Raw genomic sequence first — 101,669 nt, 5'->3', positions numbered from 1 at the left:
ATACAATTCCTCTCGCTCCAGAATCTTGGCCCCTCTAGTCTTGGTTGCTTCAAAGCTCTCTGAATGCCTCTAATGGTGGTGGTGGTGGTGGTGGTGGTGATTGGATCTGGCCTTTCCAGCTATTTTCAGACCAAGTGGAGACTTGAGCAATGAAAGTAGCCCACAGCTCAGAAGTCATCAGCTGGACTATAACATACAAATGCATTGTTTGACCAGTTCCCTATTTTTTGCAACTGATTGCTTTAGTGGATATTTGTTATGTTTGTATCCACCCAACCTCCTTTGAATATCCTTCCTATGTTTGGAAAATGCCCCACATTATGACTCTCATGTCTCCCTAAGAGAAACCAAAGCACTTTTCCAGAAACTTCCTTGCAGCCAGGTTTCATGTGATCGAGGCTCTGACGTGAAACACATCACATGAGATTTCTATGGGAGTGAGCCACACAGAGGTAGATCCCTCTGACAGTGAGGACGGCTGCTTCCAGGTGGCCTGCCCTGTGTAGGCTTGGTGTCCACGCTGTGGTCTGGGCCTCCTTCCTGGCTGACAGTCCAAGCCCAGTTCTCCTCTCCTCTCCTCTCCTCTCCTCTCCTCTCCTCAGGATTCTATAGGCTTTCTAACCGCCTGTCTTAGTCTGTTCAGGCTGCCATAGCAAAATGCCACAGACTGGGCAGCTTAAACAACAGAAATTGTTCTCACGGTTGTGAAGGCTGGAAATCTGAGGTCAGGGTCCCAGCATGGTCAGGTTCTGGTGAGAGCTCTCCTCCTGAGTCGTTCGCAGGACCTTCTCGCTGTCCTCACATGGCAGACAGGCTCACATGGCTTCCCCTTCTCCCAAGGCCCCAGCCCCACTGGGGCTTCACCCTTTTGACGTCATCTTTTCCTCCGAAAGACCCTAAATATACACTGAGGGTAGGACTTCAATGTATGGATTTGGGGTGGGGGGTACAATTCAGTCCATAGTACTGCCCTGTGAAGGCCCTTCTGCTCAAACCACCTGGAGTAGATTGTGTCATTTGCAATAAAGAACTCTAATATTCTTGACAATAATTCAAAAACAGGAGATGTAACCAAAAAAAAGGGGGGGGCTTTTTGGCCTTTCTGGGGAAATGGGATGAACTGGCCATACTGGGGAGCAAGTGGCTGAATGTGAGAGGCCGCTGTCCTTTTCAGATGGGACACAGGTTCCAGTTCACTAGCCTCCCCTCCCAGCCCCCTTCATTCATTATTTCCATTTCCTGCCTGGCCCCTGCAGGCAGTTGCATATGCTGCTCCTGGTATAGCTTAAGGTCGTTTGAACCTCAGAGCAATATGAACCTCACCAATTCCAAGCTTGGAGAGCTGGAGCTAATGGAGGAGAATTGTGTTGTTGTTGTTTTTCATCCCGGATACTGCATACTACCCCTGAATGACACGTCTCATGGCTTCATTGTTACCGGGCTATAGGCTGAACTTGGTAATATCTCATTAGATCCTATCGTTTTTTGTTTCAACTGTAAGAACAGTCTGGTATTCAGGTAGCAGAAGTCTAGTCTAGTCCAATCAAAACTTTCCTCTCATCCAGTTTAATACCTTCTTTACTGCCCTGGTCTGGCCCACAGATGCCTCAGGGATCTGCAGTGGGGGCTGGGCAGGTGCGTCCTTTCCCGCCTCCTCTCTAACTCACCTCCCTGAAGCACAGGAGCCGAGCAATGACTGGGAAAGAGCCCCTCAGCTGAGAACAGGTGAGCACAGGTGTAGTTCTCTCTTGAGTGTCAGGTGCCCTCCCCCCATCCCGGGGTCTTTAACTGGCAGATCTTTGGGGGCCTCCATGGGGACCCAATGCACATTCTAAGTAACCTCTTGTGCACCCCTTTTCCATTCATACCCCAGGAAGTACCACGCATTCTCTTTCTGAGGTCCCCTTGCCAGGCGGGCTGCCCTCCTGGGTGCGTCTTTTCAGGCTGACTCAAGCCTAAGAACGCACCTTTGCCCTGCTGCCCTCGCTCCTCACCCACCTTCGTGGGCAGCCCCAGGCACCCTTCAACCAGCAGTGAGATGCCAGAAACACGCCCCCTTAGTGTTCCCAGTCTCGAGAGTGACTCTTCTTTGAACCATCCTCTCTTGGCTTGGGGTTTGGAAGGGAAGAAGCAGCCTGCTCCCCACTCCACCACCGACCCCCTTACAAAGGCCTGTCAGAGAAACCTCCCCTGGATAAAATCTTGACCTTGTCTTATGTAGGCTGGAGGTTGGTGGTTATTGATGGTCAAAGGACCAGTCTGGCCACCTCTTAACAGAAGGAGGAAGTATTGTTACCCACTGCCCTCACCTTTGAAGCTTTACCTGAAGTTCTGGGTCAACAGGAAAAGTCTCATTCCACATTCTGTTACATTAGCGATGAGCTGGCTCAGTGTCTTCTAAGTGGCATTGTGAATAGGAACACACATTGGGAAACGGTAGGTTAGGTGGTAGAGGGGTGGCCAATACACTTGGACTCAAACTAAACTGACATTGATGTCCTGAAGGGCTCAACATACTACTCTCCCAGGATACTTCTCTTCTCTGTTCTTCCTCTTTTCTACTAAGTCTTCGAGGGGGAGGAAAATCCCTGAATACTAGTACTCAGGATACTACCAAATCTTCCATAGCTGCAAGAGGATTATTATTGTTCTGTTCTAACTCATGGATCCCCAAAACATAAATGGCTTTTAAAAAATACCTTTGGTCGCCCTGGCTGGTGTTACTCAGTGGTTAGAGTGTCAGTCTGCACACCAATGCGTCTCAGGTTTGATTCCTGGTCAAGGGCAGGTACCTGGGTTGCAGGTTCAATCCCCAGCCCTGGTTGGGAGGGAATCAGTCAATGTGTCTCTCTTACATAAATGTTTCTCTCTCTCTCCCCCCCCCCCCATCCCCGCCCCCACTCCCCTCCACTCTTTCTAAAAATCAATGGAAAAAATATCCGAGGGTGAGGATTAACAACAATAACAAAATCAGTTGATGCGTGCAGATAGAATGTTCCTGTCTTTAACCCTGTGCATTTTTTCCAAGATCAGAACATTGACTTTTTTTTTTTTTTTAGTTCTCCTTTTGGCCTTTTGCCTCTTGGGCTCTTAATTTTCCAGTGCGAGCAAAACAACCAGATCACGCTCATGATGGCGAGATAATCTGAGCTCACAGTAATGGACAGTTTAGTCCTGTGATTTATGCACTCAACGCTGCACTCTGAATTCTCAGAGACAGCACCCTCAGGATGGGAGAGGATGCGTACGTCCTGTGACGCTCTCCGAGTACTCAGAGACACACAGCCAAGGAGCTGAAAATTGCAGTAACGTGATGCCATCAGCCAAGCTTGCTTACTTCTTTCTCACGCTATCTTTTTTTAAAATATATTTTTATTGATTTCAGAGAGAAAGGGAAAGGGAGAGAGAGATAGAAACATCGATGATGAGAGAGAATCATTAATTGGCTGCCTCCTGCATGCCCCACACTGAGGATTGAGCCCACAACCCGGGCATGTGCCCTGACCGGGAATCGAACCGTGACCTCCTGGTTCAGAGGTCGAAGCTCAACCACTAAACCACCCCAGCCGGGCCTCACGCCATCTCGTCTATGAAGTTCTGCATTTGCTCCAATGGTGTCTTTGACTGAACTGGGAAAAGGCATCTGCTCTTCAGAGGCAGCCAGGGTCCCCACTTGGGGGGCAGAGTGTAATCGGGATCTCAGACTTGCCCCCCTAACCCGGGCACCTTTTGGAGGAAACCTAGCATCGTAGGCAGCAGCCCCTTTGAATTATCGACTCTTTTGTTTTGTTTTTATTTTTTTGCTAATCCTCATCCGAGGATATTTTTTCCATTGGTTATTAGAGAGAGTGGAAAGGAGGGAGGGAGGGAGGGAGAGAATCAAGAGGCAGCCCACGGGGCCAAATGTGACCTGCAGTTGGGTTTCATTGGGCTGCATGGAATTTTAAAAGAATTGGAATTGGTGGGTAACAATTCTAAAGTGGGGTATTTCACATAAAAAATTCTGATGGCCAATTTCTTTGGAGAAATCCAAACCCCTGGCCCCACTTGAGCTGCAGTTGCCCCAGCAACATCCAGAGGAGCACAAAGAAGTGGCAGCTGCCTGGGGACTGAGGCTCCTCTTGCCCCGCCTTCACCTGGGATCCCCCCTCACCTGCTGCACCTGCCCGGTCCCCATCCACACCAGCACCCACAGAACAACTAGCAGATGTGGGGAAGGAAGCCCAGCAAACTACATGCTGACTTCATTGCCATTCCTGTCGTGAGCCATCTGTAAGCTACCATTTCTCCCAACATCCCATGTGACCTTCAAAAGGTAATGACATTTCCCCTTAAAGTAGTGGTTTGTAGCCTCAGCTGCACAAGGGGGTCACCGGGGAAGTTTTGTATGTGATGCCCGGGGCCTAAGCCAGCAGAGGTTCTGATTTAGCTGGCGTGGGGTGTGACCTGGCCAACGGGATTTTGAAAAACTCCTCAGGTGGTTCTAACGTGCACCCGAAGCTGAGAACGACTGCTCTACGGCTGCCTTTGAGAGAACCGCCCCTTTTTGGCCTCAGATGTCACAGGTCAAACTACGTACAAGTTGAGAATCTCCATAGTTTTTACTAAAATGTCTGTTGTTTTCTATATCTGCCCTGATACACACACACTACCTCTGGCTGCCCAGCAATTCAACTTGACGGATACAAGAAACATATGGATAAATCATCTCTTGTTTTTGGGGGGAGTCCATTGCTTCATTATCAAAAACAGCTTCTAAGGCACCTCATAGCAGCGAACAGTGACCCCCGGGTTTGTTTCACTGGCGTGACGGGCTCTAGTCTACAGTGTATCAGAGTTCAAGGAGACGATCTGATAAAGGACACGTGCTGTTTACCCGGGCTGGAGTCTTAACGGTTTGACACGTGAGCGCATGTGCATTGTTCAGAGTGATCACCCCTTTCCAAAGTGCAACTGTGACGCAATTGCTGACATCCCGGCCACGCATTTTCCATGTGCTCCTGCTCGTGAGCTCTCTTCAGCAGCGCAGAAAGGCATCTGCTGGCAGGAAAACAAAGTCTGTTCCGTAGTCTGGACATATTCAAGGCAAGCTACCTACCCTGGTACAGACCTTTCCCGCAGGCGGCTGCGCCCGGGTCAGAGAGGAAGCCCACACCTGCCTCCCAGCTCACACGTGGGCCATCTGTCCGGGCAGGAGACCAGAACGCCCCTCCGCAGCTGTCTGCGGCTCGCCCTGCGGCGCTGTGTTGGTTCAGCTTCCAGGACCCATCTGCGACTTGGGTGGGGAAAAAAAAAACAAAGAGAAAAAGAAACACATGTAGTGAGTGAGTGGGATTGCCCACCTCAATCCTGGCTGAGCCTCAAAATGTGGTTGCCTTCCGAAAGGCACAGACCCTGAGTTTATTGAGCTTCTTTTCGTATTTGAGTCTGAAAAAATGGACCTGAAGGCCCTTTACAAGTCTCTTCTGCAATGTTTGGACTTTCCTTTCCTTTGATGCAATGGGGGGGGCGGGGGGGGGGGCGGAAAGGCTGAGTGGGACAGGCCACAGGGTTTCCCCTGTCTTGTGCTTTTGTGCACAGAATCAGATAAGTCACTTTGGTTTTCTTGGTAAATTTAAAACACCTGTTTTCGCCATTGGAAGTACAAACGTTGGCTTTTTTAAAGACAGGCCTACTCATTGATTCATTCGATTCCAATATCACTTCCTTTCCAATTACAAATAGTCTGGTTTCCTAGTAGAACGACAACAACATGGAGCCCTGGCGGGCATGATAACCCTTCATCACCACCGAGCTGAAGGAGAGGCAGGTGACCGGGCTTCCTGCCCTGTAAAAGGAGGGCAATAGTGGTACCTGCCTCCTGGGGTTGCCCTGAGGAGTAAATGAGAGCACATGCGCAGAGTGCTTACGGTGCTGCCTGGAAATCAGATGGAACTGCTGCTGCCTCTGGAAACAGGGCCCACTGTGGTGACACAAGGGCAAGGGCACCCCGTGCATGATGGACTGACATCATGCAGCCTCCGTACCCGTCTGTTTTTTCAGTCCACACTAGGTGAAAACGGGGAGACCCAGTCCAGAATTTCCGTTAGTGCCACATGCTGTCCAGTTGCATCAGAACCACCTGGGTTGCTTATCAAAATTGCCAAGTCCCAGCCCTGGCCGGGGTGGCTCAGTTGGTTGAGCGGTGTTCCATGCACCCAAAGGTAGTCAGTTCGATTCCCTGCCAGGGCACAGGCCCGGGTTTTGGGCTTGATCCCCAGTAGGGAGCATGCAGGAGGCAGCTGATCGATATTTCTATATCCATCGCCCTTCCTCTCTCTAAAATCAATAAAAACATAATTTTTAAAAGACTACATCATTTAAAAAAATTGATAAATCCCAGGTCCCACCACAGACCTACTGGGGCCCTCTGGGGTTAAGGCCCTAGTCATCTGCATTTTAACAAGCATCTCACATGATTGTGATGTGCCCTCACGTTAGCAAAGTAGGAAGAGTTAAGAGCTAGTGACGCCTGTGTAGCCCAGATGCTGCTCTCACGAATCCAGTAAAGCCGTGTCTCCAAAATGTCCTTCGAGTGGTCCCTTTAGTCACAGTTTGTCCCATTACAGTATTTCACAGCCTGTAACAGCGGATGCTTATAATTTTCTGTGAAATGACTGACGATTTTTACAAAAGTAAATTTATCTTAAAAGGGAAATTTATTTCATTAGTGCCAATGAAAAATAGATTAGCTTGCCATAATTAGATGATAACTGTAAAAGTAAATATAATATTTTAAAATAATGTGATTAAATTCTACCTACACACTGTCACCTGCTGAAGCCCTGAATCTGCAGCAGCGTCTTTGTTCAGACGGAAGGATGGGCCAGTGCTAGGAGGTACAGACTTCCTAGCGCACGTGGAGATGCTCCTGGGTGCAGTGATTGGAAGGGGGCGCACGGGGAGCCGCCTCACGGGGTGATTCAGTGCCAGCGAACATTGTGTCTAAGCAGCCCCTGAAGTCATTTCCTGCTGAATCATGGCGTACACGTTGTGCAGAACTGCAATAAAGTCTCTGAAGGTTGATGGACTCTGGATTAGCGAAAAGCAAGAACAAGAACAGCAGCAAAAGCCGCGGGATACGTGAGGCGCTGGTAGGGATGGTCCACGCTGCTTCCAGGACCTGCCTCCAAAGTCACCTTCGGAGGGCGAGGGTGTCAGGCAGATCTGGATTGGACTCCAGCTACCCACTGTCTTCCTGTGCTTTGTGACTTGGGCAAGTCTCCGGAAGCCTTCCTTTCTACAGTATAAAATGAGATGATACCTGTTCGAGCCGAGCGGCAGTGACGTCAGATGATGTATAAAAAGCCTTAACCGAGGATGGCGCATGGTTGATGGCAGCTTTTAAAAATTACCAAGACTTCATATTTTTAACCACTTTTGATAGAACGCTCTGTAAAACACTCTTCTACTTCCTAAATACAGTGTAACTACTTGATGACTCAGGGTTATCATTTTTTAATGTCTCTACCGTCATTTTATTGTCATTGGACGCATTTCAAACAGCTTCCCATATTCACCCTCCTGTTTGGTCATCTCATATACGCAGCGGGCTGATAACCAGGCTAAACATCCAACAATAGAGAACTGATTACATCATAGCAGAAGTACATGGACAGCCAATAAAAAATGCAAAGGGATGCTTCCACAGTAATCAGAAAAATACAAGTATACTCAATGAGATCTTTTTTGCCCATCAGCACACCAAATTTAAAAAGGGCCATATTACCTAAGGTTGGTGAGGCCATGGTCAGCAAGCACTTCCATATACTCAAGGCGAGAGTGTACAATCCTCCAGGAGGGCATATGCCCTTTGACCCAGCAATTCCGTTTCTAAAACAACTACGCAACAGAATCTCTTCCTCATGAGCACAAGATTGTGCAAAACCACAAGTGTTGGTAAGAATGTGGAAAAGTTGGTGGGAAGGTAAACCGGTACAGCCGCTGTGGGAACCACTATGGTGGTGCCTCAGGAAATTAAACACAGCATTGCCATGTGACCCAGCAATTCTACTTTAGGGTATCCACCCAAAAGAATTGAGAGCAAGGACTTAACCTGAATGGTACACTTATAAGTGGTTAAAATGGTAAATTTTATATTAAGTATATTTTACCACATTTAAAACAAAAAAGAATACAGTGCTAAGCCAAAAAGTGCCAAATTTGAACAGAATGTTGCTGCACTTGGGACTTTTTTCTTCTTATTTCACAGTGAAGACTCTTTGCAATAGTACAGAGGATATTGCAAACGTAATCTCAAAATAGGCAGCATGCTACTGAGTTTGTCTTTTTTCATTCTGTTTCATCTTCATTCCCATAAAAAGTACTAACAAAAATTTGCCAATGTTTATCAAACAGTTAATAATTAAACAATTAGCCCTAGCTGGTTTGGCTCAATGGATAGAGCGCCAGCCTGCGGACTGAGGGGTTCCGGGTTCAATTCCAGTCAAGGGCATATGCCTGGGTTTCGGGCTCGATCCCTAGTGTGGGGCACACGCAGGGGGTACCCAATCAATGATTCTCTCTCATCATTGATGTTTCTCTCTCTCTCTCTCTCTCTCTCTCTCAGTTCCTTAGTTGTTATTTTTATTTCACTTAATTTTCAAATCATTCCTCTGACATACGTATTATTGATATCTCCATTCTATTGGCAAGAAAAACCAAGATTTAGAAAAGTTAGGTGATTTGTCTTAGGTCACACGCACATGGCAGAATTGAGGCTAAAAAGCTCCAAAAAGTCAAACTCCAAAGTCTGTGAGTTTGGCCACTGTGCTGAGAATATGTTGTCAAGTCTTTAATTTCATGAAAAGATTCTAACTATTCCTAAAAGTGCAAAAAAGCAAATTTCAATTAATTTTTTAAATTTCAAAACATAATTTAGTTATTACTATAGTCAAATATATTATAGTACTAGAGGCCCAATGCATGAAATCTGTGCAAGAGACTCGGCCTTCGCAGCCCCAGCTTCGTCCGGCAGGTTGTCCGGATGGTTCCAGACGATATTCTGCTATTCAGTCTAATTAGCATATTAGCTCTTTATTATATAGGATTACTCTCTTCAAACCATTAAATGAGGTATTCAAAACAATAGAGTTGAAAAGCACCTAATTTTAAAGACCCCCGTTTCCTACCCTTCCCTATCATGCCTTTCTTGTTCTATTCCATAGAGGCAACCACCCTCAAACCTTATACCTTTTTTCTGGTACCCACCACCATCCCTCTAAATAAGAAACATAGACTGCAATTTCTTGGTTTATTAATTTTAGGATGGCTATCGGCTCATTTCTCTCACACTAACACACTTCTTACTGATCTCCTCCTATCTCTCCAACATCCTTACACAGCAATTTGGAGTGGGAAATGTTTATATTATGACCATATAAATACTGCTTACCACCAAACCAAGTAGATGCCCTCCTTTCTTGTACAGCCCTTTTATTTCCCTAGAGTTAATAATATACTTTTTTTTCCTGGATTTCTAAGTATTATTTCTAAGTACTTTTCCAACTGCTCTGACATCTCTGCTACAGGCCTATCAATATTTTTTCTATAGTCAAAGAATCAATTTCATGTTCTTTCTGGAGACTTGCTGCCAGAGTCTCCATTTTCTTGCTCCAATCTGGATAAGTTGCTCTGTAGGACCTGGTGCATAGCTGTCATTTTGAACCATCTCTTTGCTGTTTGTCTTCAGCATTCCCTTTGCCTCTCAGCCATTTTGAATCTCTTCTTCGCTAGTTTTATCTTACTCTTTCTTACTTTATTCTTTCATTTCATTGGACACATTTATAAAATTTTACTAGAAGAAGATAAATGGGAGATGATTTTTTAAAGTATCTACATGCCCGAAAATATCTTTGTTCCAACCTTACTCTTCAGTGATAGTTTGGCCGGGTATGGATTGCTAGATTGGGAAGCTATCAACTGCTTTCCCCTCAGGTGTGGCACATCTGTCTCTAACACATACCTATTTTGTTCCTTAATATTGTCTAAGTGGGTTTGCTGGAAGAAGTCATGTTTAACTGTAAATCCCTCCAACAAACTTTGTCTTCCAATATTTATTGAAATCTCTCATCCACTGTTGTCTATCCTCCCATTCTCTTTGTCCTTGTGGGTTAATATTTTTTTCACTCTTTATTGTCTGTTAGCCAGATTTTTGGAGGAAGAGGAAATAAATATGTCTCCCAATGGGCTATTTTTATTTGAAGATTCCACATTGGCTAAAAACAATGCAAACTTATTATCATACAATTCTGGAGGTGGAAAGTTCAAAATCATCTTGCTGGGCTGCAGTCAAGGTGTTCATTCTAGGGGACAATCTATGTCTTCCCATTTTCCATCTTCTTAAGGTTGCCCACAATTCTTGGCTCATAATCCCAGCCAGTAATCACTTAATTATAACCTCTGCTTCCATTGTCACCTTTCTCCCTCTTTCATTTATAAGGACTCTTGTGATTACATTTGGCCTATCTTCATAATATAGGATAATCTCTGCATCTCAAGATCTTTAATAATGAAATCTTACCATTTGCAACAGCTTGGATGGATCTAGAGGTTTCTATGCTAAGTGAAATAAGTCAGTCTGAGAAAAACAAGTACCACATGATTTCACTCATATGTGGAATCTAAAAATAAATAAATAAATGAACAAACAAAATTGGAACAGACACAGAGAGTGGACTGGTAGCTGCCAGAGGGGAGGGGAGTGGGGGGTTGGATGAAAATGGTGAAGGGATTGATAAGTACAGATTGGTAGTTACAAAATAGTCAAGGGGACGTAAAGTCCAGCACAGGGCATACAGTCAATAGTATTGAGATAACTATATGGTGCCAGGTGGATACTGGGAATACCAGGGAACCACTTTGTAAAGTATATGATTGTCTTACCACTACGCTGTACACCTGAAACTAATACAAAATAATATTGAATGTAAACTGTAATTGAAAATAAAATTTAAATATATATATATCTTTAACTTATCACATCTGCAAAGTCCCATGTGCCATGGAAGATAACATATTTACAAGTTCTGGGAATTAGGACACATTTGGCAGGCCATGATTCTGCCTACCGAAGTGACCAAATAGATAGTCTAGAGTAATTAGTAAGAGTAGCACCAGCCAGATACACTGAATTTGATCTCTACATTTGTCTACAATAATATCTCATGTACATCGGGAGTTTGCTTTCTCCCAAGCACTGGGCTAAGTACTCGACATGAATATATGTACTTATTTCTCGCAATATTCTCTGAGGTAGGTACTATTATTATAACCCTTAATTTTCAGATAAGGAATTTGGAACCCAAAAGGTGAAGCTATTTGCCTTTGGTTGACAGCCAGTAAATGGAAGAGTCCTAATTCAAACCCTGGTCTTCCTGACTCCAGAGCTGGTGCCCTTGTCCACGTCTCTCTAAGCCTCCTTTGTTTGTTGCTAAGGCTCGGCCTTCAGGCTGCTAAACACAACTACCTCCCCTCACCCTATGATGTGCCAGCTCAGGGTGGCACACGACAAAGGCTGAATGAATATTTGTTGAATTTAACTCCCCAAAAAAGTAATTTCTTGCCAGTTCCCACACAACCCATAGGGCATTCCCAAATTCCCATATTCTCATTCTCAAACCTAACAAGCTTTAATTGGGCATTTACGTGCCAGGCACTGGAGAAATTCAAAGATGAATAAAACCTGTGGTTTACTTCGAGGGAGCTTAATTTCCAGTGAGGGGGTCATATGATGACCTTGGAGGAATTTTAAGCTTTTCTCCTTTCCATCCCCTTAGATAACCAGCCATGGATTTGAAAAGAGAAGTAGCACATTTTTGTCTTCCCCAACTATCCACAATAGGAACCTGAAGAACAAGAGTCTGGAAGCTCTTTCAGATTTCTTTTCATATTAATATATTTCTCTCCAACACGCATTTTTGATAAAAACTCTCAGCAAGGTGGGAATAGAAGGATCATACCTCAACATAATAAAAGCCATATATGACAAGCCCACAGCCAACATCATACTCAATGGACAAAAACTGACACCATTTCCCCTAAGAACAGGAACAAGACAGGGATGCCCACTCTCACCACTCCTGTTCAACATAGTACTGGAAGTATTAGCCATTGCAATTAGGCAAAAAGAAGAAATAAAAGGCATCCAAATTGGAAAAGAGGAAGTAAAACTGTCCTTATTTGCAGACGACATGATATTATACATACAAAACCCTAAAGACTCCATCAAAAAACTACTAGACTTAATACATGAATTTGGCAATGTAGCAGGATACAAAATTAACCCCAAGAAATCTGAGGCATTTCTATACACCAATAGTGAACTTTCAGAAAGAGAGACTAAAAAAACAATCCCATTTACCATCGCACCAAAAAAATTAAGCTACCTAGGAATAAACTTAACTAAAGACCTCTACTCAGAAAACTACAGGACGTTGAAAAAAGAGATAGAGGAAGACATAAACAGATGGAAGAACATACCGTGTTTATGGATTGGTAGAATCAACATCATTAAAATGTCCATACTAACCAAAGTAATCTATAAATTCAACGCACTTCCCATTAAAATACCAATGGCATATTTCACAGATCTAGAACGATCTCTCCAAAAATTCATCTGGAATAAAAAAAGACCCCGAATAGCTGCAGCGATCCTGAGAAAGAACAAAGTAGGTGGGATCTCAATACCAGATATCAAGCTGTATTACAAAGCCACTGTTCTCAAAACTGCCTGGTACTGGCACAAGAACAGACATATAGGTCAATGGAATAGAATAGAGAGCCCAGAAATTGGCCCAAACCAATCTGCTCAATTAATATTTGACAAAGGAGGCAAGAACATACAATGGAGTCAAGATAGTCTCTTCAATAAATGGTGTTGGGAAAATTGGACAGATACATGCAAGAAAATGAAACTAGACCACCAACTTACACCATACACAAAAATAAACTCAAAATGGATAAAGGACTTAAATGTACGACGGGAAACCATAAAAATTCTAGAAGAATCCAAAGGCAACAAAATCTAAGACATATGCCAAAGCAATTTCTTCACTGATACAGCTCCTAGGGCACTTGAAACTAAAGAGAAAATGAACAAATGGGACTACATCAAAATACAAAGCTTCTGCACAGCAAAAGAAACCATCAACAGAACAACAAGAAAGCCCACTGTGTGGGAAAACATATTTGCCAATGTCGTATCTGATAAGGGCCTAATCTCCAAAATTTATAGGGAACTCATACAACTCAACAAAAGGAAGATAAACAATCCAATCAAAAAATGGGCAAAGGATCTAAATAGACACCTTTCAAAAGAGGACATTCAGAAAGCCAAGAGACATATGAAAACATGCTCAAAGTCACTAATCATCCGAGAGATGCAAATCAAAACAACAGTGAGGTACCATCTCACACCTGTCAGACTGGCTATCATCAACAAATCAACAAATGACAAGTGCTGGCGAGGATGTGGAGAAAAAGGAACACTCGTGCACTGCTGGTGGGAATGCAGACTGGTGCAGCCACTATGGAAGGCAGTATGGCATTTCCTCAAAAAACTAAAAATGGAACTCCCATTTGACCCTGTGATCCCACTTCTAGGAATATATTCCAAGAAACCAGAAACACCAATCAGAAAGGATATATGCACCCATATGTTCATAGCAGCACAATTCACCATAGCTAAGATCTGGAAACAGCCTAAGTGCCCATCAGTAGATGAATGAATTAGAAAACTGTGGTACAGCTACACGATGGAATACTATGCTGCTGTAAAAAAGAAGGAACTCTTACCATTTGCAACGGCATGGATGGAACTGGAGAGCATTATGCTAAGTGAAATAAGCCAGTCAATGAAGGAACAATACCACATGATCTCACTCATTCATGGATAATAAAGACCATTATAAACTTATGAACAAAAATAGATACAGAGGCAGAGCTGCCTCAAACAGATTGTCAAACTGCAGCGGGAAGGCCGGGGAGAGTAGTGGGGCAGAAGGGGGAGGGTAAGAGATCAACTGAAGGACTTGTATGCATGCATATAAGCATAACCAATGGACATAAGACACTGGAGGTAGGGGAGGCCAAGGGATTGTCAAAGGCGGGGGGGAAAAAGGAGACATATGTAATACCCTTTGTAATACTTTAAGCAATAATACAATTTAAAATATATATATATATTTTTTTTCCTATCTGTGCGCACGCACACATGCACACGCACACGCATGCAGGGACAATTTTTGGTTTTGTTTCTATCTTTTAAAAATGGGAGCATGTTCTACATATTTTTCTCGTGGTTTTTCCATGTAGGGATGCTCAGTGGGTATATTTCCACTCTCACTTCCTCTTTGCTGTTTTATTCCCTTATCGATGCTCATCAGAACTGTTTCAAGCGTTTTCCCCCAAAACTGGCAGGAGAGGAACTTCCTTTTGCAGCTCAAGTCCTGTTTACAACAACCTTGAGGAATGACAGGTCTGCCGTTGAGTAAACCATCTGGCACCTGGTCCCCAGAAGGACAATTCAAAAGCCTACGTTGGAAGATCTCTCCACTCCTAAGTTTCCCAATGCCTGCAGGATAAATCCCAATCGAAGATGCTTGGCAGAGCCTAGGAGGTTTGTCACCATCTGCCCCTGGAGCTATTCAGCCTGGTGTTGTGACGTACACACTCACATCGCGTGCTCCACTGGCCTTTGTGGTCTTGCAGGCTCTCAAATGCACCAGCCTCAATGCGCTCTCTCCTCTGCCTGGACAGGTTCTCTGCTCCCTCATCACCAGGACACAGTTCTACTCATTTCTTGAGTCTCTGCTGAAGCATCATTTCCTTTAGGGTCCACCTAAGCCCCTCCCACCCTGGTCTTCCTTTGCTTTCTGTCACTTGGTTCCAGGCATCACACTTGTAATTAACAGGCTGTTTTGCCTACAGGTCTCTCTGACCCGCCCCAGGGTCTGTCTCCTTCACCTGCTGTGCCCCCAGGGCATGACACTGTCAGGGGCACCTTGTGGGAGCCCTAATGTTTGCTGAACGATGAGTGACTCATGGGGAAATTTCACTGCTTCTGGTTAATACACAAAATATGTAGGAGCAGTCTCATGTTGAATATTTCGTTCCACTGACAATGAGAAGAAAGAGAAAAACCTTTTACTAAAATAAAGGCGTCCTAGTTTCTCTTTCAAAAGTACCCCATCCATTTTAAGAGTCATTCTTTTCTGGTTTGTATTAATTTATTCATGGCTTTCATTATAATCCAATTTTAAATGAGTCTCTCGTAATCCAATGATCTGAGCTTGTTTGTTTCTGTAGCCTCCTGCTCACAGCGGACGGTGTGTTTCCTTGTGTGTTTTGCTGTTTGGAAGGAGTAGATCTTTATTTGGGGGAAACCACTAGGCCGAAGGTTTGTCCCTCTAGAGTCTGTGGTCAGCTCATTTCTGGGCGTGGGGTTTCCCCACAGTATACATCTGAACCCCACACCTATGTGAGCGTGGTCTTATGGTGACAAATTCAGCAGGGCTTTTCTTGCTCAGAATAAGAAAGATCAGCGTCCTCGTTACCTCCCAGATTTTTCCTCTCCCAACCCCGCCCCCCTAAAGGTGGCGCTCTTTGGGGGTCCTTGCTTGTGTGGAGGCTGCAGTTCCCAGCTTGTTGTCCCCTGTCCTTTGGGAGTATTACAACTCAATCCCCTCCCCCGCCGCATGCTCCCACCCTAGCCACTCCACTGCCTCACCCTCGTTTCCGACTCCTGCGGACTGTCCCTATGTTCTGGCACTGACAGGGGTGTTCGCTATATTTTGTCTAGCATTTCTAGAGGACTATGAAATGCGGGAAAGTTTTTAGATGATCTGGTCCAAAATATTGCCAAAAATAGAAACGCAGTCGGCTCATGTTTAGATCTTTCCCTCAGGTTTTTAAAAAGGTCACTTTGTTCTCCTCTTATTGTCTGTATATTTACCACTTTTCTCCTATTCTCTTACCTTAAACAGTTACATTATAGAACAAAATGCCCGATGCTAATACTTTCCTCATGTATAAACCACTCTTTCCTCCCCCTCGTATTTGTCTCTTCTTACTGTTTTTTTCCCCTCTCCTCTCCTAACTATTCTTTTATGTAATTTTCCAGTGAACAGGCACCAAATATAGCTAGTATTTGATCTATATGAAACCTGCTAATTTAACTGCTCTTCTCTTAAAAAAAAAAAAAAAATCTATACCAATCTTGCAGATGGGAAAAAAAAACTTGAGGTCGGCAAAACTTCTAGCCATGTTTCCACACATCTCATTGTCAAAATGCTGGCAAACTTGAAAACACTGGATGGCTGTTTTTAAAAATTCAGTGGGAGGAAGGTGGAGGGGGGTATCGGGGGCATAAATAGTGATGGAAGGAGACTTGTCTTTGAGTGGTGAACAAATGATACAGTGTACAGATGATGTGATGTGGAATTGTGCACCTGAAGCCTGTATGATTCTGTTAACCAGTGTCACACCAATAAATTTAATAAAAAGGCAAAGAAAAACCTCAGTACTAGTATTACAAATCATATTTAAGTTATTTCAGACCTCGATCAATTTATTGGGGACTTAGATCTAGGTCCATATGCATATGAATATTTCTATTGCCGTACAAGGACGTCGGTGTACTTTATGCGGATAATATTTGCAGCCCCGGCATGCTATGCAGCGGGTCCAGTCCATACGACTGTCCATTCCTTTTCGGGGCTTCCTGGGAATTTTCATTTACATAATAGCGAGGGAAAATGAGCTAAGTGTTGAACTGACGACTTTTGTCACTGCTCTAATCAAGGTTACACATTAACTAACTTATAAATAAATCACTCTCCATAACAGAAACCTCAGCAACTACAATGGCTTAGAAGCACAGCCACAAAGCTTTTCCAAAAGAACTTGTTAAAAAATCTCCTTGGTTGTGTCAGCTTTGGTGAATGCATATTCCACCTGGCTTTTCTTCTCAACCTCCACCAAGTTTTAAGAGTTTGTAAATCCCAATTTTAAGGATTGATAAAATCCTTTCTGTATCCGTTACCTATTGCTGCATCACAGGCCACACACTCAGCGTAACGGCTTCAGATGACCATCATCTCATTTGCCCACGAGTCTGTGGGGCAGGAACACCGCGGGGCTGCAAGGGGCGGCCGTGGGCCTCCTGCCCACGCTGGGCTTCAGGGCTGTGTGAGAAGGCAGCTGTGCTTCTGGCTGTCAGGGGGCCTCCTTTCTGGCCATCGGGCGGTTTGGAGTCACTTCTCTCAGCCTCTTTCTCCAGCAGGACAGCCTGGACTTTTTGGCTTGGCAGATGGTGTGCCCCCAGGTTAGAGTTAAAACTTGTAGTCTCGAACTTAGAAGTCCCAGAACTGAATATCCACCACATCTATGGGTCAAAGCCCAGCCCAGATTCAAGGAGAGAGGACAGAGACTTCATCCCTTGAGGGCACGGAGTTGCTGGCGCCCTTAGGGATGGGAGGAACTGTTGGTGGCCACCTTTGCAGACAATCTACGTGATCACTTTACCCAGGTAAACAGCACTCATTCTGTTTTTGCTACAAATCAACAGATAAGTGTATTAACTATAGTTTAGTACTAGTGAAAGGGCCGGCGGAGCACGTGGCCCCGCAGGCATCCGGCAGGGAGGATGACGGGCAGCCATGGCCGAGGCAGCGCCTGACCAGATAGGCGCAGGCCCGCGGACGCCCAAAAGGACCCGGGCCGCCCTCCTCGGCCTCCGAGTCACTTTCGGGCCGAGCAGCGGGCGACCCAAGGGCCAGGCGGGGTGGTGGGCGGCCCGCCTCCCGGTGACGCCCACGGCGGCAGGCCTTGCATGGGAGCCGAGTGGCTGGCTTCCCATCCATTAAGGGACCTCCATTTTGTATGGAACCATGTGCTCAGCGAAGGCTCCTTCCCCCTCGGAAAGAGCCTCTGCTAGCCACACCCACCATTTCTCTGGACTAACCAATGGTAATCAAGGGAAGTGCACGCCATCGCTATGACCACATCCTGTGTAATGGATCACCAGCTCGCACCTGGCCAATCGGCGGGGGGCACAGCCCCCTCTCCCGCCCCTACTCCAACCCTCTATGAAACCCCTGGTTCGAGCAGACTGCTCTCTCTTTGCCACCTGCTGCTGCGTCAGTAAGGAAGGTAGAGGAGCTAAGCCCGGGCTTAAAATAAAAGACTCTTTGCTTTTGCATCGGATTGGATGGCTCCCTGGTGGCTTCTTGGGAATCTTGAAATCTGGGCATAACACTAGTACTAGGTAGTTTATAGTACTGGCACTAAGTATGTGCAGGTACTTGCCCAGTGTAAGTCTATTTAGGGCATTGTTTGAATGTTAGCATCTACAATTTCAAGAGAGAAGGTGCAATCTCACTTGATTAATATTAAAGCTTAAATTAAATTCACCTGGTCCTTAGCTCGTGCAATATTACCGTTAGTTCATTACCCCTCCGGGTCTTCTTCCTGGTGGTCACTTAGGAATGAGGGAAGACACGAATAAATCACCTTGTTTTCTTGTTCTGATAACACCATATTTCCATCTTGGAATAACGTTCTAATCTCACTAATTATTTTTAAAGAAATAACATGATTTTTGATTTTGCAAATTTTATCACACCAAGTTCTCCACCATCGGGTACACCAAGATCTTACCCTTCCTGGTGTTAAGCAGATGGATAATTCTGACATGTGTATGTATGGAATTAAGTCCCATGACTATCCAAACACACAAACCACTTCCATAGCATTTGGAATTATGCAATGGAAAATGTTTCCAGTGATGCCCTTTTATGTGTTAATTTTGCAAACTGTATTCTCAATTATAATTTCAAATCACCTGAGCAACAGAATAACATTAGAAGTTGTATAAAAACCAAGGACTTATTTAAATTTAGCATTAAGAAAACATTTTAATTAATTGGCACAAACTGAAGATAACCCATATTTAACAAGCCAGTTCCGGTTGACACTTGCCAGAATATGACATATTGAATATTTGTTTTTGTCTAATGCCCCTTAGACTAAGAAAAAAATTTTAAAGCAGAGGGTGTAAAATAATCTACTCCCATGAGACTGAGGAAACTTTAATTAGACCCCTTTAAGGAAGAAATGTGCTTTCGTTAAAAAATTTTTATGTGTGTACTTTAAATGACCTTTAAATTTCAAGACTTTTTCAAGACACAATTGTCCAATCTTCATAGTAATGAACATGCCAGATATTTTAATTTCCTGCATATCTGCCAAGTCTCATCAGTTTGGAACAAGATTTAATTTTAAGGGGCCTCCCTTTTTTAAAAAAAATACATTTTCTCGTATTTTGAAAGAGGTTTTTAAAATATATTTTGCCCATTTATATCTTGGAAACACGTGGACGACCTTCAAGTTTAAAAATTCTCCTCCATATTGACTTGGGACAGCCCTGGCTCATCCATTTTCAGTACTGCTCTCTTGTTTACTTTTCAGCATTGCATTTATTTAAAATATACATTTTAAAAATCACATGGCCATTGAAGCTGGGCCAAACGCTTTGAAAGAGTGAGTTTAGGGGGATTGGAGGGACGGGATGAAATATCTATGAGGAGCAGCTCTTTGTGTAGCATCTACTCTATAATACAGTGTTGTGCAACTCTGCCCTACAACGCAATGATAGTAGCTTGCGTTTTCTTATTACTATTCGTCCTCGAACTGAATCTACAGTCTTTTGCCAAAATGAAGATCTATTTCTCACTTCGCTACATCTCCCTGAGGGGAGGGAGACAGGCCCCTTGTTTAGCATACAGATTGTACAACAGGTACTCGCCCAACTGCTTTTTTGTCTCTGCATTTTCAGCCTCACAAACCCAAGGGCAGTGTGATCCAAGCCTGGACTTACATCAAACAGAGCCCGGAAGAATGTAACTACACCCCCATCACCTCCTTACTAACACCTTTTTCTCTTTTTCAATCATGATGACCCCAGAAAGTCCAGCCCAGGGCAATAATGCAGAGAATGAGGAAAGATACCAGAAGAAATATTTTTTTATTTTACCGGCCTGGAGGGCCTGTTATTAGTATGACAGAATAATGTGACTGAGAAATTAATTGGACTTGTTTTCTACTCTGGACTCATCACAAAGACTACGGCCCCCCAACCCCACCCCCACCTGCAAGCAATTAAGCCTCACAGAGTCCTGAGGTGTTGCATTTGCCTACCTCAGGGGAGCTCAGGTGCCTAGGAACTTTGGGATTTGGAGTTGAATTATCAAAAGGCCAGGCCCTTGGAGGGAAGGAGGTGGGAGTGCTGTGTGAGAGGAGTGGCCCAGCTCCCTGAAGACTTCCACACAAGGGATGCAGAGCAGCAGCGAGGAGCAGGATGGTGGGTCAGAGCTGCATCGTGTGGTATCCAGGGCTGACCCAATGGCACATGCACACGAATTGCCTGGAGACCTAAAGTGCAATTTTGATTCAGAAGGTCTGGCGTGGGTCCGGAGACTCGGCGTTTCTAAGAAGCTCCCAAAGGTGCCGATGCTATTGGTCTTGGACCCCACTTGGAGTCATAAGGGGTGAGGAGGAGTAGGTAGGACTTCAGAGGAGGCCACAGGAAAGTCTAAATTTGGAACTGCTGGAAGCAATGGCAAAAGTTCTGAGTGGCTGAGTTGCACACTGAGGCAAAGCACACTATTACCAAGAGCTGCCCATCTCCAAAGGGATCATTTCAGTCTGTACACAGAACATCTATTCCAACAAACTACAGAAAGAACTGAGCACTAATAGCCCTTCTCCAAATTTTCTGGCCTATTTCCCCACGGCCTCTTAGGATTCTTAAATGACCCCAGGGAAGGGGAGGAACCCAACTCCCCATAGACTGAATTTCCAGACTACCTTGGCTTAGGAAAGGATCAGCGGAGGACCTGAGCCGAATATCTTTAATCTAGAAGAATTAAGAAATGTTAATGTTTTTGAGCCCAAGTACCATAGAGCAAATTCATATGAGTTACCCTTTTAATCTCAAACTTAAAGAGAATCGGATTCAGGAATCAATAAGTAACCATTTGTCAGTTTTTCTTTTCTTTTTTTAAATATATTTTTACTAGAGGCCCAGTGCACCACATTCATGCCCTGGGGGGAAGGAGGGTTCCTTAGCCCGACCTGCACCCTCTCACAGTCCGAGACCCCTTGGGGGATGTCCAGCTGCTGGCTTAGGCCCACGCAGGGAGCGGGCCTAGGCCCATGCAGGGAGCAGGCCTAAGCTGGCAGTCAGACACCCCCCGAGAGGTCTTTAGCACTGCCGCAGAGCCGGGAGAGGTTCCTGCCACCGCTGCTGCACTTGCCAGCCCTGTGGGAGCACACTGACCACCAAGGGGCAGCTCCGGCATTGAGCATCTGCCCCCTGGTGGTCAGTGCATAGCGACCGGTTGTTCTGCCAGTTGGTCTATTTGCATATTAGGGTTTTATTATATAGGATTGATTTCAGGGAGGAAGGGAGAGAGAGAGATAGAAACATCAATGATGAGAGAGAATCATTGATCGGCTGCCTCCTGCACACCCCACACTGGGGATTGAGCCCACAACACGGGCATGTGCCTTGACCAGAAATCAAACCATGACCTCCTGGTTCATAGGTCAATGCTCAACCACTGAGCCAGGCCAGCCAGGCCATCAGTTCTTCAATCAACAATGTTAGGGGCTGATGAATGGATTTCCCTAAGCCCCAATATGGGGCATTTTTGGGCTTCTGACAAGAAAAAGTAGTTGAAGAACTCAAGTGCCCCAAGAGATCTGAGGACTTAAATTCCTTATCAGTCAATGATTTTGCCATGGTCACCAAAGAAAATGGCCCTTCCCCTTATACACACTCTTCAAACTGCTCTTTGAGATTTTTTCCTTCTTCAAGTCCTTGCTCTTCATTTAAATATGACTTCACCAGGATAAACATGTTCAGGAGAAAGACCCAGTTTGATTTTCTTCTGCCAGCAGCATCCCCCTCTCTCATAAAAACAAGTCTTAAAAAGAAATGAAGGCAGAAAGTGCTGTGTCCAAAGCCGAGTTTGTTCCAAAGCTGACAGGAACAAAATCCAGGGGTCCCTTTCTCCAGTTTGATTTCAAGCGCAGATGCCTTTCACTGGTCATTTTGCTTGTAACCTCTCATCCAGCCCTCTCCACGATCTGATGTTTTATCAAAGCATTTCCAAATCTGCTGTGGATTATAGAACAAAAGTGTGTGCCGGCCACAAATCCATATGGAGATACCAGCTTGATTTGCCCTCAATCCTCCAAGTCTAAAATCAAAGCAGAAGGTAGAAGGAATGGCCATATATTTTGCCTGATCTTCTGTCCTTGAGAGACCAAACGTCACAGAGTGACCCTACAGTAGTTTTGTTGGGCCAATAGTTTGGTTTTTGTTGTTGTTGTTTTTAACTTTTGACAGTTAACTATAGGAATTTCACACAAAAATCCAAATTTCTGGTTTCTCTTGAAAATTTAGAAGACCTGGCAACATTTGGCTGCTGTCTCAAATGGCTGAATACGGGCGCGGTGGACATTTGTGATCCTCTGGCTGCCAGCATCTGCGTCCCCTCTTTTACGTTCAGGAGAGGGTCCCGTCCACAAGGCTTGAAGAGGCAGGTGCCTTCCCCATCACTCAAGTCATCTACCAGGTACTCACTAGCAGATGACTCAGGCCCGGCCAGTTTGGGATGTCTCCCAGGCTTTTAAACGGGGTGCTAGTTTTAGGAAGAATCCAGTGCAGGAGAGAACTGGGAAATTCTTTCTGACAGTAGAAGTGGTGGAAGCGACATCCAGGTTCCAGGGACTGTAGGGGTCAACAGCAGCACCGGTTTCCTTACTGGCTTGGTTCTGTGGAGTGACTTTGACCGTGGTTTTAGTTCTATGGCCTGTCTTTGTCCCATTTCCCAAGCCCAGTTCTCCAGCCTGCCAGCTGATTGTGAGCTATTCAATATTTCCTTGCTGCATCCCTTTTCCATTTAAATCTTTCATCTAGAAACTCTGCTTCTTGAGGCAGGGCACAGTTTCCACCAAATCCTCTTCCTTTATAATATAAAGTTTATATCCTCACTTCCAGGCTACATATAGACATGCGAGCTTGTAACCCTGGTCTTCATCTCCCCCTTTCTCTTCAAAGTGGTAGCATTTTGGCACTGGGAGAGAGGTTAAAACTCCCCTACCATGACGATCACAAAGTAATGAGAAAAGTTTGCCAGAGCTGCCCCACTTACATTAAGCCCCCTTACATCTCATTGGGCAGAATTGGGTCATATGTTTCACCCTGTAAGCCAATCAGGAACTAGGGTTGCTGTGATCAGCTTAGTCTATAGTTCAACTTTGGCTGAATATTAGAATCACCTAGAAAGCATTTTAAAATACCAATGCTGGCCAGGTTCAGACGGCTTCACAGGGGAGTTTTACCGAGCATTCAAAGAAGAACTAACACATCTACACCTCAAACTATTTCAGAAAATCCAAGAGAAAAGAACACTTCGAAACTCTTTTTATGAGGCCAGCATTATCCTTATTCCAAAATCAGATAAAGACACTACAAAGAAAGAGAATTACAGGCCAATATTCCTGATGAACTTAGATGCTAAAATCCTCAACAAAATATTAGCAAATTGCATCCAGCAATATATTAAAAAGATCATACACAATGACCAAGTGGGATTTATTCCAGGGATGCCAGGCTGGATCAATAAACATGATACATCACATAAACAAACTGAAAGACAAAAATCACATGATCATATCAATAGATGCAGATAAAGCATTCAACCAAATCCAACCGGTTTCCTTACCCATTTTTTTTATAAAAAACTCTCAGCAAAGTGGGAATAGAAGGAGCATATCTCAACATGATAAAAGCCTTATATGACAAACCTACAGCCAACATCATACTCAATGGGCAAAAACTAAAACCATTTCCCCTAAGAACAGGAACAAGACAGGGATGCCCACTTTCACCACTCCTGTTCGATATAGTACTGGAAGTGCTAGCCATAGCGATCAGACAAGAAGAAATAAAAGGCATCCAAATTGGAAAAGAAGAAGTAAAACTGTTCTTATTCACAGATGACATGATATTGTACATAGAAAACCCAAAGAGTCCATCAAAAAACTACTAGACTTAATAAATGAATTTGGCAATGTAGCAGGATACAAAATCAACACCCAAAAATTTATCGCTTTTTTATGCACTAATAATGAATTCACAGAAAGATAAAACAAAAACAACCCCATTTAACATTACACACACACACACACACACACACACACACAAATAATAATAAGATACCTAGGAATAAACTTAACTAAGGAGGTAAAAGACTTGTACTTGGAAAACTACAGGAGGATGTAAAAAGAGATAGAGGAAGACATAAACAAATGAAAGACTATACCATGTTCATGGATTGGTAGAATCAACATCATTAAAATGTCCATACTAACCAAAGCAATCTAAAGATTCAATGCAATCCCCATTAAAATACCAATGGAATATTTCACAGACCTAGAACTCTCCAAAAATTCATATGGAATAAAAACAGACCCCGAATAGCTGCAGCGATCCTGAGAAAGATCCTGACAAAGTAGGAGGGATCACAATACCAGATATCAAGCTGTATTACAAAGCCACTGTTCTCAAAACTGCCTGGTACTGGCATAAGAACAGACATATAGACCAATGGAACAGAATAGAGAGCCCAGAAATCAACCCAAACTACTATGCTCAATTAATATTCGACAAAGGAGGCAAGAGCACACAATGGAGTCAAGACAGTCTCTTCAATAAATGGTGTTGGGAAAATTGGACAGATACATGCAAAAAATGAAACTAGACCACCAACTTACACCATACACAAAACAAACTCAAAATGGCTAAAGGACTTAAACGTAAGATGGGAAATTATAAAAATCTTAGAAGAATCCAAAGGCAGCAAAATATCAGACATATGTTGTAGCAATATCTTTCCTTTTTTTTTCTTTTCTTTTTTTTTTTTGTCGTAGCAATATCTTTACTGATACAGCTCCTAGGTCAATGGAAACTAAGGAGAAAATAAACAAATGGGACTACATCAAAATAAAAACCTTCTGCACAGCAAAAGAAACCATCAACAAAACAAAAAGAAAGCCTACTGCATGGGAGAACACATTTGCCAATGTTATCTCCGATAAGGGTTTAATCTCCAAAATTTACAGGAAACTCATACAAGTTAACAAAAGGAAAATAAACAATCCAATCAAAAAATGGGCAAAGGACCTAAACAGACACTTTTCGAAAGCAGTAATACAGAGGGCCAACAGACATATGAAAACATGCTCAAAGTCACCAGTCATCTGAGAGATGCAAATCAAACCGACAATGAGGTACCAACTCACACCTGTCAGAATGGCTATCATCAACAAATCAACAAACGACAAGTGCTGGCGAGGATGTGGAGAAAAAGGAACACTCGTGCACTGCTGGTGGGAATGCAGACTGGTGCAGCCACTGTGGAAAACAGAATGGAGTTCCCTCAAAAAATTAAAAATGGAACTCCCACTTGACCCAGTGATCCCCCTTCTAGGAATATGTCCCAAGAAATCAGAAACACCAATTAGAAAGGATATATGCACCCCCTATGTTCATAGCAGCACAATTTACAATAGCAAAGATTTGGAAACAGCCTAAGTGCTCATCAGCAGATGAGTGTATTAAAAAAATGTGTTGCCGAAACCGGTTTGGCTCAGTGGATAGAGCGTTGGCCTGCGGGCTGAAAGGTCCCAGGTTCGATTCCGGTCAAGGGCATGTACCTGGGTTGCGGGCACATCCCCAGTGGGAGATGTGCAGGAGGCAGCTGATCGATGTTTCTCTCCCATCGATGTTTCTAACTATCTATCTCTCTCCCTTCCTCTCTGTAAAAAATCAATAAAATATATTTTTAAAAAAATGTGGTACATCTACAAAATGGAATACTATGCTGCTATAAAAAAGAAGGAACTCTTACCATTTGCAACAGCATGGATGGACCTGGAGAGCATTATGCTAAGCAAAATAAGCCAGCTGGAGAAAGATAAATATCACATGATCTCACTCATTTTTGAAATGTAATGAACACCATAAACTGATGAACAAAAATAGAGCCAGAGAAAAAAAAAATTTTAGAATGTAATAGAAGTAATCCTGTTAATTGCAGATTTCTTATATTTTCTACAACTTTTTTGATATTATACTATGTTAGTACATTTTTGGTACTATTATTATACTTAAAATCTTTTTTCTTGAAATATTAATGTTTATTGCATGTAATATTATTATATTTAAAATCATTTTTCTTGAAATTAAAAAAAATACCAATGCTGGGTCCTACACACACACACACACACACACCACACACCACCACACACACACACACACACCCACGTGTCCAGTTTAATTCGTCTGGCTGGATTTCTGGCATTGGAATTTTAAAAATCCCCAGGTACTTTTAATGTGGCCGCTCCACTTCTCCCCATTTTATAGGTGCCAATACTGAGATCCAAAGAAATACTAAACAACTTGCCCAAAGGCCTATACCTTCAAATAATTGCAAAAACCGAAACAAACAAAACTACACACACACATAATTGACATTCAGTAGGACACCTTCGTTTTCCCAGAATATGCATGTGAGTACCCCTTCTTTTTCTTAGAAAGTGGAGTCACGGAGAGCTCAAGGGCGGAGAAGCAGTAGAGTGTGCGGCAGTGATTGTCAAATTTGATCACCAGAATCCCCCGGAGGGCTTGTTACAACACAGGTGGCTGGGGCCCCCCTCACAGCTTCAGGTTCAATGGGTTTGGGGTGGGGGGAAGAATAATTAACATTTCTAACAAGTTCCCAGGGGACAGCTGCTGTGCTGCTGGTCCAAGGATCACACTAGTGTAGTGGCGGAGGCTTAGGGTATAGAGTCACGCTACCTGGTAAGACCCAGTTCTGCCCTGACACCTCGTCAGAACATGGGCAAGTTACTTACCATTTGTGAAATGGGGCTGATGTTAGTTTGGGCTTATCATAACCATCAAGCGAGTATAATAAACAGAAAGCATTTAGAACTATGTCTGGCCTCTAGTAACTGCTTAATAAATATTAGCTATTACCACTCATTCATTCATTGAACAATTATTAATTAAGTGCTTCCTCTGAGCCAGGCACTGTTCCTGGCACCAGGAGTACAGGAGTGAATAAGCTCAAAGTCTAGCTTCCCAATGAGCTTGCAATCCATGTGGAGGCACCCAATAACCTTGCAAATACATCTGTCACCCAGAAGAATGCTGCGCTCCAAGCGTACTGGACAGCAGGTGCACACAGAGTTTCATGAGAACTTGATCCAGTCTTGTTCGCATCTTCCCGTTCAAGGAAGTGGCAGCATCATGTTTCTAATGCAAAGGCCCCTCAGTAAGATGGTTCTTACCATGGTGCCTGAATGAGCCCAGGCTATGGCATATGACCAGGGTTCTCCACAGAAATAGAACCAATAGAAAAATAAAATATATATACATCCACATGTAATTTATATTTATGTTTATTTACGCAGAGTTAAAAATATATTTCTATATTCTATATTATACAATAAATATACATTATTATTATATAAGATTATATATTAATAACCTAGTTATGTAAGAGATATTTTAAATATTTTTATAGATAGTTATTTATACATTCTAGAAATTGGCTCATGTGATTATGGAAGCCAAGAAGTCCCATGCTCTGCCATCTGTAAGGTGAAGACCCGGGGAAGCTGGAGGTATAATAGTCTGATTCCAAAGGCCTGAGAATCAAGAGCATAGGTGTCCCAGGGCAGAAGAGGATGGATGTCCCAGCTCAAAAAAGAGAGCAAACTCACCCTGCCTCTGCCTTTTGTTCTGGGCAGCCCCTCCACAGAGTAGATGATGCCCAGTCACATTGGTTCAGGAGATCTCCTTTACTTAGTCTACGAGCTCCAATGCCAATCTCTGCCAGAAACATCCTCGGAGACACATCTCAACAATAACACAAGAGAGGAACCAAGATGGCGGCATAGGTAAACACCAGAGATTGCTGCCGAAAACAACCACTTCAAAAATACAACTAAAAGCGGAATGGACATCACCCAGAACCACAGGAAAGCTGGCTGAGGAGAGACTCTTCAACTAGAAGGAGAGAGAACAGCATAACAAGGCTCAGAGGAGGCGCAGTGTGGAAAATAAAAAGGTGCGGAGGTGCGCGCGCAGAGCGGGCTGGTGGCTGAGGGCGCGGTTGTCGTTTTCAATCAGGAGGGAGTCTCAGACTCTGAGCTCCAGATCCGGGCAAGTCTCTAGGGACTCAGACTCAAACGGGAGAAGCGGGATTGTCTGGCATCAGTTGGAACGTGAGGGCAGCTTTCTCTCCGAGGTTTGCAGCGGTGGCTGGGGTTCTGAGAAGCAGAGCCTCTGGGAACGACACTGAGAGCCGCCATAACTGCTCCTTCCGCCCGCCCTGTTGAGCCCGCCCTGCCCAAACCCTGCGCAGAGCCATTTGCTGGATCGCCTCAGGCAAAGGCTAGATTAGCACCTCTCCAGAGGACAGAAGTTTTCCCACAGCTGATTCTCATAGCCAGTCGGCCTGGTGGTCAAATCCCTCTAGTATTAACTACAACAATCAAGGCTTAACTAGAACAAGACTACGCACAAAGACCACTAGGGGGTGCACCAAGAAAGCATAAAAAATGCGGAGACAAAAAAACATGACAGAAATGGAGGATATAGAGCTAAAAAATGCAATTTTGAGGGCTTGCAATAATGTGCTAGAAGCTGCCAATAAACTTGATGAGAGGCTCACGAAAACTAATGAGACCCTCGATGTTGTGATAAAGAACCAACTAGAAATTAAGCATTCACTCACTGAAATAAAGAATATTATACAGACACCCAACAGCAGACCAGAGGAGCGCAAGAATCAAGTCAAAGATTTGAAATTCGAAGAAGCAAAAAACACCCAACCGGAAAAGCAAAATGAAAAAAGAATCCAAAAATACGAAGATAGTGTAAGGAGCCTCTGGGACAGCCTCAAGCGCACTAATATCAGAATTATTGGGGTGCCAGAAGATGAGAGACAGCAAGATATTGAAAACCTATTTGAAGAAATAATGACAGAAAACTTCCCCCACCTGGTGAAAGAAATGGACTTACAGGTCCAAGAAGCGCAGAGAACCCCAAACAAAAGGAATCCAAAGAGGACCACACCAAGACACATCATCATTAAAATGCCAAGAGCAAAAGACAAAGAGAGAATCTTAAAAGCAGCAAGAGAAAGAGACTCAATTACCTACAAGGGAATACCCATACGACTGTCAGCTGATTTCTCAACAGAAACCTTGCAGGCTAGAAGGGAATGGCAAGAAATATTCAAAGTGATGAATACCAAGAACCTACAACCAAGAGTACTTTATCCAGCAAAGCTATCATTCAGAATTGAAGGTCAGATAAAGAGCTTCACAGATAAGGAAAAGCTAAAGGAGTTCATCACCACCAAGCCAGCATTATATGAAATGCTGAAAGGTATTCTTTAAGAAGAGGAAGAAGAAGAAAAAGGTAAAGATACAAATTATGAACAACAAACATGCATCTATCAACAAGTAAATCTAAGAATCAAGTGAATAAATAATCTGATGTACAGAATGAACTGGTGATTACAATGAATCAGGGACATAGAAAGGGAATGGACTGACTATTCTTGGGGGGGGAAGGGGAATGGGAGATGCGGGAAGAGACTGGACAAAAATCGTGCACCTATGGATGAGGACAGTGGGTGGGGAGTGAGGGCGGAGGGGGGGGGCGGGAACTGGGAGGAGGGGAGTTATGGGGAAAAAAAGAGGAACAAATGTAATCTGAACAATAAAGATTTAATAAAATTAAAAAAAAAAAAAGAAAACAACACAAAAAACAAAAAAACAAAAAAAACAATAACACAAAAAATGAACCCTCACAGGCATAGTCACACCAGCCAATCCCTTAGGTTTTGTTTGAGAGGGAACATTCAAAACGAGAAAGGAGGAATGGAGAGAGTGTTAGAAGCAAAGAGAAGGTGGCCATGCACTGGATGCTTTCTCGATGTTATTTCATTTACTCCTCAGAATCACTAGGGCGTAGATATTGTGGGGGGAGGAGGAGGAAGCAACCCGCCCTAAGCTAAGTGGGGGAGTGGCATGCTAATGACCTGGACAACTATATCAGAGCTGGCCTGGCAGCAAGCAGGACGGAGGGCCACTGTCCTACCACAAGCCACCGCTGACCCCCTTCTTCTGAAGCCCAGGCAGGCGCAAGGTGAAGCCATAACTGCAGCCATGTATTCGCCCACTGTCCCTCTACTCTGTTCCTAAAGCAAGTGACAGTGATGTAATAAGATGCAAGGAGCAGCTACAGCTACTTCTGAGCCAGAACACTAAGATCCCAGGCCAGCCTCATCTCCCATATTGTCTTCCTCAACATGTAAAAAAAATTTTAAAAAACCTTTATTAAGGATGTAAAGACACTCATTGCTGGGAAATACAGACCAGTAAATCAGAAGAAAATAAAAGTGGTCCATAATCCCCTCACCTCAGGAAAAAAAAAAAAAAAACACTAAAATTTTGATAGCAATTCCCCTCTTATCTTCAAATCATAGGGAGCCTGTCCTCCATGCCTATTAACTGGCCCGCTCCAGTTACACATGTTAACATAACCGGAAGTTCTTTTTTTGTTGTTTTGTTTTCACTCTGGACTTGTTTCTGGAGGTTGGGTGTCTGCATTTTGCTGGGTGAGGGGCATGGATTTGGGACACATTGAAAGTGTGTTTGTTTGGAGTTGCTTTTCCATTCGTCGTACTCACCTCACAGCTTTGGGGCCAAAGGTTTTCCCAGGCTCTTTTCAGGTGGCATCTATATTCAAGAGCTGGCGTATCATGTGGGGATGTTTTTCCTCCGGATTTTATAGCGCCGGCGGCTTTCTGTTCCTTTGAACGGCAAACGTTTGGACTTGGGCGATGCCTGGACTGGGCGTCGCCCGGGAGACTTTAATTTGCAATGACGACTGGCAGTTGCAAGGGCGGCCTTGCCTCTCCTGCTGCCCGGCTCACTGGGCTCAGGGAGGTTCCCAGCAAGGCAGAGAGGGCAGTGCAAGGGAGGTTGAGGGCCCGCGCTTCGCGGTAACTAGGCAACAGGCGCCTTAGCAACAGAGAGGGGGCGGGACCTAGAGAGGAAGTCGGAAGCAGCGGCTGAATCTCGCGAGAGCTGCTTTTGCGCGCGAACTCTAAGTGCGAGGGTCCCGGGATTAGACCTGGGCTGGGCTCCGTGCGGACCCCCGGGGGCGCGCCGACTCCAGCGGATCAGACGCCTTCATCGCCCGCCATGGAAGCCTCAGCGCACCCGCACCAGCAGCCGCAGCCCTCGACGTCCAAGATCAGGAACCTGCCCTGGTAGGAGGAGGCCTGGCTGCCGCGGGGAAGGGGGTCGCCTCTTGGAGAGGCGGGGGGCCGGGTGCCCGCAGGACTTCACCCCTGCGTCCCGGACCTGCGGCCGGGCGGGGCCTCAGAGGTTCGTCACGACCTGCCCCAGCCCCCAGCTCCCTCGGTTCTTAGGACCTTTGCCGGGGCTTTCGCGCCTGGATGACAGCACGGGGATTTGATCCCGCGTCTGGAGGTTTCATCGGCCACAGTGCCAACATGTCCGGTGCGATTACTGGTCATATTCTAAGCTAAAATAATAATCACACTCTCTAGTTCACTTTTCTTTAAATGGCCTTCTGTTAGACCAGCAGGAACCCGAGTAGATGTTGGATCTTTACTAAGATCCTAGGAGGTAGGTGTTCCTTATTCCAATTTTACAGTTGGAGTAATACAGCCGAAAGGTTCAGTGATTTGCATTAGATCCAGAGCTAGAAAATGGGTTTGGATTTGAACCCACGTGGTCTGCATTCAGACTTGTACTCACAACTCTGTCCTAATGATGTTTTAAAGACCACAGGGATTTGACTTAATTTCAGCAAATTCCAAGTTGTTCTCGTCTAATAATAACTTCAATTTGGTTTTATTGTTGTAAAAACGTGTAACTTAAAATTTATAGTTGGAAGCATTCTAAAGTGCACAATTCAGTGCCACTGAGTACATTTAGAATGTTGTCAGCCATCCCACTGTCTAGTTCCAAAATTGTTCATCACCCCAGATGGGAACCACATAACCCATTGGCAGTCACTCCTCATTTCTCCCTCTCTTAGCCCCCGACAAACACGACTCTGCTTTCTCTCTCTATGAATTTGCCTTTTCTGGACATTTCATGTAAATACAATCAATATGTGGGCCTTTGTGACTGTCTTCATTTACCGTGTTTTCAAGGTTCGTCCATGTTGTGAGTAACACCATTTCTTTTTATGGCTGAATAATATTCCCTTGTTTGGATACACCACCATTTATCTGTTTCTGTGTATTGGGTGTGAGTTCAATTTTGAGTTCACCTTGAAATCACAGGTGCCCATCCACGCTGAGGGTAAAGGCAGACCGCTGGAGAGGTGAAATTAGTTTATCAACCTCAGCATGACTGACATTTTGGGCCCGATACTTGATGGGGGGGGGAGGGGGCGGGTATGGGGGTTGTCCTGGCATTATAGGATCTTTAGCAACATTCCTGGGGCCTACCCACTAGGTGCCAGTAGCAACCTCCACCCAACTGTGACAGCTGAAAATGCCTTCAGGTCTGGCCAAATGTTCCCTGGTTGAGAACCACGCGTCTGTATTCAAATACAAAGGGTTTTGTTTCTCTTCCTCTTTTAGTTAAGATATGAAAGGATTCTTTTGCACATAACAACATGTTCTTGCATTTACGTGTGGTGTAATCCGTGCTAAATTGTATTTCAGGGTTGAAAAATACCGGCCACAGACACTGAGCGACCTCATTTCTCATCAGGACATTCTGAGTACCAGTAAGCATCCACGTTATCCTGGTTGAAGGACCTGTGTAACTTTCTTGGTGGTGTTGTCTGTGCTGAGTAATCACTTTGAAGAGTCTCGTTGAGCTGTATGGAAGGTGCTGTAAGCGTGGAGTCCTTCAGATCTTTTATTCCTGCATTTGCCTCTGATTTACACATGCGGTTGCCGTGCATTCAGCCCAACTCGAGGGCCCACAGTGAATGAGGCTCTCAGAAACTGATAGAGTCTCTTTCTTCCTAACCCTCAGTTCAGAAATTCATCAGTGAAGACCGATTGCCACACCTGCTTCTCTATGGGCCTCCGGGGACAGGAAAGACATCCACCATCCTGGCCTGTGCTAAACAGCTGTACAAAGATAAAGAATTTGGCTCCATGGTCTTGGAGGTAAATGGGGTTATTCTTCCTTGACAAAGGACTCCAGTCTCTTTGAGTTCTGCTACTTTTGTTTTAGTTCACAAGTAAGTTGTCCTGCTGGTTGGGAAAGAAGCAGACATAAGATATGTCCACTCACTTTTTTCTGTAATTGACATTTTGGTCTGGATTGGCATTAGCTAGAAGGCAGTTGTAGGGGTAGGTACCTTCCCTGCTGAAGCCAGCTTGTCCCCAACACGCCGTGGTCACTCAGTTGCTGGCTGCCTCCATGTGCCCCTCCAGATGGCCTCTCCACGTTGCTGCAATGGTTCTTGTCCGGAAAGCTGAGCTGTACTGACTACAAGCTCCCTTACCCTCTGGCTCCTGGTTAGGTCTGGCCAATAGGGACCCTGGCAGGAGTGGGGGAGGGGAGGAGAACGATGCTTAGTCCTGCCTGGGAGCCACCATGGGCTGACAACATCCCCCTTTACAGGGCATATCGCACTGCCTTCTCAGGTGGCCTCACCACTGCCCCACCAACCCCTTTAGACCTGGGGGGGGGGGGGGGGGGGTAATGGGCCCCAGTAGTCCCTGACCTACTGCTTAGCCCTTGTGGTTTCCCCACGCCCCACCAATACCTTTTAACATATTTCTTCATGTATTTCTCTTCAAAGCACTGCATGTGAGTATGCCATCTCTTTACTGCTACGACTCGACTAATACACTTAGATTACAAAAGTCTAAATATTGTTGATTGCAAGAAAAACGTTTATTTTTTTTGTTCGAGATCTTAGAACCTTGCTGCCACACATGTTCTTACCTCAGTGTGTTAGACACTTGGTAACTCCTGGGTTGCTCTAGGTCAGTGATGGCGAACCTATGGCACGCGAACTCATTTTTTGGGTTGATTTTTCTTTGTTAAATGGTATTTAAATATATAAAATAAATATCAAAAATATACATCTTTGTTTTACTATGGTTGCAAATATCAAAAAATTTCTATATGTGACACGGCACCAGAGTTAAGTTAGGGTTTTCAAAATGCTGACACGCCGAGCTCAAAAGGTTCGCCATCACTGCTCTGGGTTGTGGTAGCTAACATTAGCATCATTCTGCTCAGAGGTCAGAGGTCACTGAGACCAGGCCACTTAGTTATTCCCCCAGAGTTTGCCAGTGATCGTCCTCAGAAGGGGAGAGGAAAGTCTGTCTTTTGCCTTTCAGACTGAATGATCTAGTGAGCAAGGAGTTTAAATACAAATGTGATCTTGTTTTTTGAATAGTGATTATCTCTTAGCTGTCATTAGACTTGGAGACCTAGCTTGCTGAGCTAGATTGATGAAAAGGTAAGTTAATTCATAAATAGTCCATCAACATGTTTTTTATTTATTCTGGTTTTTCTCTTCCACACTCAGCTGAATGCTTCAGATGACAGAGGAATAGACATTGTTCGGGGACCAATCCTGAGCTTTGCTAGCACAAGGACAATATTTAAGTAAGAAGTATTTGCATAATTTCTCTCCCCCGAGATTTTGATCAGTGAGACTATACAGCTTAATTTGTTTTAGCCTCCCCTTTGCCAGTTTATAAAGGCCGGGGGAAATGACTTATCAAAAGCAGCCATGAAGAAGAGATAAAGTACAGGGATGGTGGTAAAAAAAAAAGTCTAAATGCAGATATTGAAATAAAATGTTATCTAAGTCTGTATTAGCCAGTTCTTGGGGGAAGCATTAACTTCATTTGATTAGTTAACTGAGGACCGATTCCATTCTAAGCCTGGATGAGCTAGTTTGAATTTAGACAAAAATGAATTGAGATCAGGATGAATAACTAGGATGGTGGCTAAAATAAAAAAGATAAAAAGACAGGCATGAGTGAAGGAGGTAGGGAGAAAAAGCACTAGAGTAATAACGTTAGACCTCAGTTCCCTTTAAGAGTTGAAGGAGCGATGGGGCATTTCCTCTGTGACCACAGAAGTCAGCTTTGGTCAGAGTTCTGGGAGAAATGGACTGAACAGGCCTGATGGCCCATGTGAGGGGGTGATTTCCAGGTCTGGGTCTGAAGCTGAAGTGAGATTGAAATCTTTACGTGGTGCCGTCTGTTTTCCTAGGAAAGGCTTTAAGCTGGTGATCCTGGATGAGGCGGATGCCATGACTCAGGATGCCCAGAATGCCTTGAGGAGAGGTAGGAGGAGCTGCTGAGTGCAGCGTGTTGGCTGATGAGCACATCCGGGAATTGGGAACTCTGGACATGAGATTCGACGCGGCTTATTTCCACCTTCATTCCTTTCTGGCCCAGAGGAATCTCTGTATACCTTTCTCCATGTTTGCCACCTGACAATCCAGGCAAAATATCTCCATTTCGGGGTTTTCCCCTTCGCACAGCTTAAAGACACAAGCCTTGTTGGGATTCGTGATGTCTCATTCTCCTTTTCAGCTGGCTTCAATTTCAGGATTGGGGATTTTGTATCATTTGATGGAAGGTTATGGAAAGTCTTTCATCCCTAAATTGCTGGATGGACATTCTCTTGTTGGTACCCTTAGATATAAAATAGTCAGGAAAATTCCAGAAATTTAGTCACTCTCAGAAAGCCGACATTACTTCGCTCCTTGCCAAGGAAATGATTTGGCAGGGAAGGGAGAGTATCCTGTGGTTTGTCTGTCTGAAGGGGCCCAAGGCAGTTCATTTCTTTGAAAGGACATTGGTCATCTCATTAAGATTCAGAGGTAATCAGCTCAAAGGAAAGGCTGATCTTTAGGCGTCCGGGGTGAGGGTGGGGAGGTGGGATGCGGGGGGAGGAGAGGCTGAGGAGAAGGAGGAAGACAGAGATCTGGTCCTGGAGCTTTGGCAGGCTTTCTCTGGCATCTTGTTCTGCAGAGTGACTGTCAGTCTGGCAGAAACATTGGGTACCGACCCAGTGAAGCTGGTGTCGTAAGCATCTCTGAGTTCAGGTTATTCTCTCATCAATGCTCTAAGGCTTTGAGACAAGGTCCACTGGAAAGTCCGAAAAAAGCCACCCCCTCCCCACCTTGTAGAGGGTGGAGCATCAACCTGCCAAACAGAATTGAATCCAAAGGGCAGGAGCACTGGATTTCGTGTCTTATGGAAAGGGATGGCAAGGGCACGGGAATCCTGGTGCATCTTAAAGAAGCGTTTCATAAAGCCTGTGGGGGGACATGTCGGTCAGATTTTGGAAAGAGAGGGGGTGATTTCCAGTCCTGACCCCCCCCAGTGACACCCTCTCTTGTTCCTGTAGCATCATTTGTTTGCATTCTTGAATCCTTGTTACATTCCTGTTCCCTGCACCGTTCACGTGACCATTCAGTATTTCTGGGTCCTTTGAAGAATCAGAATGGAAATGAGGGGCTTTTCTTTTCCTTTGCCAGTGATCGAGAAATTCACTGAAAATACCAGATTTTGCCTCATCTGTAACTATCTGTCAAAGATCATCCCCGCTTTGCAGTCCCGGTGTACAAGGTTCCGATTCGGTCCCCTGACCCCTGAACTCATGGTCCCCCGCCTGGAACATGTCATAGAAGAAGAGAAGTAAGTATATGGGAAGCAGGAAAGGTGGGGTCTCGGGAACTGAGTGCGGGGTGAGCGGTATTTGTAAAGGACTCAGCCGAGTGCCCAGCTGCAGGGTCGTCAGCTGCATGTCTGGGGCATTGTTCTGTTCGGGAAAGTCATTTGGTCCTTCTCCTGCCTCCACCCCCCTCCCTGGAAGCGGTCCCAGTTCCCTCCTCTTCTTTTGTCATTGGGAACTGCACGCTGCCAAGTCCCTGCTGCCGAGATGCCTCTCGCCTTTTTTGACTAGAAGGGAAGGTCCTGGGATAATACATTCCGTGTAATCAGATGCCGAGCAAGAAACCAAGCTGCGCTGCTGCTTCTTTGAAAGGTGCTGTGACTCTGTGATCACACCTCTCCAGTGCTCTTTCCTCCCAGGAAGCACGATTCAGAGCCAGCTGCTCAACACAGCGCTGCTTGGTCCTACCTGAGGGTCATTCTAGACTTTGAGTGGCTGTGACTACTAACGTGAAGCCGCCGCCCCCGAATACCAGAGTGAATTCTAGATCCTGTAGATCAGGAGAGCAGTTAACTCCGTCCTCCCCTTTTTTTCTTTCATTGTTTCCAAATCTTAAATCATTTCAGGCCATCTTGTTCCCTGGGGGAATGCCTGGGCTCTCAGAGGCCTCTCAACTCCTGCCTGTTTCCTTTCAGAGTTGATGTAAGTGAAGATGGAATGAAAGCGCTTATAACTCTGTCCAGTGGAGATATGCGACGGGCTCTGAACATTTTGCAGGTACAGTGCTACTCGTAGCAAATCTCAAGTCGTGGCTTCGGAATAGTTTTTCAAGAAATACATAAGCAATAGTACAGCCACTCTGTAAATTCAGAAATCTAGAATTGGGAAGACCTTGACCTCTTATGTGTCGCGATCTCCCCACCCTTTGTGTTTTGATTAACGGAAAGAGTAATTGGTTGCAAACAAGGGGAAGATAGGGAAGGATGCTGCAGCTGTAACAGTGTAAGTGAGTGCAGATCCCAGCTCTCCTGTGCCCGGTGCTATTGCTGCCTCAGCAGTTTCCGCCCGACCTGCCTGCAGCTTGGCGGTGGCTGTCACAGCCGCCGTGACTCCCCCCCTGTCTGCGCAGAGCACCAACATGGCCTTTGGCAAGGTGACCGAGGAGACGGTCTACACCTGCACAGGGCACCCACTCAAGTCAGACATCGCCAACATCCTGGACTGGATGTTGAATCAAGACTTCACCACGGCCTACAGAAGTATCCTTTCTCACGTCCTGCCAACAGCGCTTTCCGTTCCCAAGGCCTGAACTTGACCCCAGAGCTACAGCCAGCACCTCCCCCCTCTGGCAAGACAGTAGCCGTGTAAGACTGCTCAGCTTGTAAGATGTAGGAGTAAGATGGCTGTGGGTGGGGTGGATACGTGTCTGATGCCCCGAGTTCTTCCTGAAGGACTCTGACCTGGGTACCGGAAGCCACCCGACCCCCAGATGGAGAGGGGCAGCCGGACCGTGGTGGGCGCTGCAGTCGTTTCCAAGGAGCCAGTTAACCTTGTCTCGCTGTGAAAGTAAAAGCTGGCTGTCGTGATATGAAGCCACCTGGGAGTGCATTTGGTTCTGTTCTCCACTGCCACCATTGCATCTTTTAGAAAGCCCTTAGTGAAGAGGGAAATGAGAAGAGGATTGGGGTTCATGTGCAGTTTCACATCGAAACCAACAACTGTACCGAGATTAGAAGCTCTGCTTTCTAAAGTCGCTCATGAGGGTTTGGATTCAAAATTACCCGTAGCACATTTGTTCTGGAACTTTCCCCCTTTGCCTTAACTGCTCCTCTTTAGATATCATGGAGCTGAAGACGCTGAAGGGGTTGGCATTGCATGACATCCTGACGGAGATCCACTTGTTTGTGCATAGAGGTAACACATCATTCCCCAGTGTAGACGCCGTCAGAAGGGGGCATGCTTTATGGTTAAGGGTGATTAGAGAGGGAACATGAGGCTTCATTTTTGAAGCAAAGAAACAGGAATGAAGAATTATAAACCGAACCCCTCATTTTTAGTTTTGTCTTGTTACTTAAAACTTCATTCCGAAAACACTCTGAACCCCTAGAGCTGCTGGGGAGAGTGCTGTTTTGGAGCAGTAAGTAGTATGTTGTAGTTCACATTTCTAAAATAACATTTTCCCCAAAAGGAGAGGGAGAAGGAAGATCTGTTTTCATGTAAACCAAAACAGTCTTAACTAAACCATCTTAAGTTCCACACTAGGTTGTATCTTCTATACAGAGACTTGGTTCCCAACCTTGGTTCTCCACATAGGAGTCACCCCCAGGCCAATCCGATGGCCTTTGCGGGGGAACCAGGTGATGGGTTGTGCAGCCTTTTGGATCAGCTCTTTCCTCCACAACAGCCAACTGCACAGGTGGTCGGGTCCGTGAATGTCCATAAACGTTGCTTCTACCGGCGCCTTTACGGGCCTCTTGCTGGCTGGCCGGCTGGCATGTTAACTTCTGCCCAAGAACATGGTTGGCTCAAGCCCAGCTTTGTACTTTGTGAAAACTGAGCATAAATTGACTTAAAAAAAATCAATAGTTTATGTTTGTTTTTAAAATTGGGAGAGGAAGCGAGACCAGCTTTTACGTTAACTTACAGAGCTACCCAGTTGCTAAAAGCAACTTGGAGACTCTCCCATGTCCTCCTGGGCACTCTGGAATCTAATGGGCGGGGCAGGGCGGGGCTAACAGTGAAGACACAAGATGGAGGGATGAAAACCTAATTGCTGCTTCCTTAGAGGTGTACTAGTGATATGAGGCCACAAGAGAAGTGTTAACCATCTGATCTTTAAACAAACACTTGTCTTCTAAGGAATGACAGGCTCATTCATTTGATTGTGTTTTCCCCCCAGTTGACTTCCCATCTTCAGTTCGAATACACTTATTAACCAAAATGGCAGACATTGAGTGAGTATTCACTTCCCAATTTTAATTCTTTTCCTTCTTTTTCCCCTGTGGTGGTTTGTTTCTATTTGCTTGGCTCCAAATTTTTTTGTCTAAATCATTCCTGTACAAGTCTGACCGTTTTTGGTGGGATTATTGAATGAAAGATGGGGAAGGGTGTGAGATGCTTTTTCTAAGAACATGAATAAACACAAGGACAGGTCTGACTCAGGTACATATTTGAGATAAAGTCCTTGAAGGCTTGGTCTGCATTGGTTCTGTTAATGCTCCAGTGCAGACCTCCCGCTGTGAAGGCCTTCTGCATACACAGCCTACTGGGGGGAGTAAACAAACTCGATTTTCCACTTTGCCTTGTTCAGTAAGCAGTTATTAGCCCCCAGTGAAGCTAGCTGCTGTCATTTAAATAGACAAAAGCATTGGTTTCAAAATCAGACTGTTAGCGTAGGCCAACTCTAATCTGCCCCGTTGGCTTGCCGACGCACAAATTAGTGACTGATCACTACTTGTGAATATGATCTTGCTTTCAATGGCTTAACCGCTTAAAAGGTGACAAGATGAGCCCTAGCTGGTTTGGTTCAATGGATAGAGCGTTGGCCAGCGGACTAAAGGGTCCCAGGTTCATTTCTGGCCAAGAGCACATGCCTGGATTGCGGGCTCTATCCTCCCCAGGAGGCAGACAATCAATGATTCTCATCATTGATGTTTCTATCTCTCTAGTTCTCTCCCTTCTTCTCTGAAATCAATAAAAAAATATATATTTTAAAATATATAAAAAAAATAAAAGGTGGCAAGATGAAATGGCAGTGTCCTGCTTACCGACTACACCACAGAACCACAGGGTATCAACCACACTTCCCAGTGAAGTAAGAGGAAGGAAATCTTCATTACAACTCCTCAGTGCCATTTGTAGGTGAAGAAATAATCCTTCATCACATAAACTCTGCATCTCTTTATAGAGCTAGAACAAAGTTAAGTTCAGAACACTGCTGACAATTTTTTAGACTTAATTTTTCCTTCAAATTGGTGAGAAAAAATTATGAGTGTTTAGGACAGAAGAAAATGTTAGGACACATAACAAGGTGACGTCCAGGATCAGTTTTCATGACCTCGCCTCCTTCAGATGTTCAGTCGTCGATCTTTCTTTTGTTGTCGAAGGGTTGCTGCGTGGCATCCTCTGCTCTGACCTTTGGATCTCATTTAGGTACAGACTTTCTGTGGGCACCAGCGAGAAGATTCAGCTGAGTTCCCTCATTGCAGCTTTTCAAGTCACCAGAGACCTGATTGTCTCGGAGGCCTAGACGCTGAGGACCATTTGCTGCAGGCACCGGCCCAGCAGTGACTAGAGAACAGGGGATCTGGTTACAGGACAAACTGCTGCCCGCGTCAGGGGATGAAGCCACAATCACCCTGTCTTGGAAAATTCTTGTTCCAGGCATGGGTGGGCAGACATATAAAATACCCTGTTTGTGGCTGTTTGGAGCAGAGTGTTTTATAGGTAGAAAAAGGCAAACACCTTTATTTCAACCGTAAGGCTTTTACCCTTTTGGACTATAAGGCTTTCAAATCTAATATGGCCCATGTGTCTTCCAACTCAAGATAAACAGAACATTTCCAAAATCAGATATAGTCTGTGACACTGTCTACTTTGAGAGTAGATGTGAACAGATTTCTGGCCCAAACTATTATACTCATAAAATGGACTCAATTCTCTTCCTTTCAAAACTGGTCTTTTTATTTCTCCTCTTGAAGTAGAGGACTTACTAGCAGGTTCCTAATTGTGGGTGGACAGTAGAGAAAACTTTCATTTTTATGCCATTAGGGGCCAGAAGTTGTATAACATGTACTTCCTGCCGGGGGTGGGGAGAGGGGAGGGGGCGTGAGATTGAGCCTGACTCCACCTGCCCCTGGGAAGGATGGGCCTGGGTGCAGATGTGGCAGCTCGCTGCAGTAGTCCGTGCTGCATTGATACCGCTCTTCAGAATGAAAATAAAGCAGCTTTCTTGTTGGTTGTGTTGCAAGTGGCTCTTCCTTAGTTATAAAGACACTGATTTATTCAACCTGCCTCTATGAAACTTTCACCTCTCGTGTCACAGAATCAACTCTGGAGGCTGTTCTTCACAAGGGAGAAGGCTTTTCCATCACCCGACGTGGGACTCGCTCCCCGAGGACGCCGGCAGCGTTGGACGCTAATGGCTGAGGGGCCTCAAGGAAGCCTGAGCTCCCAGACTACACTGTTCGAGACTTTGCAGGATAACCTTTGTTTAATTACCTGCCCACTCCATCCCCAGCTGCCCGGCTGCACTCACTTGTCTTACAGGTGCTTCTTTCCCTAATGGAAGGAATGAGACGGAGAGCCAAAAGCTTTTAACTTTTTCCTTCCATGAGTCTCTCATCTTGGAAAGAAATGTTTTCTTCAGGACAAAGGCAGTAGAGGAGAGATTTCTCTCCTTTTTCAACACGTTTTATATTACACTGGCCTCCATAAAGCACCTGGTAAGAAAGCCAAAGGATAAGATGTTGCATTTCTTTTAAAATTATTTAAAATATATTAAATTTCCCAAAGGCAGGTTATGTTTGAATGAGGTGTCTTGATTAGATAACCACATCACTGGAGGAGAAGAGTACTTTTAAGGAGCTGTATTTGTGTAGGGGTAGAGCTGAAACTGGCTCACACGTCCAATGAGAAGCAGCAGTCAGACCTCGTACATGAGAGTATCAGCTGAAGTGATGACAACACAATGCTTTACACAATTAAGGAGACATTTTCACAACTGTTCAACTTAAGTACTATGGTTTTTAGATATCAAGAAAAACACAGTTGTACCTTAACATCTGTTGAGAAAATACAAATAAATATGCTAATGAGAGGCAAACAACCAACAACTCAGCCATCTGAACAGTCATGCAGTTTAGGAGTAAATCCTTGTGTAACCTGGCATATAAGTTTATCATCTGCACATGCACACCATTGTTTAAAAAAAGAAAAAGCCAATTATAGTGTATTAGTCAGGAGCACAGCCTGAGTCACCTGTAAGTTAGCTAATACCAGAGCCTGCTCCGTGAAAACTGTCCCGCTGCTCAGAGAGAAGCTAGAGGAAGGAGAGACTTGCCAACACCAACTGACAACAGGAGAGAAGCTGAAACAAGGCCGCTGCTGCTGCTGCATCTGAAACGGCCGGGACCAGGCAGGAGCCACACTTCCCAGCAGAGGGAGCAGAGACCCCCCCGGCCGCTGCAGAGGCTCGCGAGGCCTCTGACTCTTCTTACCAAAACCTCATTATCTGCACTTGGAATCAAAACTACTAGAAAGAATTCAAAACTTGTTTCTAAGTGGACTGAAGATTGAAGATAAGGCTCTGTGGCCACGGAGGTGGAATCCCCTCTATGACTGACGTGTCGAGGGGAGAAGACCCATGACAAGTCCACTGGAATCTGGTTTTGCTACATTCTGTTCACAATTCCAAAGAGAAACTATGTCCATCCAAGACCAGATGTTTGGCCCATTATCCCAGCTACTCCTTCGCCAGGGAGCTGTATCTGCTACCGAGAAGACACACGAGGTCGTGTAGCGCTGCTTACAAAGTCCTGTACGTGAGGAACTCTTTCATTTTCTTGGGGATTGGCAGTGCCAGCACTTGGTAGGTGGTGAGGAAACTTCGGAGGGCTTTCCGGCATAAGTGCTTCAGTGATGACAGGACCCGGGGAGCTGTCCAGAACTGGACGTGACCATCCCTTGTCCTGAAACAAAACGGAAACCAATGCATTCAGACAGACCTTGGAAATATCTGTTTCCATTGTGACGGATACTAATGTCTCTACTCCGACTTGCACTAGCAGGAGACTCGGGAGAGTGAAATGTAACCCTGGCTGCTGAAATGGATGTAAAAGCTGTGCTGAATAATTAAGGCTGCTAAGAGGATTGTAAGACTCCAGACACCTCTGACACCAAGTGCTCTCTGCCAGCACAGCCCTTTCTAAATCACACTGTGAGGCCACAGGAGGAAGGACGCCACCTCCTGAGTTATAGATGGTCCCTGAAAGGTGGTCTCTGCAGGAAGGGTTTCCATATAAGTTCTGCATCATCTTAATGGATGCGTCCTCGCGGGCTTGCTCCATGAGCTGTCATGAATTGTAACTCTTTAATTACACTTAGATTAAATATTAAGAATAAATGACAACCTATAGTGGCAGAATAGGATGTTAGAGCTTTATGTAATCTTGCATTTCCTTAAAGCCTTCCTCGCAGGCAGGAAAACTCTAAATGCTTTCTTTCCTTAAAAAGCTCCATGGTACACTCAGCAGAAATTGCTGCCCATCTGTTCAGCTCACAGATACATACCCTGTGGCAATAACTCCACCGTGTGGAAAAAATGTGCAGCAAAGACCATTGGTCATGGGAGCAAATGCAATTGGAGTTTTCAGTTCCAGGGCCCAGATCCTGAGGAGTCTGGATGAGAAAGAAAAGCATGTTTGCACATTAGCAAACCTGGAGCCAGACGCCTAGGGAAACGCTACAATGACATGCGAGCACCTGCTCTGAGGCCACATAAAGAGAGCCTCTGGTTACCTGTCATCCGCCACAGTGGCAAGGTACAAGCCTTCTGGAGAGAAGCACACAGATCTCAGGGAGCTAATGTGGACATCGCTGTCATCCATGGGGGGTTCGAGCTGGGCGTGGCTGAGGAGAAAGAAACAGGACAGTAAGGAGTGATGGCCACCCCTCACCCTTCACCTTCACCCCCAGGCAGGAGGCCAAACTACCTGGCTATGAAAAGGCTCAGGACGCATCTTGTACCCCATATGGAAAACCTTGGGACTTGCGGACTAGAAAAGAAGACTGGAGAAAAGTGCATTTACTAAGGCTCCAAGCGTCTTACAGAGGGGGCCGGAGGTGGCTAACACTCCCTGTGCTAGTTTCCTTATGCAAAGTAGGTCAGCCCTCACTTGAATGCCACGGTACAAACTGAAAGTCATTTTTAGGCTCAGATACATGATAATTATAGGACTACCTATTATTTGCTTCATAAAACAGAGATAAAGGAGAAAAATAGACCAAATTTGTGCAAACATGAAAATTCATTATGGAAATAGCAGTTTCGATAAAAGGATCGCTCTGAACTTGTTACTACAGTTATTAGTAAATGGAAAAAAAGAGTCACTTTGAGGTTTCTTAATGTTGAATCCAAAGAAGTAAAGTCTCACTGAGCAGGAAGGTTGAAGGCACTTGGGTCTAATTTGAGAACTTAATTGACAAGAAAGCACTGCTGTACACCAGCCTCAGAATAGGCACTGAACCCACCGTGTCTTTTACCCAGGATGCCCCTCCCATGCCCCGACTCTAAAAGGGACATGTCTCATCCAGCACAGGTTTCTCATCAGTCACCCCACAAGGAAGCCGTAAGCAGGGATGCGGGTCCTTACTGGAGTGACCTCAGCCTCTCGCCAGTGTAAGGGTCCCACATGATCACGTTGGTGTCGTAAGAAGCCGTGACAAGCAAGGCAGAGTCAGGGGAGAAGTCACAAGAGACAACACTGCTCTGGTGGCCCTCTAGCTTCCGGATTAACGTGTAGGACCGCATGCTCCATAGGAAGACCTGTGGAAAGCGACAGGGGCCTGGTTAGGGGCGGAAACATAGTATTTAGAATGTGAGCAATGCCCACTTCAGGCCCCACGGCCAGAGGAAGCCACATTCCACCCTTCCTTCTACAACTCTTCCAAAATGTATCATAGGCTTAAATAAGTGACAGTCCGCATTCTCGAGGTGCCTAACCAACGGACATGCTCAAGGAGGAGCAAACAGGGCCGACCTCAGGAAGACTGCCAGCTAACATGGGTCAGTAGAAGCTTCCGAGTTCTGCTTCTGAGCTGTTTGCAAACACGCAGTGTGTGTGGATGAAGACCTAAGCCACATGCTAGCTTGTCCCTTCATTTAATACCAAAAAAGGGGTCAGAGTGAGAACTCCAGGGCTACCAACACCTGAGTCTGCCGGCCATTTTACACCCGTGTGCTTCAGAACCATGGGACTGCCCACCACTGCACATGGACACAGCTCATCACTTTCAACATTCCTGAGAGTCATTGCAAATAGGATTTTATTTTCTTTCCTTTAAGAAAACTCACTTTCACATAGTTCCAAACCTCCAATGAATGATTAACCACCTGGGCTGCACCAAACAGCGAATTCTTAACTTTCCCAAGTCAGCCACAGCACACAGCTCCATGCAAAACTGTTCCCAAAGTATTCTTGGGTTTCTAATACTTCTTTAAAAATAACAGACAGGATGTCAGGGCAAAGTTCAATAAGTAGCTGTACATTTTATGATCTGAAATGAAAAGCCTAATTAGGTAGCTATAAACTAGACGGTGCAAAGGAAATCTGGATCCATACATGGGTTGCAACTTTTGAAATCGTAGACTCTCTAAGGGGAAAAGAAATTTAAAAAGCACCCCTTTCCCATTTGTCAGGACAAACAGGCCTCCAATGAAGGTAGCGATCTATGTAAACTTAACCTCCTCTTCTGGCTCATGTCGAAGTGCAAATCAAAAGGGAGGGATGCAGGAGGCAGGGTTTGAGACACTTGGCTTACTGACCCTCTCACACACAAGGCGGCTACAACACCTCCAGGGCTTGCCGAACCAACACAACAGAGGAAATAACACCTGATGTGTGAGACTTACCGACTTTTCTCCAGCTGCAGAGCAAAGCATGCTGCAGTCCGGGGAGATGGAGCAGCAGTAAACCCACTGCAGGTGGCCCGACAACACCTGAATCTGTTTACCTGGCAGACAAAGGGGCAGACAGTGAGCTGTCTCAAACCACGAAGCAGGAAGACTGAGGGTAGTGATGGGCCACCCACCCAGTTCTCTAGCAACTGAGTGCCACCGCCCACTTTTTAATGCAGAGAAAGCAATATGACAAAACCTGTCATTTAAATACCTGAAATCTATTAATATGATATTCTAACACCCAAGGGAAATCACTGCCCACTGTTTCACCAAACTCCACAGGATCATCAGGACAAACGGTGTAGACAGATCAGGTTCCATAGATCCCTTTGATAGCAAAGAACATTCTTCTCCAGTCCCCCAACCACCTCAATTATACTTAGAAGCATCCTTCCGAATTTGAGAGTGTGTATCTTCACTTCTCTCTGTAATGGTTTCCCCCTCGCCACAAGGTTCCCACGCCCCCTCCCCTCCTTCGCCCCCCCCGCCCCGCCCCCCAGGTGTCTGGATGAGCAATGGTGCAGTTACTAGGGCCACGTGTTCCGGAGTCAGGCAAACTTGGGCTTGAACCCTGGCTCTGCTGTTCACTTAGCACACAATCCTGAATCACTCACCAACCTCTCCAGGTTTCAGTTTTTGAAAAAAACAAAATGCCCATCCATAGGGAAATGTGTGAATAGAGAGTGTAGCAGGTGGATCCACCCTGTTAATTCATATTAAATTAAGAATCTAGATTTCCCATGGAGTATCTTTAATGAAAAAACAAGATTCAGGAAAAAAATAGGAAGACTATGATTCCATTCTTGTGAAACATAATGACTCCAAAACCCATAAATGTAAGAGTGTGATTGTCCAAATAGGGTCATACAAGTGTAAGCAAAATATGGAAAGAAATATGGAAGACTCTTAGCATGGGCTACACAAGATTACAGGGGATTATGGAGGAATTCAACCGAAGGGAGAATCAGAAAGATGGCAAGGCTGGCGTGGGCGGGAATCAAGCTAAAATAAAAGGGAAAAAACTTTAAAAATATTTTTGTTTTGTTGATCCTCACCTGAGGATATTTTTTCCACTGCTTTTCAGAGAGAGTGGAAGGGAAAGATGGGGGGGAAGAGAGAAACACTGATGTGAAAGAGTCACATGAACTGGTTGCCTCTCACATGCACCCCGACCCCCAATCGGGGGCAGAGAGCAAACCCACACCCAAGTATGTGACCTTGACCAGGAATCAAACCTAAGTCCCTCCAGTACTTGGGCCGACGCTCTAACCACTGAAAAGCCCCAACCAGGGCAGGAAAAAAATAAAATAAAATCAATAAATATATATATATACATATATATATAAAATAAAAAAACACATATGTGCTATTTTATTCTTTAAAATATATATTGATTATTTTAAGAATATATATGGTCATTTATAAATTTATGGGTATGTGTGGATAAATATAAATGTTTAAGAGCCAGTCGTGGTTTCTCCAGCTATCCAATAAGAACAGTACACCTGCCCTGAGGTCGTCGTGAGTGTTGAATAAATTAAGGCACGTCAGGTAGGGCAGGGCCCAATACCTGGGAACACTGCCTTATTCCCCTCCTGTTTGAAAAGCCCTAATAATTGGTCTAGTGATTCTGCCCACTCTGTCACCCGCAGCTTCCCAACCACCAAGTGATTTCCAAAGCCACTTCCAGAACCTGCCTTCAATGGTGGCACTGCCTCTGAATAACCCTCCCGGTCAGCAGGCCTAGCTTGGATGGTATGACTACGAGCCCCACAGTAACGGGAGGAACTGGACAGAGGTCTCTTAGTGACGAGGGGCCCTCAGGTGAGGAAACTACATGCACCTCCTCCTCAGCTGTTTTGACAAATTACTGGACTTGTTTCTAAGAGGGAAACAGACAGGGCCCCTGTCACGGTTTAGAGAACAGCCATGGCTCAGGCAAGAGTGCGGTGCCTTTGCATCATCAGGGATGAGTGTCTCTTCATGAACTGCCCGCATCACCATTTCCTCATCCCACCTCCCTCCAGCCTCCGCGTGCCCACCCAGGTGGGGGAGGAATGACCTGCTAACGAATTCCCCTTCCCTGTGTCACCTTCCAGTTCGAGGATCGACACCAGAGACGTGCGGAATTCTTCACTGGGCTGCTCCTCTATAATTCTGTTCAAGGCAGAATTGCATAAAAGCCGACCCCCTCAAGCCTGAGAGAATTCTTCTAGACCTCGATTCTACTTCACAAAGAAACTTTACTTCTAACAGGAAGTGCCCAGGGAGGATGACTTCCTCTAGATCAGCGGTTCTCAACTGGGGAGACTGTGCCCTCCACGTGGACACTGGCAATGTCTGCACACATGTGGTTGTCACGACTGTAGAGGGTGCTGCTGGCATCTACAGGGTAGAGCCCATAATAAGAATTATGCAGCCCAAAATGTCAGTGATGCCATGGTGGGAAAGGTATTCTCCGTCACCGTATTTTCAATAAAGGTGAGATCAACAGTGGCAAAAACTGGTTCTATTGGTTTAAAAAAATCTCAGTTTTTTCCTTACAGTGTATAAATATGTATTCAATCAACAGACAGATATACAGAATTAAAATCTTCAAGGGATGAGGGGGAGTGATTAAGAAAAAATTGTCGGAAAAGGCTCCTAAAGAAACAAGAATAGAAAAAAAGATGGAGAAACACTACTCTGGGTAAAAATGACACAGGTAAAGTAGGGAAAGGAGCACATACAGTATTTTAGGAGTTCCCAGGAGTTCATCGCCTCCATACCATGTTTATTCAGGTCCCAGATGCGCAGAGTCTTGTCCCGAGACGCAGAGACCAAAATCAAACTGCCGCTGGGTGTGAAGCTCAGATCTCTCACAACATCTTGGTGGCCGGAAAGATTCAAAAGCAGGAGCCCTAGCGGGGCAGCAGGAGCACTCGGTCAGTGGGAGAGATGGCACCTGGTCTGCCCGTCACAGCTGCACCCCTCAGCCGACTGGGGGGCTGGGGCCCTTCAAGCCCCCGCTGAGGACATGCACACGAGCCTCCAGGACCCTGTGCCAGCCAGAAACGACCTACCTGTCTGCACCTCCCAGATCTTGATCTGCCCATCGTTGAGCCCCGTCGCGAGGATCAGGCAGGAGGCGTCTGGCCCTGGGGGATGGTGGCGTGCCCAGAGCTTCCTGCTGGGTGGAGAAGGCCACGGGCTGAAGGCCAAACCCCACACAATCTGCCCACAGTCCAGTGTCTTCTCCTTTGGGCTGCCTCGCCCTTTTGTATCATTTTTGCTGCTTCGGCTTTTGGCTTCAAACCCTTTAGGGATGCTGGGGAGGTAGAGAGTTCTTAATGAGTACGAAACCGTCACCAAGTGAACCCGCTTTTCATCCTGGGTATCTAAGACTTGAAAGTCCTGGCAACAAGCTGGGCTTCGGTGAATTCTGGTGTGAGTTTTCTTTTTCGAATTCGTGTAACAGAGGCTTCCCTGGCCTTGGCTCATCCCATCTGGAACAGCCCTGCAATGGGGGCCTGCCTGTGGGAGCAAGTCCTCTGGGGGGGTGGTGTGGTGGGAAAGGAAAGGCGCACTCAGCGTTTCCCACGGGAAAGCAAGCACGCGGCAGGTCTGGAGCTAGGACAGAACTGAGAGCCTCGCTAGCCACCCGCAGCTCTCCTCCCTGAGGAGCCTCCCATCTCTAGCTTAGAAAACTCCCCAGCAGCAGGGAAATAGACCCTTTTCCTGCCCCCACTTGGCTTGGTACACACTGATTTCTGCCTTTACTCACTATGTCCCAACCAATTAATAAGGCTCTTTCATTTACTTCCAACCAGCAGGATAGTCCACAGAGAGAAAGAACCCACAGAACCACTCGGGTGCACTGAGCAACTGGAACCTCTTCCTTTAACTTTCTACTTTAACACTCGGTCCCTAACTGCTGGGCCCTCCACCACTCGCCTGGCAGCCAGTATCTCAAAGGCATGAGCAGTTAGACAGCCGGAGGTTCAGCCAGAACACCTGACGTTTCCTGCTGGTGATGCACTTGATCAGTGTGAGCATGAGGTCCTACTTTCCTACGTGACCTTGACCGCACCCTGGGACATATCAAACTAGGGGAAATGGAGATGACAAAGCTGGAACTGAGTTCCATGAGAAATCCTAGACCACACAGATGTAGCGGGACCTTTTCAGGTCCTACATTTGTCCCCAAAAGGAAGGAAATCACATGTTTGTCAGTTGTGTGGTTGAAATAGACTAAAAACATTTAACCAAGCTCACCTATAAAGCTAGGAGGGATGGAAGCAACGTAGCCTCCTTTGGCTCTAAAGCTCTATTAATCTCAATCAGAGGTCGGCCAGCTCTGCCTAGACCAGCAGCCTGTTTTTGTAAATAAAGTTTTAGTGGAATACCACCAGGCTCATGTGCTCCCCCGTTTTCTATGGGTGCTTTGATGCTGTAACGGCCTAGCTGAGTGCCGCTGACAGACACATAGCCTACAAAACCGAAAATATTTACTATTTGGGCCTTTACAGAAAAAAACTGCTGACCCCTGGTCTAAATGGCCCAATATAGTCTGAGGTTTTGTTATTCTGACAAAACATGTGGATGTGATAATGAGTATCTTTTTGATTGGGCCTGCCCAACCCACACATGGCCCCACACACATCGCAGACCTGCCTGGCCCTGGCACAGGAGCCTGAGTTTGCCATCCAGGGAAAAAGCACGTAAAAGGCAGGCTATGGAAAAACTTCACAGGACGGCGTGACCCTCCAAAGTTATATTTGTTTTATTTTTTATAAAATCCTAATTTCTGTATTTGAATTAAGGGATACTTTTATAGCTACTTTATTCCAAAGAAATTAAGGCACATTAATATGTTAAATCATTTTAATATCATACATTTAATTTCTCTAGAAAGATACTAAAATCTCCACCTTAGGGGTAGAGTTGACTTTCCTGTGGTCCCCAAATCAGGGGCAGATCTGGAACCAGAACGTAAGTAAGTCTTGGGAATCCTAGCTTACTGCTCAACAGATCCCTTGGACTTCTGAGTCTGTCAATGAATCAAGGGATGAGCTACATGGGAGGTGGGGAGGTGCAGCTTGAAAAGGGGTAACTAGGGGCAGGATAGGCTCATTGGGAGAACTTCACTGAAATTAAAGTTTCTAAAAAGTTTATTTCTAAAAGTATTACAACTATTTGGTTAGTATCAATTACTTGCTCCATATCAAAAGCACATATGACATTTTAAAATGTGTAACAATCCTGGGCCTGCCCGGCGTGACCTAAGAACCAGGAGATCAAGGTTCAATTCCCCTCAGAGCACATGCCCAGGTTGTGGGCTCAATCCCCAGTAGGGGGCGTGCAGGAGGCAGGCTATCAGTGATTCTCTCTCATCACTGATGTTCCTATATCTCTCTCCCCCTCCTCCCTTCCTCTCTGAAATCAATAAAAATATTTTTTAAAAGGTGTAACAATCCTAAGAAGATCATAAATGCCCCAGACTCCTCCTTTTGTAAAGGACTTAAAAATTATTTTGAATTATAAAAATAACAGAAATGTGGGGAACATTTGGAAGTGAGGCTATTAACAGTTAATATGGGAAGACTATATTTACCTATAATACTGTATATATTTAAGTACAAAAATCACTTTTAGGAAAAAAACACACACATATTTCATTTTATGCTTTTTAAAAAATCTTCTTCTGAGGATATGTTGACTGATTTTAGAGAAAGGAACTGGGAGAGAGAGAGAAAGAGAGAAACATCGATTGGCTGCACCGAACCAGGGACCAAACCTGCAATCTAGGTATGTGCCCTGACCAGGAATCACCCACAACCTTTTTGGTGTACAGAACGATGTTCCAGCCAACTGAGCCACCTGGCCAAGGCCATTTTATGCTTTTAAAAACTTTTTCAGACTATAGATTTATATCAGACTTAATTCTGGATGTGAAGTTTAGTCCCCTGTACTTAAGAGTAAGTGGATCAATAAACAATGAATGGCCCTATCCAGTCTGGCTCAATGGATACAGCCTGCGGACTGAAGGGTCCCAGGTTCGATTCTGGTCAAGGGCACATGCCTGGGTTGTGGGCTGCATCCGCAGTAGAGGGCATGCAGGAGGCAGCCGATCAATGATTCTCTCTCATTATAGACATTTCAATCTCTCTTTCCCTCTCCCTCTCTCTCTCTGAAATCAATAAAAATATATTTAAAAAACAACAACAACAATAAATGACCTTGGCATTATTTAACTGACTATAGAAGGAACCGAAAATCACGACTAAAAAAAACCACCAACAACAATAACACACACACACACACACACACGGAAAACTACAAGACATTGAAAAAAGAGATAGAGGAAGATATACGCAAGTGGAAGAATATGCCATGTTCATGGATTGGTAGAATCAACATCATTTAAAATGTCCACATTACCCAAGACAATCTACAGATTCAAGGCAATCCCTATTAAAATACCAAGAGGATATTTCACAGAGCTAGAACAAATATTCCAAAAATTTATATGCAATCAAAAAAGACCCCAAATAGCTGCAGCAATCTTAAGAAAGAAAAACAAAGTTGGAGGAATCACAATACCAGATTTCAAGTTATATTACAAAGCCACCTAACTCAAAACAGCCTGGTACTGGCATAAGAACAGATATATAGACCAATGGAACAGAACAGAGAACCCAGCAATTGACCTAAGTCATTATGCTCAATTTATATCTGACAAAGGAGTCAAGATAGTCTCTTCAATAAATGGTGTTGGGAAAATTGGACAGATATAAGCAAAAAAATGAAATTAGACCACCAACTTACACCATACACCAAAATAAACTTAAAATGGATAAAAGACTTAAATGTAAGACAGGAAGCCATAAAAATCCTAGAAGAAACCGCTGGCAGGAAATCTCAGACATCTTGTAGCAATATGTTTACGGATACATCTCCTAGGACAATGGAAATTAAGGAGAAAAAAAACAAATGGGACTACATCAAAATAAAGAGCTTCTGCACAACAAAAGAAACCATCAATAAAATAACAAGAGTGTTCACCCCATGGGAGAACATATTTGGGTTAACCTCCAAAATCCACAGGGAACTCATACAACTTAACAAAAGGAAAACAAACAATCCAATTAAAAAATGGGCAAAGGACCTAAACAGACACTTCTCCAAAACGGACATACAGAATGCCAAGAGACATATGAAAAAGTGCTCAAAGTCACTGATCATCTGAGAATTGCAAATCAAAATGACAATGAGGTACCACCTTATACCTGTTAAAATGACTATCATCAACAAATCGACAAACGACAAGTGTTGGCAAGGATGTAGAGAAAAGGAAACTCTGTGCACTGCTGGTGGGAATGCAGACTGGTGCAGCCACTGTGGAGAACAGTATGGAGCTTCCTCAAAAGATTAAAAATGGAACTCCCACTTGACCCAGTGATCCCACTTCTAGGAATATATCCCAAGAAAACAGAAACACCAATCTGAAAGGATATATGCACCCCTATGTTCATAGCAGCACAATTCACCATAGCTAAGATCTGGAAACAGCCCAAGTGCCCATCAGCAGATGAGTGGATTAATAAACTGTGGTACATCTACACAATGGAATACTATGCAGCTGTAAAAAAGAAAGAACTCTTATTATTTATTTGCAACAGCATGGATGGAGAAAGATAAGTGTCACATGATCTCACTCATATGTGGAATCTAATGAACAACATAAACTGATGAACAAAAATAGACCCAGAGACAAAGAAACATCGAACAGGCTCAATCCTCAGAGGGAAGGCAGGGGAGGGTGGAGGGGAAAAGAGATAAATCAATGAACTCATATGTGTATATGCATAACCCATAGACACAGACAATAGGGTGGTAAAGGCTTGAGGGAGAGGAGGGTGGAAGAGGGCAATGGGGGGAAAAAGGGACATATATAATACTTTCAACAATAAAGATTTATTAAAAAATACACACAATCTTTGACAGCTGCTAAAATATATAAAAACTAGGCACCCAGTGCACGAATTTGTGCACCTTGAAAGGAACTGTGGGCCACGAGGCTGCGGTGGGCACAGGGGCGGGTCTTGGCCCATCCTCTACACCCCCGCCCGGCCCCTCCCGCCATGGCCCCCAGTCCCCTATCTGCTGGCAGCCCCGCTACCACCGCCACTGCTCCCACATGCTGAGGGCGCAGGCCCTGCTCACACCCGCTGACGGCGTGGAGCCATTGGGGCCAATGCCAGCAGCCGGTGCGAGCAGGGCTGGCACAAGCAGGGCGGCACTGTCAGCAGGTGCGAGCAGCAGCTACTGCCCTGATCACCCCTCAGGAGCAGGGGGAGATGGAGAAGCCCTGAGGGGCAATCGGGGCTGGCAGCCACCACTTGCACCCACAGACGGCAGGGAGTGATCGGGACCAGCATCAGGCGCCAGCAGTGAGGAGAGCAGGGCCGTTGCTGGCAGTGGGTGCAAGCAGGCCGGCACCGGCAGCAGGTGCAAGCACCAGGCGAGACCGCGGTGTGGGGGAGCAAAGAATTTTCAGTAACCACCAAAGGCTTGCCCCGATGACAGTGACTGGTGCCTCGCCTTGGTCTGGTGCCCCCGCTCACCTGCTCCACCATCCTGCCATGGCTGATGTCTGCCATGTTCCCCACTGTGTTGCCTGCTGCCAATGCCCACCATGTTCTGTGCGCGCCCCCTGGTGGTCAGCGCACATCATACCGACCAGCTGGTTGGTCCGCCATTCGGTCTATTTGCATATTAGGGTTTTATATATATAGATGCCATAATGTCCTTAACCATTGTCTCATCATCCAATTTGTAGCTGTTTCTGAATTTTAATTACTATATAATTAATTTCATGATGCATGTAAATAGATGAGCCCGTTTCTGAGATTCCTAATCACTGTTAGGACATTTTTAAGGTCTTTAATGCCTATTGTCAAATAGATTTCCTTCCAGAAAGTGCACAAATTTACCCCTCAACCCCAACAGTGTACAGAGTACCCATCTCAGCAAACTCTCATCAGCTTTACCTATTATCAAGGCAACACATTTCAGACTAAACTTCTAAAAAACTTAAATCTAATATACAATGGCCAAAACCGGTTTGGCTCAGTGGATAGAGCGTCGGCCTGCGGACTCAAGGGTCCCAGGTTCGATTCCGGTCAAGGGCATGTACCTGGGTTGTGGGCACATCCCCAGTGGGAGATGTGCAGGAGGCAGCTGATCGATGTTTCTCTCCCATCGATGTTTCTAACTATCTATCTCTCTCCCTTCCTCTCTGTAAAAAATCAATAAAATATATTTTAAAAAAAAAATCTAATATACAATTTATAAGAAATGCCTAAAGCAAAACAAATGAAAGCCTCAAGGGCACAGGCTGTGTGTTTGGTTTATTTAGGATTCTCGCCCCCGGCTCAGTTTTAGGCAAAGAAGATTTGCAACAAATGTTGGCTGAAAACATAGATGCAGACAGAGTTACCCTGGGACAAATGAAAAATGCAAATGCTGGGCCACTGACTGGGGCCTCAGAGCTTTCAGACGCTGGACCTGTCCAGCCCAAAGAAAGAAAAATATCAGAAACTAAACGTGGTAGATAATGAAAAGACAACACCCTATTTTAAAATGGGCAAAGGCTCTGAGGAGACAATTCTCCAAAGCAGATATACGAAGGGCCAATAAGCACACGGAAAGGTGCTCAACATCAGTGCCCATCAAGGAAATGCACATCAGAACCACCGTAAGAGGCCACTTCATCCCAACCAGGGCGGCTGGGCTACAATCACAAAGACAGACAATAGCAAGTGTTGGGGAGGATGTGAAAATTTCTTAAACTCACACATTGCTGGTGGGATTGTAAAACGGTAGAGCCACTTTGAAAAAGTCTGATAGTTCCTCAAACGGTTAAACACAGAAAACATATGAAATCATATTGAGACAGGCCAGTAAGCCAGGACAAATGGAATAGGGAAACTGAGGCAGTTAGCTGAACAAACTTGCAAAGCAATTTACAGTAGATACAGGAGGTCACCTTCCTAGAAATAACATCTAGGCCTCAGTTGTATTCCAGCCTCCAGACCAAGAAAAGCAGCAAAACCAGGTGGGCGACACCAGGACCAGCCTCGAAGACTGACAACTCCCAGCCCTAACACTGACCAATCAGTAAAGACCAGGAACCTGGATGGGCACACCTAGAAGACTGATGAATATTCTATGGAGACCCTCCCCTGAGACCTTCCTGCCTTTGAGATAAAGTCTCAAGACAAAGGACCCAGGGCGTGCTCTGGGTCTAGGGCAGTGGTCGCCAACCGGTGGTCCCCAGACCACTGGTGGTCTGTGAGGTCCGGAAGGGTTGGCAACCGCTGGTTTAAGGAAACCTTTGGAGCAGCGGGCCAACCGGTGGTCCGTGAGGTCCGAAAAGTTGGCAACCGCTGGTCTAGGGAGCAGCCCCTGCCATTCCCTTCCCCTTCTTCTTCCCCCCACAAGCATGCATCTCCTACACCCCAAAGGACCCACAAGACTTGTACCTGGGGAGCAATGGGCAGTGGCAGCTCAGTCGTCAAAGGCTAGTCCCCTGAACCTGTTCCCAAGGCGCCCTTTTCGCTGACTTCCCAGAGAGCCACGGCAGCCCAGCCTCGGCTCTCCTGTTGCTTCTGCAATGCCGGGTCCTGTCTTGTTTTGCGACCCCAGCTTTAATAAATGTTCCCTCATAGTCATCCGGGCTCGTGTTGTGAAATTTTTCCTGCACCAAGAACCACCAAGGGCCAGGTCCCCTTTCTGGTAACGACATGTCCACACAAAGACTTGTACACAGATGTTCACAGCAGCATTCTTTATAACAGCCAAAGGTGAAAACAGCCCAAATGTCCAGCGATGATAAATGTATAAACAAAATGTGGTTCTCTCCATGCAATGGAATACTCGGCAATGAAAGGAAATGAAGTACTGACACATGCATCAACATAAGTAACTGGAAACACTGAGCGAACGAAGCCAGTCAAAAAAGTCTACGTATTATCTGATTGATACAAAATGTTCAGAATAGGCAATCTATAACGACAGAAAGTAGATTAGTGGCTACGCAGGGCTGGCGAGTAGAGGGGTTTGGAGGGTGCTGGCTTAGGGATGTAGGTTTCTTTTATTAGTAATGAAAATGTTCTAATATTAGTCATGGTGATAGATACACTTTAAATGGGCAAATTGTATGGTGGGTAAATTATACCTCAATGAATCTGTTTTTAAAAACTTGGGGCTAACGTAATCTCGATGGAATTAATTTTCCCAGGTCCTGCACGTGGGCTCTGTGAGTCCGGTGGCTGATTCCTGAACTGTCCCGCCGTTTCCCTCTCCTGTTCTCAGGCAGCAAGACCCAAGAGCAGGTAGTAGTTTGAATAAGCGCTCGTGCCTTGGGAGGCCAGAGTACTTACAACTGCTCCTCCAGCGGCCAGGGGATCAGCTTGACAATGCAGTGTCCTTGCGACCAAGCAAACCAGGAGCCATCTGGGGAGAAGGCGACACTCCAGGTTTCACAGCTCGACTTCCAATCGAACTGGTGGGGGCGCCCGGGCTTGAGTTCGGCCAGCAGCAGCGGTTCCTCTGGGACAGGAGACAGCATGCTTCAAACCAGCACTCTCACTCCCCTCCTCACCGCCCTGACTCAGACCCGGAAAGCCACTGTCTCACCATGGCACGGGTGGGATTCTGGGAGGGAATTGCCACTTAAGTGACCTGGGGCAGTACCAGTAGCCAAAGGCCACATTCCACCGCGGTTACTCAGCTCTGGCACTCCCCTCTGCTGGTTACCCATGACTCAGTAACCTTTGGAAGGGTAAACCCAGTGACCAGAGGCCTCATTTTCCTATGAATGCCTGAAGAGGAAGAAAGGAGAGGACCAGATCAGGACTAGCCCAGGCAAGACTGTTAGATGGTGCAGATTAGGAGGCTTTCAAATGTATTTAAATTCTCCTCAAAAAAGCCCGCTCCTGGGAGAAAAGAGTTATCTGAAACTCATGCCCCCTCCCCCGCCGCCCCCCCACCCCATCATCAAGACTAAAATCAAATGTTCAGCACTTGCCCTGCTTCCTCTTGCTTAGACCAGAGTCAAGCCCCGAGTAGCTCATGCTCATTCACAGCTGGACTCCTTTTCTGCTTTGGAGAATCCCACCTAGATTAGCAACTGGGAAGCATACCCTGATCTCACACTATCAGAGTAGAAATACTTATTTCTCTGCTTATTTCATTCTCTCCTGTAATAGCCAATTTCCCTCTGCGCCTCCCCCGCCTGCAGAATGTAAGCATCTTTGTTCAGAAACAGCAAGACGATTTAATCTTTGTGTCTGTCGGGCCTAGGACAGCACCTTGTGAGGAGTTAAGTGCTGGGAAGGTGCTTCTCCATCGACAGGAAGGGCAGGCCCTGGTTTCATTTCCTCCTCCACTGGAAGGTCTCCATGGCTGGTGAAGCTGGTAAGTTAAAGGCCCTCGAAATTGATTTTCTGACCACGATGATGTGTAATGGTGACACATACTAATATAATAACTGGCTTCCCTCCTGCATGAGCTCACTTCCTGGTGTGTATGTTCCACTTTAACAGTTCCGAGACTTTGACCCTTTTATAGCCGTTACCAGATAGAAACTAACTTAAGCACCCATAGTTCATATATCCTAGGACACATCTTGATGTCTTCTCACATTTTGACCGCCATGAAATCAGGTTATGTCTCACAAGTGATGACGTTTCATGGTTACACAGGCAGTATTTTTTTTTTCAGTGATACATAGGCCAATATGATCCATATCTTGGATTCAATGAAACAGATGGTAAAGATGCACATATAAGTGCATATAATCACATCAAGCCTTTGGTGGCTTTGCCATTTAAGGAAGTTTCCTTTATATTCATTCCCTGAGGTTCTATATGTAAATCTAGGTTTTAAAATATTAAGTCTAAACTGGTGTTTGTATAGGCCCCGGTAATTCCTCCTAGAAATTTGTGTTTGTACACTTGATCCTTTCGTTTATATCATTATTTTTCTGTAGAAGCATATTCCTCTGGATGCGAATGTTTACATGACAAGAATATTTTACTGTATATTTTAAATCCAAAACAGATCTCTTAAAGTTATGCAACAATCCTGCAACAGCTCCTTCCAGATATTTTCATATGGTGACACAGCCCTAATCTGTTAATGCCTTCTACATGTAGCCCAGTGGTTCTCAATGGGGGGGTAATTTTGCCCCCTGGGCACACGTGGCATGTCTGGAGACACTTTTGTTGTCATAACTGGGGGTGGTGCTACTGCTATGTAAGGGGTGGAGGCCGTGGGTGCTGCTAAGCATCCTACAATCCAGAGGTCAGCCCCCACATGAAGCATTTTCTGGCCCAAAATGTCAGTAGTGCCGAGGCTGAGACCCCATATGTACACAATACTAAATGACACGGACAATGACAAATTTCATGACTCCATCCGGACTATATTTACACATGGTTCACTTCCTCCCCATGCACACTAGCCATCCTCTGGAACACCACAGAGGCTCTACATAATATGAAAAGGGCATCCTTGACTTTTCTCTTTTCTTCACCTCCCAATCCAAATCCATTAACACAGCGGTTCTCAACCTTCTGGCCCTTTAAATACAGTTCCTCATGCTGTGACCCAACCATAAAATTATTTTTGTTGCTACTTCATAACTGTAATTTTGCTGCTGTTATGAATCTTAATGTAAATATCTGATAAGCAGGATGGTCTTAGGCGACCCCTGTGAAAAGGTCGTTCGACCTCCAAAGGGGTTGCAACCCACAGGTTGAGAACCGCTGCTTAGCAAGTTCTATCAAATCTTTTTCCAAGAGACTTGGCCAACTTAACTTCCCTTATTTCCATGGCTACTATTCTAATCTATGCAACATCATCCTCTTTCTCTAAGCAGCCTTCCAACTGCTCTCCTAGCTCCCACTCTGGCCCCTACCATCCATTCTCCTCACCTTCCAAAGTAACCCGCTTCAATCACTCTTAGACTAAAATACAAACTCCTCACCCTGCCCTCAGAGTCCTGCAGAAACTGGCCCCTGCCTTGTCTCCCACCTGGGCTTCTATTTCTCTTCTTGCTCCTGGCTCTAGCATACTAACTAGCCTTCTCTCACCCTTCACTGTGCTCCATTAGTTCCAACCCCAGGGCCTTTGCACCAGCTATTCTCATCCCCAGGAATGCCTCTGGGGCTGGTGCCTTCTCTTCATTCAGATCTCAGCTTAAATGGTAGCTCCTTAGAGAGCCCTTCTCTGACCCCCAAATCAATCTCTTTCACACCTTCAACTTCTCACTTTTCTTTCTTTTTTTTAAAATATATTTTATTGATTTTTTACAAAGAGGAAGGGAGAGGGATAGAGAGTTAGAAACATCAATGAAAGAGAAACATCGATCAGCTGCCTCCTGCACACTCCCTACTGGGGATGTGCCCGCAACCAAGGTACATGCCCTTGACCGGAATCGAACCTGGGACCCTTGAGTCCGCAGGCCTACGCTCTATCCACTGAGCCAAACCGGTTAGGGCTCACTTTTCTTTTTTTTAGAAACATCAATGATGAGAGAGAATCATTGATCGGCTGCCTCTTGCACGCCCCCTACTGGGGGTCGACCCCACAACCCGGGCATGTGCCCTTGACCGGAATCGAACGTGGGGCACTTGTCCACAGGCCGATGGTCTATCTATCCACTGAGCCAAACTGGCTAGGGCTTCTCACTTTTCTTTACAGCACAATCACTAATTTGATTATTAACTATCTTCCCCAACTAGAACATCAACTCCACGGGAGCAAGGACCTTGTATGTTTACCCCCAGTTCCTAGCAGAGTTCCTGGCAGAGAACAGGCAGTCAGTAAATATTTGTTGAATAAATATACATGATATACCTTCCTTATATATAAATAAAATGAAGCCCCTTAAACTATTATGATGCCTGTGCCAAACATTTCACATGAAATGCTTCTTAAACATGAGCTATTCCCAGATTTCACACTCTAATTCTGTGATTTGGGGATTTAACCTCTTGCTATTTCAGGCTCAGGAATCCAGGAGCTAAAAGAAGAAAGAACCCAGTGACTCCTGTCTCTTCTTCATTTCTGGAACGAAGGAAATTCTGAAGGGAGAGGCTGGGCCCCGACTAAAATTGGCTGCTGGGAAAGAAAGCCGCCATTAGTGCAGAGCTTACACAGCCAGAGCCACGGGGATCCCGCTTCATCTGGGACGGCACCTGCCATGGCCCTTCTTGGTGAAAAAGACCAGGGTTTTCTAATTAAACACTGGGATGTGTGTGGACACCCAGGCTGAACGGAAAGATATTCATGATGGGCCTTGTCTGTGAAAGGAGATTCGCCTTAACATGGAGACGAAAGCTATGACTCCAGGCAGCAGAAAGCAAGGTGAATGGTCCTGCCTCAGGATCATTACATTATCAGCGGTTCTCAATCTGTGGGTCGAGACCCCTTTGGCGGTCGAACGACCCTTTCACAGGGGTCGCCTAAGACCATCCTGCATATGAGATATTTACATTATCATTCATAACAGTAGCAACATTACAGTTATGAAGTAGCAACGAAAATAATTTTATGGTTGGGTCACAACATGAGGAACTGTATTTAAAGGGCCAGAAGGTTGAGAACCACTGCATTAGATGGTCCATCGGCCTGGGAAACGCTGCCTGGAGGGCCCCAGATCTTTGCCTGGCTGTTCCATCTCACCGTTCAGGGCTGGTGCTGATGTCGCCTTCTCAGAAGCCTTCCTGGCCTCACAATCTAAAGTGGCCCAGTTAGGCTGGCTGGTGTGGCTCAGTGGTTGAGTATTGACCTATGGACCAGAAGGTCTTGGTTCAATTCCGTCAGGGCACATGCCTGAGATGTGGGCTCGATCCCCAGTGTGGGGTGTGCAGGAGGCAGCTGATCAATGATTCTCATCATTGATGTTTCTATCTCTTTCTCTCTCCCCCTCTCCCTCTCCAAAATCAATAAAAATATATTTTAAAAAATAAACAAATAAATAAAGTGGCCCAGCCACTTTCCTCTCACTCCATTAAATTTTCTTTATAACTATCGCTCATCTATCTTTTCTTGATGGCACTTGTCATTTTTATGTATTTATTGTCCATCTCTTCCCCACCCCCAGCCCAAACTTATCTGTTCATGGCTATTGGGCTGTGCTGTCCAATAAGTAACCACTAGCCACACGTGGCTACAGACCAATGAAAATGTGGTGAGTCCAAATTAAGATTATGTATATAATATACATCTCATCTTGAAGACTTAATACCAAAAAAAAGTCTAAAATATATTAGTAATCATGATTACATATCAAAATGATGTTTTAGACATGTTGGACTGACAAAGATATAGTTTTAAAATTAATTTCATCTGTTTCACTTTTTTTATGCAGCTACCGGAACGTTTTAAATTACGTATGTGGCTCACGTTTCATTTCTACTGGCCAGTGCTAGCACACAGCAGGTACTCCACAAATACTTGTTGAATGAATAAATGAACTCCAACCACTGCTCTGAAGATACCCACTCTTGTCCATTGTAACCCCATGACAATAGGCTTGATTCAGTTTAAAAGAATGTAAAACGCTCAGGCCCTTTTTTTTTTTTTTTTAACAGTAGCTTGGCAGCTCTCAACAGCTCTGCCCACACCCCGAAACACAGTGGTCCATCACTAGGAAAAAACCCAGAACTGGAAACAGATTCGTGCTAAAAAGAGAAACTCGCTATAGATCGCTTTCAGATTTAACGATTAAGGGGTCAATGAAAATGACAGCGGAAGCTATAAAAAGACTCACAGACGATTCGGGCGAATAGTCCGGGCCATTTAGAGCGAGTCCTGTGGGGAACGGGCACTGAAAAGAAAGCCCTTATCTAGATGGGAAGGCCCGAGCTGCCTCTACACCTTCCACTGAATGCCCGGCTCCAGCAAACAAAGAACTGTCACTTCCCGAATTAAAAAGTTACACCACCCCCGGGAATAGCCCGGGACTTCAACCTCCCACCCGCAGCCCCTGCCCCGCCAGACAAGCCGGGAACCGTCCACAATCCAGGGGAGGAAGCTGGACTCCGCTGGGAGGGGAGCACAGGGAGCTTCTGGAACACGTGCCGGGCCCCAGGCCTTGACCCCGGCTTAGCATGGCTGCTCTGGGAGCTGCCGTCAGCAGGGGGTTCACGAGAGAGTGGGGTCTCCCACCATAACCCCCACACACACCCCGTTTCTACACGGGTGGGTTTTCGGGGCAAGGTGGCTGGGGGGGAGGACGAGGGGCACGTCCTGAGGTTTTGCCTTTGCACAAGGGCACCCTCCCCACGGAGGTGACAGCTCGCGGGCGGCTGGGGGCGGCCACTACACCCCGAGTCCACACTGGCCTCGGTGACAGCCGCCGGCAAGGGCCCCCCCCCGAAACTCAACCCGCCGCACACGCACCGGCGGCCGCACCCCAGTCGCGCCCGGCTCTGCGAATCCCTCTGCACTGGGAAAGGCTGGGGATATAAATGTTACATATTACATATGTGTCTTAGGTGTTACATTTATTTATGTATTTACATTTACTTTTGTTTTTTAAATAAGGGCCCCAGACCCCATTTTCGCGAGGAGGCAAGTTTGGGAAGCGCCCAAGCGCCCACGGAGGCAGGAATTTTTCTATCCATTTTGTGAATGTAAAACTGATACTTGGGGGGCCGGGGGGGACCCCCGACCGCACCGTTCGTCAGGAGCAGCGCGACTCCCCCCGACCTGCGCGTGCGGCACCCGGCACCCGGCAGCCACCCCCTCGGGTCTCACCCCGCGTCCCACCCGGGACCCCTACTCCCCGGGCTGGGGGTCCGCGCCGCGCGAGGCCCGTCCTCCGGTCCTGCCGGCGGCGGGGGACGCGGCGGCGGCGCTGACAGCGAAAGTGAAACAAAGCTGGGCGCCGCCGCCCCCCGCGCCCCGCGCCCCCGCTGCCCGCGCACGGCCCCGGCGACGCCCCCGCGTCCCCTCCGGGCCGCGCCCGCCCCCGCCCCCGCCCCGAGCCCGGCGCCCCGGGGGCCCCACTCACCTCCGGCCTCCATGGAGGACGCGCGGCCGCGGCAGGCGGCGCCTCAGCCCCCCGGGCCGCCGGCCCTCATGCCGCCGCCCGCGCCCCCGCCCCCGCCCCGGCCGCGGCCCCGGCCCCCGCTCCTCCGGCCCCCGCTCCCGCCCCGGCCCCGCCGAGCCCGCCGCCGCCCGGAGAGCCCATCAGCTGCTTCCCGTCACGTGGCGCCGGGCGGGAGGGCGGGGCCGGGAGGGGGCGGGGCCTGCGGGGGCGGGGCGCGGGCGGGACAAATGGGGGGCTGAGGGGAACGCGGGGGGGTAGAATCAGGCGCCGGGAGAACTGAGGGCAGTGGCGCTGCAGGAGTAGGGGGTCGGGGGGAGCGAGGGAATCGGGGGGCGGGGGGAGCGAGGGAATCGGGGGGCGGGAGTGGGGCTGAGGGAAACGGGAGGAGGCTCAGGTGACCACCAACCGGTGACAATGAGGGGGGAGCGGAACATGGGGGGGTGTGAAGCCGAGGCGGGAAGGGACAGAGTCGAGGGGAGCCGGGTGGGGAGACCGAGCGCGAGGGCTGGGCAATAATGCGGGGGGCGGGGGGTGGGTAAGAAGATCTGGATGAAAAAAGTGGGGTGTGCCGGGGAGCAGGATGAGCGAGGGGACACTGAGGAGAAAACTCGGGGAGCTGGGGCTGGGAAAACCCGGGGAGGGGGGCGAGTAGGAAGGAAACTGATGAGAAAAGGACCCAAGCCACCGGGGACCAGGGATTGGGGAGACCGAAGCACGGCCTGAGGAGAGAAGGGGGGCCGGCGGGGGACCCCGCGGGAGAAGGGGCTGCCCTGAGGCTGGAGAACCGAGGAGCCCGCAGAGGCGGGGGAGCCCAGGGGGAGGGGCGGCCACTGCGGCCGGGGGCGCGGGGGTCGGAGAAGGGGTGAGCCGGGCGGAGGAGGGGTGAGGCGGGCGGAGGAGGGGTGAGGCGGGCGGAGGAGGGGAGAGCCGGGCGGAGGAGGGGTGAGCCGGGCGGAGGAGGGGTGAGCCGGGCGGAGGAGGGGTGAGCCGGGCGGTTTTCTAAATAAAATGGGAACCAGACCAACCGGTGAACTTTCTGCATAACCCGGGACCGTGGGTGGTGAGGCGGGGGGGAGGGGTGGGGTGAGAGCGGGGAAAGGGGTGCGGGCTGGGAGAGGCCAATGGGGAAAAGGAAGGTCTGTGTGATACTTCCAATAAAGATTTAAAATAAATAAATACAATGTCTAAAAAATGGGAACCAGGAAGAGAGCCCCGTGGCGAATGGAGGGACCGAGGTTAACGTGGGTGGTGCGGAGGGGGCCGCTGGCGGGAGAAAAGGGGGCACGGACATGCGGGGGGCAAAGACGGAGAAGCTGCGGGGGCGTGGGGGGACCCCGGGATGCGCCCCGCCCCCCACAAGGGAGAACAGGCAGAGCCCATGGGGCTCAGAAGACGGGCTTGGCGTAGACACTCATCCACGTCCACGGGGAGGCACGGGTGGGAACAGACACCGTGGGAGGCGGCTACGGTAGGAAACTGGGTTGGGTAGGAAGGAAGTGCGTTTGGAACGGGGCAGCTTTGCTCAGGAGCCAGGCAGCTTGCAGTGAAGTAAAGAAAGTGGGGGGGGGGGGGGGGTGACCTAAGAGGAAAGGCCTAGGACAGGGTAAGGGAAAGGAGCTGGGCAACCTCCAATGGGAGGTGGGTGAGCCATTGGGGACTGCAGCCAGCGGAGCCCAGGACAATCTCCAAAGCCATCAACAGCCAGGGGACCAGGGGGCCAGCGGACAGGAAGGCCGCTAGGAATTGTGTGGTCAGAGGTCCCTCGGTTCTGTGCTCTCCACGGGGACGTCCAGCCCTTTAGAAAGCCTACAGTCTGAGCAAAAAGGGGCACATGCAGGGAGGAGAGGATGGAAACACACATTTCTCAGGGAGATTTTAGAAGGTGAGGGTGTCTCGGTAGGTTGAGAGGGTGGGTAGTACCTACAAGCCACGGAAAAGAATAAAATGGCCACAGGACAATATTGTCACCTGCAGTGGGAAAGCTAGTAAAACATTGGGGGCGGTAAACCCATCTCCCCAAATCTTCCAGTTTACTAATCAAGTCTCAATCAAGTACACTAAAGCTTTTATTTAAAAATAACTTTATTCCATAATCTTTAAAAAAAATCCATTATAATCTCAGAATGAATTTCTCCCAACCCACCTCCCCACATCAAATATTAAAATGTAAATAATGCAGATCTGCTTATTTTTCTTTGCAGCAGATCCCGGCCAGCCCCATGGTAAGAAATACCGGTTGGCACTTATTGCATCATCGTAACTGTTACCCAGCAAGGAGGCTTTCCCAGGTGTCAGTGCATGGGCTGTGGAAAATTTCCATCATGTGCTTTCCTGCTGCAGGAATAGGGCCTGTATGTGCTTGTGAGAACTGGAGCTAATATCAAAGCCACAGCATTGCAGGAGCCCGTTCCCCAATGTCCACCAGGTTTTGAGAAAAAGAAGTGTCAGTTGTGATAGCCCTGAAATGTTTATGTTCCTGGTTCTGATAAGATCTGGTGTCTGAGTTTTCAACACGTGCAGATAAGAATGCACGTACAGAGTGATGTGACCACACGCACTCTGCCACACAGAGTCTGTAACCATTGTCAACAGGCTTGCCGATGGGCCACTAGCTTCTAGTGACCTGCTCAACTGGGGATGGGTCATCTTAAAAGAAAAAAAAAAAAGCCCCAATTCTTTAAAAATCCTTAAAACTTGACGATCCCCCAGGACCTGGGTTCTTACTGACCCAGCCATATCAATGTGCACACAGGGCTCAGATAGAAGTGAGCAGTCACCGCTCAGTTAGTCAAGGGTTTCTAGTGTTTGGCACCAAGATCTTGACGCTCCCATTTGCTAGTGGAACAACTCTGCCTCGAAGATTTGCTACCTACCAGGCACGTGTGCAAGAGAAGAGGAACTTGCAGAAACACCTCAATGATCTTGAAAATTACCCCGTGTTCCCAGCTAGGGAATTTTTCCTGCAGTTGCTTTTCTTTTTAGAAAGTATTGTTGCCTCTGCATAGTAGACACTTAGAGTCAGAAATGGGATCCATCGAAGATTCTGAAGAGTCTAGCTCCGTGTTCAGTAACTGCAGAAGCAACCTGTCTGGTATCCTGTTCTGTTAATGACACTGACTTAGACTGGGTAGGGTGGTTACATACACGAGGTACCACCAGCAAAGGACCCAACCCAACTTGACTGCAGAGGTCATGGCTTTTCCTGAGAGGGGCACATGTGCAGCCAGCTCCTGGGCTCCCGTGTTCTGAGCTCGGGACGGGGCTCCCTTCTAGGGATTTGCTTAGTTTAGTCCCTTCAGGAAAATAGACCAACCCCAAGCACACCTGCAGGTAACCGGTGTCTCACTTTACCAGTCCCAGTCCGTTACTGGAGAGGGGAAGTTCTCCTTTAAGCTCTAGGTCTTGCCCATCAGAGCAGAATGTGCAACATTAAAGAATGCAAATTCAAGTCAGATTTTCATACTTAGCACACACCCTTTGCACCTTTATAAGGCCCCTGACATTTAAAAGAGATTTGAGTGAAATCAGGGGATAGGGGGAGGCGGGGGATATCTCTAAACTATACAGGTTCTACTGAAGGCATCAGCAGCTTAAACCCATCATACGATAGTTTCATTAGAAACAGCATCGTTGATCAGTGTATCTTCATAACATCGTTAAAGAGAAGACAGAAACAAGCTCTCCATCCCCGGCCGGATGGGCTGGTCTGCCCAAGGAGTACTTCCCACCAGGTACTCCCTCACAAAGCACTTCTCCTGCCTTCTCACGTCCCAGGAGAAAGGAAGAACGGGAAAGGCCGAAAGCTAACAGTGTCATGTCAGAGGCTCTTGTATAAATACGAAGCTTTGCAAAATGTGAGGTTCTAATGAAAGGCACTTTCTCTTAGGGGCCCTAACTCTTTTGAAAATAATTCTATTTCTGGGGAAGCAAACATCGTCAGGAGAGCTCTGAGAAAGCCCTCGCCAGGAACCACTCCGCAAAGAAGAGTGGCGGGTCCAGGCAGGAGCTCGCAACTTACAGTTATGTTTTCCTTCCACCAGGGAAGGCAAAGGAGAAGAGAACGAACATCTCTTGAGCACCTCTTAGGCACGTTCACATCCCCGAGTCCTCACCATCCCCCTGTCAGACAGGTGTGATTCCACCCATTTTATAGATGAGGACATTGAGGCCCAGGGGAGAGGGAAAGCAACCTGCCCAAGCCCATGAAACAAGTGCCCAGACTCAATCCTGGGTGTTCCCAACTCCAAAAGCCTGGCCCACACTGCCTCCCTCTGACCAGCACCAGTCGCTGACACCTCCTCACCTCTGCCAGTGAGCTGACGCTTACCCGGTTCCTTGGCTCAACTGGGCAGTGACCAAGGAAGTGTCCCTGTGCCCCCTCGCCATGCCCTTGTGTGCTGAGGGAAGCTGGTTACAGACTTCACTGGTGGCAAAGGGGACTGCGGCCAAGGGCCTCCTCCCACTCCTGCTCCCCCCAAATCAGCTTCAGTTGAGCTGGATAAAGCCAGGAGTCACAGCGGAAAGGGCACCTCGGATGCCAAAGGCAGCTTCCCCCACACACACTGCCTGTCCCCAACGCTTTTTAGCATCATTAGGAAAAGTTACAGCAAATCAAACCAGGTTTTTAAAAAAATGGACGGAAAGACTGTGTGTGTGTGTGTGTGTGTGTGTGTGTGTGTGTGTGTGTGCGTGCGCTTGCTGGGAGCCCCATTTAAGCCCTTGGGCAGGGGTGCAAGTCAAGTCAAAGCAAAAGGAAAAGCTCATCTTCCATGAGGCTCCCCCGAGCTTCAGGCAGATAACGCAGGACAGCTCTCTTCTTCACACTGGCCTGTCTTCCTCGGGGACCAGCTCACTCTGCTGCTCACTGCTGTCGTCTGCAGGGAAAAGGAGACCAGGTTCGGGGTGATCTCCACAGAGGTGACCTGCCCCCATCAGCCTTCAATCATCTTGATCTCTGGTCCTTTCCTGTGAGCCTCAAAACCGGATGTCCTGCAGGAGCAGGTGAGGCGGGCTGTGTGTTCCCTTTCCACCTGTCCTTCCCGCTCAACATCCTCTAGACGTGCTGGACATGTCCATCCTTCCTCCCCGTGGCTCACGGACCCCCCTCACCTGGGACGCCCTCTCTCCTTCCAGCTCATTCAAACTGGACTATCCTGAGACTTGCCTCAGAGCCCACTTTTTCCATGAAGCTCCTCCTGACCAAGGAGCCCTCCAAGCTTTCTCCTGAGGTCCTGTCATTGGTAAGCAAGTCGTTCATTGAGCAGTCAACCCAATTCCTCCTTGCGGCAGCGCCCCACTGCTCCCCCAGAGTGTTGGGTAAGTCTTGCCTATTTTCACTGTCCCCACGTTTTAATCTGTTCGCTCTGAACTGGTCGCACAAAGCTCCCTGCCTGCAGAGAGTAGCGGCCTTTCTCTTCTACCCTCCTACAGCGCCAATGCCGTGCCTCTCCCAGAGCAGGCCGCTGGTAGATGTTTATCACTTTAATTGTTGCATTGGTCGTTGATAATGGATTCTCAGGGTCCAGATTAAACGTTAACCGTCTTCTCCAGCCTTCAAAAAACCTAGTAGAGGCTTCCTCCCCACAGCTTAGCAGGAATGCTGCAAAGCAAACAGCTCACCTTGCAGAGGCGGGAGCCCATTGGCCATCCAGTCTATGTTGCCGTTCACCAGGGCGGTCACTCTGTGGATGTGGCTGTGCTTGTGTATTTCTATTGGGAACTCCTCCCTCTCGTTGGCTTCCTCCTCTTCCTCCTCCTCCTCTTCTTCTGCAGCATTGTCTTCCTCCTCCACCTCTTCTTCCTCATCCACCAGAACCATGACGTCACCCATGTCTTGTCCCCTAATTGCCAAAGGGAGAGAGTCAGGAAGACAGCCTGTGTTTTCCAACGTCAGCCCTCACTGAAGAGGAGACACTGGATTCTTTGCACCCCCCTTGGGAACATGGGAAATTCTTCTGGCATTCAACTCGGTTACGTCAGGAGGTGACAGTGTGACTGTACCTCTCCGAGAGATACAGCCACAGATGGGTGCAAATAACCTTATCTTGTTCGGGGCGAGTTTTGTCATTCGTCCCCTGCTCCTGGGCAAGGTGATCTCATTGTCCCAGGCTCCTAACATCTTACTCCCCCCCCCGCCCCCGCCCCCCCCCCCCCCCCCCTCGCCAAGCACACACTGAAAAGCTCCATTCCTTTCCTACAATGCTCTCATTTCTGCTGCACTGAGTGTCTCCTCCTCATTGTTTAGGGCCCAGGCAAAGTCCTCCCCTTCCCCCTGAAGTCCGGTCCTGAACTTCCATTGCATCTGGAGTCCGTGCCCAGCCGTGGAGCGTGTGATCGCTCTTGGTTTATTGCTGGTTTTGCCTCCCCAGTCAGACTGGACATTTCTTTAGGAAAGAAGAGCACGTGCCACAGGCCAGGGACGGTCCTAGGAGCGTCACACCCTCATTTAATCCTCGCCGTCTCCCTCCGGGACACGGAGGCCACAGCGGCTCAGAGAAGGTCAGGGGGTTTCCCTGAGCACCGGGCTTGGGAAGGCAGAGTTGCGATTTGAACCTAGGTCAGCTGATTCCAAAGCCTTTCCCACTGCCTCACTGCTCCCGCCTGTGAGAAAGAAGCCTGGGAAATGACAGACTCACCGGGAGAAGGGTCCCCAAACACAGGCAGCAAAGGTAACATTGTCCCCACGAATAAAAAGGGTCCCAAGGCAATAATATCCCCTCACTGTGAATGGTGGTCTGAGAGCAATAACCTCCATGGTTATTAATGGGTGAAGAGAAACGAAGAATCCTTTGCTCCCGCCCAAAACCTCCTCGGGGAACAAAGTGCACACGGTCTACTTAGTAGCTTTGTCCCTCCTGAGGTGCCCTCTTGGGAGGGGCCCCAAGGTGCGCTCAGACTAGCAGCTGGAGGACTGTGGCTTATTCATCCTTTTAGAAAACTAGGTGAGATAAATGCATGAATAACTGGGCTCGACAGGAACACACTGTCTTTATGCCTCAACAACAGCCCAGCAACGTGCCTGCCCCACCCCGAGGTCTAGCGTTGTAAAAGGAACACAGACTTTGGAACAGTCAGACCCAGGTCTGAGCGCGAGCACTGCCGTTTACTTCCGGGATGAGGTGGCAGAAACTCCTCCTCGGACCCTCTGCCTCCCTGTCTGGAAAGTGGAGGTGCCGCCTGCGCCCGAAGGGTGTATGGAAGAGTTTATGAATAATGCCCAGGGGAGCCCCCAGCCAGTGCTGGCCATGGGCGGTCCTCGATGGGAGTAGCTATTCGTGGTCTTAGGAAAGGAAACAGGACAGCGGTGAAGGCAGATCATGGAAACAGGTGTCTGACATGGGTCTAGGGAGCACTCACCTGATAGTGTTTCCTACTAAAGGGAGAAAGGAGAAACAATTAATATCAAATAACAGCTGCTTCAGCCTCCCAAACGTTTTTAATCAATCAAATATCTACAAAAGGAACACCGGCCCAGCGGGGGAAGTGACAGGGTGTTCTGGAATGGTGCTGATTGAACATCTGGGCCCAATGCAGAAGCCTATGGGGTGGGACTTCCGGTGGGAGCCCGAAAGGGGCCTCCGTCCTCCCCAGCCACACCCTTGCAAAAAGCCCGAAAGAGAAGCAACAGGACCCGAGAAGTGCTTACATTTCCAGCAGAACACAGGGCTGTAATACAGCATGAGCCCCGAGATGATGGCCAGTCCCAGCAGGAGGAGGCTCACGATGGTTCCCACAATTCCCACGATGTTTAAAGGTTCTGCGAAGACAAATCACACTGTTGACTCTTCCCCCGGCACGCCTGCAGCCAGCACGGGCATGCTCCCCTCCTCTGTCTGGCCCTAGTCTTATCTTGGTTCCATGGTGTTGGGCAAGGCATAAGACCTTCTGTAAAGCAGGATCAATATCGTATCTCCCTCCCTCAGACCGTGTGGGAACCAAGTGAAGCATGTGATATACAGGAATGTTGGCAAGTTAACATCTCTGTGTGTCTACCACACATCAAGACTGTCTAGAAGGCCACAGTCATTAAGAGTGCGAGTTACTGGTGCCACAATAAACAGTGATCAGTGGAACAGAATAGAGAATCCAATAACAGGCCCACACATAAAAGGAAACTTCACAGGCCCATGCATAAAAGGAAAGCTGATATATGATAGATTGGTGAGTAAAAAGAGGAACTATTTGAGAAATGGGTGCTGGAATAAATTAGGGGTTAGGGGTAGAAAAACTTGATCCTGACCTCACACCCATTCACAAAAATCAACCCTGGATGGATTAAAGATTTAATTGTGGAAGGCAAAACATTAAAACATGTACTATCATTGTGATTGTTGGACAGTTAAGGATTTTTAAGATAGAAATTGTTAATGATATAAAAATAAGTTCATATAATCATCTACATTAAAGTAAGAATGTTTGCTAATCAGAGGATGCCATAAAGAAAGTGAGAAAGACCAACAAGGAACTGAAAGAAGATACCGCTAACAAAAAACTAACAAGGAACTAGCATGCAGAATTTCTAAAGAATGCCTACATATCTATAAGGCAGGGTGAGATATAGCAAAAGATACAAATATGTATGAATTTCACAGAAGAAATATAAGCAGCAAATACATGAAATAATGCTTGACCTTCTGGGTAATCAGAGAAATTCGAATTAGAACCACAGTGAGGTTCCATGTTACACCTACCTGATGGGCAAAAATCATAAAGGCGCCCTGGTGAAAATGTGGAACAATGATGCTCATAAAATACTGTTACAAATGGAAACTGATAGAATCACTTTGAAAGATACTTTGGTTACCCCCAAAAGATAAAAATGCACATAAGCCCTGGCCGGTTTGGCTCAGTGGATAGAGCGTCAGCCTGTGGACTGAAGAGTCCCAGGTTCGATTCTGGTCAAGGGCATGTACCTTGGTTGCGGGCACATCCCCAGTGGGGGGTGTGCGGGAGGCAGCTGATTGATGTTTCTCTCTCATTGATGTTTCTAACTCTCTATCCCTCTCCCTTCTTCTCTGTAAAAAAAAATCAATAAAATATATTTTTTTAAAAATGCACATAACCTGTTACCCTTCATTTCTACTCCTGATACATCTCCTAGAGAAATATTTGCCAGGGGGACCCAGTGTATATGTACACACAGGAGTTGGGTAAAACATTTTCATAGCAACACTGTTTGTTCATCAAAACAAAACAAAACAAAAAAATCACAAACAACACAAATGTCCATCAACAGGAAAATCAGTAACGTAGTTGTGTAATAACGACACAATGGAAAGTTATACAGTGATGAAGAGACACACTGGCGTAAATAAATCCAAGTGAAAAAAAGAAGTCACAAAAGACTATATTTGTATGGCAACCAGCATTTCTTAAAACTCAAAACCCAAAACAAACAGCAGTATTGTTTAGAAGTGTGTGCATACATAACAACATTTTTTCTTAAATAAGACATGGAATTCAGGAGAGTGGTTACTTTTTTTTAGAAGGCCAGGATCAGACTAAAACAGGGCCTACAGGTGTGGTTGCAAGATGAAATACAGGGTACCCAGTTAAATCTGGATTTCGATAAACAAATAATGCGTTAGAACAAGTATGCCTCGTGCAACATTTGGGACATACTTACACCACTTAAAATTATTCTTTGTTTCTCTGAAATGCAAATTCAAGTGTGTATCCCATCTTATTAGTTTTAATGTTGTTTTCTAAATCTGGCACAATGCCTACCAATAACTGCAGCAGTGTTGAACCAGTTTCTTGGGTGGGATGGTGTTTATTTTGCTATTATGCTTCACAACTTACATTGTATTTTTTATTTTTATATATTTCATATGTATATTTCAGATACAGATGGATAATCTTTAGTATATAACAGATACTAAGCACTCTTATCACTATGCAAATAGAGATTTAGGATTGGACACTCACTTTACCCATCCATCTTGTCAAGCCGCAAGCAAGCAGATCTGCCTTCTCCCAGACGGCAGGACCCACCCGCAGGGACGCACCACGCTGCACCACGCTGAAGCTCTCAAACTTCCGCATTTGGCGCCTCTCCCGCTCACTCACCTTTCACGCTCAGCCAGATGGCCACTTCCCTCACCCCCACAGGGTTCTCAGCCCGGCAGACGTAGTAGCCCTCATCCAGGTCCTGGGAGCAGTTGTGGATGGTCAGGGTGGAGCTCTGGCCTTTCTGGGTGATGAGATAGTGGCTGCTGGGCTGGATGGCCACCTCGGGCTGGGTGAGGTTCCTCAGCCACAGGATCTTGGCAGAGGGGTAGGCTCCAGACACCAGGCAGGTGAAGGTCACATTGCCCCCGACAAAGCAAGTCTTCATGGGCTCCGAGAGAAGGGAGGGGACCCCTGGTGATCAGAAGAAGATAAAGACAAATGCTTAGGAAGATTCAAGCAGCCCTAGCCAGTTTGGCTCAGTGGATAGAGTGTTGGCCTGCGAACTGAAGGGTCCCAGGTTTGATTCCAGTCAAGGATATATGCCCAGGCTGTGGGCTCAATCCCCAGTAGGGGTTGTGTAGGAGGGAGCCAATCAATGATTCTCTCTCTCTCATCTTTGATGTATCTATCTATCTATCTCTTCCTCTCTGAAATCAATTAAAAAAAAATTTTTTTTTAAAAAGAAGATTAAAGTGGTGGTCTGAGATTTTCAAGAATATTATCTCCTTCCTAATGAAGCAACTTCAGGAATTTCTGTACCACACCTGGTTTTATCTATATATGTAAAAGACTAAGTGACCGACCGTCCAACCTGCCGGTACATATGATGTGCACTGGCAATCTACACTAATAAAAGAGAAACATGCAAATTGGTGTCACTCCGCTACCCTCCCCATGGGCTAATCAGGGCGATATGCAAATTAACTGCCAGCCAAGATGGCGGCCAGCAGCCAGGCAGCTTGAAGCTAACAAGAGGCTTGCTTGCTTCAGTGACTGAGGACTCCAACGTTCCCCGCCTGCCGCTGCCGGCCTCTGAGCTTGCAGTTTGAAACATTGTTACAAATATAGAAGCTAAACAAAACCCCAGAGGGGAGAACCAAGATGGCGGCGTAGGGAGCGGACCTGTGTGTGCTGCTCTCTCACAGCATCATTGAAACTATCAACTATGAAGTAAACAACCGCCACTCAGAACCATGGGGAAGTTGGCCCGGTGGGAGATCTACAACTGGAAGAAAAGAAAGAAGCGCAGTGAGACTGAGTGGGAGCTACGGAGGCACCAAAACCAGAGGTACGCAGTCACATGCCACGCGGGCTGCAAATGGATTCTCGGTTTTTTACGAACCCTCGAATCCTCTGGGCTTGCTCGGGGCGGGTCTCTGAGGCCCCAGATCCCACAGGGAGAGGCGGCCACGGCCTTGCAGTGGTGGGAGAGCGAGGGAAGCTCTGACACGCGGCTGCTCGCCGGCACTGAGGGACAAGAAGTCCTGGTGTCCCGGGGAGGCGAGGGGCGCGGAGACGCCGCCATCGCTATTTCCTCCACGCTGGTGACTCCCTGTGACCCCACCCTACCCTCAGGGCTGTGCCAGAGGCACAAGAGGGAATGACTGTGCTTTTACAAACTCTCAAATCCACTAAGCTGGTTCGGGCGGGTCTCTGAGGCCCCAGGCCCCAAGGCGAGAGACGGCACGGCCTTCCAGCGGTCAGAAAGCGAGGGAGGCTCTGGCGCTCGGCTGCTCGCCGGCACTGGGGGACGCAAAGTCCTGGTGTCCTGGATAGGCAAGGGGCCGCTGAGTCTCCGCCCCGGCGACTCCCTGTGACCCCGCCCTACGCAATTTACATTCCCATCTGGGCTGTGCCAGACTCACAAGTAGAAACTCCTTTGCTTCTGCAAACTTTCAAATCCACTGAGCTGGTTCAGGCGGGATCATGAGGCACCAGACCCTACGGGGAGAGGCAGCACGGCCTTGCAGCCATCAGAAAGCGAGGGAGACTCTGTTGCACAGCTGCTCGCCGGCACTGGGGGACACAAAGCCCTGGCAGAGATTCAAGGGGCCGCGGAGACTCAGCCAGTGAGTGCTATTTGCTCCGCCATGGCGACTCCCTGAGACTCAGCCCTAATCAATTTACATCCCCATCCAAGCTGTGCCAGGTGCACAAAAAGACCCACCTGCGCTTTTGCAGCCTATCCCAACAAATTACAGACTTCAACTGCTCGCAGCCATGGGAGACACACTCAAGAAGCAGACCCAGGAGAACCAGGATGGCGGCATAAGGAAGAGACCTGTGCGTGCTACCTCACACAACAACATCGAAACTACCAAATATCAAACACCTATCATACAGAACCATGGGAAAGTTGGCCCAGTGGAAGCTCTACAACTGGAAGGAGAGAAAGAACATTGAGACTGAGTAGGATGTGACATCAAGTACAAAGCCCAACCCAACAAACTGCAGATTTCAACTCCTCGCAAAGAAAGAAGCGCATTGAGACTGAGTAGGATGTGCAGAGGCACCAAGTACAGAGCCCATCCCAGCAGGCTGCAGATTTCAGCTCCTTGCATCTGGGAGGGATGCAATCGGGGGGCAGAGTCGGGTCCGGGGCCGGCCAGGGCTGGGCCTGACTGGGCCGGCACTGTGGAACTGCTGTACCAGCAAGAGCACAAACATGCCCACTGGTCCCAGTCTCTTGTGGGGCGCTGGGGGACAGCAGACAGGCAGTCTGTGCACTTGGTGGAGGGCAGGAGTGCTGGATGTTCAACCACCAGGAACGCCTGGAGATTCTGTCTGGTGGGGAGCCGCCGGCAGGGGACAGAGGGACAAACTTCCTGTTTCCCCGGTAAGGCTGGGATGGCCCCGGTGAGGTCGGGATGGGCCCGGTCAGGTCGAAACAGCCCCGGTGTGGTAGGGACAACCCGGTCAGGTTGAAACGGCCCCGGTGTGGTAGGGACGACCCCAATGAGGTCGAAACGGCCCCCGTGAGGTAGGGACGACCCCGGTGAGGTTGAAACAGCCCCCGTGAGGTAGGGACGACCCCGGTCAGGTCGAAACGGCCCCGGTGTGGTAGGGACGACCCCGGTGAGGTTGAAACAGCCCCCGTGAGGTAGGGACGACCCCGGTCAGGTCGAAACGGCCCCGGTGTGGTAGGGACGACCCCGGTGAGGTTGAAACGGCCCCCGTGAGGTAGGGACGACCCCGGTCAGGTCGAAACGGCCCCGGTGTGGTAGGGACAACCCCGGTGAGGTTGAAACAGCCCCCGTAAGGTAGGGACGACCCTGGTCAGGTCGAAACGGCCCCGGTGTGGTAGGGACGACCCCGGTCAGGTTGAAACGGCCCCGGTGTGGTAGGGACAACCCCGGTCAGGTTGAAACAGCCCCGGTGTGGTAGGGACGACCCCGGTGAGGTTGAAACAGCCCCCGTGAGGTAGGGACGACCCCAGTCAGGTCGAAACGGCCCCGGTGTGGTAGGGACGACCCCGGTCAGGTTGAAACGGCCCCGGTGTGGTAGGGACAACCCCGGTGAGGTTGAAACGGCCCCCGTGAGGTAGGGACGACCCCGGTGAGGTTGAAACGGCCCCCGTGAGGTAGGGACGACCCCGGTCAGGTCGAAACGGCCCCCGTGAGGTAGGGACGACGCCGGTGAGGTTGAAACGGCCCCCGTGAGGTAGGGACGGCCCCGGTGAGGTTGAAACGGCCCTGGTGAGGCTCAGACGGCCCTGGTGAGGTTGAGACTACTCCAGTGAGGTTGGGACAAATAAAGGGGACCAGTATGGACTGATGAACAGGGGTAGATACAGAAGCAGAGCAACATTGAACAGAATGTTAAACTACAGTGGGAAGCCTGGGGAGGGTTGGGGGGGGGGGGATTAAGAGACCAACTGAAGGACTTATATGCATGCATATAAGATTAACCAATGGACACAAGACACGGGGCGGGGGGGGGGGGGGGGGGGCGGGGGGCAGGGGCCGGGGGAATGTCAAGGGGGGGAAAAAAGGAGACATATGTAATACTCTTTGTAATACTTTAAGAAATAAAAATTATTAAAATATTAAAAAAAAAATAAAAATAAACAAAACCCCAGAAACCTGCTTTCAGCCGCCGGGATCTCAGAGCTGGAGTTGAAACAGTGTTTCAATTATAGAACCCAAACAAACCAGATACCTGCTTTCAGCAGCCAAGGCCTAAGAGTTGGAGCCAAGCCTCAGAGCTAAAGCTAACCCAGAATAAAAAATAAAAAAATTAAAAAAAGGACAGGTTGGGAGCTTCAGTCACCCGCCAGCCTGAAAACGGCCCTCAGCCCCTCACCCAGACTGACCAGGCACCCCAGTGAGGACTCCCACCCTGAAGGGGGTGTGACCAGCTGCAAACAGCCATCATCCCCTCATCCAGGCTGGCCAGGCACCCCAGTGGGGACCCCCACCCTGATCCAGGACACCCTACAGGGCAAACCAGCCGGCCCCCACCCGTGCACCAGGCCTCTATCCTATATAGTAAAAGGGTAATATGCCTCCCAGCACCGGGATCACCGTGACAGGGGGCAGCGCCCAAACCACCTGATAGCCCTGCGGCTCTGTGTGTGACAGGGGGCGGGGCCACAACCTCCCTATCCTCTCTGCTCTGTTCGTGACAGGGGAAGGCGCCCCAACCCCCTCATCAGCCCTGCTCTGTGCCTGATAGGGGGGAGCTCCCCAACCCCCTGATCGCCCTGCGGCTTTGTGTGTGACAGGGTGCGGCACCCCAACCCGCCCCCCCCCCCCCCCGCCACGGGCCATGCTCTGTGTGTGACGGGGTAGAGCCATAACCTCCCCATCGGCCCTGCCCTGAGTGTGACAGGGTGCAGCGCCCCAACCCCCTGATCGGCCCTGCTCTGTGGGTGATAGAGGGTGGCGCCCCAACCCCCTGATCCGCCCTGCTCTGTGTGTGACAGGGGGCAGTGCCCCAACACCCCTATCGGCCCTACTCTGTGAGTGACCGGGGGGAGCTCCTCAACCCCCTGATCGGCCCTGCTCTGTGCATGACAGGGGGGGCTCCCCAACCCCCTGATCGGCCCTGCTCTGTGCATGACAGGGGGGAGCTCCCCAACCCCCTGATTGACCCTGCTCTGTGTGTGACAGGGTACGAAGTCCCAACCCCCCTGATGGGCCCTGCTCTGTGAGTGACAGGGGGCAGCGCCCCAACCCCCTGATTGGCCCTGCTCTGTGCGTGACAGGGGGTGGCGCCGCAACCTCCCCATGGACCCTGCCTTGGTGTGACAGGGGGCGGTGCCCTCAACCCCCCAATCGGCCCTACCCTGAGCGTGACTGAGGGTGGCATCGCAACCTCCTGATCCAGCCCTGCTCTGTGCATGACAGGGGGCGGCGCCCCAACTCCCCAATCGGCCTTGCTCTGAGCCCGACCAGGGGCTGCACCTAGGGATTGGGCCTGCCCTCTGCCACCCGGGAGCAGGCCTAAGCCAGCAGGTCGTTATCTCCCGAGGGGTCCCAGACTGCGAGAGGGCACAGGCCGGGCTGAGGGACCTCCCCCTCCCCCCGGAGTGCACAAATTTTTGTGCACCAGGCCTCTAGTCTATAATAATAAAAGCATAATATGCTAATTAGACCGGACAGCCAAAAGACCTTCCGGACGTCCTTCCAGACAACCTTCTGGATGAAGCCGGGGCTGTGAGGGCTGAGCCCCTTGCATGAATTTTGTGCGTTGGGCCTCTAGTTTAAAAATAAACATTGACTCTTGCATGTGTGATACATATAAAGCTCCCATCGAATTTCTTAATAGTATTACTCCTTCGGGAATGCCGTGTCATGAATTAAAATTGAAAGTGGGTCCAATCATTATGCTACTGAGAAATCTTAATAGTAAATGGGGTCTTTGTAATGGTACTAGATTCATTATCAAAAGATTGCAACCTAACATAATCGAAGCTGAAGTATTAGCAGGATCTGAGGAAGGAGAGGTTATTCTGATTCCAAGAATTGATTTGTCCCCGTCTGACACTGGCCTCCCATTTAAATTAATTCAAAGACAGTTTCCCGTGATGCCGGCATTTGCGATGACTATTAAAAAATCACAAGGACAAACTCTAGACAGAGCAGAAATATTCCCACCTGAACCCATTTTCGGACATGGCCAGTTATATGTTGCTTTCTCTCGAGTTCAAAGAGCATGTGACATTACAGTAAATACTTCATCACAAGGGAAATTAGTCAAGCACTCTGAAAATGTTTTTACTCTCAATGTGGTATACAGGGAGATATTAGAATAAGTTTAATCAATTTACCAGTCATTGTTTTTATCAATGTTGTTTTTATATCATGTTTTTGTTGTTTTTCTATCATGTCTTTGTTGTTGTTATATCATGTTATTGTTTCTTAATCAATTTATATATTATTTTCATATACATTTTACTAATTTTCTTTCATCTCTGACACTTCTATTATAGAGAAAGGACAAATAGCGATACTAAAATATTCTAATTAATTTCCTTTCAATGTGCACGAATCCATGCACAGGGCCACTAGTCTACACTAATAAAAGAGAAACATGGTAATTAGCGTACAACCGCTACCCTTCCCATTGGCTAATCAGCATATCCTTATGCAAGTTAACTGTCAGCCAAGATGGCGGCCGACAGCCCTGCACTGAAGCGAACAGGGAGGCTTGCTTGCTCCAGTGATGGAGGACTCCAACGTCCCCCGCCTCACTTGCCGGCCTCTCAGGGGCAACTCTAAGCAACTATGTTGCAAATATAGAAGCTAAACAAAACCCCAGAAACCTGCGTTAGTCAGCCAGGCTTCAGCCAGCCGGACCGCAACATTGTATCAAATACAGAAGGTAAAGGCCAGAGCCGAGGCCTCAGAGCTAAAGCTGGCCCAGAATTAAAAAAAAAAGAAAAAAAGGAGCGGTTGGGAGCTTCAGTCAACCCACCAGCCTGAAAACAGCCCTCAGCCCCTCAGCCAGACTGGCCAGGCACCCCAGTGGGGACCCCCACCCTGATCCAGGACAGACTTCAGGGCAAACCAGCCGGCCCCCACCAGTGCACCAGGCCTCTGTTCTATATAGTAAAAGGGTAATATGCCTCCCAGCACCGGGATCAGCGGAGCAGCGAGGCCTCCCGGCACCGGGATCAGTGTGACAGGGGGCAGCATCCAAACCCCCTGATCGCCCTTCGGCTCTGTGTGTGACAGGGGGCGGGGCCACAACCTCCCTATACGCCCTGCTCTGTTCGTGACAGGGGAAGGCACCCCAACCCCCTGATCAGCCCTGCTCTGTGCCTGATAGCGGGGAGCTCCCCAATCCCCTGATCGTCCTGTGGCTCTGTGTGTGACAGGGTGTGGCGCCCCAACCCCCCCCACCCCCCCACGGGCCCTGCTCTGTGTGTGACAGGGTAGAGCCATAACCTCTCCATAGGCCCTGCCCTGAGTGTGACAGTGGCGGCGCCCAACCCCCTGATCGGCCCTGCTCTGTGGGTGATAGAGGGTGGTGCCCCAACACCCCTCCACGGGCCTGGCTCTGTGTGTAATGGGGTAGAGCCATAACCTCCCCATTGGCCCTGCCCTGAGTGTGACAAGGTGCAGCTCCCCAACCCCCTGATCCGCCCTGCTCTGTGTGTGACAGGGGGCGGTGCCCCAACTGCCCTATCGGCCCTACTCTGTGAGTGACAGGGGGGAGCTCCCCAACCCCCTGATTGACCCTGCTCTGTGTGTGACAGGGTACGGAGCCCCAACCCCCCTGATGGGCCCTGCTCTGTGAGTGACAGGGGGCAGCACCCCAACCCCCTGATCGGCCCTGCTCTGTGCGTGACAGGGGGTGGCGCTGCAACCTCCCCATGGACCCTGCCTTGAGTGTGACAGGGGGCGGTGCCCCAACCCCCCAATTGGCCCTACCCTGAGCGTGACTGAGGGTGGCATTGCAACCTCCCGATCCGCCCTGCTCTGTGCATGACAGGGGGCGGCGCCCCAACTCCCCAATTGGCCCTGCTCTGAGCCTGACCAGGGGCTGCACCTAGGGATTGGGCGTGCCCTCTGCCACCCGGGAGCAGGCCTAAGCCAGCAGGTCGTTATCTCCTGAGGGGTCCCAGACTGCGAGAGAGCACAGGCCGGGCTGGGGGACCCGCCCCCCCCAGTGCACAAATTTTTGTGCACCGGGCCTCTAGTATAATAATAAACGCTAACATTTACTGAGCACTGATGATGGGCGAGGCACTGTCATACATATTAATCCAATTAGTTCTCCTAACAACCCTGTCATTAGTCCCATTTTGCAGATGGGAAGACTAAGGCACAGAGAAAGTTAAGTAACTTGCTCAAAGTCACACAACTAAGTAAGTGATGCAGCTAAGATTTAGGGTGACAAACTGTCCTGGTTTGCCAAAGACTGAGGGGTTCCTGGGCCATGGGGTTTTCAATGTGAAAACAGGGGAAGTCTTGGGCAAACCGGGGTGCATGGTTCCCCTGTGTAAGACTGGAAGCCAAACAGGCTTTTGTAGACCACATTCCTTACTTCTATGCTGTAGGCTTCTATGTATAATAACCACATTGATGATATTTTTTTAAAAAGGGCAGACAGCCTGACAAGGGTGTTCAGGGAGACAATAAGGCAGCTATATTAGTTTCCTATTGCTGCTGTAACCAACTGCAGCAAACTCAGTGGCTTGAAACAACAGAAATGTGTGCTTGTATAGTTCTGGAGGTCAGAAGTCCAAAATGACATTATCGAGCTAAAAGCAAAGTATTGGCAGAGCTGGTTCCTTCTGGAGGCTCCAAGCGAGAATCCATTTCCTTGCTTTCCCAGCTTCCTGAGCCACCTGCATTCCTGGGCTGGTGGCCCCTTCACTCCAACCTTTTGTATCTGTTTTCACATCCCCTTCTACTGAGGTTGACCCTCCAGCCTCCCGTTTGTAAGGGTTCTCGTGATGACATTGGGCCCATCCGGAAATCTAGGACACTCTCCCCATCTCAGATCCTTAATCACACCTGCAAAGTCCCTTTTGCCACGGAAGGTAACCTAATATAGGCTCTACAGACTAGGAACTGGCCCTCTCTGGGGGGCCTTTACTCTGCCTAACACGGTTCTGTTCTAAAATGCTTGGGGCGGGGGGGTGGGAGGGACAGACCAGGCCTCTCTCTGCAGGTCAGGTCAACAGAAGAGACTCCCACAAACCTACGTTTTCTCAGGACACTCACATGTTGCACCTGTTCTTGGATCAATGGTCAGGTTCCCACACCCCGCGCTGCTAAATCACACCTTCCCCTGTCTGTGTGAACCCACAGTTCCTTTGGGGTCATGAAGCCAGCAGCAGTGTCAAGCCTTAGTATGTTTGTATTTTGCAGGCCCCCAACCAAAGTTTGAGAAATGGCCCCCCCATCCTTTATTAAAAGCAAAACAAACAATTGGCTAGTCCCTCCAAACTCCCAAAGGTCATGTACATAAAGACACTTTTGACAAAAACAGCATTCACCCTTCAAAAAGCTGAGTCACCCATCCATCTAAGAATTCAACGAGTTTCACTTAAGAGAATGCCGTGTGCAAGGGTGGGGTCGGGCGGTGGGGTGGGTGATGCAAAGCCCTCAGAGATCTGCAAGAGATGGACCACATACCGGGTCCTTGACACACTGGGCTGGCCAGTGCTGCAGCTTCTCATGGATTGACTTGGGGTTTCTTGTTTGTTTTTCAGCTTAGGGACCTACATGCTGTTTAAAGAGAGTTATGAGCAGCAGGACTCCCCAAAAGCATTACTTTTCATGATTTTGGGGGCTACGCTGCTCTGCATCCCTAAGGTGGACACTGACATTACCTCTCAACGACTTACTAGTCCCCCCAAGTGAAATGATGGCCCAGACGCCCCCTGCCCCCCAAGGGCCTTGCTACTGAAAGTGGGGTCTGTGGACCAGCAGCAGCAGCACTTGCTGGGAACTGATTAGAAACGCAGCGTCTCGGGCCCCCCAAACCCAGAGAGTCCGAACGTGCAGAGTCCCCGGGTTCCCGGGTGGCCTGTGTGCACATCAAGGCTTGAGAAGCAGGGGGCTCGAGTGCCCATGAGGGACAATGTCAGAGTCCAGAAGGTTCCAGGTCCTTGTGCCTGCTTCCTTTCGAGGCTCCTGGGATTAGGAAAACTGCCTGTCAGCTCCCTTCTCCAGAAACATTGCCTAATCCTGAGCACTTACAGGGCGGGGCAAGCGCAGGTCTACAGTTGTTCATATGGAAAATAATACCATGATACACAATAATACCAGATGTCATAAAGCCATGTCTTCATCAGCAAGTAGGGAAAGCCTAAACAAGGTAGGGTAGCACTTCCTGGCAGGAGGAAGGCTGGGCAGTGAGGACTCTCACAGTCTTTCTAGAGCAGTGACGGCGAACCTTTTGAGCTCGGCGTGTCAGCATTTTGAAAAACCCTAACTTAACTCTGGTGCCGTGTCACATATAGAAATTTTTTGATATTTGCAACCATAGTAAAACAAAGACTTATATTTTTGATATTTATTTTATATATTTAAATGCCATTTAACATAGAAAAATCAACCAAAAAAATGAGTTCGCGTGTCCCCTCTGACACGCGTGTCACAGGTTCGCCATCACTGCTCTGAAGAGTGTCTGCCCAGGATGCAGGGCTCCTTTGTGGGGGATGGGAATGTTCTGGAATTAGGTCGTGGTGACAGCATTGTGCACGGACGAAACGAACAAGCGAGCACTGCATTAGCCCTGGCCGGGGTGGCTCAGCTGGTTAGACATGGAAGGGGGCCTGTTTGACATCTGGTCAGGGCACATGTCCAGGTTGCAGGCTGGATCCCTGGCAAGGGGCAGGCAGAAAGCAGCCAATCAGTGTTTCGCTCTCACATTAATGTTTCTCTCTCCCTCTCCCTTCCTCTCTCTAAATATTAATCAACTATTTTTTTAAAACCACTGAATTAATACATTTTAAAAGAGTAAAGTTTATGTTATGTAAATGATATCTCATTTTTTAAAGTTTGGAAAAAACCACTTGGGCCGATTTGGCCCGTGGGGCATAGTTTGCTAATCCCTGTTCCAGCACAGAGAGTAAGCCTTGATCTGCCCTGTTGGCCAAGGCCAGGTACAGTATCGGACACAGAGGGGACCCCGGGGGGTGTTTGTTTAATGCCGTTTGAATGGCACGTGACTAGGAAAACCAGCACCTCCTGGTACGGCCAGGCTCGCTTCTCAGCATGTCAGCTCTCAGCGCTGCGCCTCTGAAGATGATCCTGATAAACCACGAGGAAAATCTCACCACGGCCAATAAAACCCAACAAGCTCTGGCCCTAGCGTACCCGTGGTATTAGTTTCCTGAGCTGTTATAACAAAGCCACTGGTGGCTTAAAGCAACAGGCAGCCTCTACCGTTCAGAAAGTCAAAAGTTCAGAATCAAGGGATCAGCAGGCTTGATTCCTTCTAAAGGCTCTGAAGGAGAGAGCATCCCATGCCTCTTTCTTTCTTTTTTTAATATATATATACATATTTTTAATTGATTTTTTACAGAGAGGAAGGGAGAGAGATAGTTAGAAACATCGATGAGAGAGAAACATCGACCAGCTGCCTCCTGTACACCCTCCCACTGGGGATGTGCCCACAACCAAGGAACATGCCCTTGACCAGAATCGAACCTGGGATCCTAGAGTCCGTAGGCCGATGCTGTATCCGCTGAGCCAAACCGGCCAGGGCTCATGCCTCTTTCTTAGTGTCTAGTGCAGTGATGGCGAACCTATGACACGCGTGTCAGAAGTGGCACGCGAACTCATTTTTTGGTTGATTTTTCTTTGTTAAATGGCATTTAAATATATAAAATAAATATCAAAAATATAAATCTTTGTTTTACTATGGTTGCAAATATCAAAAAATTTCTATATGTGACACGGCACCAGAGTTAAGTTAGGGTTTTTCAAAATGCTGACACGCAGAGCTCAAAAGGTTCGCCATCACTGGTCTAGTGGTTGTCAGCAATCACTGGCATTCCTTGGCTTGCAGACGCATCATTAGCCCCTGCCTCCATCACCACCTGGCATTCTCCCTGTGTGTCCATGTCCAAATTTCCCTCTTCTTGTAAGGATGCCAGCCATTGGAATAGGGCCCATCCTAATCCAGTATGACCTGTGACCTCACCCTACCATAATAACATCTGCAAAGAGCCTTATTCCATAGGTGCCTGGGTTAGGACTTGAACACAACTTTCGGGGAGGACACAATTCAACCCACCACACCCACCTAGGCTCACTGGTACCTCAAGCACAATGCTCTGGCTATACTGATCTTCTCTGAGTTCCTCAAATGCCAAGTATGTTTCCACCTCAAGACCTCTGCATTTGCTGTCCTCTCTGCCACAAATATTCAAGCCACAGTCAACTTCACCCAGTCAACTCCTTCTCGTCCTTGAAATCTCAGCTCAAAAACTGTACAAGGTGGGGTAAAAGTAGGTCTACAGTTATTCGTATGGAAAATAATACAATCTCTATATATAAAAACCTAAGTGACCATTAAGACCGGTTGACCAAACACTCAATGCAGGAGCTGCCCCCTGGTGGTCAGTGTACTCTCACAGCCAACCTCCCATGGTCCCTCCTCCCCTCTACCCTCCTGGCCCGCCCTAACGGCCCCACCCGTGCGTGAATTCATGCATCGGGCCTCTAGTAATTAATAAACAATAATACAAGAATAAACTCCGTGTTTCCATACTCACAACTGTAAACCTACTTTTGCTCAACCCTGTATTACTGCCCCAAGGAGACCTCCCTGCCACCTTGCCTAAAAGAGACTGTCTTACAAACACCATTTTATTCTCATAATTATTCTCACCATCTGAACCTATTTTATTTATTATATTTTCTGTCTTCTTTCCACCCAGAATTTAAGCTCTGTAAAAGAAGAATAGTAATGTGTCCAGAAATTCTTTGACAGTCCTCCCTTCAAAAAGTGTTGCCTAAAAAAAAAAAAAATAGTGCCTAATTTTCCCCACTCTCCTTGAAAGTGAAGCCAGACTGAGTGACTCACTTCAATGAACAGAACATAATGCAAGGGAAGCCATGTGACTTTGGAGACTAGGTCATAAAAAGGATACCTTCTACCTGGCTTACTCCCTCTTGTATCACTTGCTCTGGGGGAAGCCGGCCGCCATGTTGTGAGGACACCCAAGCAGCCCTGTGGAGAGTCCCACCTGGAGAGGAAGCGACTTGCCAGGTGTGAGAGTGAGCACCTCAGAAGTGGATCCTTCAGATGATTTCAGCCCTCCCAGCGAGTCTTGCAGCTGAGACCCAGGCATGGTGAAACCAAGGCAAACCATCCCCACTGTGCCCGCTCTGAATTCCTGGCCCACCGAAATCCAGAGATAATAAGGGATTAGTTGTTCTAAGCCATTGAGTTTGGGGGTAATTTGTTACGTAATAGGAGATAACTAACTAAAAACCTCGTTGGCTGTGTTCATTGGCCCATCTCCAGCACCTAGAAACTGCCTCGTGTACAGCGGTGCTTCATTAACATTTGTCAAGTGAAAAACAGCTCAGACTAGGACCGAGGAGCTTGGTTAAGCTTCCAGGTTTGAAAGGAAGGAAACCCAAAGCAAAAGAAATGAAGAAAGGGAAGGAATTCGGTTCATTCTGACATCCTTAGATTTCTTTCCTAGACCTTCTTTCAAATGGTTCTCCCAGGAGGCGGCGAGTAGACCCCAACCCCAGGACAAGGCAAGCCAGACTCACGGATCTGTACCACACAGCTGGCTCCCGACTCCGGCCCTGCTATGTGGCTCCCAACACACTTGAACTTCTTGCCATCCGACAGCTGGGACCGGTTCAGCATCTCCACTCCCAACTTCGACGTCCCCACAACCACACCTCCTGGCTCTTCTGTCCACAGGAGGTTAGGGTCTGGATATCCCCCTTTCCAGCGACAGGTGAGCTGCAGCATGAACAATCTTGGCAACATCTCTGCCCAGCACTCAAAGTCTGACAAAGGGGGCGGAGCTGCAAAACACCAGGGGGGAGCATGGGCTTACTCACAGATGCCAGCTCAGGCACTGGGCTGCGTCTAAACGGAGCCAGGGGAGCAGAGAAACAGGTGGTAGACCTTGACTTAGCTCCCGGCACAAACTAAGGCCTGACAACAGTCAGGTTTCCTCTGCTGGGTGTTCCATCTCCGAGGGCGTGGGCCTGATTTACCTTTGTCTTTCTCGCTAACTGCATGTGGCTATATACGTTTAAATTAACAAAATAAAATGGCCAATTTAGTTCCGCCATCACACTACCCCCATTTCAAGTGCTCAGTAACCACACGTGGTAGGTGGTTATTAGACTACACAGTACAGAGCTTTTCCATTATCACAGAAAGTTCTAGTAGACAGTTTTGGTCCCTAGAGGGGGTACCGGTGGGACTTATTCACTCCCACCCCCAACATGGACTTCCTGTTCACCATGTGCACATATTACTAAAAGCACAAAATTTTTAACTTTAACTATATATAATTTACATGTACTATATATGCATATTATATTATGTAGGCGTATTACCATATATTTTACATAATACATGTAAATAAATAACTTTGGAAATATGCCAAAATGATGGCTAGAGTACAAGTGATTATTTTCTTCTTTATACTCATCTGTGTTTCCCACATCAAGCCTGTATGACTTGATATGCAATAAATGTCACTTAGGGTAGAGAAAACAGAGACGTCCAAGGCTCTGAACACACACGGATTAGCCGTGTGTCATTATCCTGCCCACTGACGGTCTGTTCTCGTGCTCCCTCTCATTGGCGTGGAGTGTGAGTGCACCAAGCCTCCCTGCAGTGGTTTCTGTCCACGGGTGCATTTATGGTAGTTTCTTCTCCCCCAAAATAAAGGCTCATGAACTGCTGGTTCTAGCAGTGCCGGAGGGCCCAGGGTTCGGGAAGACAATGCGTGAGGATCAATAAACGGATCCGCACATTGTGGTCCATCCACACAGCGGAGGAGTGCTCGGTCCATAAAAAGGAATGAAGTGCCGACTCCTGCTACAACCTGGGCGAACCTCGTAAACTGGGTGCTCAGTGACACTGGTCACAACAGGGAACACGTTGTGTGATTCCATTTATAGGAAAAGCCCCGAATGGGCAAATGCATAGACACAGGACGCAGATCAATGGGATGGGAGAGAGAGGGGCTGCGGGGAGGGGACGGGGGTGGCTGTTTAGTGGACACGGGATTTCCATTTGCAGCGATGGACACGTTTTGGAACCACACAGAGGTGATGGGTGCACAACACTGTCCGTGTGCTAAATGCCAGCTGTACATTTTCTAGTGGCTAATGTTATTTTATGTACTTTCATCTCCGTTAAAAAGAAAAAAGAGCCCTAACCGGTTTGGCTCAGTGGATAGAGCATCGGCCTGCGGACTGAAAGGTCCCAGGTTTGATTCCAGTCAAGGGCATGTACCTTGGTTGCAGGCACATCCCCAGTAGGGGGCGTGCAGGAGGCAGCTGATCGATGTTTCTAACTCTCTATCCCTCTCTCTTCCTCTCTGTAAAAAAATCAATAAAATATATATTTTTTTTTAAAGAAAAAAGAAAGCAATGAGCTAGGCATGAACTTCCCTCTGTGGCTCTCAGGGACTCTGTGCCTGACTTAGCAGCAACCTGCTAGAAGAGGTGACTCCCTCCCTGACAGGCAGCCCTGGGTGTGCACACGAGTGCTGAGGGAGCTGCAGAAGCATGTTAGGATGCACGCAGCGGGCAGGCCTTTGTAGACAAAAGGAAGAGGCGCACACGTGTGGCTCACAAAGGGCCGGGCGAGGGCGCGGGGAGGGGTGCTTCTTACGCACAGTAGACCAGGAGCTCGGTGGTCACGCTTCGCTGTCTCCCACTGAGCAGGTTCTTGGCCACGCAGGTGTAGTTCCCCTGGAGGTTCTGCGACATCAGTAGCAGCGTGAAGCTGCTGACCGTCAGGTTGTTCCCAAAGGGCTCGGTCTTGGAATCCGGGGCCCGGAACCACCACTCAATCATGGGTGGAGGCCGGGAGCTGCTGGCGCAGCTGAAGTCCACCCGGGACCTCTGGGTGGCGTAGAGGGTGCCATTGGGGAGCACGCCGGTGCTGGAGATGTTGACTTCGACCTGGTAGGGGCCGCCTGGGAATGACAGAGGGGGGGAGGGGAAGGCTGAAAAGTTCATTGGGGCCCCTTACCAGCTCTCACTGGCCTCATAAATGACCAGGAAGCAGCCAATAAGAATAACAATAGCTATCAAACACTTCCTCTATGACAAAGGCTATGCTACGTGCCCGGACAGACGGACGGACGGACGCGTTCTCTCAATTAACCGCAAATGATTCAGTCTGGTTTATCAGGGTTCCACCCTCACAGAAGAAAGAGAATGAAATCGCTCCTTTTTAAGAACACGGGTGAGCGGGAAGGGTACCTGTGCACTAAAGAGTTAACACAGCAGGCCTGAGTCTGTTTCTAAAAAGGCCAGCTTGCGAGGTGACTGGGAACTTGGATGTCAGGGGGTTCCCACCATCCCAAGAACTGGTGAGAGTGGGGCTCACTGTGCCTACACTGTTGGTATAGACCGCGTGGTTTATACTGAACCCCAGCTTTCCTTCTGAGAGTCTAGAGTTTGAGAACATGCTAGAAGAGGCCAGAGGGACCGGCCCCGATAAAAACTCAGGGTGCAGAGTCTCCAATGGCTCCTGGTAGACAGCGTTTCACACGTGTTGCCACACTTGTTGCTCAAGGAAATGAGCGCGTCCATGTGACTCCACGGGGCAAGGACTCTAGGAAGCTTGCTCCTGGTCTTCCCTGGACTTATCCCCAATAAAAGCCACCCAGGGACCTCTCCCCTTTGCTGTACCTTTGCCGTGACCATGGTACACGCTGAGTCCTGTGAGCTCTCCTAGAGGGGACTCTCACAGAGCCCCCAGCACAACTCCACACCCAAAGGCCAAAGGCCAGGGCAAACCACTCAACCTCTCTAAGCCTCCGCTGCCTCCTCTGTGAAATGGGGGTGATACCAGAACCCACTCGTGGGGTGGTGGTGACGATTACCTGAGTTAGCACAGTACAGCACTGAGAACAATGCCTGATTGTGGGAAGCACTTGATGAATGCTAGGTCTTATCTTCATTCCCCTCACATCTCTGAACGTTCTTGTCTCCAGAAATTCCCTCCCACTGTTGGTACCCAGCACCCCTAAGATGCCACGTCACCTTTGATGAAAAGAATATATCTAACACCTATTCATACTAAAGTCATTTTGGAGTTACCTCTCCCAGATGAAGAATCCAGGAAGGGCAATACTTGGCCAACGGAATAAAACTATGACTACAGAAAATTTTGAGCAGAAATAGGCCAGTGGGGAAAATTATTGGGGGGAGGAAAAGGCTTTTCCAGAGCCCCTCACAGTACAGCATCTATTTCATTTATATCTGAAGCCGTGGTATAAAGTCTAGAAATTGTGGATTTCTGAGGACAATGCCCTTGACCACATGCTTGTCAAGTTGGGGCTGGTTCCTAAGAGTTTCAGCGATCTGTTAGAACGATGTCACCTCCCACAGAAGGTCTGGGGGGATTATACTGTGGTTTGGGAGGTGCTCAACTGTCCCATTCACTGCTGCTGGCTAGCTGGTTAGGTATGTGGACCAGCAGGTCCGAGGGAGTGCCCACAGTTGGCAGACACCCAATTAAGCACAGAGTGCCTCCGAGGTCCCGGTAGCCACGCCTGGGCCAGTAAAGGTAGTGAGTTAGACTGGCCAGCCAGGTCTTTCAAATTGTGGTCTCACGGGCCACTGTAGCCTGGCATGGACAATGTGGACTCCCAGAAACTGGCTGGGAGGAGCTTTTGACCCGCACGGTTCTCAGCAAGAAATGGAGTTGGGTACAGGGAGTAGATGAGAAGGAAGCAAGTGGAAGAGTTCAAACAAAAAGTTAAATGAAAGGCCCTGGCAAGTGTGGGTCAGTTGGTTGGGCATCTTATCAAAGCCTTGGTCAATGTCAGTTTCAGTTCTTGACTCTTTGTGGGATGGATGCCTTAGTCTAGTAGTTATGAGCTTGAACTCGAACTTAGGCCTGGATGTGAATCCTACAGCAGCTTATAAATGGACTGACTACCTTAGGAAAGTGCCGCCCTTCTCATTCTCACTTTCTTGTCCTTATGAAAAGACAGGAATAACTTCTATCACTGGGTGTTTGAAGGATCCAATGAGATATACCGTAACCTGGTGTTTGACCTGAGGTCAGTAGTCTATAAGTGTTTATCTGATGGTATTGGCAGTAGTACACCTGCAGATTGATTCTAGACCAAGCATTGGCAGAACATGGCCCACTATCTATTTTTATCTGGCCCACAAGCTAAGAATGGTTTTTACAGATGGATATCCGCAATTGATTTGATGAGGGAGAACACTAACTTTGAAGCCCAATTAAGTGAAATGTTATTTCCTCCAGAAAGAATTCTGTTCTTCTCATTGATAGGCCTGTACTACCAAAAAAAGTACTCAATTATCACTACATTTTGAATTTTGTCAATAATAGGATGTAAAAGTTGGTTTTCTTTCTTTTTATATAAGTATTTACGTATATAATATCCTCAATTTTACCCATTGGCCCATAACGTCCGAAATATTTACCATCTGGATCTCTACAGAAAAAGTTTGCCTCCTGTTCTAGAACAATCTACCACCGCTGTTACCTTCCTCTTCTCTGCTATCATTCTTGACATAGAACTCACTTCTTTCCTTCCTCCATAACTACAGGTTGGCCAGTCAAGGGTCTCAAATGGTTAATTTGCATCTCAGGCCCCACACACAGGGAGATTCCCATCTCCGCGTGTGGGTTCCTCGCCAACAGGAAAAGCGGTCTTCAGACATTTACTCTTGTTACCAGCATTTTTATTTGGAAATGATCTAAGATCCCACTGGGCAGTCTCTGCCAGCCAGTGGGCACATTTATAGTTCTACAGCAGGATAAGATCCTGGGGAAACTTACAGGGACTGTTTTCCTATCACTTCTAGAGACTGAACACAGACGCAAACACAACCACACCATTGCCTCCGATCTCCCAGTGACGGTCGATTCTATCCGAAGAGTGGGAACCCAGCGGTCTTCAGCCTATTAAAAGCACCCATCTCTGCTTCTGCTGAGCTTGGCAAGACTCAAATGAATCAATCTCTGGGCAAGGATCGTCTGTCTTCCGATGGGGGTCAACGATCTGTCTTCAGCGTGTCCAGCAGTCCTTTCCCTGGGGCCTTCGGTTGTGGGCCCAGGGTCACCCCCACCAACAGAGAATGAGTGCAGATGGGATGGGCCCAACTAGTGAGGGAAGCACGGGACTTTCCTGAGACTCTGTCTCCTGTAAGTCTGGAGTGACAGCCACATCACTGGGGAGAACAGAAGCACCTCCATCCTCCAAACCCCAACTAAATCCAATGGGGCTCTTGAGCGACCAGCTCCAATGCTCCCTCTACACTGGCTTGGCCTGAGAAACACAGACACGGAGCCTGGCTCTGTGCACCATGACTGCGGCCTTTCACGGGCTAATCTCTAGCGGGATCACCCGGCTCCCCAAGGCATGAGAGATGATATCTTGAGAGAAGCACAAAGTCTACTGGAACGTGTTGAGGTCTGTGCCACCGACCCAATCCTCCAGCCTTCCTGCAGGTAAATGCACAGCTGTTCTAACCCTGCACCCACCCCAATTTGGAGGCAGGAGAGGATGGGTAAGTCAGTGAAATAAGCTGCCATGGCAGCCCTGAACTGCTCTGGACCATGGGATTTCTGTACTCTCGGGAGAAGCAGTCCCAATCCTAACGGCAAGACTCCTCAACGGCACCATTAAGTCAACCAGTATCAGTGCAGGGACTTTTTGTCCTGAGACGAATAACGAGAATCACATCGTGGTGCCCATTCCAGACGGGCTGCATCAGCCCAGGCGTACAGAACCCGATTCCTAGGAGGCAGACTCACCAAACGCCCACTGATCAGTAAGCAAAGATCCAAGTGGGAAGGAGGGGGAAGCCACCGCCCTCACACAGCCGGCTTTGTGTTTCTGCAGTCACACACTCCAAGTCACTCACAGATAACAACTTGTCACATCTCGAACATTTTCTCCTGAGCATGCGAGGCCATGTTAGAATGTTTCCAAACTTTTCTCCTTAAGAGACTCGGTTATCAACCATGTCAGGGAACAGATGGGACAAATGAGATCTGGGCACACAGAGTCCCCGACCCACAGCACGTAGCTGATGGCTGCGAACCTGAGATGCACTTTATCCCACAGGAACCCCATCACCTGCCTAACCAGTTGACCAAAGCAACGTGGACCAATGCATCCTGTGTGTCTAGCTCTGTGCAGGTTTATCTCATGAAAAGGTGCAGAGGATCTGTGCTTAGGTTCCACGGGTGATAAAGTGAAGGTTGGACAAGTTCAAGTGACTTTCCAAGGTAACAAAGACAACAGCCAGCAGGACCTAGATTTAAACCTTGCCCACCTGCCCCCACCTAGAATATCAGCTCCAGGCGGGTGGGGACCTTGTCCCCTGGCCCAGTGCCTACAACAGTGCCTGGCATCAGGCTCTCAACAAATATATGTTGAGTAAAGGAATGAGTAAATGCTACATTTTACAGATGAGGAAACGTAGGGAGCAGCAAAGTGATCATATGGGCATTTCTACTAAACTACACAGCAAGCTTCTCCTGTAAAGGGACAGAGAATAAATATTTGAGGCCTTGCAGGCCATACTGTCTGTGTCACAGCCACTCAAAGCTGCTGTTGCAGCACCAAAGGCAATGAGAGATAATATGTAAATAGACAAGTGTGGCTGTGATCCAATAAAACCTCATTTACCTGAGATTTGAATTGCATATAACTTTCCTATGTCACAAATATTATTCTTTTGATTTTTTTTTCAACTGCATAAAAATGTAAAGTAGTATGGGTAGTTTGCAGGCCAAGCAAAAATAGGCAGCAGACTGGATAAGGCCCACAGGCTGTACTTTACCAACAACATGGTCTACATTCATGCATGTATACGGACACTATTTCTGGAAAGCACAGTAGTAATAGTAGCTCATGCTAAGCCCTGTGCTAAGCACCATAACCTCAGAGCACATACCTGGTAAGGTATGCAATGTATTATCCCACCTAAACACATAAGAAAAACCGAAGCTCAGGGATATTAAGCTACTTATTAAAAATGATAAATGACAGCCATCGGCCTGGAACTCAGGTAGTCTAACTCAATTATGTTGTACTGACTTTGTTGTATAATAAAATGATATTAACAACAAGCTCAAAGGAATAGCTAGCTATTATACCAGGAAACATTCATAGCACTTTATGTAGGTCGACTGGTATCTATTCATCACGCAATTCCATGAGGCAAGAATTCTTTTTATCCCCATTTTACAGAGGAGAAAATACAGGTGCAAGAGGTCACTCAGCTTGCAGGTGGCAGAGCCCAGAATGAAACCCAGGCCATTGACTCCAAAGCGCTCCTCCTGTCTACTGATCCGTGCCCCTCACCAGCCGGTCCCAGGGCCCTCCCACTCCACTTACTGGCCACCTGCAGCCACACTTGGAACCACCGAGTGTCGTTCAGGGTCTCCCAGCAGGTGTAGTTGCCCTCATCCTGCAGGCTCAGTGCCTCGATGTGCAGGGAGCCGGCGTTCACCAGAGAGAAGCGTGGCTTGGCCAGCGGGCGGCTGGAGTTGGAGGCCAGGAGGAAGATGGGCTCCGAGTCATTCCGGTACCAGGTCACTAGGCCCCTCGCTTCCGAGATGTTGCCACAGTGCAGAGTCATGTTCTCGTGAACCTCTCCGACGACGACAGTCTCCAATCCTGTACGAGGAAAGGTCAGGCTATTACTACCTCTCTTGGTGTCTGAACAACCTCCCCTTTTGCAGTCCCTCCACATTAGGAATTAAAAAAACTCAGCTGTATGGTTTTAAGATGCAATAACACACAGAGCCCCCACCCTGTTGGGACGGTTGGCCAGTACTTGACATGAATCACAAACAAAAGCACAATAAGGTACTTGCCACTTCACATCCACTAACATGGCTAAAATCAAAGACAATAATAAGTGTTGGCAAAGATGTGGACAAATTGGAACTCATACACTGCTGGTAGGATTTTTACATACTACGGCTACTAGGAAGACAGTTTGGCATTTTCACACATGATTAAAGTTACCGTGTGACTCGGCAATTCCACTCCTAGGTGTATACCTAACAGAAAAGAAAACATATGCCTACACAAAAACTTGTATGTGCATGCTCACAGCAGCATTATTCATAATAGCCAAAAGGTAAAACCAAACACTCACCAACTGGTGAATGAATAAATACCATGTGGTATATCCACACAATGGGAATATCATTTGGCCTTAAAAAGGAATGAAGTGCATGCTACGTCATGGATGAATCTTGAAAGCATTATTTTAAATGAAAGGAGGCAGTCATAAAAGGCCACATACTGCCCTAGCCGGTTTAGCTCAGTAGATGGAGCGTCGGCCTGAAGACTGAAGGGTCCTGGGTTCAATTCCGGTCAAGGGCACATGTCTGGGTTCCGGGCTGGATCCTCAGTGTGGGGTGTGCAGGAGGCAACCAATCAATGATTCTCTCTCATCATTGATGTTTCTATCTCTCTCTCCCTCTCTGAAAGCAATAAAAACATTCTTGTGTGGTTCCATATATCTGAAATAGCCAATACAGGCAACTCTATGGAGATAGAAAATAATCAGCAGATGTCTAGGTCTGGAGGAAATGGAGTAGTGGGAAGGTTGGGAATGACTGCTAATGAGTATAGGGCTTTTAAAAAAAAAAAGATTTTTAAATATATATTTTTATTGATTTCAGAGAGGAAGGGAGAAGGAGAGAGAGACAGAAACATCAATGATGAGAGAGAACCATCAAATGGCTGCCTCTTACAGCCCCCTACTGAGGATTGAGCCCGCAACCCTGGCATGTGCCCTAACTGGAATCGAACCCAGGACCCTTCAGTCCACAGGTCGATGCTCTGTCCACCGAGTCAAACTGGCTAGGGCTAGGGCTTATTTTTGGGGTGATGAAAATGTCCTGGAATTAATTAGAACTGATGGTTGCACAGTCTTGTGACTATACTAAAAACTATAAATTGTGCACTTTAAAAGGGTGAATTTTATGGTATGCGAATTATATCTCAATAGAGTTATTATTAAGAAAAAACAAACACTGGAATTAGGGGACCCTGCTAGCTGCCTCTGGGAATCCTTCCCCTTTATGAAATAAAGAGTAATAGTTATCTGTACCCCAATCTTCTGTCTGGTTACATGGGGCTCCATTTGAGCGATCTGAAGCCAGCCCAGAACCACAGGATGTTCTGATTCTCTCCCCATTTTGGCCACATCATGCCCAAAAGCCAGGACAAGATGAAAAAAACAAAATCTAAGCCACTTGCTGGAAGGCAGAGAATGCCATCCAATGCTAGAGATTCCAAAACGGCAAGAAGTGCATCTGGAAAACAACAAATAAAACACTTTACAAAGCAAGTGAGAATTATTTTTAAACAATTTGGCCTGGGAACCCAAGTTCTCAGTGACAACTCCCACTGAGGAGAGACGAGCTGTAGAATTACAGATGCAACGTGCACTCATGAGACCTACAGACCTGCCCCTTTCCTGGCTCCTTGGCAAAGGAATAAAGGAGCTTGGAAAAGCCCTGCTGAAACGTTAGTCTCGGAACCTGAGCTGACAATGGTCTTCTCCTCCAAGGAACAGGTGACATAATCACAGAAGAAACCATCTCAAGGCTCTTTCACCTCTCCTCCCGGCTTTGCTCACTCCATTCTTTTAAATTGATGAAGCTGAAGTTGACCCTGGAGATCTTTAAATGTGGTAGCCCTGTGAGCTGGGTTACAGTTGAGGCAGGCTGAGTCCTGGCTCAGTGCAGAGAGAACAGTCATGGGTTAGTGATGTCTGTGAAACAGACACGGGAACGATAGTCTGGGGGTCCCCTAATTCCATGCCTGCTTGTGCTATAACCCTTCATGTTATGTTGAGAAAACAGAGGTTCAGAAAGCATTAAATAATTTACTTAAGGTCCCTGTGAGTCACCGGGAGAGCTGGGAACACTCAGGTGTTCACTACTCTGGGCCACAGGGATTTACTCTGGTCTCCCCACCAGACAGGGCGAGCCGATATGACGCGGTAAGTTTGCGTTGTTAGAAGTCATCCACCTGGTGTCCGGAGGGCCTGGATGTCTCCCAGTGGAACAGAGGGGAAAGCTACAGACAGGGCCATTTCCCAGCGCTGCCCTCATTTTACCATTTATAGAGCTGGGATTGTACCCAAACTTTTTCTTTCCAGCAACTTTTCCCAAAGAATGACCCAGGATTTACAATCTGCGGCAACAGTGGAGGCATGAGCGCTATCTGGAGTTATGGGACAAAAAAAAAAAAAAGACAAAATTTTTTTCCCCAAGAAAACTCTTAATTTGGAAAACAAACAAAAAATATATATATAACAACTGGGGAAGCCTTCAGCCCCGTACACAGAGGTGAACTTAGCCGGGGCATCAATAACTGGGCATGACCGCAGAGGAAATGGTCCTGCGAGGTGAGCCACAGCCCACCTGAAAGCTGGCTCGGTCCAGGAGGATGATTTCAAGCCGGGATCAGATGTCCCCAGGTCCCTGAGTTCACGTGAAGTAAAAGCTGAAAATAGCTGGGGAGAGACAGCAGGTGGCCACTAAGTCAAAAAGGGGCAGGAGTGAGTGCTACCCAAGGAAGGTGAAACAAACCTGGGGTCACAGGCCCAGGGAAAGGGGGGACAAGGGCTCAGCTGCAGCAGGAAAGCAGGCTGTGCGCAGCCAGACCTTCAGAATATTTTCCAGATAAACTGGAACCGAGGTTATGGGAGATGTGACTGTTTCTAAATAATTGCTAAAAACAAAACAAAATAAAAACTTGTGCGAGCCTAACAGGAACTTTTGGGACTTGCTGCTAGGAAGCTCAGGGAGCAATGCCAACACAGTGATGGCGAACTTTTGAGCTCTAACTTAACTCTGGTGCCGTGTCACATATAGAAATTTTTTGATATTTTCAACCATAGTAAAACAAATAATATTTTTGAAATTTATTTTATATGTTTAAATGCCATTTAACAAAGAAAAAAATGAGTTCATGTGTCATAGGTTCGCCATCACTGGCCTACAGGGACCAACAAGAGATGAGCTGGGTGTGCTGGGCTGGCCAGCACAGAAAATAGCACCCCACAAGGATTCCGGCAAACTCCATCACCACCCACGACCTCTCACACACTGCCCTGCACACCACAGACATGCATTCGCTGGTGAATTAAATATTAAAATGTATTTTCCACCTTTTTATATTCTGCGTATTTTTGCAGGCAACCCCTTGCTCTTTGTTGCTACAAGGTAGAGCATAGAGAAAGCATTTAAGATCTTTTATCAATCATGTCAAGTGTAAGAAAGAGGTCATGCCAAGTGTAGAGGAAGTCGTTTGTAAGCCTGAAATTATTTCAAAACAACAGCAAAAAACTAAGTGAAGGAGGGAAGCAGGGCTTTCAATGCGCGAGTCCAGCGGAGCCTGCCTGCAGGTGTGCAGGGAAAACCACCGGGCACAGGTGTACGCAAGCTCAACCTCAGGCAGAGAGAGGGACCAGAGGAAAAGAAAACCTCCACTTCGAGCACCTGCCCAGCAGGTAAAACCAGAATGCGAGTTTACACCCGACGCTTAAAAACAACAACACTTTCTCCCTGCACGTGCGTCTTCGTTTTCCCAGCTTCAGACGCCCGCATTCCGTCTCCCAAGTTCCCGTCCCCTCCTCTCAGGCCTCGGCCGCCTGGCCGCTGCCCGCTGCCCGCTCCGGGGAGTGGAGAGAGCTCGCCCTGCACGGGGCGCCGGGAAAATTCCTTTCTGCAGGGAACCGAGCTGCGAGCAGGAAACTCCAGACCCGCCCGGGCGGGAGCGGCTGCGGCCACCACCGGATCCCGGGAGTCGGGGGACTTCGGTCTCGGGCTTGCCCTCCTCCCACTGCTGCCTGGCGAACCTCAACTTTTCCCTCCGGATCGCGGCCCTTACCTGCGGCGACCCAGCGGGCCAGCAGCGCCCCGAGGCAGAGGAGGACCTGGGGCTCGGGTGCCCGTGCGGCCATCTCGCCGCAGATGCGGGCAGGGCCCCTCAGGAAACGCAGGGGCTGGCTGGGCGGGGTGTGCGCCCCGCAGGGCTCGGGCCCCCGGGGTACCGAGTGCTCCTCCCGGTCCCCGGCCCGACGGAGTGGATCCGCTCTCCGCGGCCCCGGGAGGGATGCTGGGGGTCGGGGGAGTCGGACGGGCGGTGAGCTGCGCGGGGCTCCCGGTGCGATTCTCTCTCCCGAGCGCTCGGCCCGGGGTGGGAGGGCGCACCCCGCCCCTTGTCCCCGCCACCCACTCCGCTCGCGGAAAACAACAGGAGCGGGGCTCCCCCCCACCGCCCATCCAGGCGGGAGCCCGACTTCCTCTACCTTGACCGGGGAGGAGGGCTTTATGCAAAGGGCGCGCGCCGGGGCTCGCTGAGCCGACTCTGCCCGGCCGGCCGGGGGCGGAGCGCGGAGGCTGGGCCCTCCCCGAGCCCACGCCGCCCTGGGCGGCCGCCGGCGTCGCGGGGACCGCTGGGCCGGGCCGAGCCCTGCAGCTGCCCAGGACGACACCCCGGTGTCCGCGGCCAGCGGCTCCCCGGCGGGCGCTCCGCCCGCTCCCCCGGAGGCGCGTCGCCAGCGGGAGGGGCGGGCGGCCAGGCTGCAGGGCGCAGGTCCCCGGGGCGTCCCCGCCGAGCGGCCCCCGGGACTCCCTGGTTCCCGCTGCTCCCGGCGGGCGCCGGGGCCGCCATCGCTGCCTGTCCTGCCCGGGGCCGCACGAAGGCGAGTCTAGAGCGGGCGGAGGATGACCCCGTGGCCCTCCGGCCAGAGGCAGCCTCGGGACTCCCGTCCTGGGAACCGGCCCAGACCACCCGGTCGGACTCCGGGCCCCGGAGCCGGCGGGACGCATTCCTCGGGCGCTTTTTGTTTGTTTGTTTTCCCTTTTCGGCGTCTCCACCCCCGTCCCGGCGGGTTCCCGGAAACCGCATTCCTCTCTTCCCCGCCACCCCGCCCG

The 101,669-nt window shown here is 47.8% G+C and overlaps 3 protein-coding genes across 6 annotated transcripts; 1 reads left to right on the top strand and 2 right to left on the bottom strand.

Annotated features, from left to right (window-relative positions):
* Nucleotides 1-31,297: 31,297 nt before the first annotated feature.
* Nucleotides 31,298-48,999, top strand: RFC5 (replication factor C subunit 5). Of its 2 annotated transcripts, none has more exons than XM_070399926.1 (11): nt 31,298-31,463; nt 32,898-32,962; nt 33,217-33,353; nt 34,733-34,812; nt 35,428-35,501; nt 36,704-36,863; nt 37,536-37,617; nt 37,970-38,099; nt 38,677-38,754; nt 39,740-39,794; nt 48,619-48,999. In XM_070399926.1, exons 1-11 carry the CDS (start codon nt 31,396-31,398, stop codon nt 48,719-48,721), a joined length of 1,032 nt encoding a protein of 343 aa, XP_070256027.1. In that variant the 5' UTR covers nt 31,298-31,395; the 3' UTR covers nt 48,722-48,999. The 2 variants fall into 2 exon arrangements, with proteins under 2 accessions (XP_070256027.1, XP_070256028.1); XM_070399927.1 differs by lacking the exon at nt 48,619-48,999 and adding an exon at nt 40,993-41,501.
* Nucleotides 42,414-64,685, bottom strand: WSB2 (WD repeat and SOCS box containing 2). Of its 3 annotated transcripts, none has more exons than XM_070399924.1 (9): nt 64,590-64,685; nt 57,946-58,114; nt 49,582-49,826; nt 49,288-49,419; nt 46,472-46,572; nt 45,213-45,385; nt 44,359-44,469; nt 44,131-44,238; nt 42,414-43,529 (listed from the first exon to the last, which is right to left on the bottom strand). In XM_070399924.1, exons 1-9 carry the CDS (start codon nt 64,600-64,602, stop codon nt 43,367-43,369), a joined length of 1,215 nt encoding a protein of 404 aa, XP_070256025.1. In that variant the 5' UTR covers nt 64,603-64,685; the 3' UTR covers nt 42,414-43,366. The 3 variants fall into 3 exon arrangements, with proteins under 3 accessions (XP_070256025.1, XP_070256023.1, XP_070256024.1); XM_070399922.1 differs by lacking the exon at nt 64,590-64,685 and adding an exon at nt 58,202-58,489; XM_070399923.1 differs by lacking the exon at nt 64,590-64,685 and having other exon boundaries at nt 57,946-58,133.
* A 2,007-nt stretch (nt 64,686-66,692) lies between these two features.
* Nucleotides 66,693-101,072, bottom strand: VSIG10 (V-set and immunoglobulin domain containing 10). The gene is made up of 9 exons (XM_070400252.1): nt 100,621-101,072; nt 96,097-96,378; nt 90,373-90,675; nt 88,274-88,537; nt 74,697-74,990; nt 72,274-72,384; nt 71,985-72,000; nt 70,248-70,468; nt 66,693-69,502 (listed from the first exon to the last, which is right to left on the bottom strand). The coding sequence occupies exons 1-9, from the start codon at nt 100,691-100,693 to the stop codon at nt 69,447-69,449; spliced, it is 1,620 nt and encodes a 539-aa protein (XP_070256353.1). The 5' UTR covers nt 100,694-101,072; the 3' UTR covers nt 66,693-69,446.
* Between the last annotated feature and the right edge of the window lie 597 nt (nt 101,073-101,669).

Source organism: Myotis yumanensis, unplaced genomic scaffold (assembly GCF_028538775.1).
Source record: "Myotis yumanensis isolate MYYU_CA2020_CCGP unplaced genomic scaffold, mMyoYum1.0.hap1 SCAF_19, whole genome shotgun sequence".
Taxonomy (NCBI): domain Eukaryota; kingdom Metazoa; phylum Chordata; class Mammalia; order Chiroptera; family Vespertilionidae; genus Myotis; species Myotis yumanensis.
This window is presented reverse-complemented; position numbering and strand designations above follow the sequence as displayed.

Coding starts and splice junctions, on each gene's coding strand:
- RFC5 (XM_070399926.1), top strand. CDS start 31,396: ATGGAAGCCTCAGCGCACCCGCACCAGCAGCCGCAGCCCTCGACGTCC. Junction 34,813..35,427: donor AGCACAAGGACAATATTTAA/GTAAGAAGTATT, acceptor CTGTTTTCCTAG/GAAAGGCTTTAAGCTGGTGA. Junction 38,755..39,739: donor CCACTTGTTTGTGCATAGAG/GTAACACATCAT, acceptor TTTTCCCCCCAG/TTGACTTCCCATCTTCAGTT.
- VSIG10 (XM_070400252.1), bottom strand. CDS start 100,693: ATGGCCGCACGGGCACCCGAGCCCCAGGTCCTCCTCTGCCTCGGGGCG. Junction 90,676..96,096: donor AGTGTGGCTGCAGGTGGCCA/GTAAGTGGAGTG, acceptor TGTCATTCCCAG/GCGGCCCCTACCAGGTCGAA. Junction 88,538..90,372: donor CACCGAGCTCCTGGTCTACT/GTGCGTAAGAAG, acceptor GGTGTTTTGCAG/CTCCGCCCCCTTTGTCAGAC.
- WSB2 (XM_070399922.1), bottom strand. CDS start 58,325: ATGGGTAACCAGCAGAGGGGAGTGCCAGAGCTGAGTAACCGCGGTGGA. Junction 49,420..49,581: donor GATCTGGGAGGTGCAGACAG/GTAGGTCGTTTC, acceptor CTGCCCCGCTAG/GGCTCCTGCTTTTGAATCTT. Junction 45,386..46,471: donor CTGCAGCTGGAGAAAAGTCG/GTAAGTCTCACA, acceptor CGCTTTCCACAG/GTCTTCCTATGGAGCATGCG.